Source organism: Pelophylax lessonae (assembly GCF_965119305.1).
Source record: "Pelophylax lessonae genome assembly, chromosome: 4".
NCBI lineage: Eukaryota > Metazoa > Chordata > Amphibia > Anura > Ranidae > Pelophylax > Pelophylax lessonae.
Genome location: NC_138771.1, coordinates 536,716,164 through 536,860,342, shown reverse-complemented (window position 1 = coordinate 536,860,342; position 144,179 = coordinate 536,716,164). Strand labels below are relative to the sequence as shown.

General features: G+C 42.3%; 2 protein-coding genes across 8 annotated transcripts in view; both read right to left on the bottom strand.

The window, feature by feature from the left end:
* Positions 1-37,325: 37,325 nt before the first annotated feature.
* On the bottom strand, positions 37,326-113,211 carry NFU1 (NFU1 iron-sulfur cluster scaffold). Its single transcript, XM_082254894.1, has 8 exons — positions 113,100-113,211; positions 106,893-106,999; positions 100,799-100,934; positions 98,462-98,528; positions 98,259-98,373; positions 90,911-90,974; positions 69,332-69,506; positions 37,326-37,643 (listed from the first exon to the last, which is right to left on the bottom strand). The coding sequence occupies exons 1-8, from the start codon at positions 113,162-113,164 to the stop codon at positions 37,593-37,595; spliced, it is 780 nt and encodes a 259-aa protein (XP_082111020.1). The 5' UTR covers positions 113,165-113,211; the 3' UTR covers positions 37,326-37,592.
* Positions 113,212-140,111: 26,900 nt separating this feature from the next.
* AAK1 (AP2 associated kinase 1) overlaps positions 140,112-144,179 on the bottom strand; it is a 256,640-nt gene continuing 252,572 nt past the window's right edge. For 3 of the 7 annotated variants that reach the window (XM_082254801.1, XM_082254802.1, XM_082254803.1), the window contains one exon: positions 140,114-141,274. In XM_082254801.1, coding sequence (XP_082110927.1) covers positions 140,211-141,274 — 1,064 coding nt within the window. In that variant the 3' untranslated portion in view covers positions 140,114-140,210. Of the gene's footprint in view, positions 141,275-144,179 lie in introns of all 7 variants that reach the window. The other 4 variants (XM_082254799.1, XM_082254800.1, XM_082254804.1 and 1 more) reach the window with 4 other exon arrangements.

Below are 144,179 nucleotides of genomic sequence, written 5' to 3'. Positions count from 1 at the left end.
GGAGTTTCTCAGAGAAAAATTGCAAAGAGTTTGAAGTTATCATCATCTACAGTGCATAATATCATCCAAAGATTCAGAGAATCTGGAACAATCTCTGTGCGTAAGGGTCAAGGCCGGAAAACCATACTGGATGGTGGTGATCTTCCGGCCCTTAGACGGCACTGCATCACATACAGGGATGCTACTGTAATGGAAATCACTACATGGGCTCAGAAATATTTCCAGAAAACATTGCCAGTGAACACAATCCTCCGTGCCATTTGCCGCTGCCGGCTAAAACTCTATAGGCCAAAAAAGAAGCCATAGCTAAACATTATCCAGTAGCGCAGGCGTTTTCTCTGGGCCAAGGCTCATTTAAAATGGACTGTGGCAAAGTGGAAAACTGTTCTGTGGTCAGATGAATCTAAATTTGAAGTTCTTTTTGGAAAACTGGGACGCCATGTCATCCGGACTAAAGAGGACAAGGACAACCCAAGTTGTTATCAGCGCTCAGTTCAGAAGCCTGCATCTCTGATGGTAAGGGGTTGCATGAGTGCGTGTGGCATGGGCAGCTTACACATCTGGAAAGGCACCATCAATGCTGAATGGTATATCCAAGTTCTAGAACAACATATGCTCCCATCCAGATGTCATCTCTTTCAGGGAAGACCTTGCATTTTCCAACATGAAAATGCCAGACCACATACTGCATCAATTACAACATCATGGCTGTGTAGAAGAAGGATTCAGGTACTGAAATGGCCAGTCTGCAGTCCAGATCTTTCACCCATAGAAAACATTTGGCGCATCATAAAGAGGAAGATGCGACAAAGAAGACCTAAGACAGTTGAGCAACTAGAAGCCTGTATTAGACAAGAATGGGACAACATTCCTATTCCTAAACTTGAGCAACTTGTCCCCAGACTGTTAGAAAAAGAAGAGGGGATGCCACACAGTGGTAAACATGGCCTTGTCCCAACTTTTTTGAGATGTGTTGATGCCATGAAATTTAAAATCAACATATTTTTCCCTTAAAATTATACATTTTCTCAGTTTAAACATTTGATATGTCATCTATGTTGTATTCTGAATAAAATATTGAAGTTTGAAACTTCCACATCATTGCATTCTGTTTTTATTCACAATTTGTACAGTGTCACAACTTTTTTGGAATCGGGTTTGTAAAATGAACAGAGAAATTGTCACATTTAAGACCAGAGATAGGTCAAAAAATCCAATATTTCAAAATACCAGTATTGGAAGGAGGAGGGAGGAGGGGAGGGGAAAATGGAAGTGTCGGAGGGAAGAGTGGGAGGAGGGGAGGGCAAGGGAAAAGAGTTTATTTTGCCAGAAATGATGGAATCTCCTTGTACCTAACTTTTTCTATGTCTCTCCAAACTGACCCTCTACTCCCTAAATTTAAGGAGGAACCCAGTGTTTGGGCCCATCAGCAGGTGAGAAGAGATGGTGGGACATGGGGAGAAGATGGTAAGATAGGAGAGAGAAGGTAAATATGACAACATTACATTTTTTAACTTCTAATGTACTGGGATTAAATACCCCAGTAAAGAGACACAAGGTTTTAAAAGAAATCAAACATTACCCTGCAAACATAGTTTTCTTACAAGAGACACATATTTCACATGATTTAAATGTTAGTTTATACTCAAAATATCATCCAATTTGGTACTATGGAGACTCCACAACAAAAAGAGCAAAAGGGGTAGCAAGAGGTTTTGCAGAGGATGTAAAATTCTCTTTGGAAGAAAGGATGGTAGACCCAGAAGAACAATATGTTTCTGAGGGAATGATTGAAAGAGGTGGAATGCACCCTGGCAAATATATATTGTCGGAATAAAAACTCGACAGGGTATCTGAGGGAGGTATTGGGAAAAATAGTGGACTTGAAAAAAGGTAAATTGATTATGGCAGGTGATTTTAATTTCTGTATGGACCCAAGGGCAGGCAGTACGTCACATGCACTGGGAAAGGAAAACCTCCAACTTAGCTTGGTGAAGAATAAATTATATCAATCTCAGATGATAGATGTATAAAGAGAAGAGTACAACATTCAGGGGTAAAAGACTATACATACTATTCCTCAGTGCATGGGACAAACTCTAGATTGGATTATATAATGGTAGACCATAGATGGCTGGACTCAATAGTTAAAACATCTATAGAAATAATATCCTTATCAGATCATGCCCCAGCAATAAAAAAGATGAAAATAGCTGAACACCAGAAGAGGACAGGTACCTGGAGAATAAACGAGGAACTTATACAAGATAAAGAGGTAGAAGGTAAAATAAAAAAGGGTTATAACAATAAGGGAGTTCGGACGCTACCATATGGGAAGCGCATAAAAGCCTATATTCGTGGTATTTTGATCTCTATTGGAGCTAAAAAGAAAAGGGAAAGTATGAAAATATTAATAACAGAAATACATGAGTTAGAACAACTACATAAAAAGACAGCAGACTCAGAAGTAAAACAGTCTAATATTGAAAAGGAAGAACTAAAAGGGTTAATGGAACAAGAAACAAGTAAGGTATTTAATAAAGTGGTCAAAGATAGATACCAATGGGGAAATAACCCCAAAAATATCTAGCAAAAATATAAAAAAATAAAAAATCTTATAGGGTAAATGAAATACAACAAAGGGGAGATGGTACACACAACATCGAAAATAGTAGCAGTATTTCAAAGCTATTAGAGCTCCCTGTATTCGGTAAGACAAGAAGGGTCACAGGAAGCAGAATTTAAAAGAAAGCAAATAATACAAGAATATATTAAAGAAGCAAACCTTCCCAAAGTACCAGCTGAAAAACTACAAACTACAAATATTAGAAATTTTAATAACACAAGAAGAGATTGAAAAATACAACAAGAAAGAGTCCAGGACCTGACAGGTTTACGATCCGATATTAAAAAAAGATTTAGAGAACAACTTGTACCAAAATTATGTACATATATGAATGGATTAGGAGAAGGAATGAAGATGAGGAAGGAATCAGTGGAGGCCCATATTACGGTGATACCTAAAGAAGGAAATTATTTTACTTTATTCTCCAGTTACAGACCAATAGCACTGTTACATGTACATGCAAAGCTATATGCAAAAGTTTGGCTACCAGATTAAAAGAGCCAATGCCTGATTGGATCCATGAAGACCAAACTGGATTTGCCCCTGGGAGAGAAGGCAAGGACAATGGGCTAAAAACCTTGCTTCTAATGCAAAGGATGAGAAGTGGAAAGTCCCCGGCATTACTCCTTTCAAATGATGGAGAAAAAGCATTTAACAGGGTAGACTCGAGATTTATTTAGAGTACAGTAGAGGCAGTGGGAATAGGCCCAAAGATGGTCCAATGGATTAAAACATTATATAATTACCCTACAGCTTCAGTAAGAGTGAATGGGATGCTATCCACATCATTTGAAATGCAAAACGGAAACAAGACAAGGGTGCCTCTCCCCTACTGGTCGTGCTTTCATTGGAGCCTTTATTGGCAACCATATGGAATAGCGTGGATATTGGAGGGGTGAAGTTGGGCGACGAAGAACATAGGGTAGCAGCATATGCTGATGATATTCTGTCTTATATATCTAACCTGAGAATACCATTACCAAATTTAATAAAATAAATTAAAATGTACGGAGAACTCTCAAATTTAAAGATCAATCCTGTAAAATCTGAAATTTTATATATAAATATGAGTAAGAAAGAAGAACTAGCTCTACAAAAAGAATTTCCATTCTCCTGGGGGGAAAAAATATTTAAAATATCTTGGGATTAGTTTAACACAGTTCCCCCAAAGAACCTAAACTATGCAAACTATGTCCCATTACTGAACGAAGTTAAATTGGAAATTAAAAAAAAAACAACAAGACCACTATCCTAGGTAGGACGAATAATTATGGTAAAGATAGTGATAGTGCTTAAAATCCTCTATAAATTTCAGATGTTACCAATATATCTCCCGCAGACTTATTTTAAAGCACTAAATACAATGACAACAAGATTTATATGGCAGAATAGGAAACCAAAAATACAATTCTCAACACTAAGTAAAGGGAAAACACAAGGGGGTTTAGCTGCGCCAGATATATAAAAGGTATTATAATGCTGTAGTGTTGGCATGAATGGCGGAATGGACAAAAATAAAAAGTGAAAAAAAAAGGTCAAAATTGAAAATACATTGAGCAAAACACGGTTAAGTAATAATATTTGGCTAATATAGAATATTAGATGGGGATACGCATGAAAATAATGTGTTTAGGGTGTGGAATTTAATTCACAAACAAATAAAATGGGAGTATAATTCACCTTTAATATAACTTACGGGGACAAATAATTTTTCACCTGGCAATGGGACACAGTTTGGAGAGTGGATAACAGACAAAAACACACAGATTATAGATATAATGAAAAAAGGAAAGATATGCTCATATCAAGAATTGAAACACAAAAAGGAGTTAAAGATGTTGAAAGAATGACGGTTTTCTCAGTTAAATCATTTTGTGACAACATTGCCCCAGCCTATAAGATCAGAGAAAGGTCTTCTTCTACTGGAGCACCTGTATAATTCGCAGACAAGCCCAAAACATTGTATTTCACAGATCTATAAAATACTTATGGATAATGCAGAGCCAAGAATACTGCCATTCATTTATAAATGGGAAAAAAGTTGGGGTCACATTTGGAAGAGCAACAAATAAATAAAGAGTTGAGAGCGGTCCTCTAGTGGGCCCTGTGCTCACTGCCGGGCACCGTGGAGCTCGATTGGCATTTGCCATTGAACACCATAATTAGCAGGTCCGCCACTGGAGCCCTGTGCTTTTCACAGATGAGAGCAGGTTCACCCTGAGCACATGTGACAGGCGTGAAAGGGTCTGGAGAAGCCGTGGAGAACGTTATGCTGTCTGTAACATCATTCAGCATGACCAGTTTGGTGGTGGGTCAGTAATAGTCTGGGGAGGCATATCCATAGAGGGACGCACAGACGAATACAGGCTAGACAATGGCACCCTGACTGCCATTAGGTATCGAGATGAAATCCTTGGACCCATTGTCAGATCCTTTGCTGGTGTAGTAGATCTTGGGTTCCTCTTGGTGCACGACAATGCCTGGCCTCATGTGCCGGGAGTATGCAGCCAGTTCCTGGAGAATGAAGAAATTGATACCATTGAATGATCCCTACGCTCGCCTGACCTAAATCCAATAGAACACCTCTGGGACATTATGCTTCGGTCCATCCGACGCCATCAAGTTGCACCTCAGTCTGCTCAGGAGCTCAGTGATGCCTGGGAGATCTGGGAGAAAATACCCCAGGACACCATCCGTTGTCTCATTAAGAGCATGCCCCGACGTTGTCAGGCATGCATGAAGGGACACATGGGGCCATACAAACTACTAAGTGCCATTTTGAGTTGCTGCAATGAAATTTCAGCAAAATGGACTAGCCTGCTGCATCATTTTTTTGCTTTGATCTTTGGGGTGTCTTTGAATTTAGCCCTCTGTAGGTTGATCATTTTAATTTAAACCAAACGATGTGGCATCCTTTTATTCCTAACACATTAACGAGTCCATATCAGTATAGATATCCAGCATACTATTTTTCCCCATTAGGATCTAATGTGTTTTGAAAGTGTTCCTTAAAAATTTTTTTGAGCAGTGTATAATAATTTTCTAGCAAAAAAAAAATATGATTTTTACATGTAGAATATAAGTGTCAGAATTGGCTTGGGTGGCAAGTGGTTAAAAAATTCAAACAGCAAGGGCTTGTCTGGAGCAGGACCAACCTCCAGTTGGCATTCCAAATACTGGATTCGACAGCACATCAAGGTGGCGAGGCTCCACATATCGGCTATGACCCAGTAAGCACTGTGGAGAAAAAAGACTAGCTGGATGTAAAAAACATATACAATTAATTAACATAATAGCAACATCCAAGACTAGCTACATTATAAATTCAGCCATGGCTTACATACATTATTTTTTTAACAAGATCATTTCCTGGGCCACGTAGTCAGCCTCAAATCCTTAGCCCGAAAATGATTTACATACACATACAAGGTGAGTTCCTTGCCCACACAGATTAGAATATTTTGCTTAATAACTACAAATAAATAAATCTTTTTGTAAAGTTTGCACAACTCCCTCCACACAGGCTCAGGGATACCTATTGACCGGATGGTATGATTAATTAGCTGTATGTTAGAAGGGAGGTGGCCCATCTCCCAGAAAGCTGATGTGTGGCCTTCATCGATTAGGAGTGAGTCATGAAGATGGCAGAGAGGGGAGAGATCACTCATTATAGTGGCATGTTCTTTTTTTCTTTTCATGTCAGAAATGTAGACAAACTTTGAGGGTGGCATATGCAGACACACTCAGCTGTCAGGGAAAACTGTTAAAATTTTACTATAATTGAGTCATCTGTGGCATTTTCCATGAATGTTTAACTTTTGATGAGGTGACATCTGAATATCAACAGGATGAGGCAACAAAAAACTAGACAAGTATGTTTGGGGTGGTGAAATTTGCTAGATAAGATACATGTGGGCATATATATATATATATATATATATTTTTTTTTTATTATTATAAGTTTACTGAATTTATTTGGGGTCATCAGTTTGTGCAGAACTTGCCAAAATGCATACATATACAGTCATTGTCAAAAATATTGGCACCCCTGCGTGTCTGTCAGATAATGCACCACTTCACCCAGAAAATTGCTGCAATTACAAATGTTTAGGCATTCTCCTGTTTATTTCTTTTGTTTGTATTGGTATGACACAAAGAAGTTGAGAAATAAAAAGCCAAATCTGCACCTGCTTATCAGGAACAAATACTCACTACATGTAATACCTTGGCTATGCACATCAATTCACAGACTACAGGCCAAAGATCTAAGTCCGTTAGCATGCACTGAAAGAAGGCATCAGCTATATAAGCATATGTACCTGTGCGGTGTAAAACAGAAAATATCAAATGTCCAAGTCTCTGGCCATGATCAGTACTAACAAACATAAAACTCAATTCAAGTTGTAAGTCGTTGGGCATGTGGAGGGTAAAAATCAGGAAATCTCAAATCTGTGAGGGCTGCTTCACCCAAATTGTTGACAAGCATATTCGTCATCAGCATCCAACATTTAAATGTGGGTGCCAGATCACCCCATACTTCTAAATCCATACCTGACCAAAATTACCTGTTCTAGATTGGGTGGAAACCCACACTCTTTATTTGTAATGTAATCTCTTTTGTTTCCATTATGTGAAACCCTTCAGAAATGTATAAATATGGCAAAAATAAAATATAACAACACAGCAGAGGGAGATCATACAAACTTCAACGCAGGTAGTGCCACGTTTGGGATTTGAACCAATGACCCCAGTGCTGCTAGGCAGAAGTGCTAACCACCATGATCAGTAAAACAAGCAATATATCTCAAATGATAAAAAAATGCACTGTGTTACTGAATCAGATGTGTGTTGGTTATATGTATCCCAATACAAAGGATCATAATAGTATAGACAAAAAATGTGATATGTGTAACAGCAACATTAATCCAAATAAAAACAAAGAATAAAAAGAGAATCCCACCACTATTCCAAAGAACATGTTTTTTTGTGTTCTTATTTGTGTTATGTAGCAAAAAAAAATAAAATAAACCAGTGGTGATTAAATACCACCAAAAGAAATTTCAACAAATTATATAAAATTAATTTGGGTACAGTGTTGCATGACTAAGGCTGCATTCACATGTCAGCTTATAATCGCGGGCAGAACCGCCGCGGTTCCGCCCGCGATTCGGAGATTTATTGCAAATCGCGGGACGCCTAGCGTTGCCCGTTGATTTGCAATAGCCCCCCAAACGCCGAGCGATGTTGCCGCGATTTACGCCGCCGAATCGCGGCAACATCGCGCAAACAAAATCGCGGGACGCAATACGCTCCAAAGAAGCTCTTGTACTTTTTTGGAGCGTATTGCGTCCCGCGATTTTGTTTGCGCGATGTTGCCGCGATTCGGCGGGCGTAAATCGCGGCAACATCGCTCGGCGTTTGGGGGGCTATTGCAAATCAACGGGCAACGCTAGGCATCCAGCGATTTGCAATAAATCTCCGAATCGCGATTATAAGCTGACATGTGAATGCAGCCTTAGTAATTTGATATTCAAAGTATGATAGTGCTGAAATCTGGAAAAATTGCCAAGGCAGGAAGAGGGTGAAACAGTCCGAACTTGAAGTGATTGAATGAGGCACAACCTTAACATACAAAAAAATTCTTCATAAGATAACAATTTATTAATCTATACATAACAATCTCAATACATGCATAGAAGATTGATTAGAAATGAGAAGCTGATTTACTTTATTTCAGCATGTAACTATGTAAGATATAAGTTATTATATTTGTGTATACATCCATCAAATTGTTCTCACGATTGTTTCCAAAAATCAATGTCAAATCAATAACGAGAATGCAGCCAATATCTCAAAGCATTTTGTGAACATAAATTCACTTCCTCAGGAGTGGATCCTACAGACAAGATATAAATTAGCTTGGAAATAAAGTTGCAGAAACTTCAGGAGGAATGACACCAAGGATGTCTACCCATGGATGCAGACCTGGGACCCAAAGAGGTGAAAGGCATCAGGGTGGTGCAGAATTCGAAAATGAATAATTCACCACAGACACATGGCGTGTAAGAGGCCCAGGTGGTATACCACAGGTGTGTTTCAGCTCATACAAGGACCATTGTTTTGCCATAACAACTGCTAATTTCAGTATTGACAGACGCTGAAGAGCTAAAAATACCAGTCTGAAAATAATGATCATTATGGCATAAAAAATTTGCAATACAGCTTAGTGCAGCCATGTCAAACGTTCATCCATGTGCCTTAATCTATGGTCTGCACTACAGTATTTATAACCTGGTCATTATTTTATATTAAAAATATAACATGGTTGGATAAAAAATCTAATGTGGTTAAACTGTGTTTGTTTTTTTAATTTACTACAGCAAATCAGATTCCAATTTTGCCATTTGTGAATTGTGATTAGCAAAATTGTTATCATTTCCTTTCTCTCCTTATCTGAGCTTCTGAATCGTCTGTTGTCAGAGGCTTCTATTTCAATGTATGGTAAAAGGCACCATCATCCTGCCCACCCACCACCTTTAGGAGAGATGCTGTTTAGGTTTAGACACTAAGCTCAGTCTGAGCCTAGGGAGGGTCTACCCTAAAGATGGTGGGCATGCATAGATATATGGTAGCTATGCCTAAAGCCTCATACACACCACTTTTTTTTTTTTTTTTCGTTCAACCAAAATAAAACTGGCAGCTCAGATTGGAGCCGCTCTACTAACTATCCAATGTTAGTACAGCGATCTCCCCTGCTGTGCTATTGTGTTCTGACAGGGGAATGCCCCCCTCCTTGACAGAACACTCCTAACTGGTCTGGAGCCAGTCGGCAGACCTTTTTTGGCCATAAGCCTTCAATAGAAGCCGGCCGAATCATACGCACGGGCCGAATATGAATGTCGGCTGGTTTCTATTGAACCAGCCAGTGCCGGCTGACATTCGGCCCATGTGTACTAGGCTTTATTCTAGAAACCTGGCCCCTGTACCCTCCGGTGTATCTGCCCACAACATGGTATGCAGACAGAAGGCCGGTCAAAGGGAGAATATGACAAATATTTTAGGATTTTGTTAATGCTCTAGGATCTATATTTGGATCAGGTTTTTTGGATCTTGATTTAATAGATCTATAGACCTTAATATATACATATATATTATATATACATTTCTCCCAAATATTGTTCACAAATCTGTCTAAATCTGTGTTAGTGAGCACCGGGCCGAGTTAATCCATCCACCACCTCACAGGTGTGGCATATCAAGATGCTGATTAGACAGCATGATTATTGCACAGGTGTGCCTTAGGCTGGCCACAATAAAAGGCCATTCTAAAATGTGCAGTTTTATCACACAGCACAATGCCACAGATGTCGCAAGTTTTGAGGGAGCGTGTAATTGGCATGATGACTGCAGGAATGTCCACCAGAGCTGTTGCCCGTGAATTGAATGTTCATTTCTCTACCATAAGCCGTCTCCAAAGGCGTTTCAGAGAATTTGGCAGTACATCTAACTGGCCTCACAACCACAGAACATGTGTAACCACACCAGCCCAGGACCTCCACATCGACTGAGCCGGACAGCTGCTGCAACAATCGGTTTGCATAACAAAAGCATTTCTGCACAAACTGTCAGAAACCATCTCAGGAAAGCTCATCTGCATGCTCGTCGCCCTCATCTGGGTCTCGACCTGACTGCAGTTCATTGTCGTAACTGACTTGAGTGGGCAAATGCTCACATTTAATGGCGTCTGGCACTTTGCAGAGGTGTTCTCTTCACGGACGAATCCCAGTTTTCACTGTACAGGGCAGATGGCAGACAGCGTGTATGGTGTCGTGTGGCTGAGCGGTTTGCTGATGTCAACATTGTGGATTGAGTGGCCCATAATGGCGGTGGGGTTATGGTATGGGCAGGCGTATGTTATGGACAACAAACACCGGTGCATTTTATTGATGGTATTTTGAATGCACGATACCGTGACGAGATCCTGAGGCCCATTGTTGTGCCATTCATCCACGACAATCACCTCATGTTGCAGCATGATAATACACTGCCCCATGTTACAAGTTTCTGTACACAATTCCTGTAAGCTGAAAACATCTCAGTTCTTGCATGGCCAGCATACTCACTGGACACTTCACCCATTGAGCATGTTGGGATGCTCTGGATCGGCGTATACGACAGCATGTTTCAGGTCCTGCCAATATTCAGCAACTTCCCACAGCCATTGAAGAGGAGTGGACCAACAATTCCACAGGCCTCAATCAACAACCTGATCAACTCTATGCAAAGGAGATGCGTGAGGCAAATGGTGGTCACACCAGATACTGACTGGTTTTCGGACCCCCCCAAATACAGTAAAACTGCACATTTTTGAGTGTCCTTTTATTGTGGCCAACCTAAGGCACACCTGTGCAATAATCATGCTGTCCAATCAGCATCTTGATATGTCACACCTGTGAGGTGGATGGATTAGCTCAGCAAAGGAGAAGTGCTCACTAACACAGATTTAGACCAGTGTTTCTCAACTCCATTCCTCAGGGCACACTAACAGGCCAGATTTTAAGTATTACCTTGGGGAGATGCAGACTAGAATACTGCAATCACTGAACATCTAATTATATCACCTGTGATGTATTTCTGTTTTCTGAGAGAGAAATAGGCCTTTTTTGTACATAGAAAAAGTCGTAGATCTTTGAGTTCAGCTCATGAAAAATGGGGGCAAAAACAAAAGTGTTGCGTTATAATTTTTGTTCAGTGTCTTTTCTCTTTGCTGACCTTTTTTTGTGACAGTGACTTTAGATAGATTTATTAATTGTTATCAAAGATTTCATTTGTAATATGTATTCTGAGTCACTGTTTTTGTTTATGTTTTGGTTGATTTTTTTTTTTTTTGTCATGATGGTGTGAGGTTTAATTTGTATTTATGTTTAACACCTATGTTTCCTTACCACAATTTAGATTTCAATTTTAATTTCTCTTAGCTGTCTTTGTGTTATGATTAGGCACTGTTATCAGCTTGAAACGCGTTAACATTTTTATCTCCTAGTGCTCGCTGTGATGTATATGCTTTTATTTATTGATCACTACAATAAAGATTTTGGCATCCTTCCCGAGTGTGCAGCCATTCATCAATTTTTTCCCTATTAGGCTTATAAAACTGTCTCCCCCAAAGGTAGTAGGCAGGTGAAATACTCCCATGTGTGATACATTTTTGACATGTCTGGCTTAGTAAATCAAGCATCATGTCTGCTATAGGTCTGCTGATGCAGGTGACATGTACATTTGCTTTTCTGTGTATTGGAGGTGATTTTGCCAATACTTTGTTGGAATTATTTGATGTCATCAAACTGCCTTGACATAAATTGTAGGTAACACACAAAATGGTTGTTAGCTGAGCCATAGAAATAAACGTGCCACGTTTAGAAATCAAGGCACATTTGTTAATGAAAAATGTACTGCTATCTTAGAGGATACACACGACAAATTTCTTTTGACCTTTTGACTATTTTTCCCCTTCACAACAAACCTCACGCTTGCTTCAACTTTGATGGGTGAGGGAGGTTCCTACCTTCTTATGCATCCCCTGTGCTCCAATGAGCAGCCCCTGTGGACTCTCCCTCTTCTCTTCCCTCTCCTTTTCTCCCTCTATCCTTCTACTTAATGAACTGTCCTTCGATTAAAAAAAAATCATTCTGATACTGAACTTTCTACTTAGATCGTCCATCATTTTCTTCCCCTTGTTTTACATATTTTGTACACTGACATAAATAGGCTTCTCAGACAACATCATGCGACAACTCATGTCTTAGGCAGGCCATACATTATGCAAATGTCTTTCCTGCAATCAGCGATTGAAAGAAAGAAGGTTGCTTGATAACCCCATCAACATAGTGTTTATGGGAGAATCGCTCCCATTGCACTATTGTATTCTGCCGGCAGGGAGCATGGGGGGCCTTCGTCCCAGGCAGAATACAATGATCACTATCACAATCAGCTATAGCGATTGGGTGAAAAAAACCTGACAAGCTAGATCAACTTCAGTACAACAAGCCTGCCCAAAGACAAATCCAAATTTGGCTGTTTCCTGCTGAACCAGATGAATTTTGATCCATCTAGCTTCAACTGTATAGTGGCTAAGTAGTTAGCACTTTCGTGTAGCAACACTAGGGATGTCGGTTTAAACCACAACCATGGCACTACCTGCCTGGAGTTTGCATGTCCTCTCTATGCCTGCATGGGTTCCCTCTGGTTTCCTCCCTCACTCCAAAGACATGATATTAGGTTTTGCCTGTGTGGACTTCCTCTGGGTACCCTGGTTTCCTCCCACACTTCAAAGACATGATGGTAGGGTAAATAGAAGGACTATTGTTTTACATAATGTTGGCTTTATCGGTTGACCCCAAGGGAGACAAAGAGAGCATTAGTTGAAACTTTCCAACCTGTCTAATTTCTAGTGATGCTGGTCTCACATTACCCACAAATGTGAATGATCTCTCTCAAACATAAGTGTACTATGTGATCCTGCTGAGACTGCTCATGTCAAAGATTACTCTGTATCCATGAAGAGGGCTTTAGAATCAGAACTGGCCAGCAGTTTTACAAAAAAGCATATAGGTAACAGCATGTAAAGCATTGGCATTCAGTCACTTATTAATCAATAAAAAATTCTGAATAATTGAAAAATCTAGAATTGTAGAAAGTGTCAGCTAAGGCACTGTTACTCCAGTAACTAAACAAGGTCTAGGAACTCACAGCCTGCATACCAGCAGAGTTATCCCCCCCCCCCCAACAGTACATGCATAGTTCCTGTGCCAAGATCATCAAGCAGAGCCAGAGCAAGCATGAGTGGCATAGAAGTGAAGCCTCTTCTCTCTGGTAAGTAATCACCAATGTCAAGAGACATAAGAGGCACTTCACTACCGACAACCAGTGTAAGGGGTTACTTTACCACTGGCTACCATTGTATGGGGGCACCTATCTCGTGACCATCAATGTATGGGGGCTAGAACTTAGTAAAACTATATCTAGACCACTGTTTCTGATCTTTGCTGACAGTATTATGACAGGAAATGTACCAGGTGATTGGAGGAAAGCTAACGTGATGCCAATATTCAAAAAAGGGCAGAGGCATGCCCCCGGGAAATTATAGGCCGGTTAGCCTGACGTCAATAGTATGTAAAACCAATTCTGTTAACATTCTACGAGGAGGTGAGCTGTGAGCTAGATAGGGGGAGACCAGTGGAGGTGGTGTACCTGGATTTTGTCAAGGCGTTTGATACAGTTCTCCACAAGCGCTTAATTTATAAAATAAGGTCTGCAGGCATTGGCCACAAGGTGTGCTCTTGGATACGGAACTGGTTAAAAGGGCGTGTCCAAAGGGTGGTAATAAAACACGCATACTCAAACTGGTCTGGGGGGATAAGTGGGGTTCCACAAGGCTCTGTCCTGGGGCCAACCTTGTTAAATTTATTCATAAATAGCATTGAGGATGGGATCAGTAGCTCAATTTCAGTTTTTGCAGATGACACAAAATTGGGCAGGGCAATAACATCACAACATGAAGCAGATATCTTATAGAATGACCTGAACAAAATAACAGAGTGGGCAACTACATGGCAAATGAGGTTTATTGTGGAGAAGTGTAAGGTTTTGCACTTTGGGACTAAAAACATAAAAGCACAATACACTTTAGGGGGGGGCCTTTGGGGGAATCAAAAATGGAGAAAGATCTGGTAATCTTAGTAGAGGATAGACTTGGCAATAGCATGCAATGTCAAGCTGCAGCTGCCAAGCCCGGCAGGATATTGGCATGCATAAGGAAGGGGATGTATTCCAGAGATAAAACTATAATCCTACCACTTTATAAAACTCTGATCTGACCGCATCTGGAGTATTCTGTCCAGTTCTGGTCGCAAGTCCTCAGAAGGGATGTGTTGGAGCTGGAGAGAGTCCAGAGAAGGGCAACTAAACTAATTAGGGGATTGGAGGACCTTAATTATGAAGAGCGTTTACAATCGCTTTATTTATTCTCCCTGGAGAAGAGACGCCTGAGATGGGACATGATAGCAATTTACAAATACCTCAATGGTGATCTCAACATAGAGAAAAAGCTATTCAGTAACAAGGATTGCATGAGGACACGAGGCCATACAATGCGATTAGAGGAGAAGTGTTTAAACATCAGGCAATGCAGGGGGTTCTTTACTGTTAGGGCTACAAGATTGGGGAATTCTCTACCACAAAAGGTAGTTACTGTGGGAAGTATGGCTACTTTCAAAAGACTCTTGGACGTACATCTCAAGGATCAGAACATTAAGGGGTATGAGAGATGATTACAGCCACACACACACCTACACAGGTTGAACTGGATGGACTATTGTCTTTATTCAACCTCAACTACTATGTAACTATGTAACTATATACTGGCTGCTATTGTAAGTGTAACTGATGACCACCAGTCATGGACCACCAATGTAAGGGGGAATTTATCCACTGACTGCCAATGTAAGGGCACTACACTGATTACCAATGCACTAACATGAAAGGTGATGTTTTTAATGACCACCAATGTAAGGGGGACCACACTGACCACTTTGAACAGTGTATACCCCAGGTATACACTTGACTGCTGCACTCTGTAAGATATGTTGTACATTACATAGTGCTGACTGCTGCACTTCATAAGCTGTGGTATAAATTTCATACTCTTAACCTAAATATTCATTTCTTATTATTTGCTGCTTGCTAAGTACTCTATTACACAGAAGTTGGTGCTAACTTTTCTTGAGGAATAGAAAAGTAACCAAACCGGGTATTTTAAATCTGCCCATAAATGCTGTCTGGTCATTTATAGTCAGATTGGGTAACAAAATATTGTCTGTGGGGCATCCTCACACAGTGATAGATAAGTGTTCCAAAAGAATGAAGAGAGAAAACTGGTGAGGAACCCTTGTCCTGTCTCTATTGCCCCGCATCCCCAACAAAAAATCCAGCGCAGGAAGAGAAGACATTTTCCCCATATTTCCCTTCCATCCCTCTCTCTTTCACCCATTCCTCTTCCTTATCTGTCCCCTGTGCCTCTCTCATTCCTCTCTCTTATCCCTGCCCTATCTCCCCAATTCCTCTCTACTGTGGCTCTCCCATCCCTCTTGTTTCTCACCCCTCTGTCTTCCCTCTCCTGTCCCTGTCTCTTGTGCCTCTCTCATCCTTCTCCCTGTCTCATCCTCCTCTTGCTTTGTCCTCCATCCTTCTATGTCATCTCCCATCCCTCTCTACCACCCTTTCTTCAATCCTTCTATCCACTCCCTCTTTCCTCACTTATCTCCATTCCTCCCTGTTCAATCTCCCATTCCTCTCCTTCATCTGCTATCCCTTTCTTGTATGTCTCTCTTGTCCTTCTTCTCCAACTCTTAATTGTCTGTCAGCCATCACTCGCTGCCATCTCCCATCCCTCTCCCCTGTCACTCTTCCATTCTCCTTCCCCCATCCCTCTCTGTTTTTGCTCTCCTGTTCCTCTCCCCTGTCCCCTTTACATCCCTCTTTTCCTTCCCTCTCCCCAGTCTCTCCCTGCCAAATCCTTCCTTATTACTCTGTGCCCTCTCTCATCCCTTTCTCCCGTCCCTCTCTATTGAATAAAGAAGAATACTTTTATCTGAGTCATTCTGTTTAGGTGCCTATAGACATTATGGGGTTGATTTACTAAAATTGAAGAGTGCAAAATCTGGCGCAGCTCTGCAAAGAACCAATCAGCTTCTAGGTTTCTTGTCAAAGCCTATTTGAACAAGCTGAAGTTAGAAGCTGAAGTCAGAAGGCTACCATGCACCACTATACCAGATTCTGTGTGCTCAAGTTTTAGTAAATCTCCCCCGAGACAGTTGAATCAAGATTGCCTGTCTAACCATCCTCTGATGTCTTTGGCCATTTGGCCACCTGCCCAGTCAAATTTTCTACTCATAACAAGTTTTCAAAAAACATAATTGCCCCATTCAGTGAATATTGCTTGTCATTATTTCATTTCTGTGGGCACATTGACAAGAACAAGTCAATTAAGCTGTAGCGATTTAAAAGTCAGCATTTCATTTTTATGCACCTGCAACATGTGAAAGACACTTACGGTATATCTGATTTGTGGCATTGTTCACTAATAAGATTCACATTACCATAACTATTTAAAGTGTTTGTAGAGATCCCATATCTAGTGTCATAGAGCGTGCATGACTACGCAAACAATCACTCCTTACAAATTCAGATTTCATTACATCACGGATTCTTCTCTTGTAAATGTTACACAATGATAGTAGGGAGGGGAAAGCAAAGAGTTCATTTTAGTGTTGACAGAATGACAAAGATGCATGTAACTGGAAAAAACAGAAGAGACAAGGATTAAAGTATACCCTACCCTAATTTAGAGTACATGGGTAACTAACCACGATTTATAAGCACTCAGTGTACAGGCTGACTCAGGAAAGTCTGACATTTACATCTAGACTATTCACAGTTTCCAACTTTAATATTTTGTGCTTGGAAATACCCCATTCTTGGGTGTAACTACTGGGGTCGCACATAGTTTAACTGTGACAGGTTCCATGATTTCATGGGTCCCACCTTGACTATGATTACTAAGTGTATTTACTAACTATATGCTCACATTACACTCTCTATAGAATATGCATAGTTTCAGCTATTATGGAGGAACAGTCTCTTTTTAGCTGAAATTCTCTTTTAGAACAATTAAATGGACATATCAACCTATAGGAAAAGATTTTTTGAACTCAATGGTCTGGCGACTGGGTCTCTTTAAATCCAGGTATGGTTTTTATTGCATAGTTACATTGACCTGGCTTGGACCATTGTATTTTTGCATCTGCCATACCCGTGCAACTGCTGTGGAAGTAGTGAATCACTGTAGAAGTTGCCACTACTACAGCGATCACTGCTGTCTTATGGTCCAATGCTGAGCTGCTGCAATGCTGTGTAGTAACCACAGGGGTTTGCTTGCTGGGCATCATTCACAGATTCATTTTAATAAATGCAAGACATTTTCTGACTGGATGCAGTGGAGATGAGGGATGGCAATGTCACAATCTCAACACAATCTGTTCTGTGAATAACGCCCGTGCCCTCTGCAGCAGGGCAGCTGCTCACAATGAAACCCATGAGACAGCAGTGATCAGTGTAGAAGTGGAGAGTACTATTGTGGTTCTCCACTTCCACAGTGGTCCCACAGGTGTGACATATGCATATCCACATTGGACCAATGTAACTTTGCAATAAAATCCACATATGTAAATCAATAAATAGGAAGGAGTGTCCAGAGGAATGCGACTTTCTAAAATATGGTTCATTGATCTTTATTAAAAATTAGCAACATGTACATGAAGCCAACACATTTCCAGGGAATAGACACCCCCTTCTTCAGGACTGTTGCTGCGTACTATTTGGTGGGAACGATTCCCATGACTGGTTATGTTGGATCAAGGTTTATGAATGGCAGGATGCTGGCTTTTGTTGTATAGGCAGCAGTCAACAAATATATATACAACAAAAGCTGACATCCTGCCATTCAGAAAGCTTGATTCAGTAAACCTTGATCCACCTGAAGAGGGTGTCTATTACCCCAAAATGAGTTGGCATGATGTACATGTGGCTAGTTTTTAATAAAGATCCATGAACCATATTTCAGAAGTCACATTACTCTGGACACCAGGCACTCCTTCCTTTTCATCTACATGCTAAAACTACCTTAATACTAAAGTAAACTGAAAAATTGTCACTGCCGGCCCCTGTTTTATCTAGCTATAATGCACTGTATAAATGTAAAAACTAAGCCTCTAAATACCCTTTTCAGAGATCTTCAGGCCAATCACATGACTCCTGGCAGCTCTCCTACTTCTATCCATGGGCTACATCAACAGGGGCTGAACGGCCAGCACAGCGGTCACGTGACCACCCTGGTGACATCAGAGGGAGATCTCGGCCCCCTCCCACTGTAGCCCTGGATCAGAGTAAGAGAGCAGCCGGGAATCACATGACCGGTCTGAACCTACATGAAAAAAATTTATTTTGAGGCTTTCGTTTTAAAAAAACTCTTTTACACTGTGTTATTGCTAGATACAGGAAAGGGGCTGGCAGTATGTTTGAGGTTACAAACACTTTAATGTCGCACAGAAAAGGCAGCAGCCCAATCCCCACTATACTATGGGTACTATCAACCGCAAAGCATTCCTTCCTTTTTGCCAACAAGAATATACAGCGCAGTCCCCAACACAAGCTGCATATGGAATTCAGCTTTAGGAATTCTTACTGGCTAGGGTACAAGAAGATGGACAGACTCCTCTCCTGTAACAACATTAAACTAAACAATATAATCACAAAGAACTTTATTTATTTATTTATTATTTATTTGCTTAAAAGGTAATAGCAAGCAATAATCAGACTTGCTGGAAAACATTTTCCAGTTAATTTTGCATTCCCTTCGTTTTGATCACAGGTAGTTTCTGATGTCAGCTCGGTGTGTGGTTTGACTCTCGGATTGGACCCAAAAATCCTGCTATTGAATTGATATGTTAAGCTGTTCATTTGTTATACTTCATTTCATGTACGAAAGGAAGATACTCCTATGTCGGAAACCCTTTCAACCTCCTTCGGTCACTTCCTGGTGGTCGACCGTCAACCAGGTACTACCTTTGTACAAACTTACTTACCTGAACCAAAAGTGCCTGAAGAAGTTTGATAAAGTTTGGTCTACTAGATAGACTCTTGGGGTTCTGGGGAAGTTTGATGATACCAGCTTGTTACTATGGTCTTTGAGCGTTAACTATTCATTAATAGTTGGTATCTTTGCCAGCTGTCTGCCATACTGCTGGTCTGATGTGCCCACTCCCTGCTTCCCTCTGCCCCCCTCCTTTTTCACCCCTCACCCCCCCACTTCCACCTCTTCCTCCTTTTCTCTCTTTCCCATCCCTCCCCCTTCTTCCTGTACCCCTTGCTTCCTCCCTTTGTACTGACTTGGGGAAATACTCCTGCCAGCTTTTTGCCCCATCCCCCCGCCCCTCTAATGAAGTATTTGCATATATCTGTAGGCTAAGTTTGGAATCTTTATTTCCATATTGTTTATGGCTGTGTTCATTATTACTGAGGTATACATTATGCACCAATGCGTTCTTTGTTGTTTGCATTATCATGTATGTGCTCATGTACCTTGTACCTTAATAAAAGATTTTTCTGTTAAAAAAAAAAAAATTGCATTTCCTGAAAAGTAACACTAGCAGAACAATTGCAAAATCAAACATTTATGTTTATGGATCAGCAAAGATAGTGTAGCCAGTTATGGATCATGCACATATGTCTAGAAGTACCTGTAGACATGATGGTGGCTCTACAAAAGTTTTTGAATTTTGATTTTGAATGTTTAGTTGATCTTGTTGTTACAGGCTATAGTTTGCAGAAAAAAATATATTTAGATAATGTTCTGCTGTACAATTGATTTTTTTTAAATATTTTATCTGGAAAAAAAAAATGCACATAATACATATTGGTTTACTCATATTTTTTCCAGGTGCCATCTTCTGTCATTTTCGTACATTCAAAGTTTGTAACGAGTAGTATATGACTGAAGAGCTGACACCAAGTCTGCCAAACATTATTCTGAAGGAGCCATTTCCTCTGCTGGCTCCCACACGGCTCATCTCCACCTCATAAGAACATATCAGCAAAAAAAGAAGAATGCCGCACTCCGGATCTAGAAGCCGCTATCTATATTTAATGTTCTACCTGCCTGTCTCACACCAGGTGTAGCACAAAATATGGATGACAGCTTACAGATACGAAGTACAACTTTCTTCTTTTTTGCTTATCTGTCAACATTACCTTGCATATTCAGGTAACCCTGAACCTGGTTATAGACAAACAGGACAGTGAGATCTGAAAGTCAGATCTGACTGCTTGGAGACATGTCTGTTCTATTTTACATAGAAATGAATGCTCAGGGATAGAATGTGATTAGAGATGTTTCAAAACCCATCCAATTGGTCTTTCCATCATCACTACGATCAGCCTGCAGGTGTTGTTTCGTGTATTGGCCAGATCTACTCTACAAACATAATAGATTGTTGATCTGATTTTTGGAATATCCCCTTTTTGAAGACTATCCATACCAACAACAAGCCTTGCCAATGACAAATTATTTTTTCCTATCTGAAATAGGAAAATATACTCAGGATGCGGCTTTTGCCTTTTTTTTTTATTTTTCACAAAAAGAGTTCCGATTTCTCCAAGTCAAATCTTTAAATGTATAAAATATGGCCATGCATACACAGCATGGGACATCAGACTCATATGATTAGTGTAAAATGATTCATATAGATATATGGGAAAGAACTGAGAAAACCCACCACATCTAAAGTAGTATACAGTACCAATATCTAAATCTCGGGAAACCCGTGATAATCACAAAAGTGGGTAATCTCTCATAAAAAGGTAAAAAAACTTAGAAAATCAATCATTTTTATTCCACAGAAATCTTAAAACATATAGGTGATATATACAGTACCTCCCTCTGTACAAGACATACATTAGAGCATAATTCTATACTGGACATCAACTCCTCAATATATGGTAATGTTTCAATCAACAATGTTAATTTCCAACACTAAAAGTATTTGATGAAGTATTTGTGTCTTCATCGACACTTTATGGACCAAGTTGAGACCACCACAGATTTTGTGCCCTACTTTTAGTGCTGGAAATAAACATTGTTGATTTAAACATTACCATATATTGAGGGGTTGATGTCCTGTATGGAATCATGCTCTAATGTATGTCTTGTGTTTTAGGTACAGGGGGAGGTATATCCCCTATTTGTTTTAAGGTTTCTATTAAATAAAAATTATTGATTTTATAAGTTATTTGTGACCTTTTTCTGAGAGACCACCAACCTTTAAAATCAGTTTTTGTGATTATCACGGGTTTACTGAGATTTAGATATTTATGTAAAATGACCCAATCTTTCCAGTTAATCAAGACTTATATGGGCATCTTAAAGAAAATCTGTACTTCAACCTCTGTTGCTAAAGAAGCCTCCTCTCTTGGATATATGGGTGCCAAAACGTTGAATATACAGTTTGTAGAACAGTAGAGTATAAATTGAATTACCAATAAAATAAACCATAAAGTCTAGGTTATGGGGCAGGTAGGCAGCCCACTGTCCTCTTATATACAGACAGTATGCCAAATCTGTGAAAATACTAGATTTTATATAGGTTGGGATTTGCACAGAACATTCCACAGCATCCAGCAACTCTGTCATATGCATAGTTTTTTATCCACCGGCAATTTTTTGAGTTGGAATAAAGAATTTCATGTCCTCTCACACAAAGAATTAATCAAAGGCTTTGTAATTAGTGGGAGTGAGTGGAACTTGGGATATAGGTTGCAGGGAACTATAGTTATTTAAGGTAGACAGGTGATTCCTGTTTACACAACAGTGAGAGTGAAAATTCTTCATCAGATTCCTTTTTGATGACTCTAGTAGGTGTACTATGAAAATAGCTTTACAAAGATATTTAAATGTGGGTATGATGAATCATTTTTTCAGTTGTAAGTTGGCACATGCATCCATTCTCGGTGTAAGCAGCTTGTTCTTGTGGCAGTTTTTCTATAAATGAAAGAAATTTGCTTCCATATTTGAAAATTTTGTTAACCAAAACAGCACCGCTCTCAGATTCAACCTAAAGCACATACCGTGCTGTGCTATCTTAACAGTCCTGCAGCCTCCTGGGACCTGTGACATGTCCCAAGAGGTTGTTGGTGGGGGTTGAACTTCCACTTCGCTCGCCTTAAGTGATCTGCAATGTTATTGCACAGAACAGCTCTGATCCCCTTCTTCTCAGGTCCCCCACCGGTGCTTCTGGCTCCTCCTCTGCAGCGTCTGCCTCCATAGAAAGCTTTCTATGAGGGCACTCATATGGGATCTCACCTGACCCATTCTTTGCATCTATAGACCCAGACAGGGCATCTTGGCTCCACCCCCACTCTCTTGTCAATCTCTCCAGTGGGAAGGGAGAAAAGGGGTGCTAGGGGAATCTTCTGGCATAGAAGGTTTATTTACCTTAATGCATATAATGCATTAAGGTAAAAACACTTTAGCCGTTACAACCACATTTACTTCATCCCTAGTAGTGCTGAAAGTCAGAAGTCCAACAGAACCGACACCAGTTTTGGGATTTCACTTCATCCTCTCATTCTGCCGGCAGTAGACGAAGGAGGAAATGAGAGAGGAGGCACTGCTCCATAGTAAATAACTTCTTGGGTTTGAGCATGACAGGAGAGTGGGCAGTGAAGGCGGCAGAATAATGGTGAGTGAAGAGCTGCCGCATCCTCGCCGACTGAGTCCAGCTATGCTTCACTGCTGGAGACGAGACGCCTTCTCTCCCTGCACCTGTCTGACCTTGCCCATACTGAAGCTGCTCACAGAAGGGAATCCTATTTTGGGGATAAAAACAGAAAGCTGTTGGCCATTATGGTGGCTGACTAGAGAGCCCTGATCAATATCCCGCTCATTAGGTGCCCAAGGGGAGACATAGTGACTGACCCCTGTGACATACTGGAGGAATTCTGATGCTATTTTGAGTACTTATACAGCACTGTCTCAGGCTCAGACCCCTCAGGAGTTGAGAGGCTCCACCGGGGTATTACTCTTCCAACCCTGACTGAGGAGGACAGAGCCAATCTGGATGCCCTGATCACCCCCTTGGAGGTGGAGAGGGCCATCGTGGCCTTCCCCCTACACAAGGCGGCGGGTCCGGATGGCTTTCCTGCAGACTTCTATAAGCTTTTTTCTGAACAGTTGGCCCCGGGACTTAGTTCTTTATTACAACATTGCCTGGATAGGGAGGAACTCCCCCCCTCTATGATGGATGCCTACATGGTGTTGCTGCTGAAGCCTGGCAAGGACCCCCTGGATTGTTCCTCATACCGCCCCATTTCCCTCCTGAACATGGACCTTAAGATACTGACCAAGGTCCTCGCGACTCAGTTGGCTGGGGTCATACATGATTTGATCGACCCCAATCAGGCTCGTTTCATGCCCGGGAAGTCGGTGGACACTAATATTAGGCAACCGTTCACTCATCTCCAGCTTCCGGGGAAGGGTTCTCAAACAAGGGTCGTGGTTTCCATAGACATTGAAAAGGCCTTCGACTCAGTCGACTGGACCTTCATGTTTACTGTTTTGGAACTAATGGGTTTTGGTCCACATTTTAGAACCTGGACTAAACTCCTGTATACATGTCCCCGGGCTGCCGTCAGGTTAGGTTTGTCAACGTCCCAGTTCTTTGGGGTGGGTGGGGGGACCAGGCAGGGCTGCCCCCTTTCCCCCTTCCTTTTTGCACTCACGATCGAACCCATTGCCATATCGTTGCATAGTTCCCAGGTGGTTGGGGCCATCAGGGTGGGTGCCATCCAAGAATTCCTAGCATTATATGCCGATGATATGCTCTTATTCCTTGATGATCCAGGTCCCTCCCTGCGGGCAGGTCTGCATATCTTAGACGAATTTGGTAGGTACTCGGGTCTCCGGGTTAACTGGGGGAAGTCCTCGATCCTTCCACTGGATGAGGGTGTGAGGTAGGCTGCAGATGCAGACCTCCCCCTCTGTTGGGTTGATGCCTTAACCTACCTGGGTGTCCGCGTTACTAGACAGCCTCAAAACTACTACACTCTCAATCTCCTACCTTTGGTTCCCAGACTTCAGCAGCATGTGCAGGCCTGGAAGAAGCTCCCGCTCTCCCTAATGGGCCATATCAGCCTCCTCAAGATGATATTCCGCGGCGATCGGGGACGAGGCTCGTCCCTCGGGCAGATCCCATCCCCAATCTAGGTAAAGAGCCAATGAAATTGGCTTTTTACCACGTGACCGGCTGTCAATCACAGCCGGTCACAGGATGTCAACAGAGAACACGGTAACTAGCTGTCACCAGCCCATCAGGTACTTTGATGACAGGTACTCGGGTACTCTGATGGGCTGGTGACAGGTATTCGGGTACTCTGATGACAGGTACTTGGGTACTCTGATGACAGGTACTCGGGTACTCTGATCTGATGACAGGTACTCGGGTATTTTGAGTACCTGTCATCAGAGTACCCGAGAAACTGTCACCAGCCCATCAGGTACTCTGATGACAGGTACTCGGGTACTCTGATGGGCTTGTGACAGGTAATCGGGTACTCTGATGGGCTGGTGACAGGTACTCGGGTACTCTGATGGGCTGGTTACAGGTATTCGGGTACTCTAAAGACAGGTACTTGGGTACTCTGATGACAGGTACTCGGGTACTCTGATGACAGGTACTCGGCTACAGTGAGTACCTGTCATCGGAGTACCCGAGTACCTGTCATCGGAGTACCCAAGTACCTGTCACCAGCCCATCAGGTACTCAGATGACAGGTACTCGGGTACTCTGATGGGTTGGTGACAGGTACTCCGGTACTCTGATGGGCTGGTGACAGGTACTCAGGTACTCTGATGACAGGTACTTGGGTACTCTGATGGGCTGGTGACAAGTACTCGGGTACTCTGATGGGCTAGTGACAGGTACTCCGATGACAGATACTCGGTTACTCTGATTACAGGTACTCGGGTACTTTGAGTACCTGTCATCGGAGTACCCGAGTACCTGTCATCGAAGTACGCGAGTACCTGTCATCAGAGTACCCGAGTACCTGTCATCAGAGTACCTGAGTACCTGTCTCCAGCCCAGAGTGCCCGAGAACCTATCTGCACCCCATCAGAATACCCGAGTACCTGTCTCTAGCCCATCAGAATACCCAAGTACCTCTCTGAAGCTCATCAGAGTACCCAAGTACCTTTCTGAAGCTGGTCAGTGTACCTGAGTACCTGTCTGCAGCCCATCAAAGTACCTGAGTACCTATCTGCAGCCCATGCCTCCTAGATTATGTAGGAGTAGTAGATTGTATTTTGGGGTGTCATTTTTTGCTATGTACATGCTATGTGTTAGAAATATCTTATAAATTGACAACTTTGTGTAAAAAAATGCGTTTTCATTTTCTTTCCACATGAAATGTTCGAAAGACTCATTATGCCTCATAGAATATATGTTGGGGTGTTTGCTTTCCAAAATGGGGTCATTTTGTGGGTAATTCCATTATCCTGGTGCTCCAGGGCCTTCAAAAGTGTGATAGGTCGTTAGGAAATTATATGTGTAATTTATGCTCCTAGAACACCTGACGGTGCTCCTTGGATGTTGGGCCTCTGTATGTGACCAGGCTGTGTAAAAGTCTCAGACATGTGGTATTGCCATACTCAAGAGGAGTGGCAGAATGTATTTTGGGGTGTAATTGCAAGTATGCATATACTGTGTGTGAGAAATAACTTGTTATTATGACAATTTTGTGTAAAAAAAAAAATAATTTCTTCATTTTCCCAAGAATTGTGGGAAAAAATTACAACTTCAAAAAACTCACCATGCCTCTTACTAAATGCCCTGGAATGTCTACTTTCCAAAAAGGGGTCATTTGGGGGGTATTCGTACTGTCCTGACATTTCAGGGCCTCAAGAAATGAGATAGGCCGTCGGTACATCAGATGTGATCAATTTTCAATGATTGGCACCATAGCTTGTAAACTCTATAACTTTCACACAGACTAAATAATAACCACTATTTTGGGTTATTTTTACCAGAGATATGTAGAAGTATAAATTTTGGCCCAAATTTATGAAAAAAAATTACTTATTTGCAAAACTTTATAATATAAACTAAAACAATTTTTTTTTTTTTTTTAAATTCTCGCTCTTTTTTAACTTATATCGCAAAAAATAAAAAAGCTCTATTTGTGTGAAAAAAAATCATAAAAAAATTGATTGGGTACAGCGTTTGTATTATCATTCAAAATGTGAGAGCACCGAAAGCTGAAAATTGGTCTATGCAGGAAGGGGGTGCAACTGCTCTGTATGGAAGTGGTTAAAGAACGTGTCTTCCAGTTGATGGAGGGATTGTGGATAGAGAACCAAGGAATGCCCAGCATGATAGGGAACTTGGGCGATGTGGTAAGCTGAAAGCTGATAGTCTTCTGATGGTCAGTCTCAATTAGGAGTTCAAGTGGGACAGTCTCGTGGGTAACAGGTCCTGAAGACAAAGTTGAGCCATCCACAGTTTCCATATCAATTGGGGCAAGTTTATTTCTTCCTTTAATTGTATTATTTTGGGCAAATTCAATGTCTATGAAGTTTCCCCCAGCCCCTGAGTCTAGCATAGCAGAGCAAGGTATTTCCCCACTTTCAACGATGAGCTTTAAAGGGATGACAAAATGAGATGATAAAGAATTTACTTTATTTGCTTCTTGAATCAAAGGAGAGACAGACTGAGAAATTGAGTTTATTGGTTCAGATACTGTAACATCAGTTGCCGCAGCTGTTCTTTTAAATTTATTGGGACAAATAACTGGGTAATGTCCAGATTCTCCACAATAAAGACATAAGTTCTCTGAACATCATCTTTCTTTCTCCGGAGTGGTAATAGATCCTTTAATAGCATCCACCTGTATAGGTTCAGGAGTGTCAAAACCTGGAAGAAGTCTTGGACCCTTTAATTTGTAACTCGGCAAACTTATCCTAGCATCTAGGTAGCACCAAACGCCTGCAACTCAGAAATTTGCACGCTGAAAGGAGTCACAGCAGCTGCTACAACGACCTCCATGTTTTGGGCCACAATATTCTGTCACCGTCTGGAGTCAGGCTCGGAGGCCAGTAGTTATAGTAGTGGAGCAACACCCACTAACAAGAGGGAAAGATATTACCGCAGGTCACCATCGCTGATGACACAGGTTCACGTAGTCTATGTACTAACCGGTATTCACCAGAGCTCCTGAAGGTGGAGATGGGCTTTGCTGCGTGTTAGTACCAGGTCGTGGTCAAGACAAGCTAGATATTGCCTGGAGAAGGCATCATATTCTGGCAAACAGGAAGTGCAGAGACATGGCTTAAATCAGGAAGTTCATGGGAGGAGAAAAGGGTTCAAGGTTCAAGGCAACTAAGATTCAAGGCAGGATCATTCAAGGATTTGTACAGGAAACTGTCCAGGAAACTGTCCAGGAAACTGTCCAGCATTCCAGGTGGCTCAGCAAGCAGAGTCACCACCCAACACAGCAGATGTCCCAGGTTCAAGTCTGGGTTCTGACACTCATAGCGTGTACCAGGCTTAGCTACTGCTAGCTCATTATTTAAAAATGATTTCTAAGGAAGAAGAAAGAGGAAAACTACAAGTACACAGAACACTAATTTAGGGCCATATTTATAAAACAGTAAATGTGAAATATTCAATGGTGGTGAATTAATCACTGTATTTTAAAACACATTCACACAGTTGTATCACCTGCAGTGAATGTTTGTGAATGTCATATTCTTTAGAAGTATTATATAACCTTCACTTTACAAAGCCACAACTCTAAATAAAGAAAAACCAACATAGTTGATCATCTTAGCAGCTCCATAAGTGAAATTTAGAGTTTTCTGATTCACTGACCTAGAACAAGTATGAAAGCATTCTGACTTCAATAGCTGCATGCTTGTGCTTAGACGTTAAAAAAGGTCAGCAACAGCAACGCACTACAAAAAACAAAAAAAGATTGCCAGTTGTATTGTTTGGGGGCTTCTGGACTCTGTCCTAATTCTTTAAGTTGCATCAAACCGGATTTGTACTGTATTCTGCCAGTAATAAGCAGCTATTTTAAAGACGCACATATAGGAATGGCGTAAGACGGGTGGGAGGAAAGGAGATTGGCTGCAGCAATCATACTATGATGGAGCAGAGCCAGACTGCTCAGCATGAATACACAGAGGTGGGAGTTATAGTAGTCTAGACAGGGTATGATAAGAGTACAAAAAAGCATTCTGTCTCATGCTTCAGGATTTGCTAAGTACGAAAGATTCTGGGTTTTCTTTTTAAGAAGAATGTTCTTATTTGTTTTATTTGAAACAATGCTACTTCATTACAAGAGTCCTTTTACATGTCGTAATAAATTACGGATGTATTCTGCTCAAAAAAAATTAAAGGAACACTTTTTAATCAGAGAATAGCATCAAGTAAAAAAAAACTTCTGGGATATTGATCTGGTCAGTTAAGTAGCAGAGGGGGTGTTAATCAATTTCAGCTGCTTTGGTGTTAATGAAATTAACAACAGGTGCACTAGATGGACAACAATGAGACAACCACCAAATCAGGAATGGTTTTACAGGTGGAGGCCACTGACATTTTTTTTCCCCTACTCATCTTTTCTGACTGTTTTTCACTAGTTTTGCATTTGGCTAGGATCAGTGTCACTACTGGTAGCATGAGGCGATACCTGGACCCTATAGAGGTTGCACAGGCAGTCCAGCTCCTACAGGATGACACATCACTATATGCCATTGCCAGAAGGTTTGCAGTGTCTCTCAGCATAGTCTTAAGAGCATGGAGGAGATTCCAGGAGACAGGCAGTTACTCTAGGAGAGCTGGACAGGGCTGTAGAAGGCCCTTAACCCATCAGCAGGACCTGTATCTGCTCCATTGTGCAAGGAGGAACAGGATGAGCACTGGCAGAGCCCTACAAAATTACCTCCAGCAGGCCACTGGTGTAGATGTCTCTGACCAAACAATCAGAAACAGACTTCATGAGGGTGGCCTGAGTGCCAGACGTCCTCTAGTTGGCCCTGTGCTCACTGCCTGGCACAGCGGACCTTGATTGGCATTTGCCATTAAACACCAAAATTGGCAGGTCTGCCACTGGCGCCATGTGCTTTTTACAGATGAGCACATGTGACAGACGTGAAAGGGTCAGGAGAAGCTGTGGAGAACGTTACGCTGTCTGTAACATCGTTCAGCATTACCAGTTTAGTGGTGGGTCAGTGATGGTCTGGGGAGGCACAGACCTCTACAGGCTAGACAATGGCACCCTGACTGCCATTAGGTATTGGAGCAGTGGGTTCCTCTTGGTGCACAACAATGCCCTGCCTCATGTGGCTAGAGTATGCAGCCAGTTTCTAGAGGATGAAGGAGTTGATACCATTAAATGCCCCCAGTTTGCCAGGCCTAAAAATCCAATAGAACACCGCTAGGTTATTATGTTTTGGTCCATTTGACACCGCCAGGTTGCACCTCAGTCTGTTCAGGAGAGGGGGGAGAGATTGGCGCGATCGGACTATACGGGCTACTACAGTAGTCTACATTGTGGGCAAATGAAACAGTCCAGTGGAATTGCTTGAACACTTCGATGGCTGCCGGCTTGTAGAGGGTGAAGCAACCCTGTGTGGATCCAAAAAGAAAGAGAGAAGGCCAAGCGCCGATCTAAGATCTGGGAGGAAATACCCAAGGACACTATTTGTCGTCTCATTAGGAGCATGTCCTGGCATGCATACAAGTACGTGGGGGCCATACACACTACTGAGTACCAGTACCAGTTTGAGTTGCTGCAATGAAATTTCAGCAAAAATGGATGAGCCTGCTGCATCATTTTTTCACTTTGATTTTCAGGGTGTCTTCGAATTCAGCCATCTGTAGGTTAATTATTTTCATTTCCATCAAACGATGTGGCATCCTTTTGTTCCTAACACATTACCCAGTCCATACCAGTATAGATATCCAGCATGATATTTTTTACTATTGAATTCTGATGTGTTTTCAAAGTGTTCCTTTTTTGAGCAGTGTATTTACATAGGATCTGAATGGCAGAGACTGGCAGAAAGATCATACATACAAAAAAAAAAAAAATGTAATCACGATCATAATGCGCTTGCATATACACATGTAACAACATCCATCAAATTCCTCTTTCAATAATTTCTTCAGCCAAGTAATACATTTATGCATGAACACATATATGAATGTACATAGATGTACAGTATCTCACAAAAGCAAGTACACCTCTCGCATTTTTGTAAATATTTTATTTTATCTTTTCATGTAACAACACTGAAGAAATTACACTTTGCTACAATGTAAAGTAGTGAGTGTACAGCTTGTATAACGTTGTAAATTTGCTGTCCCCTCAACACACAGCCATTATTGTCTAAACCGCTTGCAACAAACGTGAGCACATCCCTAAGTGAAAATGTCCAAATTGGGCCCAAAGTGTCAATATTTTGTGTGGCCACCATTATTTTCCAGCACTGCCTTAACCCTCTTGGGCATGGAGCTCACCACCTTTTGTTTGAGGATGTCCCAAAAATACTCAATAGGGTTTAGGTCTGGAGACATGCTTGGCCAGTCCATCACCTTTACCCTCCACTTCTTTAGCAAGGCAGTGGTCATCTTGGAGGTGTGTTTGGGGTCATTATCATGTTAGAATACTGCCCTGTGGCTCAGTCTCCGAAGGAAGGGGATCATGCTCTGCTTCAGTATGTCACAGTGCATGTTGGCATTCATGGTTCCCTCAATGAACTGTATCTCCCCAGTGCCGGCAGCACTCATGCAGCCCCAGATCATGACACTCCTACCACGCTTGGCTGTAGGCAAGACACACTTGTTTTTGTACTCCTCACCTGGTTGCTTCCACACACGCTTGACACCATCTGAACCAAAACTGTTTATCTTGGTCTCATCAGACCACAGGATTGTAATCCATGTTATTAGTCTGCTTGTCTTCAGCAAGCTGTTTGTGGGCTGTCTTGTGCATCGTCTTTAGAAGAGGCTTCCTTCTGGGACGACAGCCATGTAGACCAATTTGATGCAGTGTGCGGAATATGGTCTGAGCACTGACAGGCTGATCCCCTACCCCGTCAACCTCTGCAGCAATGCTGGCAGCACTCATACATCTATTTCCCAAAGAAAACCTCTGGATATGACGCTGAGCACGTGCACTCAACTCCTTTGGTCGACCATCATGAGGCCTGTTCTGAGTGGAACCTGTCTTGTTAAACCGCTGTATGGTATTGGCCACTGTGCTGCAGCTCAGTTTCAGGGTCTTGGCAATCTTCTTATAGCCTAGGCCATCTTTATGTAGAGCAACAATTTTTTTTTTCAAATGCTCAGAGAGTTCTTTGCCATTAGGTGCCATGTTGAACTTCCAGTGACCAGTATGAGAGCAATAACATTAAATTTAACACACCTGCTTCCCATTCACACCTGAGACCTTGTAACACTAATGAGTCACATGACACCTGGGAGAGAAAATAACTAATTGGGCCCAATTTAGACATTTTCACTTAGGGGTGTACTCACTTTGTTGCCAGCGGTTTAGACATTAATAGCTGTGTGTTGAGTTATTTTGAGGGGACAGCAAATTTACACTGTTATACAAGCTGTACACTCACTACTTTACATTGTAGCAAATTGTCATTTCTTCAGTGTTGTCACGTGAAAAGGTAAAATACAATATTTATAAAAATGTGAGGGATGTACTCACTTTTGTGAAATACTGTATATAGATGCATGCATGTGGAAATTACAGACCCCAGATACACATTTTTTCTATTTTTGGTTCACAGATCCGAATGCAGCAAATGTTACCAACTTTTCCGAACTGTGTGTATTTGAAAAAAAAATGCACCTCATTCAGACTCTTATTTCCGTTTCCCTTTTTTAATAAAAAAAATTCTTAATTTTTTTTTTTTCACAGTGTTGTAGGGGAAGCAGATAATAAGAAATATCTACGCTTTTTATCAAGCCTAAACCCTCCTCCTATATTGTGGTAATGCATTGCGGTGCACCGACACATTAGGGTCCCTTTCACACAGCAGGCGTGAATTATGGTGTGGATAATGAGCATGCAATGGTGTGTGCTGTTTTCTTGTGCTGCACTGTATTGTTAAAACACATTGCAGTGCTTGTTTTTTTTCTTTAAACTTTTAATAAAATTACACTTAACTGAATGGTGGACTGCATGTTGCAATGCATTGGCGCACAGTATAACACACTGTTGTGAAAAAGCGTATGCCTGAATCATTTTATCACACAACACACGGCACTACAGAGCGTGTATTACTACAATACATAGTTGTGGAACCAATCTCTAGATGTTTCTTATAAACAGTTTTTTTTTTTTACAGTTCTCTGCTTTCAGAAAATGCATAGTTTAGTAGGGGGTCTTTTAGAAACCTTGGAAAATCTGTAAGGAAAAATTATAACCTCAATATTTTTTTTAGTAAAGTTGCTTCTTTACAGTTTTGTTTACCTTCAATTTTTATGGTTTCACAAAAAGGCACTATTTAAAATTGATAATAAATCAGCACAACTATCACGAGACCTATAAAATCAGTAGCACTCTCTTTTTATTCTGTCAGTCCTGTGCTTTCAGAAAATGTATGTCTGGCCTCAGTCCCAGTGGCTTAAGGAAAAAAGAGTGCCAAATTTTAAAAAGTGGGCAACCAAACTGACCCCATCTGTTCATTTCTTAGGGACCGCGGCGACAGCACAGTAAGTACTAAGTAGGGCAGAGCCTTGACTTACCCCCAAAGTCTGTAGTGTCTTCAAGTCAGCCAAGGAGATTTTGGGGAACCAAACACTGTCCAGTTCTTTTCCCTCCTGGTAGGCAAACCCCCAAGAGATCTTCAGGGACAGGGTACAACCCTGTGACTGACTCATTGTGTTGCACTCGGTGTCCAGGGGAGCTCCATAAGCAGGATCCAGTGCCCTAATCAACATTACAGACTGACCTGGCATCTCCCCAACAGGGTCCAGGTATGGTCCCCAAGGTAGAGCCAAGTCAAATAATTTTTTTTTTTTGCTAGGATAATATCTAGAGGAAAAAAAATGGAAAAAACGAAAACCAAAAGGAAGGAGTTTGCTTCTCTTAGAGGAGAGAGAAAATGTCCATGAACTGGATGGACGGATGTCTTTTTTCAACCTCACTAACTATGTAACTATGGAATGTCCATTCACCTAAAGAAACTGGCATAACAATGTGGAATCTTTGTAACCCAATGGGGTAAGACTTGAATAACCTGTGTCCTGTAGTGTGTAATTGTGAAAGTAACATTTCTTCCTTAGCAACCCATGACATTCCCTTTTCTCCATTGCAGGTTAGAGAAAGAAAGCTAGCTAGATGCCAGCCACCAAGACCTCTTTACCCTATGTCTCAGCGGGGTTGATTTTTTTAAAACTGGAGAGTGCAATATCTTGTGCAAATCTGCATGGCAGTCAATCAGCTTCTAACCAGCTAATTCATATAAGCTTTGAATAAAAACCTAAAACCTGGTTTATTTGCAGAGCTGAACCTGATTTTGCACTCTCCAGTTTTAGTAAATCAACCCGTGTGTGGTCACAAAGAGCATGTATAGGCAATAAACCTAGACCTACACAAGAGATATCATGGCCATGTCTTTAGGCCAAGCTGGAAAGTTGTGTGAATTCTGACACCATGGAAAACAGAAATGTAGGGCTTGTCCAGATGAGCATATTGCCTGTTTTCCACCCAGGAAATAGCAGAGCAGTGAAATAAGATGTTCAGAATTCACTGCAATAAAATGAGATCTGCCTCATTTTCACTCATTCTTCTCTGCTGAAAGAGCCATCTTGTGCTCTACATTAGACTGCTGGGACGTTTGTACATGCATCTCAACATATGCCCATAAGTGTTACGAAAAATAACGTAACCATGTTATCCTTCCATAATATTGTAGATGCAAATGGCTGGTCCATTAACCTCCCTGGCGGTATGATTCTTTTGGATTTTAGGTGCTGAAAGCGGTACCATTATTTTGCATGTAATTCTTGTGAATGAGCAGCCCAAACCAACTGTATACATTTATTATATATATATATATATATATATATATATATATATATATATATATATTGTATACAGTTGGTTTGGGCTGCTCATTCACAAGAATTATGTATATATATATATATATATATATATATATATACACACGTGTGTGTGTGTGTGTATATATATATATATACACACTATATATATATATATATATATATATATATATATTTACATAAAAAGTACAGTAAAACTGCAGGAAAGGGCACTGGGGGGCAATGTAATGTGATTTTTTTTTATTTTGAACGGTATCAGTGTATTTGGTGTGTTTTACATTCGAATTTGCCGCCGGTTCCACCCCCCGGCGGACGTCACGTCGCCGGAGACGGAAGCCGGGGCTCGCAGACGATCGGGAGGAAGCTCCGCCGCCGCACACCACCGGGATACTTTGCTGGATCCCGGAGAAAAGGTAAGTAATACCTCCTCCAGCATCCAGCGATCTTCCTAGCGCTACCCCGAGTGTGACTCGGGGTTACCGCTTTTTGCTCTAAAATCTTACCCCGAGTCACACTCGGGAAGGTTAAGGCAGGTTTAGACAAGGTTGGTGTGGGGAAACCCAAAGACCCTGCATAGAGACCTGATCTCAGTCCTACTGAACACCTATGGGAAACTGGTACGCAGATAGTGAGCAAGGTCTTCTTGTCTAAGGTTAGCACATCACTTCAGAAATTGTCTTTTGGCTGAATGCATAGAAGTTCCCACAGACACACTCCAAAATCTTGGAAAAGAGTGGAGGCTGTGGAGTCGCAAAGTAGGGGTGGGGGGGAGGGGTTTGGGGATCGACTCCATATTAACGATAATGGTTTTGGAATAGGATGTCAAACAAGCTCATATAGTCCAGTGCCCACAACCTTTTGGTCATATAGTGTATGTATGTATGCTTTAAAAAATAGAATGAGATGCAAGTGACGAATTACCACCCCCAATCACCCAGCGCTTGAGCACTCCTAATGTGCAATGTACAAATAAAACAAATAATATGGAAAAAAGCTGCTGCCTAAACATATAACATAAAACCAAAAGTGCATATCACCTCAATAATTATCAAGAATCATATACACAAGCAGCACTAAACACAGGATATAGTTTATTGTGAAATATAGGTCCAATGAATGTTCATAGGTAAGGTAAAAGAGTCTTTATGGAGTCCACAGCAGGATCACGTGGTGAGGTGAAGGGATTAAGGGTTACTTTCTGACTCCAGCACTGGTGACTGATCCTGCTGTGGACTCCATAAAGACTCTTTTACCTTCCCTATGAACATTCATTGGACCTATATTTCACGATAAACTATATCCTGTGTTTAGCGATGCTTGTGTATATGATTCTTGATAATGATTGAGGTGATATGCACTTTTGGTTTTATGTATGTTTTATGTATGTATGCTTGTTGGAGCGGAGAACAGTTACCTCTATGAGCTGCTTACTCTCCTATCTACTGCAGATCCAGCTCATATACAGAAAACCTGATATAGTAACGGGTAAGTGATAAATAATTCCTTAGACCCACCAGTTAGACAAACATTTAACCAGCTAACATCTGTGAAATCTGAACATCAAAGTAGATTCATAGATAGACAACTGAAGTTATCTACATTCTTGTTGTAATATTAGAACTTGGCCTTACCACTTCTTTTGGACAACTAGTCCACCCATCACTCTGGTAACCAATGTGGGAAGGCCAAGTTCCATTTTACAGGAAACACAGAGATTTTCACATAACTTCAGCTGCCTGTATTTTTGGATCTGAGTAATTTGAAGTTTTAACTGAAGGAGCCCTTTGCTTTTAAGTCACTGATTGGTTTTACCTGCAGCTTGGAATTATTGTTAACATTTAAAGGGAATCTGTCAAGACAGAAATAAGGGAACTGCCATAGCTAACTTGTTTTTGAAGGTGAATGCTCTGAGGGTGTCATCTCTGTTCCACTACTTCCTGAGTCACATACTTAGTAAAAGCACATGCATGTCAGATGTTCTGAAACCTGATATTTAAATTCTTATTTTGAATTTTGTGAAGCAAATATCTTTATGACCATTATCAAGCACACAATTTTACAAACAAATCTTCAATGACAGCTCATGTTTCTGTCCTGACAGATTCCTTTTAAAATGTAACCGCACCCAAATCATCATCTATTGTTGGAGGTTGTGATTGGCTAGATACAAATAGGTCAAAAGATTATTTGTAATCATGTATCCAATCTGCATGCATAATCCAACCAGTCTCCTGAATCTGTGTTGCTAATGCTTTTTGTTGTGATTTTCATGGCACTAATATGGAGTAGATTTTAGTTATTTGTGTTTCGTTTGAAAAATAAGGCTCCCCCCTAAAGATTTACTAATGAACCCGTTTGGTTAGTTTGGGAAGCTCCTCATAGGATATGATGTATCAGGAACTGGGGGGAAGGGGAATAGGACTTTGAACAAGCAAGCTGCTCAGACAAAAGGCAGAGTTGTTCTGGAAGAAGAGGCAAGAGTAGTTTTGAGACTTTGTAGGAAACAGATGTTTTTGTGCTGGACTCTGAGCAAGAAGCCATGAGAAGATTCCATTATAAAGAAAGATCCAGGTTAATAATCTGATTAGTATACCTAAGCCTATGCCATACATTGTACATGCTTATTTGTTAGGAACGGTAGATAGTTTGTACATTGTTGCTAAACGTTGCATGCTATAAATTGTGTATCCTGCAGATATATTGTATATATATATATATATATATATATATATATATATATATATATATATAGTGTATGTGCAGTTGTTTTTTTCGGTTTAGTAAAAGCATTAATACACTACAGAGTGTCAATAGCTTGCTTGGCTTATAACGCAGGGTAACTTAAAAAGACACAAGCAAAACCTCATCCTATGGTACTACTGCAGGACTAAGTGGCCTGCAATATAATGCCATTCATTTTACATCAACAATAACTTTACCATGAATTATATACATACAATTACATTTTATTATGCAACTCATTTGATGAATACAGCAACAATCAACAAACAAACACACAGATCACTGCATTTACAAAAAATGAAAATTAAAATATGCATTTATGTGAATGAATGAACCGCAGTCAGCTCTTGTAATTTTCTACTGTTAAATAAAAAAAATCTGGGCAGAAAAGAAAACCATAGCAAAGAAGTCTTACAATAAATACATGGCAGGGACAACCTGCAATGATGTGACAAAGATAGAAGGGACACTTAGGAAGAAGACGGTTCTTTTCCAAGATCATCTTCATCATCATCAGTCACCTGTAAAAAATAAAGTCAAATAATTATTCAATTGTTCTTAGTTTTGGGTTTGTTCTCTATAACTGTGCATTGTACAGACGTTAGCTCCCTATACCATATTGTCAGGGCCAGATTTACCATTACACGCAGAGAGCATGTGCCTATAGTCAGCGGACCCACAATGTGACTTTCCCCTTTAGTTAACATGCTCATATTGGTTCTCCCCCTGATTAAAAGATATGCAGTAATATAAGTTTATTTAGACATTGTCACAATTTTCTAAGCCAGGTTAGGACCAGCAAACCAGGAAAATGTTCCGTATAAAATAGGTGATTCCCAAAGAGGGGTGTTGGAGACATCAGATATAGAATGGAGACCTGAAACCAGGAACAGCAGAATTCTGACATCACACACTTTAAGAGCATAACTATTAAACATAAACAAAGACTTCCACATTTTAAATATCCAATTGATGATGCCTGGCTGTACAGCCACATCCTATCTGTGGGCACTCAACCCTGACAGAATGTAAATATACACCCTAAAGAAAATAAAGGCAACCTAAGCCTCATTAAACCATCTGTCAGTAACTGGTTACTTATCTCTCCAAGGGATTTTTAACAGTCCTAATAGTGAGAGTTCTTGAAACTGTGTGACATTTGCACTATAGCAACAGGAGCCCTGCTACGTTGAAAGAGACACTCGTCTCAATGGTAATTTGGAAGAAGGGCTCAAGAATCACCTATAAAAGCACAAAGAATGCCGACACTCCCCCTTGAAGAAAAGGATCATCTTTATTGCATAATAATCTTTTTATATCAAAGTTTACACTAAATACAAGGCTACAATAAATAATTTACATGTATAAAATTAATCAATGTGATTGTCTGAACAATGAATGCTAATCTAAATGAAAAAAGAAGAGCAATATTTAACATCAATGAAATAGAGCCCCCACATTTAAGAATTCACACAAACTATATCTTACTGGTAATTAAAGTGGTAGAAAACCCAAAACAAAAATCCAATATATCGCAGCTTACCAAGCTATCCTTAGATGCTGTACCCATAGAGGAGCATGGAGGTTCTGAACACGTCAGCCTGAAAAATGGACAGGAGGACCTGATCGGAATGTTCGTGTGTACGGGGCCTTAGGGTGTCTACATTTTGGATAAAGTAGTATAGCATACACCTTTGGAAAGCAGAATTGTCACTTTGGGGAGAGGGTAGTATTAAACTAGCAGATTTAGATTGACTTGGCTAACAAATAAAGCCAAACTCCAGCTAAGACGTTTCAACTAGTTACAGCAATTCGTTTTTTTCATTTTGAGATAAAGGTTTTACATAAATAAAAGCTGACCATTGTAGTATTTATATCGTTTTGTCTCAACCCTTTAACTGCCACTTCTTCTGGACAGTTAGGTCTGTTAACCCAGCCTTTTTCAACCAGGGTGCCCAGGCACCCTAGGGTGCCTTGAGGCTTCTTCAGTGGTGCCTTGGCAAAATGCCTAAAAATTGATCAAAAATGGTCAATAAAACTGGCAGGTGGATGAAGCCTGCTTTTGAGTTACACAAAGCCACAGGTTTTCATTATGCACCATTACGACTTTCTAGACACCGGCATCCTAACAACCAATGATGTCATCAGTTGATAAGGAGGATGTCTGATGCCTCTGTAACATCTTTGTTTGATCCTCCTCTGCCTCCCTCCATCAGCGATGGGGTCACATTAGCTGACTGATGGAGAGAAATTGAGGGAGAAGAGAAACATTGGAATATTAGTCAGCACCAGTGTACAAAAGTGTATTTGCTTTGGAAGAAAACCTGTAACGTTGGGTGTCCTACGTGTGGATGTTGCTGCATTATGTAAAACTATTAGAAAAGTTTTTTTACATTTTAGAATGGGGTGCCTCAAGACTGTCCAAAATTTTAAAGGGTGACTTGAGATTCTCTATAATTTTAAAGGGTGCCTTGACTGAAAAAAGGTTGAGAGAACACTGTGTTAACAACTTTCGGCCCGGAATGTTTTACCCCCTTAATGATCAGGACATTTTTTGCAATACAGCACTGCGTGAGGGTCCTTTCAACTGAATGTGGAGGAGGAGACAGCAGGGGAGAGGGGCAGGTCATGCCATGTACACCCTATTTGATTTGATGAAGTTTCTGGGAATGCCTAAAAGGTCTGCAACTGGCTATGTCAGGTTCCTATAAATAAGGGTTAAGGTAGCCTAAAAAGTGTAACAAGGACACGAGTTGCTGATTTTAACCAATGGCCCTTTTAATCAAGCAGTAGCAATGACATTCTTAGTGCATTTATAAACGACTATGGACTTGCAGTGGTCTAGCAAGATCGCAGCCTACTGTGATCACTGCATCTGCATTTAAGCAATGATCACAGATGTCTAGTTGAGGAGCTGACTTTTGGTGCATTGTGGTCAAGAACCATCACTCTAAACTTTACCATGTTGTCAGATGGTAAGCTCACAGAACCTGCAGAATCTTGGCTCTTTATTAAAAATAAATAAATATGCAAGGAGGTAGAGCTTTTTGGCAGAAGAAACTTTCCATTTCCAAGCAGTTCCATTTTTGGTGCACTGCCTGAAGCATAAATGCAGAGAAGTGTACACTCCTGGAATTGTAAGATGCTGAGAATGGGATCAGGATGATGTAACTTTAGCATACAAGCAGATTTGGACGTAGCAGTCGAGAAGATGGCAGGGGTGGGGAAACATGGCGCCGTCTGCACTGGATAAAGGAGATCCATTGGTAAATCTGCCATACTGTGCAAAACCCACAACCATTGCTTTTATTTTACTTACAATGCAGTGAAGGATACCTTTTTTTTTTATCATTCCAATCCTTATTAGACTGTAAGCTTCAACAAGCACGGCCTTTAAAACTTGTGTTTGTTTTTATGGTTTTTGTTCTATTTATTTAGGTAACCAGTGACAGTGAACCACATCTTGTACAAATATATGCAGGAGTCTGGGCACTCGTGGTTTAATTATATGTTTTGTTGAGTTTTTTGGGTAAACAGAACCTCTGCAGGGAACAAACAAGCATGACATGTTTCTGCACATTGTAATGTAAAAGTAAACAAGTGGCGGGTGCATGCTTCCAGGTAATCAATGTGGTTTGTTTTGTAAGGCTCCATAATTGCACTTGTTAAACCTAAATCAAAAATTAGAGGAAGGTAATTCCACAAATGTCAGACCTTTGTAACCCTTTTAATATGTTGTTCTTACTCCCAACAACCATGAGCTTTTCAAAGACGAGGGAGGATCTGAAAAATAAGGTGGTCGTACACGTTTCGACTTTATTATACGATCAATGTGTGCTTTAACCAAAACAATTGAATCCACACACAAATTGCCATAATTTCTCTTTCAATCAATTTAGACATAAACACAGTATCTCACAAAAGTGAGTACGACCCTCATATTTTTGTAAATATTTTATCTTTTTCATGTGACAACATTGAAGAAATGACACTTTGCTACAATGTAAAGTAGTAAGTGTACAGCTTGTATAACAGTGTAAATGTGCTGTCCCCACAAAAAAAACTCAACACATAGCCATTCATGTCTAAACCGCTGGCAACAAAAGTGAGTACACCCCTAAGTGAAAATGTCCGAATTGGACCCAAAGTGTCAATATTTTGTGCCCTGCCAAAATGTTCTATTTTCTAGCACTGCCTTAACCCTCTTGTGCATGGAGTTTGCAGAGCTTCACAGGTTCCACTGCAGGCCTCTTCCACTCCTCCATGACAACATCATGGAGCTGGTGGATGTTAGAGACCTTGCGCTCCTCCACCTTCCGTTTGAGGATGCCCTACAGATGCTCAATAGGGTTTAGGTCTGGAGACATGCTTGGCCAGTCCATCACCTTTACCCTCAGCTTCTTTAGCAGGGCAGTGATCATCTTGGAAGTGTGTTTTGGGTCATTATGTTGGAATACCCAGTCTCCAAAGGGAGGGTATCATGCTCTGCTCCAGTATGTCACAGTACATGTTGGCATTCATGGTCCCCTCAATGAACTGTAGCTCCCCAGTGCCGGCAGCACTCATGCAGCCCCAGGCAATGACACTCCTACCACCATTCTTGACAGTAGGCAAGACACACTTGTCTTTGTGCTCCTCACCTGGTTCACCCCTTCAACCTCTGCAGCAATGCTGGCAGCACTCATATGTCTTTTTGCCAAACCAACCTCTGGCTATAACGCTGAGCATGTGAACTTCTTTGGTTGACCATGGCGAGGCCTCTTCTGAGTGGAACCTGTCGTGTTAAACCGCTGTATAGTCTTGGCAACCGTGCTGCAGCTCAGTTTCAGGGTCTTGGCAATCTTCTTATAGCCTAGGCCATCTTTATGTAGAGCAACATTTTTTTTTTTAGATCCTCAGAGAGTTCTTTGCCATGAGGTGCAATGGTAAACTTCCAGTGACCAGTAAGAGAGTGAGAGCGATAAAACCAAATTTAACACACCTACTCCCTATTCACACCTGAGACCTTGTAACACTAATGAGTGACATGACACAGGGGAGGGAAAATGGCTAATTGGGCCCAATTTGGACATCTTCACTTAGGGGTGTACTCACTTTTGTTGTCAGTGGTTTAGACATTAATGGCTGTGTGTTGAGTTATTTTGAGGGGACAGCACATTTACACTGTTATATAAGCTGTACACACTACTTTACATTGTAGCAAAGTGTCATTTCTTCAGTGTTGTCACATGAAAAGATACGAGGGATGTACTCACTTTTGCGAGATACTGTGTGTGTGTGTGTTTATATATTATATATACACACATACACACACACACACATTTATACACACACACACACACCCCACACACACACACCCCTGTATGTATTTCTTCAATGTATTAGTTTTGCCTGGAGTTCAGCTTTCAGAATTCCGCTATCCAGTGCCATTAAAGCAGACCTTCACCCTCTATATAGACTTCCTCCCTCTCCATCCATCCTCTTCACGAATTGGGCATTTTCTATTTATCTTTATCCTTTTTGCGAAAAAAAAGGGGCCTCCCTTCTCAATGCAAGTCATTTGCCTAGTCGAATGATGCGCATAGAGCTTGCTAGACCTCCAGACATCTGCACGTCACATATTCCAGGAGGCCTTTAGTCATTTATTCAGAAATAGGAGGGGCACGGGCCTAACGGTACGTTATCGCGAGGCCCCACCAGCTGAACCCGAAAAGTCGGCAGGTTTCTCGATGACGCCAAAAGTAAGATGGTGGTGCGGGACCCAGCAGTGTCTGCTGACAGAAGGATGTCAGCGGGACAACACTGGATCCGGTGGCCAGGTGAGTGTCCACTCTCTACCTAAAACAACAGGAGGTAAGCGGGGGCAGAGGGGGAAAAAAAAAAATGTGTGTGTGGTAGGGTGAGGGGGTGAAAGGACACTGAAGGTCTTCTTTAAGTGGTGAAAGTTAAAAAGTGTCACGAAACCCACATCATAAAAAACTATTAATAAATGGTGTATTACATGCTGTTTTTACACACTCAGGCACTATGAGATTTGTTTTCTGTATTCTGCAAAATACCTGGTTGATCCTGCTGCTCTCTATCTCCATCTTCTGTTCATGTCCCCAGTTCAGCTAGGGATTTTGCAGCAGTGAGTTTCTATGCTGAGCATTTCCTCCCCTATCATATCTGAGCAGCCCATGTGACTATAGAGTCACACATGTGGGCGTATACACAGTGATGAATGGCAGCCCACTCCCTCCCTCCTCCATGCCCACTAACCAACTAAACACAATGGGGGCGCAATACTACATGCAGATTAATGGCAGAATCACCTCTCTCTTATTCTAAGACACAGGGTGGAGGGACGGGACACAGCCTGTGACTGGCAGAAATCCACCCACACCAATGTATTTCCACAAAATAATAAAAATTAGATTTCATTTATATATTTGTATGCCAATCTAAAACAGTTTATTCATATTATTTATTTTTACTCTGTATTCCAAAGGCTGTTTTTTTTTTTTTTTTTTTTTTTTTTTTTTAATGTGACCAGCAGTAGAAGACTACAGTAGAAGCTCCTCCTGCTTATGTTTCCCTGCAGGCGGGCTGGAAAAGATCTGGGTCATGTGACAGCTGTATATCAATTCGGTACTTTTTTTTTTTTTATCTTTATTAAAATAATTACAGTGTCATTATCCAGATACAGAAATAGAAGGGACAATGTAAAGTAAACAGTGTGTGTTTAGTATCACTTTAAAGGTGGCTGTTGAACTAAAGCACTTTGAGTGCCCAGGATTTGTTTTGATCTCCTATAACGTGTCTTATCAAATTAGTGTTGGGGCGGACAGAAGACAAGGCTGTTATCTTGGGCAAGCACAGTAGAATATCATACTAAGGCCAGTTACATAGTTACATAGTTACATAGTAGGTGAGGTTGAATAAAGACAATAGTCCATCCAGTTCAACCTGTGTAGGCATGTGTGTCTGTAATCATCTCCCATACCCCTGAATGTTCTGATCCTTGAGATGTAAGTCTAAGAGTCTTTTGAAAGCCACCATACTACCCGCAGAAACCACCTCTTGTGGTAGAGAATTCCACAATCTTGTTGCCCTAACAGTAAAGAACCCCCCGCGTTGCCTGAGGTTAAAACGCTTCTCCTCTAATCGCATTGTATGCCCTTGAGTCCTCATGCAATCCCTTCGAATGAACAGCTTTTTTTCTAAGCTGGGATCCCCATTAAGATATTTATAAATTGCTATCATGTCCCCCCTCAGACGTCTCTTCTCCAGGGAGAATAAATCGAGCGATTGTAGACGCTCTTCATAGTCAAGGTCCTCCAATCCCCTAATTAGTTTAGTTGCCCTTCTCTGGACTCTCTCCAGCTCCAACACATCCCTCCTGAGGACTGGCGACCAGAACTGGACGGAATACTCCAGATGCGGTCGGACCAGAGTTTTATAAAGTGGAAGGATTATAGTCTTATCTCTGGAATGCATCCCTTTCTTTGTGCATGCTAATATTCTGTTGGCTTTGGAAGCTGCCGCTTGACATTGCATGCTGTTTCCTAATCTATCATCAACCAATACTCCCAGATCCTTCTCCATTTTTGATTCCCCCAAGGGCTCCCCTCCTAACGTGTATTGTGATTTTATGTTTTTAGTCCCCAAGTGCAAAACCTTACACTTCTCCACGTTAAACCTCATTTGCCATGTCGTTGCCCACTCTGTTATTTTGTCCAGGTCATTCTGCAGGATATCTGCTTCATGTTGTGAAGTTATTGCCCTGCCCAATTTTGTGTCATCTGCAAAAACTGATATCGAACTACTGATCCCGACCTCAATGTTGTTTATGAATAAATTGAACAAGGTTGGTCCCAGGACTGAGCCTTGGGGGACCCCGCTTACCACCTCAGACCAGTCTGAGTATGCGCTGTTTATTACTACCCTTTGGACCCGCCTTTTTAGCCAGTTCCGTATCCAAGAGCAAACCCTGCTATCGATACCTGCAGACCTTATTTTATAAATTAAGCGCTTGTGGGGAACTGTATCAAACGCCTTAGCGAAATCTAAGTACACCACATCTACTGGTCTGCCCCTATCTAGCTCACAGCTCACCTCCTCGTAGAATGTAAGGAGATTGGTTTGACAAGAACGCCCATTTGTAAACCCGTGCTGATTACTGCTGATGATGTTGTTGTCCTTAGCAAACTCTACAATATAGTCCCTTATCATCCCCTCCAGAAGTTTACATACTACTGATGTCAAACTGACAGGCCTATAATTTCCCGGGATATGCCTCTGGCCCTTTTTGAATATTGGAATCACGTTAGCTTTCTTCCAATCCCCTGGTACATCTCCTGTCCTAATACTGTCAGCAAAGATCAGGAACAGTGGTCTCGATATAACTTTACTGAGTTCCTTGAGTACTCTCGGATGTATGCCATCCGGTCCTGGTGATTTGTTTGTGTTAAGTTTATCCAGCCTTTCCCTGATTTCCCCCTCTGTTAGCCATGGTGGCAAGTCCTGTTTATTACTACTAACCATACAGTCATGGTCAGTGTACCCCTCCTTTTCCTGTGTAAAGACTGACGAGAAAAAAGCATTTAGCACGGTTGCTTTTTCAGTGTCCTCTGTAACCATCCTCCCATCATTGTTAATTATGTGTGCAATATGCTCTGCCTTAGTTTTTTTGCTGTTGATATATTTAAAGAATTTCTTTGGGTTTTTTTTACTATCCTCCGCTATTTGTCTCTCAAAGTTGATTTTAGCCATCTTGATTTCTTGTTTACTTTTCTTATTTGCCTCCTTGTATTGCTCGAAAGCCGATACTGTGCCCTCTGATTTATACTTCTTGAAGGCCAATTTTTTCCCCCTAATAAGTTTTATGACGCTACAGTTTAGCCAGCCAGGTTTGGCTTTGTCTCTTCTAAATTTATTTCCCATAGGAATGCACTGCAAGATGCCTTTGCCTAATATGTTCCTAAAGCATTCCCATTTTTCCTCTGTGGTCAGGGATCCCAGGGTTTGGTCCCAGTTTACCTTTTCCATCATTGAGTACAATTTTGGAAAGTTTGCCCTTCTGAAGTTTAGGGTTCTTATGTTCCCCACTTGTCTTGTTATGTTGTTATTTACACTAAATGTGATCATCCTGTGATCGCTAGAGCCCAGGTTGTCCTGGACTCCTACCTCCGAGATTATGTCTGGGTCATTAGTGAGCAATAGATCCAGGACTGCGTTTTCTCTGGTGGGGGAATCCACCAACTGTGACATGTAATTATCCAGTAAGGTTTCCGTGAATAGGCGGGCCTTCTGTGAGTGTGCAGTCCCCTCTTCCCAGTCAATGTCGGGGTAATTGAAGTCCCCCAATACGATGACTGATCCCAATTTTGCCACTTTACCCATTAGTGCTAAAAATTCCAGCTCTACCTCCTCCCCTTGGTTAGGTGGCCTATAGCAAACCCCCACAATTACTTTCCCCTTTTCTCCTTCCCTATGGAGTTCAACCCACACAGATTCTAAATCCATGCTCATCCCATCCGTAATGTCACTCCTTTCTGTCACCTTTATATTGTTCTTGACATAGAGACATACCCCTCCCCCTCTTTTTCCTACCCTGTCCTTCCGGTACACCGAATACCCTTGGATATTGGCCAGCCAGTCATGTGAGTGGTCGAACCAAGTCTCTGTTATTCCCACAAGGTCTATGTCCTCCTCATGTACTAACATTTCCAACTCATCCATTTTATTAGCTAGGCTCCTGGCATTAGCATATACACCTCTTAGTTTTACGGAAGTTAAACGTGATTGGCGGTTATGTTTATTCCTGTTTGGTCTGAGGTTCTCCCGCACAGACCTGCCAATTGACCTTGTGGACCTACTGTCGCTGCTGACACTACAGCTGCCTTCAGTCCTCTGCTTCCTCCTGACTGACTCTACTTCTGAGCCCTCCCCCCCGTCTCCTAGTTTAAAAGCCCCTCCAACTTGGTGGCCATCTTTCTCCCCAAAAGAGCTGTACCGTCCCCATTAAGGTGCAGCCCATCCTTACTAAAGAGCCGGTAGCCGACTGAGAAGTCAGCCCAGTTCTCCAGGAACCCAAACCCCTCCTTCCTACACCAATTCCTCAGCCACTTGTTAAGTTCCCTAATCTCCTTCTGCCTCTCCTGTGTGGCTCGAGGTACAGGCAGTATTTCAGAGAAAACCACCTTGGAGGTCCTTTTCCTCAATCTATTACCTAAGTCCCTGAAATCGTTCTTAAGGATCCTCCACCTACCTTTAACTTTGTCATTAGTGCCCACGTGCACCATGACCGCTGGGTCATCCCCAGCCCCGCCCAACAATCTGTCTGCCAGATCTGCGATGTGCCGAACTCGGGCGCCCGGTAAACAGCAAACTGTTCGGTTCACGAGATCTTTTTTACAGATTTCCCTCTCTGTCCTCTTGATAATTGAGTCCCCCACTACCACAACCTTTCTAACCTTTCCTGAGTTACGGCCCCCCTTCTTCCTGGAGCCGTCCCTCCCCTGGCAGCTGGGGGAGGGTGCATGCTCCAGCTCTGCCACCCCTGAGCTGATATCCCCCTCAACCTGCAACTCGACAGATTTGTTAGGGTTCTAAACAGGATTCAAGAATCCTACCCTCATTTCTTTGGAGCGTGGGAGGAAACCGGAGTACCCGGAGAAAACCCACACAAGAACAGGGAGAACATATTTGATTTACTCATGATTCACTTTGAGTTCAGAATATTTTGAGGTTTACACTTTGCACTAATAATAAATTGATTAAATATACGTATTTGATAATCATGCTTATCTATTTACTTTGAAGTATTTTGTTTTTATTTGATCGCACTTGAGTTATATTTGATGCACATTTATTTATAACAACGCGGCACATTATTGTATACAGGAAGATAGCGTCCTGGCCAGAATTCACACTATAGCCCCGTACACACGCGTCGAAAAATGGCAGGGAATTTTCGGCCAACGTCCAATCTGCCGATTTTCGGCTTGTTAGTATGATGCTTCAGATTTTTTTCGGCCGAAAAGTCGGTGTGCAGACTAAAATTTTTGTTGGCCGTCAACACAACGGCCGATTTTCCGTCAGTCAGTACAGATTTCGCCTGACAAAAATCTGATGAGCAAGACTGGGCATGCTCAGAGAAGAAAAAACACAAGGAAAGTAAACCAGCACATGACATCACTTCTGAAGTAGATTTTTGTTGGGCGAGAAAATTAGTGTGCAGTCTAGGCACATTCCAACCAACAAAACACCACTCTGGACAAAAGTCGGACGATCGGTCGACCGATAATCGTTGCGTGTGTACGAGGCATAAGAGTCCCCAATACATCGGCCCAGGATCTCCCACTCCTCCAAACTAACATCCACTAATCAAGGAGATTTTGATATTTTTTGCTATTTATACAACTTCTCTAAAGAGCCAGCCCACTACTTACATCAGGGACTGAGGACTCTTGAGATTAACACTGGTTTAATTTAAAGATGACATTAGCATGTCAAGGATATTGCACAGAGCAGTGGCTTACCTCTTTTTCGGTCCCCCACCAGCGCTCTCTTCACCTTCTTCCTGGAGGTGCCCCCTAAGCCCCCTCATGAGCCAGGCTGTGTGCCCCCCTACTTCCTGCAGGTGCCCCCTAAGCCCCCTTATGAGCCAGGCTGTGTGCCCCCCCACTTCCTGCAGGTTCCCCCTAAGCAACCATGTGCTGAGGGGACAGCCATGCGGGCACGCTCATGAGCTGTGTGCCCCCCCCCCCCCACTTCCTGCTCAGAGGATTTGACTGACAGGAGCAGCAGCCAATGGCTCCCACTGCTTTTAGAGTCATGTGAAACCAGGAAGAGGTAGCAGCGCTGCTGCAGACTGGACAGTGCTGGATCATAAGAGAGAAGTCTTTGGGGAGTGGACGGGCAAAACAGGAGGTGGGACTTTTTTTTTTTTTTTTGTTAACCTCAATGCAGGGAATAGATTAAAGTGGTTGTAAAGCTTAAATATTTTTTACCTTAATGCATTCCCTGCATTAGGGTAAAAAAAATGTTTCAGTGTGCATATCGTCCTCCCCCCCATATTTACATGAGCCCGATATATTTACATGAGCCCGATCTCAATCCAGTGCTATGCCTGTTTGCAGCTGCTTTCTCCTCTTCTCCCACAGGCTTGGCTCCCCAGCTGTCAGACAAATCCTGTGGACAAGGGAGTGGGGGGCGAGCATTGCTATCTGTGTCTATAGACTCGAGATCAAGCCTGCAGGTGTGCCACGAGAGGAAGCGACTTCCTATAGTGACATACTAAGAAGAGAAGTAGCTAGAAGCGCTGGCAGGGGACCCTAGAAGAGGAGGATGGGGGCTTTTTTTCACTAAAATGACAAGTTATACTTACCTGCTCTGTGCAGTGTAAATTGCACAGAGCAGGCAAGTATAACCTGTTATTTTAAAGAAATAAATGACTTTACAAACGCTTAAAGGTAAAAACCATTTCAACTTTAGAATGACTTGAAGGTATTATAAAAAAAATAAAAAAAAAAAAAAAAGATGCTGACACAAGGATGTCACGCAGAAACTTGCAACACACATATTAGACAGACACGATAGGCTGCTGGTTTCTATAGGATCATCTAAAATAAGTCCTTATGAGAAATAACTTTTTTTTAAAGCAGTAAACTCCAGGTATGGAGTTTACTGCAAAATTACAGTATACATATAACGATTGCCGCTATCTTTCAGATCCTCTGTCAAGTGGCTGCCCTTCTGCATTGTAACCACATAAGAGGAACCGTTCAGCATGGGTGCATTTGCACAGAATGACCCAGCGTGTGGATGAAGTCTGCCCTTTTAGGGTACACAAAGTCACAGGTTTGCATCATCAGTTGATAAGGTCGCCTGCATAGCATCCTTGTTTGACCCTCCCCTGCCTCTCTCTATCAGCGTTGGCGTTACATTAGCCAAGTGATGAAGAAAAACTAAGAAAAAACAGAAACATTGGAATCAGCTCTAATGTTGAGTGTCCTACTTGGACTTGTGGATGTTGCTGCATTATGTAAAACTATTAGCAAAGCTTTTACATTTTAGAATGGGGCGCTTATAGACTGTCCAAAGTTTTTAAAGGGTGCCTTGACTGAAAAAAGGTTGAGAAACACTGCTTTAGACTAACAGTAATAAAGGCTTACAAATAGTGAGCACCGCATACAGTATATTTAACAGTGCCTCTCATACATACTTAAGTAACACTATGCAGTAAAATAAGGTTAAAAAAAAAAATAAATAAATAAATAAAACTGCCTTGATATGATCATTTTATTTCAGTTAGGCTGACCACATTCATATATTGTTGTAGTGTGTTTGTAAAAAGCTATTTATTCCTTTTACAATTGTCCAACTGACCCAAATACATAAACTGGTAGCAGCTACAAAGACAGGCTCATCGTCCTTCCAGTAAAAAAAAAAAAGTACGTGGAGGTGGCTTGGGCTCATACCTTTCAAGCATTTATTTTAAGCAAGGGTGCAGGAGGGTGTAACCAGATGAACTCGCTCGATTGGGGATGAGTAAGGCAGCTGGACAGCTTGACGTATGTTGCAATAAATGGAGCTAACAATCCCTCCTTAGCCACAGATGGAAGCATTTTAAAGAAATTTCTCAACATTCTGACACATTTTGCAGTAGGTACATATTGAAAGCTGTTCACACCCTGTCTGTACAAATGATACACGTTATTACTGTTGGCGCACATACACACTAGGCCACTACTGATCAAATCCCAGGAGTTGGGTAGCCAATGTGTATTAGTAATGTGAGCTGGCACCATACATTTCTAAACCTTTACTATGGTCATCAGTGGAGAAATATGGTCTCCGATTCAAACTGGCCTTACACCAGCAGAATTTAGTTTGAATTGTTTGGAATAGGTGTTTAATTTTCCAATGGTTAGTATGGTCACGTTGACAACCGTAGTGATAAGAAAATTTGAGCTGGATGGAATTTTTTTCTCAAATGAATGAAAATCTAATTGTAGGGCCTTGTTCACACACCCGCTAGTCCTAATGGGACTGTCACATTAGAATGCATGCGTGTCCATGCATGAGGCACTTGCTGGCTAGGGATGCAGAGAAAAAAAAAAAAAAAAGACCTTTCACAATGTACATGCCTCAATGCCAGTAATTGAGGCCTAAACAGGGTTTTATGTTCGGGAAAATTTGTACATTGTATAACGCATACTTTCTAGGCACAAAAGAAACCGCTTTAAAAGGTCTGAGATTCCATTCAGGTGGCAGGTCTGGATAAAATTGTAAGGGCTTTCAAACACAATTAGTTGACTTATTGATGGCAAAATCAAATACTCTGACAAATGATTTTTCATAATCGCTGTATGAACATTCAAATGAATGTCTGCTGGCATATGACCAGCTTTAATGTGGTCTTGTTGGCTACTAAATGCAACATTAACACAAGACAAGATAAAACATTTTAATCCTTAACTACTTCCCACACAAAGACGTACCCGTACGTCCTTAGGTTTCAGTGGTTATACTAGCCGGCGATCCCCTTTCAGGCAGAAGTGATCTGAGTGGCTAATTATCCACTCGATCACTTCTGCGGGTGGCGGAAGGGGGTTCTAGCCCCCGTCGCCTCTCCAGTCCCATCTGAGAGGTGGGAGCGATGCGGCTGGTGGAGATGGCTGTCTGGGCCAGAGAGAGGAACTGACGTCATTCCCCTTTCTCTGTAACCCTGGAAACTGGGAGGGACAAGTATTATCTGGCCACCAGCAGCCAGAGAAGCAGCAGATCGGACCGATCTGGGTCCGATCGGCTGCATGGGGGGCCAGAGGAGAGATCTGGGGTCTAATAGACCCCAAATCTCTGCATAAAGAGGACCTGTCATGGTCCATGATTTTACAAGGGATGTTGTTCACCCCTTGTGATAGCAAAGTTTGTACAAAAAAAATAAATGTAAAAAAATTTGTATAAAATAAATTAATTAAAGCGCCACCATGCTTACGGGCAAATGCATACGTTACTCCCACACACAAAATGTAAACGGTGATCGCACCACACATGTGAGGTATTGTCGCAAACAGAGCGAGAGCAATAATTCTAGCACCAGACCTCCTCTGTGCCACTCTAAACTGGTAACCTGTAAAGGCTTTTAAAGCGTCGCCTATGGAGAATTTTAAGCACAAAAGTTTGCCGCAATTCCATGGGCAGACGCAATTTAAAAGTGTGACATGTTCGGTATCTATTTACGCGACATATACAAAAAGATTGGGCTAACTTTACTGTTTTTTTTTTTTAATTTTTATTCATGAATGTTTTTTTCCCAAAAACATTGCGTCTGAAAAAAAAAAAAATGCTGCGCAAATATTGTGTGACATAAAAAAATTGCAACACACACCATTCTATTATATAGGGTCTCCGCAATAAAAAAAAAAAAATGTTTTTATAATATACACACACACACACACACACACACACACACATATATATATATATATATATATATATATATATATATGTGTGTATGTGTGTGTGTGTTTGGGGGTTCCAAGTATTTTTATAGCAAACAAAAGTAGATTTTTACATGTAGGAGCGAAGTGTCAGAATAGGCTTGGGAAGGAGGTGGTTAAAGAAGAATTTCAGGTATGGCTATATTATACATACAGTAGTTATATTGGCCCAACTTCCAATGTAACTATGTACAGTATATACTATATCTGGCTTATGCCTCTGGGAGCAGGAAATCACTGAAGCAGACACTCCATTGATCTCCACTTGCAAGTGCATGTAATTATTCTTTAAAGAGAACCAGTCAGCTTTCCACTAACCAGTAGTGTACACGGGGTCTACTACATGCAAATAGTTCTCATGCTGGATCCTGAAGTTGGCTTGATCTGCATAAATGTAGCCAGGAGTGTACAAGTCCTTCTGGGAGGAAAGGGGAATGGAGATGGACTGGGCTTTACCATAGATCACAGAACAACAGGTTTCATCAGGGACCTAAACATACTCATCGAGCCCCAAGGAACAGACTGCCTAGTCATATTCTCTCCTGGTGTGACACTGAATTCAGAAGGGATCAGATTTGAGCACACCCGATTCATTTTCATGTCCATCAATGTCCCCACTAAGAGCAGAAAAACTGGAAATAGGAACAGGTGTGAAGACGCCAGCAGGCAGGCATGGGCCTGGATGCAGTTATAACAGATCTAAACTTAGGAACAAAAATTGACTATATTGCAGATTACTTGTCCTTTGACGTGGTGGCTGCATTCATTTTATTTTTATTTTTTTCAGGCATTTTCCCTTATTTACACCTGGTGATCCTGCCATTAACAGAAGTCCTCTGTACTAGGGTTACAAAACTCAATTATTGTGCAGTATCTATGGATAAGCAGCAGTGCCCATCAATGCAGCCTTTCAGTTCCCAACAGTGCAGTCTCAACAGTGCCCCTAGGCTGTTCTTCTGATTTTTGACTACAGACACCTTATCCACTACATTGCACAAAGGAGGTTTTTTTTTTGTAGTTCCAACATATAAAGAAGACAGGCAACATTGTTTCAGTTTCAGTATTTGGTACAATTTGAAATATGTCTATTATGAAGTGTGGAATGTGAAATCCTGCTTTAAGGAACCTGCAGTACCAGTATATGACTGCTTCTATTTCGGTCAGATGTATTTATAGGATTACAGAACATCTCTGTAAAAGTAAACTTGCCTTTAAAAACAGATGAACATTTACTTTATGTGACAGCTTTCATTTAATAGATACCTTTGGAACTGCCTCCCTGCAAACCAAGAGCTTCACTTATATGTCCTTTGTAAAAATCTCTATCTTCCCTTTTCCCTTAAACTCACTATTAAAGCAATCCAAAAAGTCCCACGTGGAAGGAGAGTGGCCTAATTTGACAATGTAATGAGCCTCCCAGCAAGGACAATGTAATGAGCCTCCCAGCAAGGACAATGTAATGAGCCTCCCAGCAAGGACAATGTAATGAGCCTCCCAGCAAGGACAATGTAATGAGCCTCCCAGCAAGGATATGTCTTCTACTGTACTTCAATCACTAAGCCGAGCACAGAAGCCACCCTTAGGGTGCCCACACACAGCCTGATTAAACCCCAATCAGACAGCTCAATGCAAAGCCCGGGAGAGCATCAGACTACGTATGGCTTCTCTGAAAAAAAACAAGCACTTATAAACACCATCCAAATGGCTAGAAAATGTCTGTGGAATGGGAGCCTACTGGGAAGGAAGTGGAAGCCAAACAAGTGTCACTGCACTATACTGAGCTGCAATTTACCATTGTGTACATTCCAGGATTAGCAGATGTCTCACTGCCACTAGTCATTTATTAAAGTGTGCATGGCCACCCTTCCAAAATAAAGTGCAATATGTGTTTACCCTAACATAAATCTAGTATTTACTATAACATACAAAAAGTTTGACTATTTAATCAAAGGAACAATGATAAATGCCACAATAAGTCTTATTGACACCAAATACCGCAAGTGTTGAAATTAAAAATGACTAAAGATGAAGCTGTAATTACAAGTTAACAAGGCTGATTAAGATATGACTAAAATTAAACTACAACCATGTAATGTTAAGAAATGACTACTTATTTGCTTTTACCACTTTTGATTAGAAACAAAAATCCAGAAAATCCAGCCCTAAAATCTACATGCTGTAGCAGCATTTTCCTCTAGTGACATTAATGGAAGAATGACACCTAGAGGCTACAGTGTAAATTGCAGCAGAAATGCACAACCAAAGTTTAGTCACTTAGAATTGATTTACTAAAACTGGGGAGTGCAAAATCTGGTGAAGCTATACATTGGAGCCAATCCGCTTCCATTTTTTTTTTTTGTCAAAAGGTTATTAAACAAGCTGAAGTTAGAAGCTGATTGGCTACCATGTACAGCTGCACCAGACTTTGCACTTTCCAGTTTTAGTAAATCTAGACTTTCAATCAGGTCTGCTTCTCAGTTATTCAGGTGGACTGGATAGGAAGCTCTAAGAAGGCAGATGTAAATGGACACAAGTCCTCTACATTCGAGTTCATCTAGGTCAGGGTTCCTCAAACTACGGTCCTTCAGCTGTTGCGGAACTTCACATCCCATGAGGCATTGTAAAACTCTGGCATTCACAGACATGACTAGGCGTGATGGGAATTGTAGTTCCTGCCCAACTGGATGACCATAGTTTGAAAATCCCTGATCTAGCTCATGAAGGAAAAAACAAAATAAAACACGGAAATAGACTTTCATACTTTTCTTTTTGTCCAGATACAAAACATGGCAAATTGGAGGTAGCTTAATATAAACAGGACTGTTTGTATCTTGCTACCCACAGAGGCTACATCCATGTCTGGTAAAAAGAGAAATAGGATGCAAGTCTATTTACGTTTTTTCTTTTTTTTTCCTGACCTAGATGGACTCAAAAGTAGAGGACTTTTTTCCATTTACATCCACCTGCCCATAAACCTTCATGCAGCTTCCTATCAAGTCCACCTAAATAACTGAGAAGCAGACATGATAGGATCGAAAAGTCCATGTGAAAGGGGCTTAATACACCAAGTGACTAAACTTTGGTTGAAGCAAGCTGTCAGCTGGCTTTGACAAGGTTAAAGTAGTGCTGAAGTCTGCTAGTAGTTGGTTTAGATATACTTTGAAAGTCTAGATACTATGAACGCTCATCAACGCGCCTATCGCATTAGGATGTTATTGGCATGTTTTGGCTGTGTTTGCATCACCAAAATGCTTGCCCTATTGTATGGATTCATAGACTACCATCTTGGCTAGTAGCACTTTCTAAAACACATCTCAAATGTGCTGTAAGCACCATAGGTGCATTTGTGAGGCGTTGACATGAATGAAAGTGTTTGGGGAGTGGTAAAGCTAGCTGATTGCTACATGCTAGAAAAGGTTTGGTGCAATGCAATGCAAACACGACAAATTGAACTACACTGTCAGCTGCAACAGACATAATTATTACAGAGTGCATCATAGCATGTGCACAGCCCTTCTGACTGTATGCTATGTTTTAGGCAGATGGTTGGGGGCAGTAAAACTGCAGCTCAAAGTTTAAAATATTCCACCCAATGGAGTCTGAATAAGTTCCAGACTTTTGTAGACATACAGACAATGGTTAGAAATAAACTTACCATTAACCACTTAAGGATCGGAAGGTTCTACCCCCTTAAAGCGGAGTTCCGGGCACAAAATTCAATTTCTAATAATTACTGCATTGTATTCCTTACCCTCCGCTGAGTCAGAATTGGATATTCCCATAGTTTTTTTTTTTTCACTTACCTGTTTACAGAGGTTTGTATACTCACCTTTCAAAGGACTTCCTCCCTCCTGCGCCTCGGCTCTCCTCGTCACTTCCGTGCCGCAATGCGTCCTGGGAGCTCTTCCTCGGCGCTCCCATGATGCACTTTGCAGTCACATGGGCGGCCGACCACTGTTCTCATTTCTTGACTCACAGGCCTACGCCCACTGGAATCAGGAAGAAGGGAAGACATTTCCCCACAACGGACTCGGCAATCCACAACAAAGATGGCACCGCACATCAGAAATTATATAAAGTAAGATTTTATTCTTGCAAACTCATTATTTCACCATTCTAACCAGGATTAGCGGATGTATCGATGTGTAAGGGTGATTGTTAGGGGGGGATTGAAAAAAAAAAAAAAAAAAACGATTCTGTGCCCGGAACTCCGCTTTAATGACCAGGCCATTTTTTGTGATACGGCACTTCGTTATTTTAACTGACAATTGCGCGCTTGTGCGACGATGTACCCAAATAAAACCGATGTTCTTTTTTCCCCACAAATAGAGCTTTCTTTTGGTGGTATTTGACCACCTCTGCAATTTTTTTTTTATTTTGCGCTATAAACAAATAGAAACAATTCTGAAAAAAAAAAAAAAAAAACAATATTTTTTACTTTCTGCTAAAAAAACATTCCCAATTAAAAAAAAAAATCAATTTTTTTCATCATTTTAGGCCAATCTGTATTCTGCCTACATATTTTTGGTGAATGAAATCTCCCATAAGTGTATATTGATTGGTTTGCGCAAAATTTATTGTGTCTAGAAACTAGGGGAAAGATTTAGGTCATTTTTATTTATTTTTATTTTTTTACTAGTAATGGCGGCAATCAGAGATTTTTAGCGGGGCTTTGACAATGCGGCGGACAAATCGGACACCTGACACTTTTAGGGGGACCGGTGACATTACAGTATACAGTGCTAAAAATATGCACTGTTACTGTACTAATGACACTGGCAGGGAATGGGGTTAACACCAGGGGCAATCAAACGGTTAAATGTGTGCCTAGGGGATGCTTTCTAACTGTATGGGGGTTGTATACACTAGATGAACACAGAGACCTGTATCCCTAAATAGGAGGAATCGCACTAAAACACGCACAGGACCCTTTTTTTGGTCCGCAGCAGAATCGGATCGCATGGTGGTTCACACTAGTGCGATCCGATTCTGTGCAAACTTTCAGATCGCACAGCGATATGCGATCTCAACTGGGAGTGTCGTTAACTTTTAATTGACACCCCCAGCGTATCACATATAGCAGTGTGAACTGCCAGGGGTGCGGATGCGATGCGGGAACACTCTGTATATTCGCAGCGTTCCCGCATCGCAGAAATGTGAACCGGCACTTAATCAACCATGTGAGTTGCTATATGTTGAACCTTCATTAAATGTACCGTATTTTCCGGCGTATAAGATGACCCCCCCCTAATTTTCAAGTTAAAACATAGGTTTTGGGCTATACTCCCCATACAAGACTACCCCCCTTCCGAAGCAAGGCAACACCATTAAAAAACATCAGATTTCTCATAGATCTTCAAGGTACCCCAAGTACTGTAATACATGTAATCTCTCATAATATCTCCAAGGTACCTTAAGTATAAGTATTACCAGTAGATGTAATCTCTCAAGACGCTGTGTGGGAATCCTGTACCGTTATACCGTATGTACCGTAGCTTCAGCTACATACAGTATATCACGCTGACCCAATCATGGAGAGCAATGTATTCTAATATAGAATGCAAAGCCTGCTCGGATTGGCAGAGTCAGAGAGGCGGGCTGATGTTACTCTGCCAATCCGAGCAGGCTTTGCATTCTATATTAGAATACATTGCTCTCCGTGATTGGGTCAGCGGGATATACTGTATGTAGCTGAAGCTACGGTACATACGGTATAACGGTACAGGGTTCCCACACAGCCAGCGTCTTGAGAGATTACATCTACCGGTAATACTTATACTTAGGGTACCTTGGAGATATTATACTCGGAGTATAAGACGACCCCCCATTTTTGGAGGATTTTTTTGAGGTTCAAAAGTAGTCTTAAATGCATAAAAAACAGTGAACATACATTATATCCGTGCTGTGCGTGGCGTTTTTATTGCCACTTATGTGAAAAGTAACAAGTTGTATGAAAGAAAGAAATAAATGAAAATAAAGATAAAGAATGGGGTTGCAATTCTTTAGTACATCCACTAGATGTCGCCCCTAAGTATACGACCTGTACTTGAGGAAGAATGGTCGATTGCTTCCGGGGTCCTCCAGTGAGGCGAACTTGGCTTTTAGTACCTCAAATTAGAAGAGAAAGGCCCCATGATGCAATGTATATTTGTTGCGTGGAAAAGAGAGCAGAAAACTCACGTTTGAGGCTGCCTAGGATCAGCGGTGACGGCCGGGAAGCTTCTGCGTTCCACGGCCCAGGCTCCAAAACCGGAAGTGACGCGTTTCGTCAGAGGACGTCTGCTGGAGCGGCCGCTCCAGCAGACGTCCTCTGACGAAACGCGTAGGGCGGAGTCGTAACGTCATTACGTCACTTCCGGTTTTGGAGCCTGGGCCGTGGAAGCTTCCCGGCCGTCACCGCTGATCCTAGGCAGCCTCAAACGTGAGTTTTCTGCTCTCTTTTCCACGCTACAAATATACATTGCATCATGGGGCCTTTCTCTTCTAATTTGAGGTACTAAAAGCCAAGTTTGGCTCACTGGAGGACCCCGGAAGCAATCGACCATTCTTCCTCAAGTACAGGTCGTATACTTAGGGGCGACATCTAGTGGATGTACTAAAGAATTGCAACCTCATTATTTATTTTCATTTATTTCTTTCTTTCATACAACTTGTTACTTTTCACATAAGTGGCAATAAAAACGCCACGCACAGCACGGATATAATTTATGTTCACTGTTTTTTATGCATTTAAGACATAATCACTGGTTTATGTATTTTAATATGATTTGCTGAAGCTATTAACGGCTATCACGAAATAAACGCACCTTGGGAACTCACTGTTTCATACTCATTGAGTATTTGCAGCACAGCACTTGCACTTTATAAAGTCGCACCTTATGGGCCCAGGTTAATAATCAGCGAACTCTGTCACACTACAAGCCACTAGTGCACTTTATTTCAAACCAACGATTTTTATGACACAATTTTACTATATTGGCACTTTATTTTAAGTTGGCACTTATAAAGCACTTACTCACTTTAAGGTAGCGCCGTTACAACCTCCATTTATTTCACACTTTAACCCCTTGTGGGTTCGGTTTTTGGCAGCTTACACCTTTACTATTGTCTAAAGGTCTTTACTCCATAGCGCTGGTCACCCCTACCTTTCAAAAATCGTCTTATACGCCAGAAAATACAGTAACCATATTGCCACACTTAGAGGCGCCCCTCTTCTTTTATACTCTGTAGCTCCTGCTGGAATTTGTTTCTAATCCCCTTGTGGAGGTGTCATTTATGGATGGACATTTTATGGTTACACAACCTATTACATTACTAGAATCTTTTTATATGGACTATAAACTGAAGGATTTATGAATAATTGGTTGTGGAACGAATCATCTGAGTTTCCATTATTTTTTATGGGGAAATTTGCTTTGATATACAAGTGCTTTGGATTACAAGCATGTTTCCGAAACAAAACAATCCAAGGTTTTACTGTATTGGGAAGGCTGGCAAAAAGTCCATACATGGATAAGGTTCATATAAATCTTTATAAATCCACGCTTGTGGACATATAGGGATTGATTTACTATAACTGGAAAGTGTAAAATCTGGTGAAGCGCTGCATAGAAACCAATCAGCTTCCATGTTTTTTTTTTGTCAAAGCTTAACTGAAATAGCTGAAGTTAGAAGCTGTTTGGGCACCATGCACAGCTGCACCAGATTTTGCACTCTCCAGTTTTCGTAAATCAACCCCATAGAGTCAGCCCTCTGCAGTTAATATCTGCCACATCATATCTGTGAAAAAAAAAAAAATGGGAGGTTGCCAGGCTCCAAAGTAAATATCAAAAGTCACATATGGGGGTACATATATATTATATTACCAAAAGTATTGGGATGTCTGTCTTTACACGCACATGAACTTTAATGACATCCCAGTCTTAGTCTGTAAGGTTCAATATTGAGTTGGCCCACCCTTTGCAGCTATAACAGATTCAACACTTCTGGGAAGGCGGTCCACAACGTTTAGGAGTGTGTCTATGGGAATGTTTGACTATTCTTCCAGAAGTGCATTTGTGAGGTCAGGCACTGATGTTGGACAAGAAGGCTTGACTTGCAGTCTCTGTTCTAATTCATCCCAAAGGTGTTCTATAGGGTTGAGGTCAGGATTCTGTGCAGGCCATTCAAGTTTCTCCACCCCAAACTCGCTCATCCATGTCTTTATGGCTCTTGCTTTGTGCACTGGTCCAAATCATTTGGTGGAGTGGGAATTATGGTGTGGGGTTGTTTTTCAGGGGTTGGGCTTGGCCCCTTAGTTCCAGTGAAGGGAACTCTTACGGCGTCAGCATAACAAGACATTTTGGATAATTTCATGCTCCCAACTTTGTGGGAACAGTTTGGGGATGACCCCTTCCTGTTCCAACATGACTGCGCAGCCCCATAAAACACCTCTGGAATGAATTGGAACGGAGACTGCGAGCAAGGCCTTTTTGTCCAACATCAGTGCCTGACCTCATGAATGCGCTTCTGGAAGAACAGTTGAACATTCTCAAAGACACACTCCTAAACCTTGTGGACAGCCTTCCCAGAAGGGTTGAAGCTGTTATAGCTGCAAAGGGTGGGCCAACTCAATATTGAACCCTACAGTGTAAGACTGGGATGCCATTAAAGTTCATGGGTGTAAAGGCAGGCGTCCCAATACTTTTGGTAAAATAGTGTAGCTTGGTCTGTGGAGTGGACACTAAGCCTTCAGGCCACTGTCCATATACACACAGACACAGCATAGATGTGGAAAAAATGGATTTTTGTAAGAACTTACCGTAAAATCCTTTTCTCTTAAGCTCATTGACAGACGTAGTCTTCTTGATTCTCAAGAGCTGGGTTATGTTGTCTCCGCAGGAGTAGGACTAGGCAGAATGACAAAACGTTCTGGCTCCACCCTAGGGGGCAGTCCCTGAGGGTATATCCTCCCTCTCTCTGCTACAGGGAATCAGTTCTGTTTAAAGCAGTACAGAGAAATTAACCCAACCCAACTCAATGATAGAGGGGCGGGTACTACGTCTGTCAATGAGCTTAAGAGAAAAGGATTTTACGGTAAGTTCTTACAAAAATCCATTTTTCTCTATCGCTCATTGACAGACGTAGTCTTCTTGATTCTCAAGAGCTGGGACATCCAGAAGCAGTGCCACAAATGAGGGGTGGGATTGACAAAATCAAATCCAATCTAGTAGGCCCAACCGGTGCCAAACTAGAAGTTTTAAAGGCTCATTATAAACAAAGAATGAGACTAAAGAAAAATTTTCCAACGGAAAAAACCCTCGAGGTAGACCACTGGTCTCCTCAAATTGCGGCCTGCAAAACCTTGCGGCCAAATGAGGCATCAGACGATGCCATTACATCAACATTATAATGTTTAGAGAAGGTATGCACCGACGACCAGGTAGCCGCCTTGCACACCTGGACCACTGACGCCTGATGGCGAAAGGCCCATGACGCACTAAGTGCCCGAGTGGAGTGCGCCTTAACAGGGAACGGGGGCTCCCGACCCTTAATAGAATAAGCCTGCACTACCGTCTGTCTGATCCATCTGGAAATGGTCGCGGCAGATGCAGGCAACCCCTTTTTGGGTCCATCTGGGATCACAAAAAGTGAATCCGTCTTGCGAAACGAGTCTGTCGTTTTCAAGTATACCCTGATCGCCCGGACCACATCCAAGGAGTGCAAAGCAAATTCCCGAGGATGACTGGGCTTAGGACACAGGGAAGGTAATACAATTTCTTCATTCAGATGAAATTCTGAAACCACTTTTGGTAGGAAGGATGGATTCGGACGAAGAACCACCTTATCTCTATGAACCACCAGATATGGTGAACGACAAGATAATGCGGCCAGTTCTGACACCCTGCGTGCAGAAGTAATAGCCACCAAGAAGGCCACCTTCTGGGACAACGTGGGTAGAGGAATCTCCCTAATATCTTCAAAGGGAGGTTTCTGAAGAACCGACAACACTAAATTAAGATCCCAGGGGGGTAACGGCGCGTGCACTGGCGGAGCCAGATGTCGCACCCCCTGGATGAAATTCCGCACCAAGGAATGAGTAGCCAAAGGCTTCTGAAAGAAGATGGCTAATGCTGAGACCTGACCCTTGATAGTACTCAAGGCCAGTTTCTGCTCAACCCCTTGTTGCAGAAAAGCCAATATTCGACTAATCGAATAAGACCGAGGACGGAACCCCAAAAGGTTCACACCATGCAATGTAGGACTTCCATGTGCGATGATAAATCTTTCTGGAAGTCGCTTTCCTTGCTTCAACTAGAGTAGGAATAACTGAAGCTGACAAACCTTTGTCCTTCAGCACCTGGGTCTCAATAGCCAGGCCGTTAAAGCCAGCGATCGTAAAGCAGGATGGAAGATCGGTCCCTGAGACAGTAGATCCTCTCTGAGAGGAAGTCTCCACGGGACGTCCGCCACCAGTCTGACCATGTCGGCGTACCAAGCTCGACGAGGCCAGTCCGGAGCTACCAGGATTACTGGGATTCCTTCCTCCTCTACCCTGCGAAGAAGTCTTGGCAGTAACGCGAGAGGAGGGAAGGCATATATTAGCTGGTATTGCCCCCACGGGGCGATCAGTGCGTCTGCGGTTTCTGCTAGAGGATCGCGGGAGCGAGCCACGAATCTCTGAACTTTCCTGTTGAATCGTGATGCCAACAGATCCACATCCGGGGTGCCCCACCGTAGGCACAACTGGTGGAAAACGTCTGGATGGAGGGACCATTCCCCCTGATCCAGGGTCTGACGGCTGGGATAATCTGCCTGCCAATTCTCCACCCCCGGAATGAACACCGCAGAGATTGCTGGAACAAATCGTTCCGCCCAGCAAAGAATGCAAGCCACTTCTTTGGCCGCTCGGACACTCTTGGTGCCCCCCTGATGATTGACATAAGCCACGGCCGTGGCATTGTCCGACTGGATCCGAACCGGGCTGCCCTGGAGCTGCTCGGTCCAGTGAATCAGACAAAGTCTGATCGCTCTCAGTTCCAATACATTTATCGGTAATCTGGATTCTTCCGGGGACCAAAGTCCCTGGGCAGATAATTGACCGAGAATTCCTCCCCATCCGGATAGACTGGCATCCGTGGTCACTATCGTCCAATATATTGGCAGAAATGACTTTCCCTGGCTGAGCATTGGAGACCGAAGCCACCAAACCAGAGACTCTCTGGTCTGTTTGCTCAATCGTATCTGATTGTCCAGGGATTCCGGATTCCGATTCCATCTGAGAAGAATCTCTTGCTGAAGAATTCGGGTATGGGACTGGGCAAATGGGACTGCTTCGAATGAAGCCACCATCAACCCCAGAACCCTCATGCACGTCCGAAGGGAAGACCAGCTGTTGGACAGTAACAACTGGACTGCTGATTGAATCTTTCGAAGTTTCCCTACCGGAAGGAAAACTCTCGTCCTGACTGTGTCTAGAATTAGACCCAGATATTCGAGCCTCTGGGTGGGAACCAGAAATGACTTTTGCTGGTTCACCAGCCACCCGAATTCCTGTAAAGAAATCATAGTAATCTCTATGTTTTGTAGCAAGGTCTGAGGAGATTCTGCATGAAGCAGAAGATTGTCTAGGTAACCTAGAATCGATATACCTCTTTGGCGCAGAAGTGCCAACATAGGGGCCAACACCTTTGTGAAGACCCGCGGAGCCGTGGCGAGACCGAAAGGTAACGCCACAAACTGATAGTGGTTCTCCTCTACGGAAAAGCGTAGAAAACGCTGATGTCCTGCGAAAATGGGAATGTGAAGATAGGCGTCCTTGATGTCTATGGACGCTAGGACATCCCCTGGATGCAGGAAGGCTGCTACCGTGCGAATGGACTCCATTCTGAATCTCCTTATGTTGACGAAAGAATTGAGCGCTCTTAAGTCCAGAATTGGACGCACTTTGCCCTCTTTCCTGGGTATTGTAAACAGGTTTGAATAAAACCCTTGAAACCGTTCTGTCCAAGGAACGTGGACTACCACTCCTTGTTGTAGTAGATCTGTGACTGCTCTCCGCAGATCTTCTAGACGATCCGGAGATAGTCGGATATTGGAAGGGAAGAATCGCGCCGGTGGGAGAGATCGAAACTCGATCTTGTACCCTGACTTTATGACTTCGCAAACCCATTTGTCCGGGATTCTGGAAAGTCATGGATCCGGGAACCGGCGAAGACGTCCCCCCACCCCAGTTATGGGTGGGGGCGCACCTTCAGGCTTTGGATGGTTTATCTTCAGGTCTGGAGGGGGCGGGCTTTTGCTTGCCCGACCAACGACCCCTGATGCCTCCTGTAGGAACCTTGGAGGACTTAGTTTTTTCACCCGCTGGACGAAAAAACCTCTTGTGAGCAGAAAAAGAAGGCCCTCGTCTTTGACGAGTTCCTCTACCTTTAAAATTTTGCGGTAAAAAGGTGCTTTTTCCACCGGTGAGATCCTTAATGATCTCATCTAAGTTGGCTCCAAATAGACGTTCTCCTGAAAAGGGGATATTAGCCAATGCTTTTTTGGAACCTTGGTCGGCTATCCAACCTTTTAGCCACAGTGTACGCCTGAGAACCACTGCTGAGACTGATGCTCGCGCCATTAATGGAGTGGCGTCTAACGCCGCATAACATACAAACTGTAACCCCTGTATCATTAGTTCCAACAAATCTGATACCGCCTGAGGGACTTCTTCTAAGTCCCGGCGTAACCACTTGGTCCATACAGTTACAGCCTGCGAAACCAGACCAATAGCAATTATTGGCCTGAAAGCTGATCCAATCAAGGAAAACATGGTGCGAGACATAGCTTCTATCTTGCGATCCACTGGATCTTTAAAAGACGGAGCGTCTTCTAAAGGAATAACCGTGGCTTTATTCAATCTAGCAATTGGTGAATCCACCACAGGTGGTTCTGTCCATTTCTTAATAAGGGTTTCCTCAAACGGATAACGCCTGTCAATGCGTTTGGAAATATTAAAAAGTGCGTTTTGGCAGACGCCATTCTACATCGATTGGATTGCCAAAACATTTGGGCAATGGAAAAACCTTTGCCACTTTGATGCGCTTTTTAGTCCCAAAAGGGATCTCAGTTTCAGCTATTTCTGATGGAATACCCTGTAACCTTAAAGTCTCTTGAACAGATACAATGAGTGCGTTTACCAACGCTTCCTCTCGGGCTATGGCAGATGCCGAAACATCCTCCTCACTGTCTGAAGAGACAGGACCCGAGACACCAATACCAGATGAAGTACCTGCAACTGCAGAAATAGGCTCAGAGTCTGAATCCGAGGTTTCAGATAATAAGGGGTTAGGCGGGGGTCGCTTTCTTGCGCCCTGTCCCTGACAAGCCACTTCCACCCGGGACACAAAAGTTTCCATAATGGCTGACAAAGATTCAATTGTCATTGGGGTGCTGGAGGATCCCGCAGACCCCTCGAGGGGATCCGGAGGAGATACATGAGTGGCAGGGTCCATGTTAATACAGGACACTTTGCCAGCAATAAACAAAAAAACTTTTTCTTTTTTTTTTTTTTTTTTTTAAATTTTTTTTTTTTTTTTATGTGTCTCCCCCTAGCGCAATAGCGCCCCTCAGAGTACCTGCTTCTCGATCCCACAGAGAGAGAGAGGGACCCCCAAGGCTCACCAACCGATGCAGTGCAGTTTCCAACAAACTGCAGCCAGCGTCTGTCTTTACAGACTGGAAGGAGCTGTTTGCTTTTTTCCCGGGCAGAAGGCGTGGCTCCGCCCCCTGTGTACGCCTTCCGACGTTCCCAGCCCTCCACGAGGAAGCTGGGCTCACAAAACATGGCCGCCCCCATAGAAGAGACATAAGACTCCAAAAACATGGCGGCCGACGTGACCTGAGGACATACATGCATTCGGTCTACGGCAAAATGGCGGCGGACCGCCGATATCGTCTTCCCAGCACATCCACCTGCACTCTGCTGAGAGGTGACATATGGATCTACAGAGATACACTGCACATAAGGTAGGATTATACCTCCTATGTTTGCTGTAATGTTACAGTCTGCTGGGTAGAGTGTTAGCTCTTGAACCAAGTCCACTTCCCACAAACACATGCTGTATTACCAGGGGGACTTGTAAGTGTCAGATATATACTGACCATATATGGAGGGGCCCATAATATATACTGCCTCATAAATGAGGAAAAAAGGGAACGTTTTACTCACCATACCGAACCGACAGGCACCCTCTCTTCATAATACCCTCTCCACCGAGGTGGGGGTTTGTGGACGCCTCGACTCTCTGGTCCTGGCGTCCAAGCGAGCTTTTAACTCGCAAAGTCAGTCCCTTTACTGGGACTCCGTCGCGGCCGACTCAGCGCACTGGTCTGCACGCGCTTTTAGGCAGAAACCGGGGTGACCACTGGATCTCACATCCAGCCCGTCGCCCGGCCCCGCATACTTACTTGAATATGTCGCGGCCGACCAAGCGCAATGCCTGGTCTGCACGCGCTCGTAGGCCGGCTGGGGTGACCACAAGTGTCGCCCAGTCCGGCATTTTTGCTTGAAGATCTCACAGGAAAAAAACACTGGAGAAAACTACCTAAAAAATGTCTTTCTTAAAGAAAAAAAGTCTTGCCAGGACCAAAAGATCCCAGCAAGGAACTTAGGTCCTTACTCCTGACTAGACAGAAAAAAACTGATTCCCTGTAGCAGAGAGAGGGAGGATATACCCTCAGGGACTGCCCCCTAGGGTGGAGCCAGAACGTTTTGTCATTCTGCCTAGTCCTACTCCTGCGGAGACAACATAACCCAGCTCTTGAGAATCAAGAAGACTACGTCTGTCAATGAGCGATAGAGAAAGTGACACATATCAAGTTGGATAATGCAGAGGCTCCATGCACTTAGCTGGTATATATGCAGACCACAGATGGAAATACTGTTCAAGGTGGATCAAGAGCCAGATGTCAAGCACACAATCACAACACAGGATGTGATAATGCCACTCAGACCACATAGGAACTGTAACCCCCAGATCCCAGTATAGGGAAAGCATACGGGTAATGGAAGCCTGATAATCCAAAGTTGTGAAGTAAGAATAAGGAGCAGCATTCCAGAGTTTGCAGTTTTAAAACTCTGCAATGGCAGCTTCCACATTTCTATCCAACAAGTTCCCTATAAAATGCATGCACACAGATGCCCCTGTCATTACTCAGCACTGAGCAAACATTATGTTGAGAAAGTCTTCAGCTGTTTATTTGTCTTGGCTATGATAATAAAGAGTAAACTTTGTTTAAATAGCTATAAAAAGATAGCATGGATGGATGATAATTGTAAAGCTGTTCGCACCAGCAGACTATTGACTAACAAGTTTCTGGATTTTTTGTATGTGAAGGCATCATCACAAAGGTAGAAAGAAACAGGAAAAAAAAATGCTCAGCAGAAAATGCATACTTTTGAATTTCCAGCATGCAGTCTGCCTGCTCAGTAATACAGATGACCTATGATAGATGCAAATGCATAACTGAAGAAAAAGTACAAACAATATTCGAGCACTTCGATATCTTTATCTGAGAGATGTTGGTGCAGTGATCTTGAAGTGGAGGCTACATTAAGTCACCTTAAAGGATTATCCAAACCCAAGAACAAAAATTTGCAGCTTACCAGTCCTAAAATGCACAAGCTGCATTAGCTTTCAGCAGAACCTAAATAGAGCAAGGATGGCACAGTCCTCACTGATGGGAGGGTTTAGTCATGCTTTCAAGTATGTTAACCTTTGTAAAAAAAAAAAAAAAATAAAAATTAAAATAAATGCACATCTTTTTGTAGGATAAAAAAAAAAATGTGCATTTATTTATTATTTTTTTTTTTTTTTACTAGGAGCCTATAAAGCATTGCAACGTGATCATTCTCAGAACCCTGTGAATGAATAATGTGGCTGTGTGGGTGGATTTCTTTTAAATCGGGACAGCGAGTTCAGGGAGAAGATCCCTGGCTTGCTGTCACTAGAGGCGGCAGGTTGGAGAAGGGCTGCAGAAAAAAGAACATGCTACATGTTCTACCCTAAAAACGTATGGAACGGGTAACATATTCCCAAAGGTGAACTTATGCTTTAAATATACAGTATACACTGACTTTGGATTCTTTTTGTATACCTCTGGTTTCAAAAGCTTCATAAGATGCTTATTACTGTTGGTTTATCTGGGATTCTCAAATGTAAATCTGTGAAACAGTTTAAAATCTGGTCCACAAAAATCCAACAATCTGCAGCTAATCAGCATGAAAGAATGGGCCAAATTATTGCTTCATATACCTAAAGTTAAACTGTCCTGAGATATATACAGTATGTTGGCTATTACTGCTGACCAGCCTGTAATAAAGCAAGTTCACTGGTTGTCTTTGACTTTATTGGTTTGTGTCACTGAACAAGCATACAGATTAGACAGTCAGAGTGAAATCAGAGTACCCGATCTGCATACTCCTTTCTAGGTCAGTGCCTAGAATATTAGAATATTAAATCCATTGGATTAGCATGATGGAAAGCAGCTACCATATTAAGGAAGACAGGTCAGGAATTGTCTTCTCCCATGTTCTATCAGTACAGGTTTTGCTATAGTGCAAAATGAGTAAGAAAGAAAGAGCGAGAGATATTGAATCAATGGGACATACGCTGTCATGATTCCTAAAATCACCTGATTACCAGCAGATCATATTTGCTAATAAATTTAGAATATTAAAACATCAGACTTACCTGCTCTACACCCTCTACCTCCGGGATGTAGAACTGCAGCATATTTTGAATGCCACTTCTAAGTGTTATTATTGAACTTGGGCAACTTGTGCAGGAGCCTTGTAGCTTCAGTTGTACAATGCCATCCTGGAACCCTCGGTACAGGACATCACCACCATCTTCTTGGACTGTAGGCCTGGTAAGGGAGAAAAAGAAGTTGGTACAAGAGAAGTTCATACAGAAACTCAAAATGGTTCACAGATGTTGATCAAAATGAATGTCTGTCAACATCAGTACTGTCTTTAGAGGATTCATTAATCGTGACTGCAGGAGGACATATATAAATCAGAGCTCACAAGGGATAATGACTGATGCCAGGTAGGGTGAAAAGAGGAAGTTTTAAGGGAAAAATGCAAAATAAGAATGCAACTAATCTGTCTTTAAAGCCGGACAACTGTGACCTGATTCAGAGTATTTATTTTTTTCAGGGATGTTTTAAAGAGCTTAAATCTTTAACATTTATTATATAGTGGGACAGAACAGTCCGGATGAAGAGAGGAAATTCCTTCTGCAAAAGACTGATAATTGGAGGACGGGGAAGCAGTATAGAAGAAACCTAGTCAGGAGATCCTAAAAGTGTTGCAAATGATATATGAATGCTTGCTCTACATACTGCTCTTATACAAACTGATCCCCATGAGTACAAGATTTTATAACCGCTTGACATAAGGGTACACCACAGGTAAATGATACTTGACTCGGTTACTATGATGTGCCATTGAAAGAGAAGTATTGTTTTAGGTAAAAAAAAAAATTATACTGACATATTCAGCATTGGTCTGATGCTGCATCGGTCCACCGTCAGCTCTAAGGCTGAAAACAGTGATCAAACACTGCTGACCTCGCAGCTCTCAGTCTGCACAAAGCTATTGATTGTCAGTCACCAGCTCTCTGCTCTGCCACTTCAGCATTCACTAGAGGGCTGGGCTGTGGAGAAGGTGGGAGCGGCTGACTCAGGCCCTCAGTGGCCCGCTGAGAGGCTGAGCCAGCTGACAGTCCAGGTAGCATCTGAGTTTTAGAGCCTGGACCGACTCTGTGATATCAGCTGACAACAGGCTTTAGCCCACTGTCGGATGAAAACGGGTCACAGGAGTGGAGAATGAACTGAACTCCTGTGATCCATAGAAAAAAAAGCTCTGGCTATACTTCAAGCTCAGTTCCAGCATGCGCTTGCAGGATTACTGAATCTGCTTTCTCAGAGTACTCTTACACCTGCAGTATACAGTGAGCTGTATGTATTCTGGACATGTTGAGATATATGGAGCTTCATGATGGTAGGTTTTCTTAAAAATTACCTGGACAACGGTCTATGCACAACATGAATCTGTGTTTCCTTCGCACACTAATTACTAGTTAAAAGAAAAAAAAAAAAAAAAAAAAGGTCGAACCCTTAACAGCTTCTATGAATAACATATGTCCTTTTCTTCAGTTTCGCAATTCTTAATCCTTTTGTAGACAGGGTTTAAATCAGTGCAGGGGTACATGCGGATACCCACAGTAATAACTTGGTGTTTTTTTCCAAACTAAACTGTACTGGTACAATGATTTGTGTTTCAGCTGCTTGCTTTACAGGAATCCATGGACACTAGGGAAAGGCCTGATATGCATTATTTTGTCCAATCACTTTACAATATATTCTCCGTTATCAAATTTTACACTGCTCAGACACAACAATATGACCACCCACCTAATATTGAGTAAGTCCCCCTTTTGCCACAAAAACAGCCCTGACCTGTTGAGGCATGGGTTCCACTAGTCATCTGAAGGTATGCTGTTGTATCTGGCACCAAGCCGTGAGCAGCAGATCCTTTAGGTCTTGTAAGTTATGAGGTGGGGCCTCCATGGATCAGACTTGCTTTTCCAGCACATCCCACAGATGCTTAATTGGTCTGAGATCTGGAGGCCAAGTCAACACCTCAAATTCATTGTTGTGTTCCTCAGACCATTCTTGAACCATTTTTACAGTTTGGCAGGGCATATTATCTTGCCACTGCCATTAAGGAATAAAGTTTTAATGGATGGGGTGCAACTGGTCAGCAGCAACTTTTATGTAGGTGGTACACGTCAAGTAACATCCACTTGATTGGCAGGACACAAGGTTTCCCAGCGAAATATTGCTCAAAGCATCACACTAACTCTTCCGGCTTGCCTTCTTTCCATACTGCATCCTGCTGCCATCTCTTCCCCAAGTAAGTGACACACACGCACCCGGCCATCCACATGATGTAAAAGAAAATGCTATTCTCAGACTAAGCCACCTTTTTTCATTACTCCATGATCCAGTTCTGATGCTCACATGTCCATTGTAGGTGCTTTTGGTTGTGGACATGGGTCAGCATGGGCACTCCGACGGCTCTATGCAGCCCCATAAACAAACTTTGATGCCCATTTTTTTAAGCTTTCAAAAAATCAACTTCAGGGACAACATGTTTACTTACTGCCTAATATTTTACAGATTATTAGATGCCATTGTAACAAGATAATCAGTTATTCACTTCAAGGATAATTTTACGTTTCTGGAAAAAAAAAAAAGCATATTTTTTTAGAAAAAAAAAAGTTTATTTATTATAATTTTTTTCCTGCAGGAGCCTGGAAAGCACTGCAACGATCATCAGTGGATCAGGGGTGCAATGGCAGGTTTCTGCAGACAAGTCCGGCAGCTTTCATTCTGTACCTTCACATGAGTTGTCAGTTTGAAAGCTGCAGGACTTGTGATGGAACTACGAGGGTGCTTATCAGCGCCCTTGCAGTTCATTCAGAGCAGTCTGATGCGGTGACAGAGTTTATTCACTTACAGGAAAGTGTGAATTAATGACATGGCCGTGTGGGTGGAGCCCCTGCATGGCTGCACAGTTTTTGAATTGTGACAGTGGGTGAGAGGAGAAGATCCCTGCCTACTGTCACACTGAGGGAGGATCAGGACAGGGTGGCAGAAGGAGCTGGAACACGTTACATGCTCCACCGTAAATACAGGTGGAAGATGTAACATATTCCCAAAGGTGAACTTATACTGTAACCTGTCAGTGGGCATAATGTTATGGCAAATTAGTGTAAGTACATAGTTCAATTGTTACGTGAGATCTCTTCCTCCACACCCATAACCAGACCACTGATAACATTTTATTTGTGGTTACAGTGTCATGAACCTAAATCAATGACAAAATAGTGTAAATTACTCCCTTGTGAAATCTGCAGACAATGTTTCATTAATCATCACTTCCACCTAGTATAAACTAACTGTATAACTAAACACAACACAGAACTGCCTGCCAACGGGAAAGAAGAATCTGGAATAATGGTGTGTGGTAAGAGGCAAGATGAGTAATAAAGAGAAAAACCGGTCTCATCACACTGGCCTAAATATTATACACACACTGCTTAGTGATTACTGGGTCATGCATTAGGTTTCAATCACATTAGGTTAAATAATTGACTAGAATAAAATAGCTATATGAAAAAAAAAAAAAAGTTACACTAACTATATGCAGAGTATCAGATATACAGCAAAATCTGACCAGCCCCATACACACTAGTAGTTTTGTGCTGGTTTAAATGAAAAAAAACCTGACAGCTCAGGAGGAGCCGCTGTACTAACTGACATTAGTACAGTGATCTCCCCCACTGTTCTCTTGTGTTCTGACACCCTGGGTCAGCCCTCTCAGCCATTGGCTGAGAGCGCAGATAGGGAGCAGGTCGGCAGACCTTTTTTGATCATGCCCCTTTGTCAGAAGCGACCGGACGGCTGCAGTACACATGGGCCAAATGTTTGGCCAGTTTCTTTTGAACTGCCAGATGCCACTCGGCTCCTGTGTACTAGGCTTTATTGCCTGGTATGTAATTGGTGGTTAGTAATTGTGAAGTCTCAGGGTTTTTTTTTCTTTCTCAAATAAACATGTTATACTTACCTGCTCTGTGCAGTTAGTTTTGCACAGAGTAGCCTGTATCCTTCTCTTCTCAGGTCCCTCCCCCCTGTCAAGCGCTATCACAGCAAGCAGCTTGCTATGGGGGCACCTTAACTGAACTGCAGCTCCCTGTGTCCATTCAGACACAAAGTTGCTGTTCAGCCCTGCCCCCCTCTCCTGACTTTGATTGACAGCATCAGGAGCAATCGGGCCACTGCTGTGTCTAAGCTAATCAAGAAACCGGACAGCCGAGGGACTTGTGGACAATTCTGGATAGAGATGGGCTCGGGTAAGTATTGGGGGGGGGGGGCTGCAGCACACTGAAGGCTTTTTATCAATAGAATGCATTAAGATAAACCATCTGCCTTTACAACTTGTTTAAAAGGTAGCCCATTGTAAAATACAAACTTACTAGACATGTATTAGGATTTATAGCAGTGTGCAAAGGGTTCATTTGGTTATAGGAAACAGTAATATGAGAAATATGGAAACCATAATTGCTGACCTCTTTTCTGAAAATGCCAATTTCCTGTTCATACTCTGAGTCACTGACCACAGACAAGCATGGAGCAAGCAAAGTCTGAATTCCTGATGTACAACATTGTTCTGATTCAGCGAATCAACACATTGAACACAATGGATTAGCATAACCAGGGAGCTTAGCAATGGCAATCCAACAATTTCTCTCCACAGACTTAATTTAACTAGTGCAAAAAACACACAGCACCTTGTGCATTACCATTAAAAAATGTTCTTGAATCTACATAAGCAAATGGATACTCCCATACGAACAAAAAGTAGTAAACCAAATAGATCTGCTCCAGCCGGACCGCAGTGGCGGTAAGCGCTGGAGACAAATAGTTGGACTGCTGACGCATTTCAGATCTCTGAGGAAAGGGGCATGACCCCCCAAAACACATCCCGCTGGAGCAGATCTGTTTGGCTTACTAACTTTTGTTTGTATGTGACTATCCATTTGCTTATGTGGATTCAATAAAATTTATTAATAGTAACACATAAGGCGGTCGCGCCCTCCTGTGTGTTTTTGCAGTGTGTTCAGAGGACTTCCCGATGAGAGGAGGGCTCCACCCTTAATGTGAGTTTTAGAAAGAAGCTGGATGGAAGATTTCCCTTTGGTCTAGTGCTAAGACTGTGTTTTTTTTGGACTTAATTTAACCAGTCAAGGCCTTAGGGCCCTGGTGCCCAACTTGTTGCTCTTTGACACTCATTTTGAAACCATTGGACCCAAGCAATCTGCATTGAGCATTAATTTGTAAAGGGTAATAGCAGTCATCGCAACTAGCCTCATGCAACATGTCCTCAGTTTCTCACTGCCTTCTGCAGCATTTCTCCAACCAAACTTGAAGCAAACCCACAGTCTCTGACAAGAATTTCCTCTAATATGCCTGCAGTCACTGGCTGTCCTTTCTTGCATATATAAATATAAAATAAAATATACTGGGCATTATGTGCAGTCCTTCGAGGTCCCCTATACCTCTGAAGTTGACAGCTACTCCCTTACGTATGCCATACATTATAAAATTGTCTTTCCTTCAACCATGGGCTGAAGGAAAGAAAACTGCACAATTCTCCCATCAACACAAGCAGTGTTGACGAAGGAATCCCTCCTTTTGTACTCTGACAGCAGGAGGTGTCCCAACTGTCAGAATACAATAAATAATGCTGGCAGCTATGGCCGCCAGCAGTGATCGTACAGAAAAAAAAAAAAAAAAAAAAACACAACAACACGTACAGGCTGGTTGTACTGAAGTCATTAATGGATCGACTTCAGAACAACAGCTATAGCTGCCAGCAGTGGTGATTGTATTCTGACAGCTGGGAAACCTTTCGAGACTGTAGGACATATTTAGTTATAAAGAGAAAATATTGGTAAAATATGGAAAAAAAATAGCTATAATAATTGATTCCTTTATAAACAAAAATAAAAAAACACTTCCCCCCCCCCCCCCCCTTCTCGAACAAGGAGAGTGAGGCTACAGATTTTTGTTCAGTTTTTGTATTTTTTTTTTCAAAATACAGAAAAACAGATTTAGTCTGTTTTTCCTCCAGTCTAGTTAAAGCTGCAGCTGTATGATAAAAAAAAAAAAAAAGAAGAAGAAGGAGGTCAGGAGCTCTTGCTCCACCTTTAAATTTAAGGAGAGACAGGACAATCCTCTGTAGGAGAGGCTGGCTATACCCCTAAATGAAGGAAATTAGGGTAGTTTGAAGAGTATAAAAAAACTTGCGAGGAGCTTCTACAAGGAGTGTCTGAAACAATCTAGGAATATTATCCATTTTTAATTAAATGCTTTTGGTTATATGACTTTAAATCCGACATGGTCCGCTGCATAAGTGGTGCATAATTTGCAGCATAGAGTTGGCCAGAGTCAGATGGGATAATAACGACCAGGTATTTGACCGGCGAAGTGCAAATTTTAAAGGAGAAATTCATTTGGAGGGCCGATACTTGTCAGGGAGATAAGGTGGCAATAAAAATTTCTAATTTCGACCCGCAGTTTTTTGTAACCCTAGAGTGTTTCTCTCCTAGCAAACACAGTGACGCATATGTGCTGGGACTTGTAGTTCTCCATATCCATATTTCACTTATTTTGGATTGGCATGATTATTTGGACTTTTTATTAATTTATCAAGGACTCACAATTTATAACAACTGTTTATTTATACATTATGCTTCATATAATTTCTTTGAGCATCTCTTGCTGACATTATTTCCCCATTTTTTATTGGGTTAAGCGAAACACATATTTCCATACAAAATTCTTTGAATTTTCTATAGGTCGATGTGTGCAGCTTCCCCCTTCTCAAACTAGACACAATTGAATCACATTTCTTAATACTTTTAGAGCAGAAATCCATCCATTTATTTGAATTAGAATGTCTGTATTGACTGACTGTAATACCACTTGCAAAAAGGCCTATAAAATCTTGAATCAGTATATTAAGGCATTTCCCATGGTGTCACTGGAAATAGGAATTATTTTTACATTCACATAGTCCAACACCACAAAGAACCTGTCCTTATCCAAACCCATAACCCTGTTCTTATCCAAACTCATAACCCTTTCCAGCTTGCCTTTTGTCCAGTCATTAGATCACATCAGCACCCCACAGTACAGGTAAAGGTACAGTAAGGGCGGGGTAGTAGGTTGAGTTGCCCCCTACTGTACAGTCAAAAATCCCATTTTCTCTTTGTTCATTGACAGACACAGGTCCTGTCATTCTTGACCACTGGGACATCCCAAAGCAGTGTGAAACAGAAGGTGTGGGAAAAAGCAAAGGCTAAACAGCCAACCAGGCAACAAGGGCTCAACCAAAAACAACTGGAGCCCACATGAAAAAAAGCAATACGCCCTCAAAGAGGATCAGGTCCTCTTAAACAGAAGCCTGCAAAACCTTGAAGCCAAAAGAAGGAGCCGCCTTGCAAACCTGCGCTTGATGGAGGAAGGCCCAGGAGACATTAAGCGCCCTAGTAGAGTGTGCCTTAACAGGGAAAGGAGGAACCTGACCCCCTGATGGAATAGGCCTGAACCATTGTCTGTCTGATCCTTCTGGAAATGGTCGTAGAGGAAGAGGACAACCCTTTGTGAAGTCCATCCGTGAGCACAAATAGAGAGTCTGACTTCCTGAAAGACTCCGTAGCTGCCAGGTACACCCTAATTGGCTGGACCACATCCAAGGCAATTTCCTTCAGATGTTTAGGCCTGAGACACAGGGAAGGCAACACAATGTATTCATTCAAATGAAAATCAGTGACCAACTTAAGAAGGAATGACGGACAAGGGCGAAGTACCACCTTATAATTGTGATTGACCAGATAAGGTAAACGACAGGATAACGCTGCCAGATCCGACTCCCTGCACAACACCCTGCAACAAAAAGGCCACCTTCTGGGACAGCGTAAGCAGGGGAATCTCTTGAATATTTTCAAAGCGAGGCTTCTGTAAAGCTGAAAGCACCAAATTAAGAGCCCAAGGCGGTAATGAAGCACGCACTGGAGGAACCAAATAAAGAAATGTAAACACCAGGGAGTGTGTGGCGAAAAGTTAATTGGAAAAAGACAGCCAAGGCCGATACCTAGCTTTTGATGGTACTCAAGGCCAATTTCTGTTCAACCCCCTGTTGAAGGAATGTTTAGATCCGAGCCACCAAGAAGGAGCGAGGATGAACTCCAAAGGACTCACACCATGAAATATAAGTTTTCCACATATGATGTTAGATCTTCTCGAAGTAGATTTCCTAGCTTTTAACAACGTAGGAATCACTGACTTAGACAAACCTCTATACTTTAGCACCTGGCGCGCAACTGCCAAGCTGTCAAAGACAGCGACTTTAAAGCAGGATGAAAGATCAGTCCATGGGACAGCGGATCCACCAGCGCATTTTCACGTACGGTCGCAGACCTGGAGGAATCATTCTTACTATTAGAGGATTCCAGGTGTGTGGTCGCAGACCCAGAAGGGTGACCCACGTTGACAGTGGCCGAATCAGATTCAGGATCAGATGAGACAGATGAGGCAGGGGGGGCGCTTTTTGCTAGCCCTTCGCCTGCAAACCGCCTTGACCAAGAACACAAGGCACTCCAGGACTGCCATCAGCGCATGGATTGTTGGTTAGGACCCGGAGGTCCCCGCAGCCTCAGAGAGAGGATCAGGTGGGAAAGTGCTCCAAGGACTCCACAAGTCACTAGGGGGTCCCCACAAAAATGTGTAATACTGCTAAGGGACAACCCCCACCGTGCTGGCAGCACCACCCGGTCACCAAAGCACAAGGCACATAGCGATCCTTAGCAGAGAGGGAGAGGATCCCACCAGACTCACCGGCACAGGCACCTGCAACCACCAGGAGAATCTGCACTACACGTGCGGCGATCAGGAAGCTAAATGATCTAGGAGTCAACACCAGGGGAAAAGGAGGGGCTTTCGCCACTGAAATCGCCGCCCACAGGGCTCCACTGTCATGGCCGCCACTATTTGCAATGGCAAACTACAAGAAAATGGCCGCCAGACTACACAAACATGACCGCCGAGAATAGGAATACACAGGCTACAACAAAATGGCAGCACCACAAGGTACACAGGGAAATTGGGAGACTAGGCCTCAAGGGCAGATCCAGGCAGGACGGGAGCCCTGGCAGGAATCCCCACCAAGTACAAACCCCCCCCCCGCACAGTCGATCGTCTGGTCGCCTGCAGCACACCCTCCTGGCCCCATCGCCAGTTAGCACCCTTCCCCTATCCCAGGCCAGTGACCAGACCACCCAAACAGCCCCAGTGTATGTGGAGGGGGGCAGGCTGAGGGCTCGGAGGAAGAAAGGGAACCCAGGGATCCGACCATCCCAAGGAGGGGCCCACGTCCACCCCAAAACCCTCCAGGGGCCGAGGGGGGGGGGGGGGGGACAGCTATTCACCATACCAGGAGGGCACCGCTCCAGACAGATCCTCCTCTCCATCTAAATGGGGGGCTGTCGGCTAGGAGGAACGCTGCTACTCAGACTGAGGTCAGGTCGTATGCGACTTCGCGAGACGTTCAACTTGCAGGGCCAGCCCCCGTCCAGTGGGGCTATGTCGCGGCCGACAAAGCGCGGAGCTGAGGCCTGCGCGCTCGCTGTCCAGACTGGGGTGACCACTGGACTAGCTTATCCAGCCCATCACCCAGTCTGGCAGTTGATAGAATTTTTTTTCCTCCTCCTGGATATTTCCTGTGAGATATACTATCTAAAAAATCTTAAGAAGAAATGGTTCCCCTGAGTGGGACTTTAAAGGCACATAGATATTAGAAAATATATAATGGTATGAAAGATTAAATTTTATTAAATATACAGTACAATAGGGGAGATAAAATAACATGTGCAGACAATAAGCAGCAAGACAAAAAAACTCATAAACGCTAAGATGGATACCCAACATGTTTCGAAGCCATAAACATTATTTGCTCCTTCTTCAGGGGTTGTTTCTCAAAGCGGTACTCTAATAATATAAAAATAGAGGTATGAGACCCATATTTTGTAGAAGATTAAATATTGTACAATATTCTTGCATTTCGCAAAACATAATAAGTAGATTGTGAGTACTTACAGAGTTTTGAATCAGGGTTGAGCTTACATGGTATGCACAATGATTAAAAACAACTGAAGGTATAGATCCGTCCGGCAATATATGTGGCAGAGTGAATTGCACTTATCAATCCATAAGCATCTTAATTGGTGGAATTGAGAGGGTGCCCTAATATTAGCTGAACATCTGAAGTCCTAAAGGAGGAGGAGCCAGGAGCAATCCCAGATGGTATAAAGTATCCCCAGGGAAGCAGGATATAGCCGATCTAAAAAAGGCAAATAGTTGCTGGTAAATGGGATGGATATTACTTGAATGGGATGTTTTTTTAAAATATGCAAAAATAATTACAGAAAGGTCCAAAAGGAAATCCAAGATTGGGGTAAAAATATATAAAGAACCATAGAATAAGAAAAGATATAAACCAGTAACAGTACCTTAAAATGGGATAAACTTAGATGAGCGTCCTCTCCACACAGCAGCCAGCAGACGAATGCGCTGGCTGACCGTGAGGAGAGGCAACCATTTGAATGCTCAATGATTACAGCTGAGAGGTGTCAGCTGGCATCCAAGTAGGACTTCCTGGAGCGCCGGTGCCGAGACCGCCCCCAACCCACGTGATACGCTGACAGCGTGACGTGGTGTGGACGGGACCGGCATCTGCGCTCCACCGACACGGGGGACGAAACCGGAAGTGTAGGAGTACACTCCGGCTTCCTGTTTAGTCTGAGCCGGACCGGAAGGTGCAGCAAAGATGGATGAAGACCAGACTAACACATCGTGAGAAGCGATGTGTGTCTCACCCGTGCCGGGATGGACAGCTAGAAAGGACAAAATTTAATGGTGGAGGATAATAAAACACAAAAGTCATAAATATAATGGTTGTGTTATTATGTACATAATGTACTCCTGGCTGATGAAAAGAATTACTTGAAATGAAGATCCACAATATGCCGGAAGGTTAACCATTCAGGTGCTTTGTCATTACAAACACAGATTCCACAATGAACGGAGGAAACAATGGGGGAATGCAAAACATATAGAGTGGAATGCAATAAGATTATTTTTGCAAAGAACAGGCACCAAACAGGCAGAAAGAAATGTCATGATACAACAATAGTACATTAATACATTATACAATAATGATATGAGGTACTCAATATAAAAATAAGAAATTAGATATCAACCCATAGGAAAGTCACAGTGCATGTATATGCCAAATATAATTAAAAGATAGCCCAGGTGGAAAAGACATACAGAGAGAAAGTAGACTTGCCAATAGTTATGGAGATATGACATGAAAAGCTGTTGATAGGTAACTGGAACATGAAATCTAAATTTCCATGCCCCCAGAATTGAAGCCCTCAAGGAATGGTTTATAAGAGATAGTGCCATTTAACCCTGGAGGTTCTGTTGCCTTAAGATGGTAGATCCATTTTTGCTCAAGTTGGAGGAGGACTTTGTTCCAGTCCCCTCCCCTTGGGCCAGGATGAATACGGTCCAGGATCAAGAATTTGATCTTGGGCATTTTGCCAAGATGGACCGCAGCTACGTGTCTACCAAGAGGGAGGTCCGGATCGACCTTCCTCATGCTAAGGATATGGCGATAGGCTCTACGCCAAAATTCCTGTTTGGTTTTACCAATGTAGAAGCATTTGCAACTACAAAGTAGGAGGTAGACTACGCAGATGGTGCGGCAGTTGGCAAAATGTTTGGCCTTCAGGATGGTTCCATTGGGCAGCAAGGGACCCCTCTGTGTGAACATGTAGCCACAATAATTGCAGCTGCCACACATAAAAGTCCCTTTGTATTTGCAGCAGGTGGTGGATGAACTGTCAGCAAATTCGCTGTGGACTATCTTATCCCTAATTGCGGGGGCACATTTGAAAGTAAAGTTGGGTGATTCTGACACATATTGGCCAAGCACAGGGTCTGACAATAGAAGATGCCAGTGCTTGGATACTATTCGTCTAACTTGGTGATGTTGTTGCATGAACGGAGTAATAATCCTAAGTGTCTCTTTAATATCTGAAGTTTTGGTAGTGGACGGTGCAAGAAGTTGTTTCCTATCACTAGATGCCGCCCTTTGACAGGCATATTTGAGTGATTTTTTGGAATAGCCTGGACGTAAAAGTCGCATCTGGAGCTCGTCGGCAGTCGCTCGGAATGACTGAAAATCCGAGCAGTTGCGTCGGAGCCTCAGATACTGACTCACTGGGATAGACCGGAGAAGAGATGTAGGATAGAAACTTGATCCATGCAAAATCGTGTTCCCTGCAGTAGGTTTACGATATAAGTTGCTGTGTAGAACCCCATTTTCACTTTTAATGATTTCAACATCTAAAAATGTAATACGATGTGTATCGGTATTCATAGTGAATGAGGGATTGAACTCATTCTTGTTCATGCGATCCAAACATGCATTAAGTGTCTCCAATGGGCCATCCCAAATTAGAAAAACGTCATCGATGTATCTGCCCCAGAAGTTGATATGGTCAGTATACATCGATAATGTGTCATCGTCCAAAAACGATTGCTCCCACTCCCCCAGGTACAGGTTGGCGTAGGATGGGGCACAACATGTACCCATCGCTACTCCCTGCACCTGGAGGTAGTGGGAGCCGTTGAACGTGAACACATTATGTGTAAGGATATGTTGTAAAAGGTCTATGATGAATTCCCCATATGCGTCCAGTTGACCTAGACCAGATATGGAATGTTTTATGGCCGCAATGCCTCTGGAGGAGTGGGGGATAGAACTGTAGAGGGCCTCTACATCAATGGTCACTAAGGAGGCAGTAGGGGGAATCCACATATCCTCAATTTTGTTCAAAAATTGAATTGTATCTTTGATAAATGAAGGCAACCTGTGGACCAAGGGTTGAAGATAGGCATCCACAAGTTTACTTGCGTTATCGGTTATGGACCCTCGGCCTGAAATGATGGGTCTAGCAGGTGGATCAATAGTGCTTTTGTGCACTTTGGGCAACCCATAGAATGTCGGGGTGATGGGAAACTGGGTACGTATAAACTCCCAGGTATGTTTTGGAAAGACGTTATTTAAATAAGCAGTGTCTACCAAATGGTAGAACTCCAGATTGTATTTTAAAACTATGTCTGATGTTATACGTCTATACCAATTGGAGTTTTTAAGAATGTTGTTACACATTCGTATGTACTGGGTATTGTCCATTATTACAGAGTTGCCACCCTTATCTGCCTGTTTAATGGTGATCTGTTTGTTTGTGGCTAATTTGTTAATTGCCTCTCTCTGTGTTTGGGAAATGTTTGGTTGAGAAGTAGGGCGCGTGTTTAATTTTTCAATGTCGTTGGACACGACCTTCAAAAACGCATTAATATTTGCATTTTGGATTTGCGGGTAGGCATCCGATTTCTTACGGAGATCAGTGCCTACAGTTGGTTGCTCTACAGGTTCGGAAGGGATACCAGCCAGGAGAGAGGTAAGGTCCACTCGATCTATAAGATCTTCATTCTCCTCAAGGAGAGAGATTAAGGTGTCTAAGATTGGGTCGCGTTTGTCTGTTGTTTTTTTATTATCTTTATGGTATATGCGTTTAAAATTGAGTTTGCGCGCGAACAGATGGATATCTTTATTGATTTCAAACTTGTTGATATTGGATGTAGGACAGAAATTGAGACCTTTTTGCAATACGGACAATTCCGCTTGTGACAACTCATATTTAGATAGATTAATGATAGAAAAATCGAATGAGTCTTGTGTGGTGGAGTGAAGAGGAGGATTTATGTGGGAGGGGGAGGGTGGGGTAGTGGCGTGGGTGTGAGTTGGAGGGCACGTAGGTGAACAAGATCTAAAAAAGATTGGTCTTGAAGGTTAGTGATGGAAGAATGGTGTGTAGGCAGTGTAGTGGAGTTGGGTTGTGTAGGGGGTAGTGAGGAATGGGGTGTGAGTGTATCAGGCGGTGGAAGTTCAGTGGATGGTGGAAAGAGGGATAGGCCTTCTTGTTGTTGGGGTTTAGCATTACATTTTTTGGATTTATGATCCAGACCGGAGTCATTATGGTAAGGGCGTTTAGTACGCTCTACTAGTGTTTTGTGAGGTTTGGGAAATGGTGGTTGTTTTGAAATGTTTTGATTGAGTTGTGTATTGGTATCTTTGGGGGGAGAGTCTAGCATTGGTCCTACTGGTTATCCAATGATAGGCCTTTCCCTGTTGAAAAACATTTCTGTCTTTGTTTAAGATTTTCTGTTTCTTTGTTAGAGTATTCTTATTAAAGATATCCAGTTGCTCCTTAAGTTTAGACTCCCTATGAGGGAAGGTGGTATGGGTTTTAAGTTTTTTTAGCCTCTCACATGTAGAAGCTATGAAGGTATCCAATTTTGTTGCTCGTAGAGTATACTCCTCAATGAGGAGGTTCATGAGAGCCGCCGAACAGTGTTCCAGGGCTTGTTCCCACTTAAGTTTAAACGAGGGGGTGAGATCTTCAAGTATAGGAAACACTTGGGGCCTCAAACCAAATGGGCTAATGTTTTCCCTAATATGTTCCTGGAAAGATCTAATATTCCAGAAAAGTGTCGATTTCCTCTCCAAAAGCTTGGAGAGTTGGAAAAAGAGGGAGGTAAGTTCCGTCTCTACAAATTCCTTGTGTTCAAATTCATGTTCATATTGTTGCATTAAGCTATTCCACTCATCCCCAATGAAACCTGATAGCGTGGTATCATGTGTCATTGTGGAAATCGGTGATTGGTCAAAAAATTGATAAATAGATTGTCTATAGGTTTGTAAAAAAATGTTACAAACCTATAGACAATCTATCTATTTATCAATTTTTTGACCAATCACCGATTTCCACAATGACACATGATACCACGCTATCAGGTTTCATTGGGGATGAGTGGAATAGCTTAATGCAACAATATGAACATGAATTTGAACACAAGGAATTTGTAGAGACGGAACTTACCTCCCTCTTTTTCCAACTCTCTAAGCTTTTGGAGAGGAAATCAACACTTTTCTGGAATATTAGATCTTTCCAGGAACATATTAGGGAAAACATTAGCCCATTTGGTTTGAGGCACCAAGTGTTTCCTATACTTGAAGATCTCATCCCCTCGTTTAAACTTAAGTGGGAACAAGCCCTGCAACACTGTTCGGCGGCTCTCATGAACCTCCTCATTGAGGAGTATACTCTGCGAGCAACAAAATTGGATACCTTCATAGCTTCTACATGTGAGAGGCTAAAAAAACTTAAAACCCATACCACCTTCCCTCATCGGGAGTCTAAACTTAAGGAGCAACTGGATATCTTTAATAAGAATACTCTAACAAAGAAACAGAAAATCTTAAACAAAGACAGAAATGTTTTTCAACAGGGAAAGGCCTATCATTGGATAACCAGTAGGACCAATGCTAGACTCTCCCCCAAAGATACCAATACACAACTCAATCAAAACATTTCAAAACAACCACCATTTCCCAAACCTCACAAAACACTAGTAGAGCGTACTAAACGCCCTTACCATAATGACTCCGGTCTGGATCATAAATCCAAAAAATCTAATGCTAAACCCCAACAACAAGAAGGCCTATCCCTCTTTCCACCATCCACTGAACTTCCACCGCCTGATACACTCACACCCCATTCCTCACTAGCCCCTACACAACCCAACTCCACTACACTGCCTACACACCATTCTTCCATCACTAACCTTCAAGACCAATCTTTTTTAGATCTTGTTCACCTATGTGCCCTCCAACTCACACCCACGCCACTACCCCACCCTCCCCCTCCCACATAAATCCTCCTCTTCACTCCACCACACAAGACTCATTAGATTTTTCTATCATTAATCTATCTAAATATGAGTTGTCACAAGCGGAATTGTCCGTATTGCAAAAAGGTCTCAATTTCTGTCCTACATCCAATATCAACAAGTTTGAAATCATTAAAGATATCCATCTGTTCGCGCGCAAACTCAAATTTTAAACACATATACCATAAAGATAATAAAAAAACAACAGACAAACACGACCCAATCTTAGACACCTTAATCTCTCTCCTTGAGGAGAATGAAGATCTTATAGATCGAGTGGACCTTACCTCTCTCCTGGCTGGTATCCCTTCCGAACCTGTAGAGCAACCAACTGTAGGCACTGATCTCCGTAAGAAATCGGATGCCTACCTGCAAATCCAAAATGCAAATATTAATGCGTTTTTGAAGGTCGTGTCCAACGACATTGAAAAATTAAACACGCGCCCTACTTCTCAACCAAACATTTCCCAAACACAGAGAGAGGCAATTAACAAATTAGCCACAAACAAACAGATCACCATTAAACAGGCAGATAAGGGTGGCAACATCGTAATAATGGACAATACCCAGTACATACGAATGTGTAACAACATTCTTAAAAACTCCAATTGGTATAGACGTATAACATCAGACATAGTTTTAAAATACAATCTGGAGTTCTACCATTTGGTAGACACTGCTTATTTAAATAACGTCTTTCCAAAACATACCTGGGAGTTTATACGTACCCAGTTTCCCATCACCCCGACATTCTATGGGTTGCCCAAAGTGCACAAAAGCACTATTGATCCACCTGCTAGACCCATCATTTCGGGCCGAGGGTCCATAACCGATAACGCAAGTAAACTTGTGGATGCCTATCTTCAACCCTTGGTCCACAGGTTGCCTTCATTTATCAAAGATACAATTCAATTTTTGAACAAAATTGAGGATATGTGGATTCCCCCTACTGCCTCCTTAGTGACCATTGATGTAGAGGCCCTCTACAGTTCTATCCCCCACTCCAGAGGCATTGCGGCCATAAAACATTCCATATCTGGTCTAGGTCAACTGGACGCATATGGGGAATTCATCATAGACCCTTTACAACATATCCTTACACATAATGTGTTCACGTTCAACGGCTCCCACTACCTCCAGGTGCAGGGAGTAGCGATGGGTACATGTTGTGCCCCATCCTACGCCAACCTGTACCTGGGGGAGTGGGAGCAATCGTTTTTGGACGATGACACATTATCGATGTATACTGACCATATCAACTTCTGGGGCAGATACATCGATGACGTTTTTCTAATTTGGGATGGCCCATTGGAGACACTTAATGCATGTTTGGATCGCATGAACAAGAATGAGTTCAATCTCTCATTCACTATGAATACCGATACACATCGTATTACATTTTTAGATGTTGAAATCATTAAAAGTGAAAATGGGGTTCTACACAGCAACTTATATCGTAAACCTACTGCAGGGAACACGATTTTGCATGGATCAAGTTTCCATCCTACAGCTCTTCTCCGGTCTATCCCAGTGAGTCAGTATCTGAGGCTCCGACGCAACTGCTCGGATTTTCAGTCATTCCGAGCGGCTGCCGACGAGCTCCAGATGCGACTTTTACGTCGAGGCTATTCCAAAAAATCACTCAAATATGCCTGTCAAAGGGCGGCATCTAGTGATAGGAAACAACTTCTTGCACCGTCCACTACCAAAACTTCAGATATTAAAGAGACACTTAGGATTATTACTCCGTTCATGCAACAACATCACCAAGTTAGACGAATAGTATCCAAGCACTGGCATCTTCTATTGTCAGACCCTGTGCTTGGCCAATATGTGTCAGAATCACCCAACTTTACTTTCAAACGTGCCCCCGCAATTAGGGATAAGATAGTCCACAGCGAATTTGCTGACAGTTCCTCCACCACCTGCTGCAAATACAAAGGGACTTTTATGTGTAGCAGCTGCAATTATTGTGGCTACATGTTCACACAGAGAGGTCCCTTGCTGCCCAATGGAACCATCCTGAAGGCCAAACATTTTGCCAACTGCCGCACCATCGGCGTAGTCTACCTCCTACTTTGTAGTTGCAAATGCTTCTACATTGGTAAAACTAGGGATGCACCGAAATGAAAATTCTGGGCCGAAACCGAAACCGAAAATGCAGGATGCCCTTGGCCGAAAACCGAAACCGAAACCGAAAATGACTTTTTCCCCCAAATAATTTTAAATTAGATAGAACAGGGGCATACACCAAAAACAGGCAGCGACGTACACCTGTCGCTGCCACCCTGTCACAGTATATGTACTGTGATGGGTTGGCAAGAGGTTAATTTAATTACCAATGGTATTTGTATTATGCAGCATGAGGGGGTTAATGTATTGCCACTTATGGTCACTGATGCATTAGTGACCGACCAGTGGCAGTTAATTAACCCCTTTGTGCTGCATTAGTGCAACCAGTATCAGTGTTAATTAACACTGGCTGCACTGATACTGGTTGCACTAATGCAGTACAAAAGGGGTTAATTTTTTTTTTTTTATGCAAGATTTATTTTTATGTTCCTATAGAACACAGAATTGCATAAACTTAAATGAAACATTATGTATACATACAAAGTAAAAAAGTAAATTTGCTGCTTCAGGGTAATTAACCTTCAAATAAAGTACATGTCTTAAAAACTGACATTATTTCAAACATTAGAATAAACTTAATTACAAACAGCAAAGTAATTGAACTGTGTTTGGAATAATTTGGTGTTTGTTAATGCCATTTCTGCACTGCTTCTTTTCAGTTCAAAGACAGGGAGCTTTTGGCAGATACTGGTCAAGATAGCCCAAGAGTTTTAACAACTTAGTTTCACTGGTTGTCATGTGGACGCTTTGCTAGAGAAAAAAAAAAAAAGGATGGCTCAGATTTCATTCATGAGGCTTGGATCGTGTACGTAGCTGCTTGCTGTTCTGCATATTTCCCGCCCACATCTCCCTCTCTGTCCTGCACATACGCCGAGATAGGAGAGTGGGCGGCCCCGGGCAGACAGAAAAACTGGGGTGGGAGGGGGAGGAGGACGAGCTGTGTGTGTGCCTATCTCCTCTCCTGTCCGTGTCTGGGAGGGGGGGAGTACTGCTCGCTGCTGGGCTGTGTGAGAGACGAGGTGTCACAGACGCTGCGCTCTGCTGCAGCCACAGCTTCTAATTGAACAGACTGATTCTCCTATCCTACGGACGGGAGAATCAGGGACTTTTCAAACCTGCGCTGCGGCCATTAATTTCGGCATTTTAACCCATTTTCGGCCGAAATGAGATAGGCCCATTTTCGGCCGAAAATTTCGGTGGCCGAAATTTCGGTGCATCCCTAGGTAAAACCAAACAGGAATTTTGGCGTAGAGCCTATCACCATATCCTTAGCATGAGGAAGGTCGATCCGGACCTCCCTCTTGGTAGACACGTAGCTGCGGTCCATCTTGGCAAAATGCCCAAGATCAAATTCTTGATCCTGGACCGTATTCATCCTGGCCCAAGGGGAGGGGACTGGAACAAAGTCCTCCTCCAACTTGAGCAAAAATGGATCTACCATCTTAAGGCCACAGAACCTCCAGGGTTAAATGGCACTATCTCTTATAAACCATTCCTTGAGGGCTTCAATTCTGGGGGCATGGAAATTTAGATTTCATGTTCCAGTTACCTATCAACAGCTTTTCATGTCATATCTCCATAACTATTGGCAAGTCTACTTTCTCTCTGTATGTCTTTTCCACCTGGGCTATCTTTTAATTATATTTGGCATATACATGCACTGTGACTTTCCTATGGGTTGATATCTAATTTCTTATTTTTTATATTGAGTACCTCATATCATTATTGTATAATGTATTAATGTACTATTGTTGTATCATGACATTTCTTTCTGCCTGTTTGGTGCCTGTTCTTTGCAAAAATAATCTTATTGCATTCCACTCTATATGTTTTGCATTCCCCCATTGTTTCCTCCGTTCATTGTGGAATCTGTGTTTGTAATGACAAAGCACCTGAATGGTTAACCTTCCGGCATATTGTGGATCTTCATTTCAAGTAATTCTTTTCATCAGCCAGGAGTACATTATGTACATAATAACACAACCATTATATTTATGACTTTTGTGTTTTATTATCCTCCACCATTAAATTTTGTCCTTTCTAGCTGTCCATCCCGGCATGGGTGAGACACACATCGCTTCTCACGATGTGTTAGTCTGGTCTTCATCCATCTTTGCTGCACCTTCCGGTCCGGCTCAGACTAAACAGGAAGCCGGAGTGTACTCCTACACTTCCGGTTTTGTCCCCCGTGTCGGTGGAGCGCAGATGCCGGTCCCGCCCACACCACGTCACGCTGTCAGCGTATCACGTGGGTTGGGGGCGGTCTCGGCACCGGCGCTCCAGGAAGTCCTACTTGGATGCCAGCTGACACCTCTCAGCTGTAATCATTGAGCATTCAAATGGTTGCCTCTCCTCACGGTCAGCCAGCGCATTTGTCTGCTGGCTGCTGTGTGGAGAGGACGCTCATCTAAGTTTATCCCATTTTAAAGGTACTGTTACTGGTTTATATCTTTTCTTATTCTATGGTCCTTTATATATTTTTACCCCAATCTTGGATTTCCTTATGGACCTTTCTGCAATTATTTTTGCATATTTTAAAAAAACATCCCATTCAAGTAATATCCATCCCATTTACCAGCAACTATTTGCCTTTTTTAGATCGGCTATATCCTGCTTCCCTGGGGATACTTTATACCATCTGGGATTGCTCCTGGCTCCTCCTCCTTTAGGACTTCAGATGTTCAGCTAATATTAGGGCACCCTCTCAATTCCACCAATTAAGATGCTTATGGATTGATGATAAGTGCAATTCACTCTGCCACATATATTGCCGGACGGATCTATACCTTCAGTTGTTTTTAATCATTGTGCATACCATGTAAGCTCAACACTGACTCAAAACTCTGTAAGTACTCACAATCTACTTATTATGTTTTGCGAAATGCAAGAATATTGTACAATATTTAATCTTCTACAAAATATGGGTCTCATACCTCTATTTTTATATTATTAGAGTACCGCTTTGAGAAACAACCCCTGAAGAAGGAGCAAATAATGTTTATGGCTTCGAAACATGTTGGGTATCCATCTTAGCGTTATGAGTTTTTTTGTCTTGCTGCTTATTGTCTGCACATGTTATTTTATCTCCCCTATTGTACTGTATATTTAATAACATTTAATCTTTCATACCATTATATATTTTCTAATATCTATGTGCCTTTAAAGTCCCACTCAGGGGAACCATTTCTTCTTGTACTTAACTAGGGATGTGGCACCTCCTATTAACCTAGGTCCTCAGCACCCCTTGCGCATCTAAAAAATCTTTGCCAGAACCAAAGATCCCACCAAGGAACTAGGTCCTTACTCCTGACTAGGCAAAAAAAAAAAGAAAAAAAAGGAGTGACTATAACAGAGAGGACTGCACATGGGTGTAGCCAAAAGCTTTTTCTGCCTAGTGTCCTACTCCTGTAGGGGGCAGTATAACCCAATGGTCAAGAATGACAGGAGCTGTGTCCATCAATGAACGAAAGAGAAATGCATATTTAAATCACGTGTGACTGCAACACAATAGTGTACTTACAGATACATTAACCGACTAATCATGCCTAGGACAGATTTATGCGATTATATTAAGACCACATCTGTTTTAGATGTTATAATATGAACAATACTCTATATTACTCTAGTGGGGTGCAGGTTACCTGATCCTCGTATCTAGAAGCTCTTTGATCATTGCCACCACTTCATCATCCTCTTCTGTTGCAGCTTTAGGAAGAAACATACACAAGGGTTGTAACGTTTGAGAGTAGACATGTATAATTCCAATCAATACAGTTGCTACCAGCTAAAAACCCATAATGGTTTTCGAAGGCACATGTAGGAATCCTGAATTATTTATATTTGTTAACTGGGAAAAGGTTGCCACCATCCCGTCAAATTATATATAATATATATATATTACAGTGCCTTGCGAAAGTATTCGGCCCCCTTGAACTTTGCGACCTTTTGCCACATTTCAGGCTTCAAACATAAAAGATATAAAACTGTAATTTTTTGTGAAGAATCAACAAGTGGGACACAATCATGAAGTGGAACTAAATTTATTGGATATTTATTGGATATTTTAAACTTTGTTAACAAATAAAAAACTGAAAAATTGGGCGTGCAAAATTATTCAGCCCCTTTACTTTCAGTGCAGCAAACTCTCTCCAGAAGTTCAGTGAGGATCTCTGAATGATCCAATGTTGACCTAAATGACTAATGATGATAAATAGAATCCACCTGTGTGTAATCAAGTCTCCGTATAAATGCACCTGCACTGTGATAGTCTCAGAGGTCCGTTTAAAGCGCAGAGAGCATCATGAAGAACAAGGAACACACCAGGCAGGTCCGAGATACTGTTGTGGAGAAGTTTAAAGCCGGATTTGGATACAAAAAGATTTCCCAAGCTTTAAACATCCCAAGGAGCACTGTGCAAGCGATAATATTAAAATGGAAGGAGTATTAGACCACTGCAAATCTATGAAGACCTGGCCGTCCCTCTAAACTTTCAGCTCATACAAGAAGAAGACTGATCAGAGATGCAGCCAAGAGGCCCATTATCACTCTGGATGAACTGCAGAGATCTACAGCTAAGGTGGGAGACTCTGTCCATAGGACAACAATCAGTCGTATACTGCACAAATCTGGCCTTTATGGAAGAGTGGCAAGAAGAAAGCCATTTCTTAAAGATATCCATAAAAAGTGTTGTTTAAAGTTTGCCACAAGCCACCTGGGAGACACACCAAACATGTGGAAGGTGCTCTGGTCAGATGAAACCAAAATCGAACTTTTTGGCAACAATGCAAAACGTTATGTTTGGCGTAAAAGCAACACAGCTCATCACCCTGAACACACCATCCCCACTGTCAAACATGGTGGTGGCAGCATCATGGTTTGGGCCTGCTTTTCTTCAGCAGGGACAGGGAAGATGGTTAAAATTGATGGGAAGATGGATGGAGCCAAATACAGGACCATTCTGGAAGAAAACCTGATGGAGTCTGCTGGAGTCTGCAAAAGACCTGAGACTGGGACGGAGATTTGTCTTCCAACAAGACAATGATCCAAAACAAAGCAAAATCTACAATGGAATGGTTCACAAATAAACATATCCAGGTGTTAGAATGGCCAAGTCAAAGTCCAGACCTGAATCCAATCGAGAATCTGTGGAAAGAACTGAAAACTGCTGTTCACAAACGCTCTCCATCCAACCTCACTGAGCTCGAGCTGTTTTGCAAGGAGATGTATATTAAAAAAGAATAGCGCGCAAATGCAAAAGAAATAACTACCAAATCTGAAGACAATCCATAAATAAAAATGGGGGTTTGGTCCCACCATATGGCCATGTCTTCAGATTTGGTAGTTATTTCTTTTGCATTTGCGCGCTATTCTTTTTTAATATACATGTCTTTTGGTTCATAGCTGCAGCAGCTTTAGAAATACATGGGCATGCCTTCCCAAATTTTTTGCCTGTTTATTATGTATTCGGTCTGACCAGACTATCGAGGTTGAGCAACCCTCCCCACCCCCCCACACACACCTGTACTCAATCAGTGTCCACCATCAAGTGGATATAGGAGGAGTCCCCTGTAGTGCATTTGCACATCCTTCCCAGCAAGGAGTATTATCTCCAAGGGTTAGAAAGGCTGGATTCATCTCTTTTTCATGGATAGTGTAGGACCCACTGATAATGGGGTACTTTGACGCAGTAGTGGGCTTGAGCACGATATGGCCATATGGTGGGACCAAACCCCCATTTTTATTTATGGATTGTCTTCAGATTTGGTAGTTATTTCTTTTGCATTTGCGCGCTATTCTTTTTTAATATACATGTCTTTTGGTTCATAGCTGCAGCAGCTTTAGAAATACATGGGCATGCTCCCCCAAATTTTTTGCCTGTTTTGCAAGGAGGAATGGGCAAAAATTTCAGTCTCTCGATGTGCAATACTGATAGAAACATACCCCAAGCGACTTACAGCTGTAATCACAGCAAAAGGTGGCGCTACAAAGTATTAACTTAAGGGGGCTGAATAATTTTGCACGCCCAATTTTTCAGTTTTTTATTTGTTAAAAAAGTTTGAAATATCCAATAAATTCCGTTTTACTTCATGATTGTGTCCCACTTGTTGTTGATTCTTCACAAAAAATTACAGTTTTATATCTTTATGTTTGAAGCCTGAAATGTGGCAAAAGGTCGAAATGTTCAAGGGGGCCGACTACTTTCGCAAGGCACTGCATATTATAAATATATACATATTCATACACACACACACACTTAGTATCTCACAAAAGTGAGTACACCCCTCACATTTTTGTAAGTATTTTAATATATCTTTTCATGTGACAACACTGAAGAAATGACACTTTGCTACAATGTAAAGTAGTGAGTGTACAGCTTGTATAACATTGTGAATTTGCTGTACCCTCAAAATAACTCAACACACAGCCATTAATATCTAAACCGCTGGCAACAAAAGTGAGTACACCCCTAAGTGGAAATATCCTAATTAGGCCCAATTAGCCCTTTTCCCTTCCCGACGTCATGTGATTCCTTAGTGTTACAAGGTCTCAGTTGTGAATGGGGAGCAGGTGTGTTAAATTTGGTGTTATCACTCCTCATTCTCTCATGTTGGTCACTGGAAGTTCAACATGGCACCTCATGGCAAAGAACTCTCTAAGGATCTGGGAAAAAAAAAAAATGTTGCTCTTTATAAAGATGGCCTAGGCTATAAGAAGATTGCCAAGACCATGAAACTGAGCTGCAGCATGGTGGCCAAGACCATACAGCAGTTTTAACAGGACAGGTTCCACTCAGAACTGGCCTCGCCCTGGTCGACCAAAGAAGTTGAGTGCACGTGCTCAGCGTCATATCCAGAGTTTGTCTTTGGAAAATAGGACGTACGAGTGCTGCAATCATTGCCGCAGAGGGTCAAGGGGTGGGGGGGGTCAGCCTGTCAGTGCTTAGACAATACGCTGCACACTGCATCAAATTGGTCTGCATGGCTGTTGTCCGAGAAGGAAGACTCTTCTAAAGATGATGAACAAGAAAACCTGCAAACAGTTTGCTGTAGACAAGCAGACTAAGGACATGGATTACTGGAACCATGTCCTGTGGTCTGCTGAGACCAAGATAAACTTATTTGGTTCAGATGGTGTCAAGTGTGTGTGGCAGCAACCGGGTGAGGAGTACAAAGACAAGTGTGTCTTGCCTACAGTCAAGCATGGTGGTGGGAGTGTCATTTTCTGGGGCTGCATTAGTGCTGCCGCCACTGGGCAGCTACAGTTCATTGAGGGAAACATGAATGCCAACATGTACTGTGACATACTGAAGCAGAGCATGATCCCCTCCCTTTGGAAACTGGGCCGCAGGATAGTATTCCAAAATGAGAATGACCCCAAACACACCTTCAAGATGACCACTGCCTTGCTAAAGAAGCTGAGGGTAAAGGTGATGTACTGGCCAAGCATGTCTCCAGACCTAAACCCTATTGAGCCTCTGTGGGGCATCCTCAAATGGAAAGTGGAGGAGCGCAAGGTATCGAACATCCACCAGCCTTGTGATGTCATCATGGAGGAGTGGAAGAGGACTCCAGTGGCAACCGGTGAAACTCTGGTGAACTCCATGCCCAGGAGGGTTTAGGCAGTGCTGGAAAATAATGGTGGCCACACAAATTATTAACACTTTGGGCCCAATTTGGACATTTCAACTCAGGGATGTACTCACTTTTATTGCCAGCGGTTTAGACATTAATGGCTGTGTGTCGAGTTATTTTGAGGGGACAGCAAATTTACACGGTTATACAAGCTGTACACATTACTTTACATTTTAGCAAAGTGTCATTTCTTCAATGTTGTCACATAAAAAGATATAATATAATATTTACAAAAATGTGAGGGGTGCACTCACTTTTGTGAGATACTGTATATATACACACATACAGTGGGGTGAACAAGTATTTGATACACTGTCGATTTTGCAGGTTTTCCTACTTACAAAGCATGTAGAGGTCTGTAATTTTTATCATAGGTACTCTTCAACTGTGAGAGACGGAATCTAAAACAAAATTCCAGAAATTCACACATTGTATGATTTTTAAGTAATTCATTTTCATTTTATTGCATGACATAAGTATTTGATACATCAGGAAAGCAGAACTTAATATTTGGTACAGAAAACTTTGTTTGCAATTACAGAGATCATACGTTTCCTGTAGTTCTTGACCAGGTTTGCACACACTGCAGCAGGGATTTTGGCCCACTCCTCTGTACAGAGCTTCTCCAGATCCTTCAGGTTTTGGGGCTGTCGCTGGGCAATACGAGCTTTCAGCTCCCTCCAAAGATTTTCTATTGGGTTCAGGTCTGGAGACTGGCTAGGCCACTGCAGGACCTTGAGATGCTTCTTACGGAGCCACTCCTTAGTTGCCCTGGCTGTGTGTTTCAGGTCGTCGTCATGCTGGAAGACCAAGCCATGACCCATCTTCAATGCGCTTACTGAGGGAAGGAGGTTGCGTGCCATGATCTCGCAATACATGGCCCCCATCCATCCTCCCCTCAATACGGTGCAGTCGTCCTGTCCACTTTGCATAAAAGCATCCCCAAAATATGAGGTTTCCACCTCCATACTTCACGGTTGGGATGGTGTTCTTGGGGGTTGTATTCATCCTCCTCCTTCCTCCAAACACGATGAGTGGAGTTAAACCAAAAAGCTCTATTTTTGTCCCATTAGACAACATGACCTTCTCCCATTCCTCCTCTGGTTAATCCAGATGGTCATTGGCAAACTTCAGACGGGCCTGGACATGCGCTGGCTTGAGCAGGGGAACCTTGCGTGGGCTGCAGGAATTTAATCCATGACGGCGTAGTGTGTTAATGGTTTTCTTTGAGACTGTGGTCCCAGCTCTCTTCAGGTCATTGACCAGGTCCTGACATGTAGTTCTGGGCCGATCCCTCACCTTCCTCATGATCATTGATGTCCCATGAGGTGAGATCTTGCATGGAGCCCCAGACCGAGGGAGATTGACCGTCACCTTGAACTTCTTCCACTTTCTAATAATTGCGCCAACAGTTGTTGCCTTCTCACCAAGCTGCTTGTCTATTGTCCTGTAGCCCATCCCAGCCTTGTGCAGGTCTACAATTTTATACCGGATGTCCTTACAAAGCTCACTGGTCTTGGCCAATGTGGAGCGGTTGGAGTCTGTTTGATTGAGTGTGTGGACAGGTGTCTTTTATAAAGGCAACAAGTTCAAACAGGTGCAGTTAATACAGGTAATGAGTGGAGAACAGGAGGGCTTCTTAAAGAAAAAAAGAACAGGACTGTGAGAGCCAGAATTCTTACTAGTTGGTAGGTGATTAAAATACTTATGTCATGCAATAAAATGCAAATTCATTATTTTTTAAAAAATCATACAAATGTGATTTTCTGTATTTGTGTTTTAGATTGAGGTTCCCACAGCTGAAGAGTACCTATAATAAAAATTACAGACCTCTACATACTTTGTAAATAGGAAAACCTTATGTGTGTGCCTCCTACTGTACTTGTGCTTTGGGGTGCTATTCTAAATTCATGGTGAAACAGTGTAAGGCACAACAAAAAAAATAATCTGACCATGTGTTACCACAATGCAATATAGTGTTAAGTAAGTTCACCTTTGCAAAAAATAAATAATAAATACAAAATAAAAAAATACTAGGAGCCCCACACGGCCAGGTTTGTTTTAAAAACTCTGACAGTGAGTTTGAGAAGATCCCTGGTTCGCTGTCACTAGAGGCGGCGGGTCGGGGAATACCTGCAGCATTGGAAACATGTTACATGTTCCACCCTTAAAAGTGAGTGGAACATGTAACATGTTCCCAAAGGTGAACTCAAGTCTTTAAGCGAGCCCAATCTTTTTTTGGGGCCACATGAGGACCCTTTTTCCTTTTGTGTACTCGTCAGCCAGTTCACAAATTTATCTCGAAATTGGCCCTGGAGGATTTTATAGGCCATTAAAACCTAAACTTCATAACATAACCTGAAGTTAAGATTCGATTAATTAAAAAAAATAAAAAAAATAAATAAATAAATTAAAATGTTTTTTTTTTTTTTTTTCCCCAAAAAACTTCATAACGCCTTGTTGAACTCCAAATTACTTATTTTGCAGTCAGCTGAATAAAAGGTTACATAATGGCTGGTAGCTCACCATTTTTTAAAATTATAATATGATATATTATATATAGATAAATAAACATGATCCGGCATCCCCAGAGTAACCAGTCTTGCATATCATTATTTAGTAAAGTAAACATAAAACCTATTTGAATGGCGTTTACTATAGTTTGATAAAGTACTGTGTATCATGAACTGCTGCCTTTTTAAAAATAAAATTCAGGTTTTCTTTACAGCCACTTTCTACCTACATATAAACACTCTGATGGTTGCACGCCGTTTTTCAGGGTGGGTGTCCTGATGGTGACAATAGTGAACCATGACTATATATGCCTGTTAAATGGCTACATGTAGTCTTTACCAGCAGCTCATATGACAGGGTGACAATGTAGGAGTAAAACTGGGAGACAAGGTCTGTGGGTTGCCATCCTTTTACTTAAACTAAGACCTTCATGGCAGGATTTTGAGATATTTTTAAAACTAAAGTTAGAATTCAGCTTTAAGAAGTAATAGAGATGCCTTTAAAATATTTTTGTTCAATATGGTTGGTGGATCCAAACCTGGTAAAAACAACTACAGGAGCAGACAGAAAAAGAGGATGACCCCCCCCCCCAGTGGGACTTTAAAGGTCTTCCAAGGGTAATACACTGCTATTAAGCAATGAAAAAAGGAGCACACAGAGAACCACAAGCAACAAAAATTTAAGGAAGGCTGCACATCTCCTGCTGGGATTAGTCAATAAAATAACCTATTTTTCCTTTTCCAGAGAACACTTTAGGGTCTCTTGCAGCTGCTACAAAACATACAATACTACAGCAATGTCAAGTACTGAATAAAAAGTCAAGCAGTCAGTTAAGTAAGCATACCTGTCTCACTGCGAGGAGCATCCTCTGTCACTATAGGTAAGCCAGAAGAGAAGAAGTCCATTATGGTTGCATATATGTCAGGCTTTATAATGTTCCAGTCTATCTCTTCACTTTCCTGTTATTAGAGATTCAAGAATTATTTAATAAGAGTAAAATCATTAATAAAATGAATAATCCAACCCCCCCAACATCACTGTCCTTACCTTTGTGATCGTAATGAAATCTGGCCCAAGGAAGACGCTTTTCACACCTTCGACTCTAAAAAGATGTCTGCATACAAAAGGATCAGTGTATGAAATACTTCTCTTCTATGACTTAGGTTACAAGCAACATGCCTGGAATCCAAGCAATCAAGCATTTGTAATATTCAAAAGGTGAACTCCAGGATAAACAAATATTTTCTTTTATACAAAGAACCATGTACGGTACACATTCTTACTTAAATCTTGGTGTCCTTCGTGTATTTCCTCCAGGTCTATGCAGTAATCCTGCATTAAACAACTCCTGCACTTTGCCTCTGTGCAGAATCTTCCTGTCATAAAGACCAGTCACTGCTGCTTTTACTCCTTGTGCAGAGTGACTGGTCTTGTGTCCACCCCCTTCTGTAGTTTTTTGCAGGCAGCCTATATTGGATGGAACTGCTGTGTCCCTCCCACAGCTCTGCTCTTTGCACAGGCTATGTACAGCAACGTGCTGATATCACCGCTACTCCCATGAGATAATATCTGACTTTACAAAGGCATATGGTGCACACAAAGTGGATTTATAATCTCTGAACCTATAGGGAAATGTGTAAATTAAATTATTTGCCATCCAAGTTAGGCTTTAGGCATGGTTTGTATACAGCCTGGCCACCTAATATAACCAATTTGCAAGATTAGCAAAACTTCAACCCTTTCAGTGAAAGAAACATAAGCCATCTACAGACATCCACGGTCATAATGCAAAAATATAGAGCATGATGTCATTTCCGCCTGTCATTTCTGGTGCGTGGATCCCTGCCGGATGGCAAAAGAAGGCAAGTGAGAGCCATCTTACATGTCATTTGGTATGAGATTCATATTTAATGCTGGCACCAATGCATTTTTAATGTAAGTGTGCATTTTAGAGTGGGTTTTTAAATTGTTAGAAAAGAGGGCCTTGATAGTAAATACTATGTCACCATACATTGGTTTATTTTGTGTGTTATACAGTTGTTGTAGGACAAGAATGAATATTGTTATTAATTTTTGGTGGTTATATCCAATCCTTATAAATATTAGTAAGTGTCACTATTACTATCACAGCGCCACATCTTTCAATCTTTCAATAAAATTTTATTAAGCAGAGGGGTTTTGTAGGGATTTCCTATCACTTCCTGTTTTGGCTATGGGTCAGGAAGTGAAGGGAAATCTCTGCAGTGGATAACCTGATGGGGGTTATAACTCACTCTTACTCGATAAAAAATTTAAAACAATGTTTTGCCGTTAGTGACATTTTAAGAACAAACACACACACACACACACACACATTATATATATATATATATATATATTTTATATTTCTAGTGATCATGGCACAATATTCAAGCAACAGGGCATGTGCATAGGAAGAGGAAAGAAAAGGATTCCTTTGGGAGGAAAACAGTGATTGGCCAATGAAAAATCCACCCGGGGCAAGCAATTCCCCTCCCAAGAAGGCTCCAGCATGGGATGTCTAATGTGATATGTAGTGCCTGCGGACATTTGCATTATGTAGGCACCTCTACTTTTTTATGGTCCCTCTAGTTTCTATGGTGTTCAATAGGTTTGAACTAGAGAAAGAATGCAGTTAGCATTATCCAATGGAAGCTTTTGAAGAAAAGCGTATCTTCACCAAATATTTTGGTTTACTAATAAATGTAAGCTCCATGCCGCCTTCTAGTTCTTCTGCATTGTAATGTGTTGTAATATGCTACACAAACAGTTGGTGCTTTATAAAACCTGTATAATAATATTAATAATAATAATAGAAGACGTTTTATGGGTTAGCTTGGGGATATGGTCATATGCAAAGAACAAAGATCACAATTTTATTCTGTGAAATTGCTTTACTTTTGCTAGGAATCACAACACAGGGTACAAAGCAATCAAGACCATAAGAAAGAAATCTACCTAATAAGTTAGAGTGTAGACACAGAGAAGCTGACAGGTACATCAGCATTAACAGAGTAAAGGAGAAAATCAGAGACCTTTGACTCCAGAGATCAATAACGCAAAGTTAATAATTTTTGTCTCAGATTTCCACCCGTCTCCCAAACAAAAAAATTATTATTGACCTAATTTAGCTGTAACTAGCAATGTCTGTGTATACTGCTTGGAATATTCCCCTATGGATCAGAGCAGTGCCAAGCTGGCTCATATTTTGATGAAGCGGTTAGTCTTTTCTCTTGCAATCAATATAACAGCCCATTGCCTGGTCCCTGAACAGCACTCCTCATACACTTGACAGACCAGCACCTCAATTCTATATCAATAAGTCCACTGCTGTCTTAGCATATTACTACATATATTAGTACTAACCTAGCAAGAGGGGAGCAGTAAGCAGTGGCTGGGGTTGGGAAATCCATAGTTCTTGCGTCTAGAACTGCTCTTCCAGGGATGAACTTCACACTGTTGGGGTTTGGGGTATCCTGTGTCTGGATAAACATACATCGTGCTGGAGAGAGATTGAATACAGATTAAAAAACATAACTTCTACTATAAATGCGCATGCAGCATTTGGTAACATCACACAATAATCAATGCTACTACAGAAAAATCATTTAATGCCTTCAAGGAAACAGTGCAATAATTGTGAAGTCAGAAAGGCTCTCAATTTAAAGTGATTGTAAAGGTTTTTAAAAATAAATAAATAAACATATTATACCTGCCTGCTCTGTGCAAAAGAATTGCACAGAGTGGCCCCGAACCTCCTCTAACGGGATCCCCCGCTGGTGCTCCTGGCTCCTCCTCTTTTTGGTGTGCCACCACATGAAGCTGCTTCCTACTGTGGCACACCTGCGGGCTCAATCCTGAGCTCTGCTGCTTGCATCAATAGACACAGACAGCACCGACTGGCCCTGCCCCCTGCTCCTTCGTCACAGGATTTGACTGACAGCAGCAGGAGCCAAAGGCTCCCGCTGCCTCAGCAAAGCCTGTGATAGCTGCTACATATAGGCACAACAATGGATCGAGTGAGGGCTCAAGTAAATATAAGGAGGGGTGAGGGGGTAATATTATTACCTTAACATTTTTTACCTTAGTGCAGGCCACTTCTCACTACATTGAGCAAGCTTTTCAGAGTGCCTCGGAGTTAAATGGCAGTTTTGGTCAGTCATTCTGCATTACCTATTTGAAGTCTGCAGTAGAGCTAAATTGGAGGTATAATTAGATGCTCTCAGGTTGTACATAATTAAAGTGACAATAGACTCCAGTTAAAAAAAAAAAAAAATCCTATCCAACTTTTCAAGTATGTATTCCGAATTCAAAAAAGTACCTTCTTTGGCTCTCAACTACCTTTTATTCCAGTTTGTTCTTCGTGGTCCCACTGTATGTAGGAACATAGCCATGTTCTCTTGATTGCTCCCTAAATAGACTAGAGACTATGAACTGTGGGATTTGCGCTGTGCATAGAGCAGTGCACATAACCACGACTCTGCTTGTTCCAAACAAAGTGGGGGGGGGGGGGGGGGATCATGAAAGTAAGAAGAGAGAAATGAAAAAGAGGGAGGGAAGAGGGTTATCATCATACGCCTGACCTGAAGCTACTCTCTATACCAGGGTTCTTCAAACTATGGCCCTCCAGTTGTTCAGGAACTACAATTCCCATCATGTCTGGGCATGTCAGAGTTTTACAATGCCTCATGGGATGTGTAGTTCCACAACAGCTGGAAGGCCGCAGTTTGAGGATCCCTGCTCTATACTGACGATTCAACTTGTGTTATTGCAAATGTTCTAATCTAGTAGGATGGACACTGTATCATTGCAGGTGTTTAGAAAATGGGTGCACATATCACATGAAGGATAGGGGAAATGGCTAGTGCTGTGCTGTAACTCCCCCACATAGGAACACCCATAAATTGGGCTTTAGCCTGGGGTGGAGCACAAGCCAGCATAAACAAGAAAAAAAAAAAAAAAAAAAAAAAGTTATTTTATTGCACAATCACAGCATGGAACAGAAGAGGATCAAGTCGTGCCTCGTGAACTTGGTTCCCTGGGGACTCAACAATTTCAACGCTAATTCTTCTGTAAGCAGGGGTGTGGAGTCCACTGACCTAATCTTCAGTGCAAAAGGATAAGGTCATCTGTAACATGTTACACCCATATTCAGGGAGCCTCCCACCCACCCCCCAATCCTCCACTGTGACAGGGGGTGAGGGATCCTCTCCCCACACCCACTGTCACAGCTGTCCAGTGCTCTGCCCACACAGCCACATCATTCATTTACAGCAATCTGTGAATGCAGATGGCTTGTAGTTCTTATCAGCGTCTAGCTAGATAATTGACATTTCCTGCAGTTGAGTAACTGTCTGCCCGTATGGAGGTATGGGGCAGACAGCTGTAAGGAGTGTCTGCAGGAGCCTGACATTGCACCCGCGATCTGCTGATCACGGGGCAATGCTTTTCAGGCTCCATTGTAAAAAAAAAAAAAAAAAAAAAAAAAGCACATTTTTATATGCAAAATCATGTGCATTTATTATTTTTTTTTTTTTTTTTTTACAAAAGTCAAACTTCGCTTTTAACTACTGCAGAGTACGCAGATGCCAGTGTAGCAGAGTGTGGGAGCATGCCCACAGTAGCCAGCTGTAACTGCTATTTCTATTCCACAATGCCAGCCTTTTTCCTGGTGCTGTGTAGCCAGGTAAATAGTGATTTATCACATAAGGCAGCCAGCAAGAGCCACTGCTATTTCTGCACTGCAACTGACATTGCTTACATTACAAATAAGGCAGTAATGTGTTGTATTGTGTTAGCCATAGATGTGAGTAAGAAACCATGCCTGAAGAAAGAAAACCAATGGTTTCTGAAAGCTTGCACCTCAAAGAATATTCAGGTAGTCACATGAAAAGGTATCACTTATATTTCTACTTTTTAATGACAAATAAGAGGAGAACAGACTTTGTTTACATTTACTTAAAGTGTCACTAAAGCCACATCATAAAAACTATCAATAAATATTGTATTACATGCTGTTCATACTCTCTCAGACACTATGGGATTCATTTTCTGTATTCTGCAAAAAACCTGGTTGATCCTATTGCTCTCTATCTCCACCTTCTGTCCATGTCCCAAATTCAGCTAGAGACTTTGCAGCTGTGGTGGCAACTCTGCACGTGCTCAGTTTTCAGTGAGTTTCTATGCTGAGCATTTCCTCCCTGTCACATCTGAGCAGCCCATGTGACTATAGAGTCACACATGTGGGCGTATACACAGTGATAATTGACAGTCCACTCCCTGCCTTCTCCTCCATGCCCACTAACCAGCTAAACACAATAGGGATGAGATATTACACATAGATTTATGGAGGCCTCACCTTCCTCTGCTGGAGGGGCGTGACACAGCCTGTAACTGGCAGAAATCCACCCACACCATGTTGTTATTTCCACAAAATAAAGATTTGATTTCAAATATATATTATGCATGCCAATTTAAAACAGAAGGATCTCTGCAAGAATGCAGTATCACTAGAGAAAGTGGAAGCAGGGTACTGTGTATAAATGTCATCCAATAGTAGAAGCATCGCTGGTTTGGGAACAGCCAGATAGATTTGGGCCATAAAAATATACTTTCAAATCCACAGACAGGAGCAAAGTGTGTGGATGCAGCTGGGCTGCCAGAGAGACACTCAAAAAAATATTTGATTTCAAAATATATACCGTATTTTCCGGCGTATAAGACGACCCCCCAACTTTTCCAGTTAAAATATAGAATATGCATAAAACAGTGTAAGTGGATTAAACTTTTCCAAATTCACTCTAAAGCTGAAAGGAAGTATAAAACAATAAATCCATGGGAGCTGCCATGCTCCACAACCCCCCTCCTTGTATCCCAGTCCCCTCCACAGTCACCCTCCTTGTATTCCAGTCTCTTCTACAGTTTTCCCCCTTACTTGCACAATACTCACATTCCCCTTTACAGCCCCCCCCCCCTTACCTTACACAGCAGATAGAGGATGCAGCATGTCCGAGCATAAGGCAGGAAGTGTCCATCTTTCCATTTAACAGGCAAATTGGTTGCTAGGACCGCCCCTAGCAACAACAAATCACAGGCTTTTTAACTTGGACAGCGGTGGAGGTAGGAGCGGGGGAGCCTGGATGGCAGTTCTGTCAGCTTAGGCAGTCCGTGTGGCATAGCTGAAGTGCTCTCACTCCCCCACCGCATATTCTCCAGTTCGGCTCCCCGGCGTATAAGACGACCCCCGACTTTTGAGAAGATTTTCCTGGGTTAAAAAGTCGTCTTATACGCCGGAAAATACGGTATATAAAAATTGTATGGCAATTTTAAAGCAGTTTATTGATATTATTTATTTTTACTTTATATTCCAAAGGCTGTTTTTCTTATTTTGAACATGTAACCAGCAGCAGAGGAATAGAAGCTCCTCCTGCTTAGGTTTCCATGCAGACAGGCTGTGAAAGATCTGGGTCATGTGACAGCTGTATATAGATTAGGAAAAAGGTTCTTAGATGTTTGTTTGTTTTTTAAATAATTACAGTGCCATCATCCACATACAGAAATAGAAGGGACAATGTAAGTTAAACAGTGTGTGTTTAGTATCACTTTAATAGCCAACTCCAGAAAGGCTAAGGCCTCATGCACACAGGGCGTTTTTACAGCTGCTGTAAGTAGCGTCAGGCGTTTTTTTTTTTGCAGCTTAAAAACGCCCCTCCATGTTATTCTATGGCCTCATGCACACACAGACGTTTTTGAGCTGTAAGTGGCATAGGCGTTTTTAAGCTGCAAGAACCCACGACCTGCGCGTTCTGAGGACCAGCGTTACAGCTGTAAAAACGTCTGATGCTGCTAAAGGCTGAATAACGTTGCTATAACGTTGCTTAACGTGCGTTTTTTTTCTTCCATTCAAAATCAGGGGTTCCCTATGGGAGCCTATTGATTTGAATGGAAGGCGCACCGCAAGTCAGATCAGGATGATCCGACTTGCGGCGCGACTTGTGCTGTGAGAATCTTGAGGGGGAACTCCACGCCAAAATGGGAAAAAACGGCGTGGGGGTCCCCCCCAGGTTCCAAACCAGGCCCTTCGGTGGTTGTGGGGGTCTGCGGGCAGAGGGCTCATCGAAATCTGGAACCCATTTTTAACAAGGGGGCCCCCCAGATCCCGGACCCCCTCCCTATGTGAATGGGCATGTCTGCGCTATGGGGAGTGGCAAGACGGAAGCCTTTTCTTACGAAGGAAAAAAAAAAAAAAACAAGCCGGGCAAAATTTTGCAAAAAACACATTTGAAGTCTCGTAAAAGCATGTGGGAAAATGTGTTATGATCTGATGAAACCAAGGTTGAACTTTTGGCCATGATTCCAAAAGATATGTTTCGTGCAAAAACAACACTGCACATCACCAAAAGAACACCATACCCACAGTGAAGCATGGTGGTGGCAGCATTATGCTTTGGGGCTGTTTTTCTTCAGCTGGAACAGGGGCTTAGTCAAGGTAGAGAGAATTATGAACAGCTCCAAATATCAGTCAGTCAATGTTGGCACAAAACCTTCAGGCTTCTGCCAGAAAGCTGAACATGAAGAGGAACTTCATCTTTCAGCATGAAAACGACTCAAAGCACTACATCCAAATCAACAAAGGAATGGTTTCACCAGAAGAATATTAACATTTTGGAATGGCCCAGACCTGAATCTGATTGAAAATCTGTGGGGTGATCTGAAGAGGGCTGTGCACAGGAGATACCCTCGCAATCTGACAGATTTGGAGTGTTTTTACAAAGAAAAGTGGGCAAATATTGCCAAGGCAAGATGTGCCACGCTGATAGACTCCTACCCAAAAACACTGAGTGCTGTAATAAAATCAAAATAGTTTAAGGGTATGCACACTTATGCAACCAAATTATTTTAGTTTTTTATTTTTACTTCCCTCCACCTAAAAGACTGCAGTTTGTTGTTCAACTGAGTTGTACAGTTTATAAGTCACATTAAAAAGTGGAAAAAGTTCTGAAATTATTTATCTTTGTCTCAATTTTTTACATCACAGAAACCTGACATTTTAACAGGGGTGTGTAGAATTTTTATATCCACTGTACATAGTTAGTCCATTTGAAAAAAAAAAAAAAACACAAGACTATCCAGTTCAACCAATAGCGAGAGAAAAAAAAAAAAAAACAGACACAAAATAAAAACCTCTATATACACTATCCTATACCCACAGTTGATCCAGGGGAAGGCAAAAAAAAAATCCTCTACGCTGCTATACTGGTCCCCGCAGTGTCCTCTCCCCCATGCTGCAGCGGTCTAAGGTCCTAACATTATCAAGACCAATGCAGAGTCTATAGCCTTACACTGGATCTAATGATGCTGAGGACAGTCTACCTCTAGACCATGGAGAGCACCATCATTCTCTACGGCTACTACTCTGTTTAAAAAGAAAAATTGACCAGAACCAAACAGTTAGGCTTACCTTGGTTAAGGAATACTTTGAATGGCAAATTATGTTTCCGCGGTGAAAATGGATAAACTGTATGTGTTCCAGTGGAGGAAAGTGCACTTCTTGCAGGGCGATAAAACCTAATAGGAAAAAAAGGTTATGGTGAATGAATGCAAAACAACCCAGATTTTTCATTAAAGGATCCCAAGAAATTGTGGGTGCTGCCGGACAATTCAATGTAAAATACTAAAAGCTTTACCCAATAATTCTGCATAGAACTGGCAAGGGTCTGATAGAGAACAGTCTCTGGTATATAGTATATACTGTATATTTATTTTTTGATGTACACATGTAATAGGTCCACGTGCAGCACAAGATACCGTGGTCACCAGGTTTATTGCAGTGTTGCCTAGCTGGCTGCATGTATGGAAGTATGGTAAAGCTGAACACCAAACCGTTCAAGTGGAACTAAACCCTTCCATCCAAGGAAGCTGCCATCTTAGCCTCTGTTAACTACTCTATTTTGTTTTGGGAAATAGTTTAATTGGTGGTATATATAGGCCATTTCCTCTGTCAAATGATTGATCTTTCTTGAGGCCTTTGGCTCTCCTAATGTGAGGACAGAAGACCACCTGACTGTTCCTCAGTAGCATGCAAGGTGAATGAACGAAGACACAGACTAGGTATGTTCATGTTCTGTGCAGAATAGTACACACTAAATGGAACCCAGCGGTTGTAGTCAAACCTGTGGAGAACTCTCTCCATACATAACTGTTTCTGGCTCTTTTGTCCAGTCATGTGACAATCAGCATATTATCTGTCCTCGAGTTGTCCTTATTGTCATACAGAATGGTAATCACATAGTGACATGTGACCACTGTTCTGTTCAGCAGGAATGAGATCCCAGGCTGGCGTGACCATGCATCCCCAGTGGTTGTGCCCATGATGCCCTGGGCCTACAGAAAATGGAGTGAAGTATGCTGGGCTTCCCTGCAGTGGTACTCTATTCCTTGTACTCCTACCCTGGGACATTGCTGGGAATATAAAGAACAGGGGAAGACAAAGCAGCCTCCATGATTTCACAATCATCTCCAGTGACTGACCGAACTGAGAATTTCATTGTAGATAACCATGCCACTTGTTTCCAAATGGCCTCCAAGTCTCCTCCAAATCCGTTCTTGGATGTTTTACTAGTCCAAATAACCTGACCGGGGAACATTAGGTAAAAGCAAGCATAGTACTCATGTTTGTGACAAGAGCTTATGGGACTTTAAGTTATAGAACTTATCAAAAGTATGCAGCCTTGTATGGGGCAAAAAAAAAGTGAGAATAATTGCACTAGACAGAGGTAGTACATCAGAAGGTTGAAAAAAAAAATGGGAACATAATAATATATATATATATATATATATATATATATATATATATATATATATATATAATATATACCGTATATATATAATAATAGCCCATTGTATAAAGATTACACATCTGAGTGATTGACACCACTTTTTTAATAAATGTATAGGACTATAAAAGGAATACAGAGGTGACCGTTCTCCAATCCCAGCCTGTTCCTTGGACAGTGAAGGAGAAGCAGCAGCCTACTTAGGTCATCAATTTACTCACTCTGCTCTCTACTCCTGTCAGTATGTTCCTTTTCAGCACATTTACTAGCAGCTAGATTAGCTCCTAGTGCTGCCCCGCCAGCTCCTAGTCTAAGCACTGTTGCATAGGGAACTGAGGAGGCTAATATGAAGTAAATTTCACGTACCTAAACTATCTGCAATACAAAAATAAATAAAATGTTTTACTAAATAATACAGAGCTGCAATAATTTGAGCATTTCAGAGTTACCTTGAGTTCAGTTTAAATAAACACTGAACACTGAAAAATGACTGCAGATAGAAATGAAAACCAATAGACGAATGTATCTGCTGTATGTGATCCTAGAAAATAAATGGGGAAATGTTCCTTTTCTTCCGATCCTACAGACCAATCAGGAAGTGAGAGGAAAAGGTTTCCAATTTGAAGGAACCTCCTTTTGTTTTGGACAGGGAGGTCTGGAGCTCTGTCAGGTTTTTATTGCTGTCTGTATTTCACCTTTCTTCCTGTTCTGACACATATCACACATCAGTGTCAGCTTCCCTCCGCTTCTTCTTTTTTTTTTTTTTTTTATACTCCCGCCTGCATTCAGTAGGTGCGCAAAAATCTCCCACAATGTTTCCCAGGATGCCCAATATTGCCTGGCAAATCACCTAGAGTTCTGTTCCCCCAAGTGCCAGCCTCAGCCTCACAGTTTTATTTCTCACAGTTTATACAATGGTAAGATGCAGTACAGGTAAATACAAAACTGTACTCCTGTCACATACACTATTTGCCATCATCACTTCAGCTTCTATACAGCTTTCTTAATGTGTATGCATTCAAAATCTATTTTCTGTTCTTTTTTTGTTATGTCTCATTGTGTACAATTGTCTTAGGAAATAATACTCTGTAAATCTGATTCAGTTTGCTACCTGGAGATCCTGCCAGCAACATCACTTCCTAGTCCAGCTGCCAACGCAATGATTTTAAACAATACAGGCACTTATTTTTAATCCAAAAGGGGCCAGCCTAAAGTGATCTAGCAGGACATCATTTTCTGACTAAAGTCCCATTTTAAGCCGGCCATAGATGGATCTAATCTCCGCATTGGTTTAGCAGGGAGTGGCCAAGATTCAATCTATGAACCAGCCTGTTGGGATATTTTTTTACATGCGATTACTGCTGGTGGCTATAGCCACTAGCTGTAATCATTGTGTTCTTCTAGCCAGGAAGGCTCCCCGTTGGCAGAACACAATAGCGATGTGGTGGAAGGAAATCGCATAATCTATGGACTACTTTAGAGTGGTCAGCATTAAAACAGGAAGTGTGGTAACTGGCAGGATCTCCAGGTAAGAAACGACATCAGGGTCGCAAAAAATGATTTACGTAAAGTGGACCTTCACTTCTGGGAACTACTTCTGGGCATTTCTCCCCCCTCTGCAAGGTATTTATTTATTTATTTTTGCTCTGACCCCATTACCCGCTGCCTAAGTGAGAATGGACTTGTTGCTGCTCCTGCAGCCTCCTGGGGTAACTCCCTGCCTCTAAGGACTCACAGTAACTGGTGGACAGGCCTGGCACATGTCATTAGAGCCTGGCTGCAACAACAAGGAAGAGGCCTCTTAATGACCTCAGAAGAGGGGAAGATGGTGGTGCGGCACCAAAGAAGTGGACGGTTTCCGGGCAATGCTGGGGCAGGTGAGTATGTGAATTGAGGAGAACCGATCACAACAGGTAAGAGGGTAGTGAAGTTCCTCCTTAACCACATCCCGCCCAGCCTATATCAGAATGACATCCGGGTGGTGGTTTCATTATCCTGACCTGTCGTCATCCAGCAGAACAAGCAGCTCGCGCGCAGCGTGGCGATTAGTAGTGTGGTGTGTCGTTCTGACACACCGCATCTCTGAACCCAGTAAATAGCCTATAACGTAGGCTCTTTACCATTTGATCAGCTGTGTCCAATCACAGCTGATCAGATCGGGACAAGGAAGTTCCGGTTATCAGCTTTTCTCTATTCGTGCTGACAGGGCGTGAGTAGAGGAGAGCCGATAAACGACTTCAGCGCAGACCCATCAGCGGTTCCCACAAGGATGCCCACCTAGAGTGCCAATCAGTGCCACCACATCAGTGTCCGTCAGTAAAGGAGAAAACTTACTTATTTACAACATTTTATAACAGAATCAAAGCAAAACTTTTTTTTTTTTTTTTTTTAATTTTCAGTCTTTTTCTTATTATTGGTTTAGCAAAAAATACAAAACCCAGTGGTCATCAAATACCACCAAGAAAGCTCTATTTGAGGGAAAAAAAGGATAAAATGTCATATGGGTACAGTGTTGCATGACCGTGCAGTTCTCAAAGTGTGACAGCCCCAAAAGTTGAAAATTGGCCTGGGGGTAAAAGTGCCCAGTATTGAAGTGGTTAAAGAGAAACGTCAGTTATTTATAAAACAATTAAACGTTGGCTGCCACAAATACTATAGCTGCTGACCTTTAAAAAAAAAAAAAACAATTAATCACCAGGCCAGAAGTCCAGCTCTGTCCTCACCCAGGCTGGTTCAGGTCCCTAGTGCCAACATCTTGCTTGTGGTAAGCCAGCTGTGACTTTCTGCTGTTTCAAAGCTAGCTCCCCACTGTGCATGTGCTGTGCTTTTGGACTGGTCCCGCAGTCTCCTGGGATAGGTGATGTGTTATAGGAGGTTGCAGGCAGACTTATGCCCTTCTCGCCTTGTTTATTGTTTTATTTATTACAGATGCTTATATAAACGCTATCAATTTACACAACACCTTACATCTATTGTACACTGACATCAGTTGCTCAATGAGCTTACAATGTAAGCCCCCTAACTCACACAGGAGTCAATTAAAGCGGTTGTAAACCCTAGAAGAAAAAAAAAAAAACCTGCAAGACAAAGGCATAATGGGCTAGTATGCATAGCATACTAGCCCATTATGTGTAACTTACCTTAGAACGAAGCCCCGACACGGACCCCCGGACATCGCTGCGGGCGCTGCCATGATCCCTCGCCATCTCTTCCGGGTTCGGCGGCTCCGACGCGGTGATTGGACGGAAGAGACGGCTCCGGCGCGATGATTGGCCGGAGCCGCGATGACGTCACTCCCGCGCATGCGCGCGGGAGTGATTTTCCGGCAAGCTCCCGGCAAATTAATTGAAGGTCCCCCCGGACCTTCAGAGCGCATGCGCCGCTCGCGAGAGCGGCTGCATGCACTGTAAATATCTCCTAAACCATGCCGGTTTAGGGGATATTATTTGTACCTACACAGGTAAGCCTTATTATAGGCTTACCTGTAGGTAAAGGTGTCAAAAAGCAGGATACTACCGCTTTAACCTACCAGCATGTCTTTGGAGTGTGGGAGGAAACTGGAGTACCCTAGAGCAGTGGTCCTCAACTCCGGTCCTCAGGGCCCACTAACAGGCCAGATTTTAAGTATTGACTTGGGGAGATGCAGACTAGAGTACTGCAATCACTGAGCAGCAAATTATATCACCTGGGATGTATTTCAGTTATCTTGCAAACCTGGCCTGTTAGTGGGCACTGAGGACCGGAGTTGAGGACCACTGCCCTAGAGGAAACCCACAAAGGCACAGGGAGAACATGCTTTGGTGAAAAGAGCAGAAATAGGAGCGGGTAGCTGTCAGAAAAAGGTATCAGCTTCCAGAACAAAAAAAAATGCAATTATTGGAAAGGGGGTGAAGGAAGGAGGATGAGCAGAACTTTAGGTGACACTGTACACAGTGCTGCAAGATACCACAGACAACACAGATTCTGGATGTACATACACTTTATATTTGATGAGGCATGCAGTGGGGTTGATTTACTAAAACCGGAGAGTGTAAAGTCTGGTGCAGCTCTGAATAGTAGCCAATCAGCTTCTAACTTCAGATTACTTCTGGCAAAAAAATCCTGGAAGCTGATGGGCTACTATGCACAGCTGCACCAGATTTAGCACTCTCCAGTTTTAGTAAATCAACCCCACTGCATGCCTTATCAAATATAAAGTGTATGTAGATCCAGAATCTGTGTTGTCTGTAGTATCTACATACACTTTATATTTGATGAGGCATGCAGTGGGGTTGATTTACTAAAACCGGAGAGTGTAAAGTCTGGTGCAGCTGTGCATAGTAGCCAATCAGCTTCTAACTTCGGATTACTTTTGACAAAAAATCCTGGAAGCTGATTGGTGTCTATGCAGAGCTGCATCAGATTTTACACTCTCCAGTTTTAGTAAATAAGTGTATTGTGCTGGCTCTCTGCCCATCCCCCATGTTGCAGTGTGTGAGGACTGGATGGACACAAATAGCAATACTTTGTCAGGTAATCCCCCTCCCCCTTCTATGTGTGTATTCCATCCCTGGATTCACGATTCTGCTTCATTTCCACAGCTCTCTTTCCTAGTCAGCTTATATAAATTATATAACCCCCCCCCCATTATACATGCACCGTTCAGTCCTCCAGCTACTACTGTGCTGCTACAAATCCCCCCCCCCCCCCCTACTATGTAAGGGGGGACTCGTACTGTTATCAGCCCAGAGAGTCGCAGCTTTCCTCTCTTTCTGCGTCTGAGCTCAGTGAGAGTGTCTGCACTGTGTGTGTGTCTCATGTCTCTGTCACCCATGTAATTATCAGTCACTCACCTTACACCCAACTTTACTGCGTTATACGTCAACCTTCCTATGGGAGCCGCCATCTTTGTTGTCATTACGCTCAGGACCCCGGCACGTGATATGTAGGGGCTGCCCTGCGGGATGCCTGTCTGCAGGGAGGGTGTAGTATGACAGACGGTGCAGTGATGTTACCCAGTCCAGCTGACACATAGATCATCACTGTGCGGTGCTGATAACTAATCATTGACCTCTGTCCCATAAAGGGAATCGTATTAGCAGCTGCTGGAATGAGATTGCAGATCTTAGTGAAAGTTTGTAATAGTTCAGTATGTGATAGGATTGCATGGACATGGAAAAAGAGCAATCCAGAAGGATGATCTTCATTAATCAGACCCATATTGGGGTGGAAACGTGTGGAGAATCCAACATTCAACCCTTGATAAATAATACCCCATCTTATCCACTTGCCTTCTGGGCACTTTTACCCCCTTCCTGCCCAGGCTAATTTTTGAATGACAGTTGCACAGTCATGCAACACTGTACACATAAGAAATGTTTATTAATTTCTTACATACATAGGGCTTTCTTTTGGTGATATTTAATCACCACTGTTTTTTTTTTGTTTGTTTGTTTGTTTGTTTGTTTGTTTGTTTTTCTAAACAAACAAAACAAGACCAAAAATTAAAAAAAAAAAAAAGTTTTCATAGTTTGCTATAAAATTTAACAGGTAATTTTACTCCTTCACTGATGTGCACTGATGAGTACTAATTGGTGGCACTGATGGGCACTATAAGGTGGCACTGATGGGCACTAATAGGTGGCACTGATAAATCAGTACTAATGGGCACTAATAGGTGGCACTGATGGGCACCAATAGGTAGCACTAATGAGGCGGCACTGATGAAACAGCACTGATAGGTGGCACTGGTAGACAGCACTGATATGTGACACTGATGAGGTGGCACCGATGGGCAATGTTGAGACTACACTGATAATCAATACCGATCCTTTATCATATGCCGGTTATGGGCTTTCTTCTCATCTCCTTGCACTGTCAGCGTGGGAAAAGAAAAGCCGATAACCATCTTGTGTTTACATCCGTAATCAGCTGTCCTTGGACACAGCTGATCACGTGGTAAAGGGTCACTGTGATTGGTCCTTTATCCTTATCTGTGATCAGCTGCCCCCTGCAGTGCGCCGCCCACGTGCTGCAGTGGGCGCATTGGCAAGCCGATCACGGGAGGAGGTCCATGTACGCCCTCCCAGCAAAATAAGCCCATTGTAGCCATCTATCGGCTTTAGTAAGGGTGGAAAGTGGTTAAAGTGGGACTTAACATAAAAAAAATGGGAACAGGCAAGTTTTTTAATGCAGAAGAGACGCTATGCCTCCTCCACATTAAAGCAATTTACATGCCTATCCACCCCAGTACACTGAGCTGAGTGACGTTATCTAGGCCCGGGAAATGAAAAAGGGCAGGGATTTTTTTTTTCTTTAATCCGCTGTGGTGATAAAAAGAAAAACATAAAAACCATTAAGTGAATAAAAAACATTTATGTGAACACACACTAAAAAGTGCATTTAAGGGTGTGCTTTGTCCACCCCCAAAGTGGTAGGAATTCTCCCTCATCCCCAGGTGTGTAAGGCTTCTGACAGGGACACAGGGTAGGACATGTTCCACCCTGCTAGAAGGCCTGGTGGACCTCTCTTCTTGTGGCCAGCCGAAGCTAACCACCAAGTACTAGCTTGAGAGGCTCCATCAAAGAAAGACCTCCAACAGGTTCTGGGAAGGAAGGAAGGAACCCAAGAGCCACACATCCTCCCTCTAGAGGTCAGGGCAAGCTCAAGGACTCACATCCTCCATCCTATTGATAAAAAAAAACACACACACAAAAATAAAAGTGACAAAATGTGGAGAAAAATAAATAAGTGGCTGTGCAATGTGCACTGGCTATGCCCTGAGGCCTGGTAAAAAAAATTGCCCTGGACATAGCCAAAAGGCGCAGTGCAGAAAAAAAAAAGTTTTTGGTGCTGTGACCTTGTGCCTTTTCAAGCTGTGAGGTCCCACACCCAAGTGTTACTAAGAGCACCCCTAGGATGACCACCCCCAGGGGGCACAAACGCTGTGGATTCCCTTCCTTCCCAGCCCATGGTGAGACAAGGCAGATATATTCAAATCAGGATTAACGGGGCCCATCCAGTTTTCCCAGGGGAATTACTCCTGTGCTCCAACTGCTTTTGGGCACCCTGGTTTCTTTTCCAGCCGGTACTAGCAGGCATACTATATAGCCAGCCTTCCTGGCCCCCCAATTAGGCCAGGATGATGGCTTAGTACCCCTACTGGACACTGATAAGAACAGATACTACAGTTGGTCTTAGCCAAAAGGCAGAGAATTGATGTTCGTTGGGATCCACCCAGATGCCTGACCGCAAGTTGACTTAGCCTCTCAGCACGCAGCTGAAAGCCTGAGCCAGCAGTTCCCGCCCCCTCCACAGCCTGGCGCTCCAGTGACCACTGAAGGAGCAGAAACGACAGCCGCTGACTGCTCTTCACTTACTGAAGACTAAGAACTGAGTGGTCAGCAGTCATGCGATCAGACTGATGCTGCAGCTATATAGGTAAGTATAAATGTTTATGTTTTTTATATCCCAAGCGTCTCCTTTAAAGGGGAAATTATACTCACCTTAAGTGCAGCACTGCGGTGACCCAAAGCTCCCTCAAGCCGCTGACATCTTCCTATACTGAAATTTTATTGAATGTGTTCAATATAACAAGAGAGATAAAAGTGATACAAAAGTAATGTGTAAACAAACTATCAATGAAAAATGTTAATATAATGTGTATATATATCAAATTGACCGCGCTCATAGACAACCAATGATAACGAAAAATTCAATATGTGAAAAAACAGTGCTGATAAAGTCCCACTAAATATCTCCTTATTCCTAGACAGTGAGATGATAGACAATCTTCTCCAAGACACTTCACTCCAAAGATTACCCATGAGAGTAAAATTTCCTTCCCCGATAATCACATGCACAAACCACTCACCAGATGTATTTCACTCCCACTACAGGCAGTCAAAAACAGCATAAAGATAAATCCATGGAGGTCTTGGGTTCATCAGATGAGGTATTTATTGGGGGTATATGAAAATCATTTGACTCCAACAATGTGGGGATAGTGTGGTCCCCCTCCATTTTCTTTATCTTTTGACACTTTTACTTTGGTGCATTTATTTTTCACTCTTGACGAAGCTTATTTACTAAGCAAAACATGTAGAGTTTTAATTTTTTGGGAGCACCAATATGATTTGGGGTACAGTATGGTTTGTAGGGAGGGTGTTTCTATAGGGTTGGCAGGCTTTACCAGTGCTAATGGCATTCAGTTTTTTGATGAGGTAGGCTTGACCAGCTTTTCTGGCCTTCAGAAATAGACTAGGCAGGACAACATTTGTCAGTCTATTTGTTAGCCAGCCATCCTACTTTGAGAGCAGTAGATATTAGGAAGGCTTGATGAGCAAGAGTAGCCAGCCAATTTAATAGTGTGTAGCTATCCAGATTCTGACAGGTCATATCCTCTGAGACAGACTTGACAAGAGAGCTTATGAGAGAGAGATTTGCTATGAGGTTTGAACAGCTTTTTTAGCCTTCAGATTCAGACCAGGCAGGCAATATTTGCTGCTTCAAATGTCCGACAGCCACTAAGCTTTGTGAGCAGTGAATATACAGATACTAGCTCCAGTGGATAGCTTTACTACAAGAGAATATATTTAGGATCAATATGAACCAGAGAGATAGATCCTTACAGCTTTCAGTGTCATTTATTAGGTAGACTTGATGAGTAAGAGTAGCCAGCATAACCAGTGGTGTGCAGCTACCTAGTTTTTTATAGACCATCTTGTCTAGACAAGCACAATTTGAGACTCCATACAAAAGAGTAATTGTCTTTTATTTTTTCATTGTCTATCCTCTCTTTTGCTTTGATTATTTATTATTGTGTGCACTCAATCATCAGTATACTATTGGCCAACCAATAAACCCACCCTCCCTTTTTGTACACGCATACAGTCCAATGTTTTATAGGTATGAATAAAAGTTATATTTTAAATACCTATGGTATATGGTGCGTAAGGGAATGCACCCTTCATTCAGTGTAGTTTCAATACCTGCCATTGCCAGAGGGTTTGCAGTGTCTCCCAGCACAGTCTCAAGAGCATGGAGGAGATTCCAGGAGACAGGCAGTTACTCTAGAAGAGCTGGACAGGGCCGTAAAAGGTCCTTAACCCATCAGCAGGACCAGTTTCTGCTTCTTTCTGCAAGGAGGAACAGGATAAGCACTGCCAGAGCCCTACAAAATGACCTTCATGAGGGTGGCCTGAGGGCATCTACTGGGCCCTGTGCTCACTGTCTGGCATCGTGGAGCTCAATTAGCATTTGCCATTGAACACCAGAATTGGCAGATCCGCCACTGGCGCCCTGTGCTTTTCACAGATGAGAGCAGGTTCACCCTGAGCACATGTGACAGATGTGAAAGAGTCTGGGGAAGCCGTGGAAAATGTTATGCTGCCTGTAAGATCCTTCAGCATGACCAGTTTGGTGGTGGGACAGTGATGGTCTGAGAGGCATATCCATGGAGGGACGCAAAGACCTCTACAGGCTAGACAAAGGGCACCCTGACTGCCATTAGGTATTGGGATGAATTCCTTGGACCCATTATCAGACCCTACGCTGGTGCAGTGGGTCCTGGGTTCCTCCTGGTGCATGACCATGCCCGGCCTCATTTGGCGAGTGTATGCAGCCAGGTCCTGGAGGGTGAAGGAATTGATGCCACTGAATGGCCCCCACGCTTGCCTGACCTAAATCCAATAGAACACTTCTGGGACATTATGTTTAGGTCCATCTGACGCCACCAGGTTGCACCTCAGACTGTTCAGGAGCTCAGTGATGCCCTGGTCCAGATCTGGGAGGAAATACCCCAGGACACCATTTGTCGTCTTCTTAGGAGCATGCCCTGATGTTGTCAGGCATGCATACAGACATGTGGGGGCCAAACAAACTGTGTTACTGCGATTAAATTTTAGCAAAATGGACTAGCCTGCTGCATAATTTTTTCACTTTGATTTTCAGGGTGTCTTTGAATTCAGCATTCTGTAGCTTGATAACTAATTTCCATCAAACATTGTGGCATCCTTTCGTTCCTAACACATTGCCCAGTCCATATCAGTATAGATATCCGGCATGATATTTTCCCCCATTGAGATCAGATGTGTTTTCAAAGTGTTCCTTTAATTCTTTTTGAGCAGTAAGCTTGCTTAAGTTTTAGGCCTGTGTGGGCCTTAGGGCCCTTTCACACTATAGAACCTAACAGCACTATATGTGGCTTATAAAAATGCATAGAGCATTTTTATTGTGTCAAGCTATATTTTTTACCACAGTACAATGCTTTTTTAATGCGTCTCCATTGATTTCTACAGAAGGTGCAATTTGTGCACACACAGTACACACAGTACACAAACGATGTTGCATGCAGGACATGCAAAAGGCTGCACACAGATGTGATAGGTACATAGGATTTCCAGGGAATTACTTAAATGCACTTTTGTCAGTCTGGAAAGGCACCTTCTAGTGCTGCAAAAACGCATACGTGTGAAAGGGCCCTAAATCTTGAGCGAGAAAAAATTTGCAGACACTAAACTTGTTCTCGCTCGAGAAGAGACGCTTGAGAGGGGACATGATAACCATTTACAAATACCTCAATGATGATTCCAAGGTAGGGAAAAAAAATGATTCAGTCTCAGGGAGTGTAAGAGGACACGTGGCCACACAATGAGATTGGAGGAGAAACCGTTTAACCTTAAGCTGCGCAGGGGATTTTCCACTGTCAGGGCAGTAAGAATGGGGAACTCCCTTCCACAATCGGTGGTGTCAGTGGGGACTATTGATATTTTTAAAAGATTATTGGATGTGCATCTTAATAAACACAATATACAGGGATATGGGAAATATTTACTGACACACACACACCCAGTTTGAACTGGATTGACTGTTGTCTTTATTCAACCTTACCTACTATGTAACTATGTACAGTGCCTTGTGAAAGTATTCGGCCCCCTTGAACTTTGCGACCTTTTGCCACATTTCAGGCTTCAAACATAAAGATATAAAACTGTAATTTTTTGTGAAGAATCAACAACAAGTGGGACACAATCATGAAGTGGAACAAAATTTATTGGATATTTCAAACTTTGTTAACAAATAAAAAACTGAAAAATTGGGCGTGCAAAATTATTCAGCCCCTTTACTTTCAGTGCAGCAAACTCTCTCCAGAAGTTCAGTGAGGATCTCTGAATGATCCAATGTTGACCTAAATGACTAATGATGATAAATAGAATCCACCTGTGTGTAATCAAGTCTCCGTATAAATGCGATATTCTCAGAGGTCCGTTTAAAGCGCAGAGAGCATCATGAAGAACAAGGAACACACCAGGCAGGTCCGAGATACTGTTGTGGAGAAGTTTAAAGCCGGATTTGGATACAAAAAGATTTCCCAAGCTTTAAACATCCCAAGGAGCACTGTGCAAGATATAATATTGAAATGGAAGGAGTATCAGACCACTGCAAATCTACGAAGCCGTCCCTCTAAACTTTCAGCTCATACAAGGAGAAGACTGATCAGAGATGCAGCCAAGAGGCCCATGATCACTCTGGATGAACTGCAGAGATCTACAGCTGAGGTGGGAGACTCTGTCCATAGGACAACAATCAGTCGTATACTGCACAAATCTGGCCTTTATGGAAGAGTGGCAAGAAGAAAGCCATTTCTTAAAGATATCCATAAAAAGTGTTGTTTAAAGTTTGCCACAAGCCACCTGGGAGACACACCAAACATGTGGAAGAAGGTGCTCTGGTCAGATGAGACCAAAATCTAACTTTTTGGCAACAATGCAAAACGTTATGTATGGCGTAAAAGCAACACAGCTCATCACCCTGAACACACCATCCCCACTGTCAAACATGGTGGTGGCAGCATCATGGTTTGGGTCTGCTTTTCTTCAGCAGGGACAGGGAAGATGGTTAAAATTGATGGGAAGATGGATGGAGCCAAATACAGGACCATTCTGGAAGAAAACCTGATGGAGTCTGCAAAACACCTGGGACGGAGATTTGTCTTCCAACAAGACAATGATCTAAAACATAAAGCAAAATCTACAATGGAATGGTTCACAAATAAACATATCCAGGTGTTAGAATGGCCAAGTCAAAGTCCAGACCTGAATCCAAATCAGAATCTGTGGAAAGAACTGAAAACTGCTGTTCACAAACGCTCTCCATCCAACCTCACTGAGCTCGAGCTGTTTTGCAAGGAGGAATGGGCAAAAATTTCAGTCTCTCGATGTGCAAAACATACCCCAAGCGACTTACAGCTGTAATCGCAGCAAAACGTGGCGCTACAAAGTACAGTATTAACTTAAGGGGGCTGAATAATTTTGCACGCCCAATTTTTCAGTTTTTTATTTGTTAACAAAGTTTGAAATATCCAATACATTTTGTTCCACTTCATGATTGTGTCCCACTTGTTGATTCTTCACAAAAAATTACAGTTTTATATCTTTATGTTTGAAGCCTGAAATGTGGCAAAAGGTCCCAAAGTTCAAGGGGCCGAATACTTTCGCAAGGCACTGTAAATCATAGCTATTATTAACCACTTCAGTACTGGGCACTTTCACCCCCTTCCTGCCCAGGCCAATTTTCAGCTTTCAGCGCTGTCACACTTTAAATGGCAATTACACGGTCATGCAACATGGTACCCATCTGACATTTTTAAAATAATCTGACATTGGTCGTATTCAATCACCACTGTGTTTTATTTTTTTGCTAAAAAAAATGAAATAAGACTTGATATTAAAAAAAAAAAGTTTTTCTTAGTTTTTAAAGAAAAATATCTAAATATGTAATTTTTTTGCTTCACTGATAAACAGTGCCCTGAGTATCAGTGTAAACAGTGTGCTACAGCCTTGCCGGTTATCGGCACTCCTTTCCTTTCCTCACACAGACACAGCGCACGAGGACAGGAATGCCTATTGGACACAGCTGATCACATGGTAAAGGGCCATGTGATCAGCTGTGACCGAATGACACAGCAGTCACTAATAGGATATTGATCTCTCTTGTATATTGAGTTCCTGCAGAAGTTAATAATTTACATGTATTTGCAATGCTTTATGGAACTAAGGCTTGAGAACTACTTTCAAGCTTATATTTTAGTAACAGTATGTATTCAGAAAATGGCTTCTTGCATAGAAAAAAGGGAAGTGTCGCTGGCTTGGCTTAGCCACAAATTCGTTGAAATGTCATTAGAAGTAAGAATAATACAGAAACAATATCCTATTAAGAACATTTATAGGAAGTGCTCAGATACATAGTCATAAAGTGAGAGTACACTGCTTTGTACTATTATTGAAATCTAAGGTTGGAATACTCCTTAAAAAATATTATTGCTTGTAGAGTCAGAAATTTAGAAAAAAAATTAAAACATTTTTCTAAAAAGAGAAAGTCTTGTAGTTTTGTGCAAACCACAAAGGCTAGAGTCTGCAATGGAGTAATGGTTTAGCTAGCAGAGTTACTGATTTTAAAACAGGTTTGTATAATAATGTTATATATACTGTATAAGGCTCCTTTCACACGGCCGCTCCGTGTGAAAGGTCCGCTGCGGGACTTTTTTTTTTTTTTCCACGGAGCGGATGACATTTCTGTCATCCGCTCCGTGTGCCCGCATATCATCCTATCCGTTTGCGGATGATATACGGACATAATGTAAGTATATGGCACTGCGGATGTCAGCGGATGACACCGCTGACATCCGATTTTCCTTCCTTTCCGTTTTTTACACGGAAGGAAAAATGGGGTTCTGTTCCGTTCGTAAAAACGGAACAGAACTGACAGGAGGAAAATCGGGTGTCAGCGGATGGTATTCCGCTGACATCCGCAGTGCCATTCACTTACATTATGTCCGCAAACGGATTGGATGATTTGCGGACACACGGAGCGGCCGTGTGAAAGGACCCTATGTGTTTATAGATTTACAGTATGTTTTTTTTACATGATTGAATTTGTCTGGTTTTTGATTTTGTCTGATTGTTGAGAGATCCCCAACAACTGTTGGTAAGTTTATGGAATGTGTTGGGCACATATTATTAACCCCATGTCAAAGGCACAGTTTAATTGGAATTCTATATGGAAAGTGTGACGTCAATACTAAATTACATATATTTAATGGTACCAAAATTCCTCTTCTGAGGAACCTGATCAGATAAATTTAAATCTTAGGAAAAATGAAATTGCAATTTAAAGGAGAAGTATAAAAAATATTTTAACTTCCTCCCATCCGCGCTATAGCCGAAGTACGGCTACAGCGCGGACTCACATTTTCGGGAGGCCGTCTTTAAACGGCCTCCCAGACAGAGCCTCCCCGCACGCTCCCGCGAGCGCGCATCTGGGAAAATCTGTGTTGGCCGTGTCGGACCGTCCAATGAGAGATGATCTCATATGTAAACATATGAGATCATCTCTCATCGTCAGCGCTCCTTCCTCACACAGAGACTGCGTGTGAGGAAGGAGGAGAGCCGATCAGCCGTCGGGGACACAGAAGAATGTAATCAGGGCACTGATCACCAGTGCCCTGATTACACAAGGTACATTAAACACACTAACTGCCCACCATCAGTGCCCACAGTGCCCGCCATCGGTGCCCCCCATCAGTGCCCATAGTGCTGCCAGTCAGTGCCCATCAGTGCCTGCTCATCTAGGCACTGATGAGCACTGACTGGCAGCACTATGGGCACTGATGGTGCTGCCCATCAGTGCTCATCAGTGCCGCCCATCAGTGCTCATCAGTGCCACCCGTCAGTGTCAATCAGTGCCACCCATCAGTGCCGCCTATCAGTGCTCATCAGTGCCGCCTATCAGTGCGGCATATTAGTACCTCCTCTTCAATGCCCATAAGTGCCACCTCATCAGTACCCATCAGTGCCGCCTATCAGTGCTCATCAGTGCGGCATATTAGTACCTCCTCATCAATGCCCATAAGTGCCACCTCATCAGTGCCCATCAGTGCAGCCTATCAGTGCCCATCAGTGCCGCCTCATCAGCACACATCAGCGAAGGAGAAAAATGTATTTATTTTCAAAATTTACTCGCAGAAAATAAGAAAAACCCAGAGATGAGTAAAAACCACCAAAAGAAAGCTCTATTTGTGTGAAAAAAATGATAAAAATTTCATATGGGTACAGTGTAGCATGACCGCGCAATTGTCATTCAAAGTGTGAGAGCACTGAAAGCTAAAAATTGGTCTGGATGGGAAGGGGGTTTAAGTGCACAGAAGGCAAGTGGTTAATGAAGGTGTAGAGTTCAGCCTTAAAACAATATTGTCTTTCTTTGTTTAAAATGTTTTGTGATAAAGAAGTGTGGGTGTTAGTACACCAACTATATACATATGACAACATGTTTGCACTGGCATTAGGCTCCGGAGATAGGGTATCCGAAAGTTGGAGAATGTGGGTTTCATGGTATGAGGCGCAAAAAGATACACTTTAGTGACACTACTTAGCATGAGAACTATGTCTAAACTGATATTAAGACTAAACTTTTCCTTTCTTTTTTGTTGACTCCATTTGTTCGTTGTTCCTTAAGCTAGCCGGAGCTTGACTTCCTATCTAGTTTACGTACTATGTCTACCATTCTTCCAAATGCGGGCTAAGGCCCCCTGGTGTGGTCGTTTGGAATTAATAAAGTTAGAGTTAGAGGTCATGGACTTGGCACCTTATGGTGTGGAGTTGTTTTTCAGGGGATGGATTTGGCGCCTTAGTTCCAGTGAAGGTAGCTCTTCAGTTAATATAGTTCGCTCACCCCCCCCCCCCTCTTTTCTGACCTGCCAGGCTGCATGCCCGGATAAGGGTCTGGTATGGATTTTGGTCCAGTGATTTGTGCACAGGTCCAAATCATTTGGTGAAAGGAGGATTATGGTGTGGGGTTGTTTTTCAGGGGATGGACTTGGCACCTTAGTTCCAGTGAAGGTAGCTCTTAAGTTAATATAGTTAGAGGTCATGCTCTGGTCTTGTTGTGTCTTGTAATTTGTATTCTTGTAATACTACATTGCAGAGTTTGTTTATATGTTCTTTGTTATATACCCAATAAAAATGTATTGAACTTAAAATGTTTTGTGAAATTAGTTTACTTCAGTTGTTCTGAAACCACGGGAAGTGGGAAGGTTCTGAGTTAAGGTGTCAAGAGCTCAGAATACATATATATATATATTTTTGCAAAATATTTGCTAGGCTAGAGGAAACAAAAGGGATTTTAAATATAATGTAGTGAATTAGCTGTGAATTTACAGTCATACTTCAATCGTCTGAGTCTGATCTACATTTAAGCCAACAATAAATAACTTCTTGTTGGAAGTGCCTGTGGTCACATGGTTGCAGGTTTGGAGGGGATTTTGTGCATCAGATTGATATAATTGCCCTGGACTGACTCCAATGTGTACACTAAATGGCATATAGGTAAGGGCGGGGCCACCTGGCAGCCCACCCCCCTTGTAACGTCACAGACCAGTGCATGCTGGGCTGGTGATGATGTCACAAGGGGGCTGGGCACCCAGGTGACGTTGCTAGGTGGCCCACCCTTATCTGTATAAAAACTGTCAAAGTGCAGAGGAGGCATTCGTCCGGCAGTTGTCCCAGAAGGCAGAGTGTTTTATTTATTTTTTTCTCCAGGTCCATTGGGCGGCATGATTGATGATGGAGTTACATCAGGGGACACTTTTTTTTTAATTAAAGGATTTTTCAAAAACCTGTCCCATTTTTATTTTTTTTTGTACTCTCTTTTAGTGAATGGGTAGGGGTACTATGTACCCGATAGCCATTCACATGAGGGGGGGGCGGGGTTTGGGGGCCCCTTTGTTAAAGGAGGCTTCCAGATTACGATAAGCCCCCAACCCGCAGACCCCCAACAACCACAGTTGTGGGGATGAGGCAGTTGTGGGGATGACCCCCCCCCCTGCTCCAAAACACCCACCCCATCCATGTTGAAGGCAGGTGGCCTGGTATGGTTCAGGAGGGGGGCACTCGCTCATCCCCCCCCTTTTCTGACCTGCTAGGCTGCATGTCCTGATAAGGGTCTGGTATGGATTTTGGACCAGTGCTTTTTGACTGGTCCAAAATATTTGGTGGAAGAAAGATTATGGTGTGAGGTTGTTTTTCAGGGGATGGACTTAGCGCCTTAGTTCCAGTGAAGGTAGCTCTTAAGGTGTCAGCATACCAAGACATTTTGGACAATTTCATGCACCTAACTTTGTGGAAACAGTTTGGGGATGGCCCCCTATCTGTTCCAACATGATTGTGCACCAGTGCACATCGCAAGGTCCATAAAGACATGGATGAGCGAGTTTGGGATGGGGGAACTTGACCGGCCTGCAAAGAGTCCTGACCTAAACCTGATAAAACACCTTTGGGACGAATTAGAGCAGAGATTGTGAGCCAGGCCTTCTCGTGCACATCAGTGCCTAACCTCACAAATGCGCTTCTGGAAGAACGGTCAAACATTCCCATAGAAACACTCTTGTATCTTGCGGACCCTGGACCCTTCCCAGAAGAGTTGAAGCTGTTGTAGCTGCAAAGGGTGAGCCAACTCAATATTGAACCCTACAGACTAAGACTGGGATGCCATTAAAGCTCATGTGTGTGTAAAGGCAGGTGTCACAATACTTTTGGTAATATAGTGTATCTCCATAATTTTTAGATTTTGGGATTTGTGGAATCCCCCAGGGGACCAAATGCATGGGGCACTTGCTCCCATCTGATCTGAAGCCACGCTGTACTCTGCTCAAAAAAAAAATAAAGGAACAGTTTGAAAACACGTCAGATCTCAATGGGGAAAAATATCATGCTGAATATCTATACTGATATGTACTGGGTAATGTGTTAGGAACGAAAGGATGCCACATCCCTTGATGGAAATAATAATTATCAACCTACAGAGGGCTGAATATAAAGGCACCTCAAAAATCAAATTAAAAAATGATGCAGCAGGCTAGTCCATTTTGCTGAAATCTCATTGCAGCAACTCAAAATGGTACTCTGTAGTTTGTATGGCCCCCATGTGCTTGTATGCATGCCTGACAACATCGGGGCATGCTCCTAATGAGATGACAGGTGATGTCCTGGGGTATTTCCTCCCAGATCTGGACCAAGGCATCACTGAACTCCTGAACAGACTGAGGTGCAACCTGGTGGCGTCGGATGGAGACTGAAACATAATGTCCCAGAGGGGTTCTATTGGATTTAGGTCAGGCGAGCGTGGGGGCCATTTAATGGTATCAATTCCTTCATCCTCCAGGAAATGGCTGCATACGTTCGCCATACGAGGCCGGGCATTGCCGTGCACCAGGAGGAACCCAGGACCTACTGCACAAGCGTAGGGTCTGACAATGGGTCCAAGGATTTCATCCCGATACCTAATTGCAGTCAGCGTGCCATTGTCTTGCCTGTAAAGGTCTGTGCTTCCCACCATGGATATGCCTCCCCAAACCATCACTGACCCACCACCAAACTGGTCATGCTGAATAATGTTACAGGCAGCATATCTGATTCGCCTGACCATTTCACATCTGTCACATGTGCTCAGGGTGAACCTGCTCTCATCCGTCAAAAGCACAGGGTGCCAGTGGCAGACCTGCTAATTCTGGTGTTCAATGGCAAATGCCAATTGAGATCCACAGTGCCGGACAGTGAGCACAGGGCCCACTAGAGGATGTTGGGTTCTCAGGCCACCTTAATGAAGTCTGTTTCTGATTGTTTGGTCAGAGACATTCACACCAGTGGCCTGCTGGAGGTCATTTCGTAGGGCTCTGGCGGTGCTTATCTTGTTCCTTCTTGCACAAGGGAGCAGATATCAGTTCTGCTGATGGGTTAAGGACCTTCTACGGCCCTGTCCAGCTCTCTTAGAGTAACAGCAAACTTTCTGGCAATGACACGTATTGATGTGGCATCCTGGAGGAGTTTAACTGCCTGTGCAACCTCTATAGGGTCCAGGTATCATCTCATGCTACCAGTAGTGACACTGACCCCAGTCAGAAAAGATGAGTGGGGAAAAATATGTCAGCAGCCTCCACCTGTAAAGCCATTCCTGTTTTGGAGGTTGTCTCATTGTTGCCCATCTAGTGCACCTGTTGTTAATTTCATTAACACCAAAGCAGCTGAAACTGATTAACAACCCCCTCTGCTACTTAACTGACCAGATCAATATCCCAGGAGTTTAATTGACTTGCTGCTACTCTCTATTTTAAAAGTGTCCCTTTAATTTTTTTTGAGCAGTGTGCAATAAAAGCACATCTTTTTTTTTTCTTTTTTTGCTGGCTGTCCAGTCCACCCTAGACTGAAGCCCAATTTATGAGCATTTTTATGTGGCATCAACGGCACAGCACAGTAGACACTACCCTCTCTGCTCAGTGTGCAGAATTCATGTTCTGTGTGTCCATCATGATGCTAACCAAATGGGGCAGTCACGTTCAGCCAGGATCAGTTAAGACAAAGCAGTACAGCACTCTGTAGAGCTGGGTTTTGAAAACATTTTTCTGTCACGACACTCTTTACAAGTATACAAAATTTCAAGGTATCCCAGTCTAAAGTGTAAAAATACCTAAATCTGGGACAATGCACACAACGGATTTGATGAAAGCAAAGTCAGAGTCTCCCTTATACATCAGAGCCCTTGCTTACTCCAGCAGCATGGAAGAAGACAGGAACTAAAGCAAGTGTGGACTGAGGTGCATTTCTGCCCTCTGCTGGGAACAGCCCTACATGTCCTCTGCCCTAGATCATCATTATACATTGGGATGATGGGGGCAGGATGCGGTTTTCTGGCCCCAGAGCCTTTATTGGTTGTTATGGAGCTCACAGGCCAGACTGCACCATGACTATGCATGATGCTGATCCAGGGCAAATGTTCCCTTATTTACAGCACCCCAGGGCAGAAACGGTGCTGTAGAGTGTTCATTTTTAAAACTCCTAACTGATATCAACAATCCTGTGCACCTTTTCCTTATGAACACTTACAAAGGAATGTTGCACTATAACAGACCCCTCTCCCAGTGTTGCGGTGACTGACAGCACTAATCTCCAGTATGTATCCACAATGTGGTCCAATGGTGGTGGAGGAAGGGGCTGTTCACTGTTGACTACACTAACTGAAACAACAGCACAGATAAGAATAGAGAATGGGACCGACTTGGTTCCCTTGGGGCATTCCACAACAATTTGGGAATTATGGTTATACTTCTAAAAAAAACCTGAATATAAAGAGGTATAGTCAAAGCTCGTTTGGCTGTACTTCTCCTATGGATCACAGGAGTGCAGTTCGTTTTTCACTCCTGTGAGCCACTGAGAGCCTGAGCCGGCTGCTCCCTCCCCCTTCACAGCCCTGCGCTCCAGCGAGCACAGAGGGGCAGAGCAGAGAGCTGGAGACTGACAGTTACCAGCTCTCTGCCCAAGAAGCTGTGAGAACCGAGCGATCAGCGGTGTTTGATCACTTGGTTCTCAGTGATAGAGCGATGCTGTATCCACCTAGGTAACTAGGATTAAAAAAATAAATAAATAAAAATGGTTCCCATATTTCTTTGGGGATTTCCTCTAACTTCCTGTTGCATCTTTTGGCAGGAAGTGATGCAATATTTCTCCAGTGGTACACTAATAGAAAAAAAAGTGGTTTAATCCTTTATTACAGTATCCAAAACAAAAAAGTTTTACCAAGCAGTGTAAGTGCCTGAATGTGAGCTGGTGGCAGTCTCTGTACAGCAGAGCTGGAATGTGTGATGAAGAAGCAGTACAGGCAGCCAATGCTGACAATAAAAGAAAGGTTACAGAGAGATGGCTTTACCACTGTGCTGCTTCTCTTTTCACTGTCCAGTAACAGGCTGTAGATGGTCCACAATAACCTGGGCTCAGACAAAAGTGTGTTGAATAAGGCTGGCTGAGATCTTCTAGTGGCAGAAATAAAGTATTGCATGGGAAAATCTCTGAATATTGCTTTTATTTGTAAGAGTCCTTTAACTGGCTTTTTATTTGTATCTTGCTTCTTTTGGCTGGAGTTCTGCTTTCACATCCAAAACGTAAGCCTTCTATCACCAGGTTTTACTGCAGTCCATGACTATGTTTCAGAGGTGATCTTCTGACTGCAGAACAAGAAATGAGAATAAGAGTAGAGAACTTCCTTTGAGTTGATGATAACCTGTATATTTCTTTCTGAGCTCACCCCCTCTACTACATTGTGCAGACTGGCAACACAATTTCCATATAATGAGGTACTTGCATTGCATTACAGAAGATTTGCTTTTTTTTTCCAGATTCAGGTATAGTCAGACATGACATCAGGGCCGCTGATAGGGCAGTACAACCAGCCCTGCTGTACCGGGCCCGGGCTCCATGAGCTCCACTAGGGGCCCGGGCAGCTTTAAAGTTAACTTCTGCCTAAATAAATAGAAAGCCTTTTAATCCCATCCCCCACTTCAATTTGCTTACAGAGTGTATAAATATATTTTCCTGGGCCCCATGAGGTCAACAGAGGGGCCCAGGAGGTGATAGCAGAGGAGGGACTTTATTTCCATTTTCGGGGCGTAGGCACACTAACCTTGTGCACTGTCTATGCTGCACTGAATGAATATGTAGTTCCGGCCGCCCTGGCGGAGTGATTCGTTTGTGCATGCTGTGGAATGAGGAAGTGACTGATGAGAGATGGATGAGAGGTCTCAGCAGTGCACAGACCAGCAGCACACAGTGACACTGACAGACTTCTATGGAAGGAAGGTACAGCTCCCAGACTCCCTGACTGTGTGCTTATAATCATATTCATTATGATGATCACAGCACAGCATGTACTTTATGGCTCTGGCTCTGTGTTATATGGCTTTTGGGTGCTGACTTTGCTAACTTATGGCCATACTGATTGTAACACAGTATAGCCTTATCAAAGTCAGCACCCAGCAGCCATGTGACACAGAGCCATAAAGTACATGCTGTGCTGTGATCATCATAATGAATATGATTATAAGCATGAGTTGCTAGTTCACACTTGTGTTTGGAAGGGGAAAGGGGGGAGAACGTGCAGCTGAGCCATGTTTTTACCTCCCACTACCACCGCTCCCCTTAAATAGCCTTTCAACCAAGCTTTTCAATTAGGTCCGCCTGTCAGCTTTACATGCGGATCTGACTGAATGTTCCATGTAGGTCTATGGGGGTTTGGATGTAAATGGACTTGTGTCCATACACCCTCCTTCCTCCGGGTCTGCGGAGATCTAGAAAAAAAAGATTGAATATCTTTCCAGACCTAAATGTTATAGATCAAAGCTAGCATGATGTAAAATGGATATGAGTGCATTTACATCTGGCCACCCATAGAGACATTACAAGTCATTCATAGACAGGGCTATTGATTGGCATGATTTTGGGGCCCGACCCCATTGTGGATCAGTTCGGGGCTAGGCACTTCAAGGTCCTATGGGTGGGTTCTGATTTGCAAGAGGTTCAGGACTTCCTGATGCTATGGTCCTCAACAGACATTACCCCATTAGAAAAACACTTGAGGGTTCTCGGTGCAGGACCACTGATAAGCCAGTACATGAGCTTAGCAGGGAGGGCCCGGGCAGCCTCACAGACAAAATGCACCCCCGCTCATTCCACTCCTACTAGCTTAAAGGGTGTTATATGCTACATGCAATTCCAGTTCCCCTTTCTGATTATGGGATGGTGGAGGCGGAGCAGTTGAGGGACTTTTTTTTTTCAATTTTGGGCGCATGCGCATTCCCGCACCTGCTCCGCACGTTGCTGGCTGCTGTGCTAAAGTCCTGGATGCCTGCCACTGTGGCTGCCCATTGCCTACCCTGGCGGAGTGATCTTCCTCCGCTCAGCTCCCCACTCAGCAGCCGAGATCAAGAGGCTTATGTGAGGCGGGTGGCAGCAGCAGTGGCAAGGAGAGACAGCTTACAGTGAGCAGAGGGAGCCACACTATATTGTGGATGGAGCACATGTAAGCTGCAGGTTTAGTACGTTTCCTAAGTAAATTATTAACTTTTTTTCCTCCACAGGTTTTTTATTTTTAATTGTACTGCGGCATGCAGAATGGGCCCTAAGTAAATAAGTATACTTTGCTTTGTAATATAAGACCCACCTAAATTAGTTTTGCTAATTTTAGCTAAAATTGCAGAATGTATTGAAGCCACTGCATCATGTGCCAGTAAAGCAGCTAGCATTTTCAAAAGCAATGGTCAGCAATGGCTGATTACAAATTTTTATAATCACTGTATTTCTTTAAGAGACCCTGTCATGTAACAAAATACCCATGTGATAAGGTTCTGATGGCAGTAACATTTTTTCAAACGTAAAAGAGCAATGGATGTTGTGAGCCTATAGATCCTCCATCTTCTGCTAGTTATACTGACTTTGCTGTATGCTTTGTACACAGATCAGCGATCCGGCTATTTCGTCTCACTGCAAAGCAAGGAGAAAAAACAGACTGTTCTGTTAGTAAAAGCAGCACATATTACATATAAGGCAGGGTCTGGGGCGGGACCCGTGGCGGAGTTGAGGGTGGGGCTAAAGGGGGCCCCGTCAGGTAGGCTGTACGGGGCCCCATGATTTCTATCAGCGGCCCTGCATGACATGCTGAGAAAAAGAGTGACCACACACAGGAGCAAAAATTCAAACCTCTCCCCTTGTCCAAGGCATGGTAACACCATTTACTGTATGTTGTTTTCAAAGAAAGAGCTGCAGTTAGTACTCCCTTTATGTACAGTGTTGTTTCTATTTAAAGATATACAGTGTATTCTTTACCACTGGCATAATAATGTTAATAAAATAATCACTTTGGAACACGTGTTATACTTTAACTGTAAAAATATTCATATCAAGTCAGAAAGGCACACAGTGTTTATTATTGAAGACCAAATAAGCAAAGAGAGCCTCTAGCCATGTGCATGACAATTTATTTTTTACCACAAAGTCATTGTGCCCCTTATGTAATGCAGGGGAGCAGCACTTTAATCCAGTACATCAAGACAGATGAAGGTCCTGGCTGGAGGGTATCTCTGTGATCACATACTAGAAGCTGAAACAGATTTAGCTCTTAATTGTAAAGGGAACCAGTACTGAGAAATAGAGGAGCTGCCATTATGGACCTCCTTTTTAATATACTAGTTGCCTGGCTATCTCTGCTCTCAGTACTCAAGGACTTAAAAAAGAAATCTTTCATAAATTCAGGACTCCCAACATGTATATCCACTCTAGGTCATTGAGTCAAAGTACTAAAGTCATTGGATCCAAAGGACAGCCAGGGAACTAGTATCTTCAGAGAAAGGGTTAGCAATGGCTTACATATTTCTGACCTTTCCTCTGACATTGTTTCTATTAAAGAATGCATTCGTTTCAGGGAGGGAGATTAGCAGGGAGCTTGTATATTCAGACTACAGCCCTGCATGTTCCCCTGCCTATGGGGGTGGTGTCCCTTTCCTCCAATTAGCTCTCACGCAGTGTAAGCTCAGACTCCCCACCCACCTCTATGTATTGCTGAAAGATGAATAAAGATTTTTAACGTGCACTTTTCAAAGAACGTAGAGAGGGGAAGACAGCAGATATACAAGTAAAACTTATGTAGGAGGATTTGTTAAATCTCTGTGTATCATCTGAACTTCTCTGAAGTTATTTACTTCACTGGGTATATGTGAGGGTTTCCCACCACTAAGTATAAAAGTAAAAAACATTCACAAATTCAAAAAGAACAGGCATATTGAATCAAAACTCCAGCCGTGAGGCGATGCTATCTAACCATGAATGCCAAAGTTGGTAGGCTGACATGTTTCGAGGGACATGTCCCCTGCTTCGGAGCTCTGAACTCTTGGCTGGATTGGGATATCATATGCCTGTTCCTACAGGTATTTATGTTTGTATGATTTTGACCTTCATATTTAATATAAAGTGGCGGTGGTAATGCAGTAGGCGTTTGCACCCTCCTGATTGTCTGTATTTTCTGGATCAACATGCAAATCATTTTTGACATTACTGCCTGCATGAAAGTCCTGGTGCCAGGTCTAATATTAAAGTTAGGGAGAGCAAAGCAACTAGCATTTTTAAAATAGGTCCGCAATGATAGCCAGGCCAGAATATTTCACTTGCCACAAGTTTCCTTTAATGTAAGTATGCTGATCTTTCTAGTTACATAACAGCTACAGATACACAGCTCATTTTTCCAAATACAAATGCCAGGGAACAGAACATTAATTACACTAACTGCAACCGCTTGACTTAAAGTGACTAAAACACCCACACAGTGTTGCCCCACAAATTCAACAGAATCCCTTGTTTGAAATACGTAAAAACAAGGGAGATGCAGGACAGCAAAAGAGATGGTTTTTTGGGCACTTTTAGTTAAGACTCCCTGAATTTACAGTACAAGCTAATCAAAGTACATGTAATACTTTATTATATTGGTTTACATAACAGTCCAGGATTTGAACACTGATTTTCCACTGTGATATCATTGCAAGTAAGCTGGGTTTCAATTGAAAGCAATTTTTTTTAGGTTGATTTACCTTGTTTACATGGGCTAATCGTTTTTCTTCCTCTTTAACCCGCTGCGGCAAGGTAAAGGCTTCACTGCCAGTTTCCCTTAGTTGCAATGAGGGCACCTGCACCCGAGCTGATGGGCAAATCAGCTTCGGGGGTCGACGTCACGGGATCCCTGGAGACGTAAATGTCCTATTAAAAGTCAGCAGTTACATTATTTGTAGCTGCTGACTTTTAAATTGTTTCTTTAGAGGCTGGAACTCTGCTTTAACTGCACAAAAATAAGTGTGCATGTAAAGTGTCATGGCACACACAGCGTAGCCAGCCTTTTTAGGAGCTTCTCCAAAAATGGTAAGAAATCAGCCAGATAATGTATAAAATAAACAGTGATTTCACTGATCCAACAAATGCAATTCATTTAGATCATTCTATGTTCTCAGTTACATCTTGCAGTATGATTGTGCAGAACTCCTTATTGTCAATTCTTACATTCTTAAGAATCATCAATAGAGAAACAGCTCTGCAAAGCAGAGAAAAATACTTCTGAAAAACAAGATTTAGCTTTATTTAGAGTGAGTGATGAGAAGTGCTGGATGAGGACACAGAAAATAAATGACAATTGTATTTCAGGGCTGATTGTCTGAATAATTGTAAGGATTCTCAAATAGCTATAAGTTATAGTTTGATATTAAAAAATATCCATGGAAGAAAGTCTGTCAATGGATGAAATTCCCGTTTTAAGAGACCTTTTAGCTGCAAACATCATATATTGATGGGAGGGGCCATTTTACAATTGATATCTAGGCTGGTATCACTGCTTAGCCCTTTTAGAGATATTTGGCAGACCAACGCTAATGTGGTAATATGATTTCACTCAATGTTGTTGAAGAAAACCGCCTGAGCTATCCTGCCAGGAAGCCGTCAAAGCCGATAACCAATCATAGGCAGCAGAAGCATTCCCCGCCCCGCAGTTGCAGGTATGCAAGGGGCTTGTATATATATGACTGCAGTGCGGGGAATGCTGCATCAGTCTCCTATGATTGGTGGTCAGCTTTGATAGCTTCCCAGTGAGATGTCTCTGGCAGATTTTGACTCATGTCCAAACACACCTGAGCTCATCACTGGTTAAGTGAAAATGGAAGCTGCCATTACTCTTCTGAAAATAGTAGTTGCCTGACTGCCATGCTGATTTAACACTTTAAAGCTGAATTTCAAATATGGCAATTCTTACATAGTTACATTGTTCTAGCTTTTACTAATGTAAGTATGTATGAGCCATATCAGTAGGGTCCCGGTGTAGTAGACACTTCTACTAAAGCGATCTCCACTAGCTTACAGGTTCTGTGTCTGGAGAGGTGGGGCGGTGACGTCAATTTCCAACTTGTCTAAACAGAGAATACGTTCCATTCATTCAGAAAATGTAAATGTTCCCTGAATGGCACCAGTATCAAGCGAGCAACCTTCTGTGTTCAAAATACAGCTGGACAGCCACTCGACAAGGGACCTGGAAGCTAGTGGAGATCACTGAAGAAGAGGTGCCTATTACAGTGATTGCCAGATTCCATAGGGATCCCACAATTATCTTACATACATAAGTCCAAGGCAATAGTCAAGAACAGTCATTCTCAACCAGGGTTCCTTGTGCTGTGGCTAATTAACCCCCAATTTGATGGTGCCTGAATAGTTCCAGGTCTACCGCCACTTGGCAGAGCCAGCTGAAAAATACAGTTAGGGCTCTTTCACACGGTCCGCCTCCGTGCTGCTCATCGGGGGATTGATCCGCCGATCCCCACTGAGCAGGCAGGTGACAGCTCCCTCTCCGCTCTTTGTGCGGCGAGGGAGGTGTCAGAGCCCCGCTGCTCTCTATGGGGGAATCGGATGAGAGAGGATCGCCCGTCTGCTCTCGATCCCATCCGATCCCCTGGACAGATGGAAAATAGGGTTTCCATCCGTCCGGATTTCACGGACAGGATCGGATGCGGATGGCAGCGGGTGTCAGTGGACATGTCTACGCTGACATCCGCTGCCCCATAGGAATGCATGGAGGATCCGATCAGGTCTGCCTAAAAAACTGACAGGCGGATCTGATCGGATCGTTCGTGTGAAAGGGGCCTTAATCTTTTCAGCATTGTGCACCTCACTGCAGGTTTCCATTAAAGGGTAAGTTCACATTTAAAAAAAAACTACCTATGCAGAAGACATGCTCTCTCTCTACCCAGATGTAGTAGCTCCAAGTTTGATTGTTCACTGTGATGGTGGAGGTGAGCGGTAATGACTAGACCTCACTTAGCAATATCTTGGGAGTAATCAAGTCAGGCTTCAGGAGGTACATAAATCACCTACACCTATAGCAAGGGTATTATTTAACTTTAGTCAGAGCTGCACAGTTTGTTTTTATCTGCATAGGCAGTTTTTTTTGGTAAAGGTAAAATACAGCAGCAGAGGAGCCCTGACTAATTGCTGCATTTTAAAAATCTTTTCATAAGCACTGTGACTGGTATGCCATTGGATTCTCTATCATGCTTTGTGGGTAACAGTGACAAGCAGGCTAATGTGCGTGTTATAATCTGGATAAACTGCTGCCTATTAAAAGCTTTATAGAACAGCCAGTTTCATGACAAGTGCCTTTTCAAATCTGTATACATTAAAGATAAGAGATGGAACGGGCACAGAAGGAAACCACAGGAAAGTGCTGTTCTCTACAAAACAAAAAAACATATCTTCTCTCTACACCGAGCCTGCAGTAAACTCCATAAAATGTGGGAGAAAAGCATGGCCTAATGCTTTATAGTCTCATTTCTTTTAGGTTCATTTATGGCAGGTTTAGTGAGGACAAAAATGTGCTTTCACATATACATCAGTTTTTTTTATGCTGCCCTGGTGTGCATTTTCCTCAATTCTCACCTCCCATTGGGCTCATTCAGAGGTTTGACCAGGGTGTGGTAAAAGGGTTTTTCGAATCGACTGTCAATCTGAACAAGGAGATGAAACCACTCAAGGCATGATACATGCAAAAATTAAATGCTAGGTCATGTTCATTGGACAGTATCACCAGCAAACATGACCAAGTGATTGAGGCTGTGCTGTAACCATGTACAATGCATGTGGTTGCAGCATTGTTGGTTGGCCTTTAGAGAACTAAAACATGATCCACCGCTTTTCAGAGAAGCGTCAAGGGCCCTATGATTAAGCTCTGGGGCGGAGTAAAATGCGTTGGGGGGGGGGGGGCATGAACTGGTTGGAGCCTGGACTGAGGTGTTCATGCACTTCCGTACAGGGTTTTGCTGTTATTTTAGGACTTTCTTTCCCTACTAGAAGTTTTTAGCTAGGGCGAGTTCTGTCCTTGTTAGCACTCCTAGCAGTTTGTCATGCAAGAGGACCTGGTGGAGCTTTGAGCAGCACCTGTATTTTTGTTGTGGGTGAAAGTGGCAAGGGCTGCCACACATCAGAACAAGCTCTTTACTTAGTGGTGACTGCATGAACAAGACCTCAAAGTCACAAGTTGACACAAGAATAACAATGAATGAGGCTTGTCTCCTTTAGCCACATTAGTCAAATACGCTAGCCTCAAAGTGACTTTTCTAAGAAAAGTATGGGAGTTGCCATTTCCAGGCCTCTTTTAAAGATGTTAGTTGCCTAGCTGTCCCTGGCTTCAATCATTTTAACTCATGGACATGCTGTAAATGAGCCTCAGAATTTCTCTTACTTTGTACATGTTCCGGGTCAGAGATGCAAAACGTACTGAAGCTAAAAGGAACCAGCAATTATAAAAGTGAGGTCAGCAATGGCAGCCTCCATACTTTTCTAATAATAGAGTGACTTGGGTTATATGGCAGTGCACAGACAACTAAATGTCCTACACTGACTGTCAGGCCAATACAGCACTGCAAAAGCGCTGATAATATGCCAAACGATGAACCCATAAAAGCTAAATCAGATTTCACCTTTCATCCATTTACAGTAGGCTTAAAACAATGAATAATCCAATGGGATGTTATAATTTACTGCAAGTCACCTTTTTTTTTTTGATAAAGGCAAATTAAACTCTTCAAGGACAACTATGTAATTCGGGTGTTCACAAAGATGTGCCGTGGTCTGTCATGATGGCTCAAGAACAAGGACTTTTACATCTAAAAAGCAAAAGAAAGTTTGTGCATTTTCCCCGTAGCAATCAAGCTGTCAGCATGATTTTCTAATTTACTAGTAAAAGAAATGCCTGAGAGGGGCCTTTGCATGTAGCAACTATATCCCAGCTGTCACATTTCTTTAATGAAAGCATCTGATTGGCTGGTTGGGTAATGGAGTCAATTCTTAAAAAATAATATATTGAATACACATAGGCCCCATGTTTCTACACCTTATCTGGGCAACTTTCTTTTTCCTGGTAGAGTAGGCCTGGGTTTGGTCCATAATACCATATGCAAACCTTTAAGAAATGCATGTGGCAGCAGGATGTTGCTCTATAACTCTTATTTTCCTGAAGAAAGAAGCTCTAATGAAGACATCAGATTCTTCTGCCTTGATCTTCATAGACATGAAAATCTCATCCCACCACCTGCATGGATAGACCATATAAGCTTAGGCTATCACTGTTCTGTATATTCCTATGAGGAATCCACTAGTGGGCACACAAAAGCAGTTATGTGCCCTCTAATGGAATATCCTTAGAAATATATGAACATTTTGCTTTAGCAGATTCCAGAAGAAACACTAAAAAGCCAGGTTCAGCCTGTCATAGGCATGTCAAGGGCGCGGGTAAACTTGCTATAGAGCTGTAAGGAACCACGGGGGATGAAAACTCGCTCCAACCTTTAAAAAAACAGATTTAAGCAGAGTTCTATATTTCATTTTCACAAGATCAGTAGCTTATATAAATGAATGCAATGGTGTTCTCGAGTCTACAGAGAGATAAGTAAACAACATTTAGAAGGTACCGGAGGCCTTTTTTCAAGTGCTTAGAATGTATTAGGGAGAAACTGGCAGGGAAAATAAAGAAGTAAAAACAAAATATATAATAAAGATAAAAAAAAAAAAAAAAAGCTAAGGCTGAGATAAAAGATCAGTTCCCTCACATTTGCTGAAGCTGGTAAACCGGATCTATTATAACCTACAACTCTTATTATTAAAGACTTTTTAGAGATTTGTATAGGAACTTAAGAGTTTAATACCAGGCAATGCACGGCAGGACAAGCTTGTTCATCTCTATAAATAAGGCACCTCAATTTCTAAGGTTTCAAAAGAAACTGAACTAAAAACACAAATTTTAATAAAGGAGAAAAAAAAACTCAAAAGGTCATTAATGCATTAACCCATTACAACCAATGATGGAATAAAGGGAACCTGTCTGAAATCTGTCACAGTCAAGGCTCCCATCTAGCAACTCAAGGATACCATTGTCTAACTCTCATAATCTGTAATAATTTGGGGCAAAGCTCACCTCTGTACCATCAGACACAGTGGCATGCCTGTCCCAGACCTTACAATGCTGTTAATGGTAGCCTCAGCTGTGCCAGGTAATAGCGAAAGTGGGAAGACTAGATGTAGAAGCCTAGTTGTATAAAGCTTATGTGGTCACCAAGCAGTATGTTGATCCCACGATAAAGTGCAGCTACTTTTCTATACAACACTGAAATAATTTGAATGACAGTAGAACAAACTGTGCTTAGTCATAAAATCAGGCAGCTAAATGCACCAAAAGTAGGTGAGGACTTAAAGGTGATGCAGTTGGTGTTATAATGTGCTTGAATATTTTCCAAGTACATATTGACCTCATTCAAATAAACTTTAACTTTAGGAAATATTTAATTTCAGCTGCAATCTAATGGGTTTCTTTTTGCTACCAAAAATGTGTAAATACACCCAGGTCAAAGCAGTTTACACAAGTAGGCGTGCAGCCAAAAAAAGGCTACTTGTTTAGAAGGAAACCACTGATAGTGTACGATAAAGGGCTTTGGCTACATTCCTGTTGTCAACCTCAGTCGCCCACACACACCAGTAGAATTTTGTTTTAACGTTTATAGGGAAAATCAGAAAAACGGTTTGTCAGAGCATTTGATCTTGCCACTGCTGAGTCAATTAATTTCCTTAGAAAACCCTTAACATTTCAACCTGCTACTTCAATGGATTTTCAGATGTATTAAACATGTTTCTTTTGTACCTAGAACATGTGCATTATACTTTATGCATTTTTTTTACCCCTGAACAAAAACCATATTAACAGTTAGGATTTCCTTTGAGAAAAATTTCCCATTCTGCTCCTTTGAATTTTCTTATTACTATGGTAGAACTGTCGATTTGACCATGTTAACTGTTAGAAGATGTTTGTTTCTGGAACATTTGTTCAATTTTCTAACAAAATTCTACTGGTTTATAGAAAGCTGTAGGAGGTAACCGATGCACTACAGTAATGTTCCTTCTTTGAAAAGAGAAATAAGAATGTGATGTAACAAAAAAAGGATTAATGCATTGCAATACCAGGTATAAATGTTTGGGGAATTCTAAGATACGAAGCATAAACTAAATAAATCATATATTCTATGGATTTTGTCTTCCAGCTTTGGCAGGAAAGGGAGCTGAGCCAAATGGATCTGCACTTGAGATGTCTGAAGTTCTGTAAGTCACTGGGTTGATGGGAACTGATCCAGCCACAGAAGCTTTTGCAACATGAGACACAACTTTATAAGCAGCAATGGGTTGTGCTTCAACAGGCTGCAATTCTTGAGGGTTGTAGTGACGGGAATATTTGGACAAAGACTGAGGGCGGAATGGCTTTGTAACCACGGTCCCAAACACTATCTCCTGGGCTGCCTCTGCGTTGGGGATTCTGTGATTCTCTGCACTGTGTGGGTCCTTGGAAGCGTTCAGGTAAAGAGGGGCCTCAGATGACTCAATACTTCCGCTGGAATGTGCATACAGGTTTCCAGTAGTGTATGAAGTCTTCATGGTAGTGCCCCCCAACATCAAGTCTGTGTTTCGGAATGTGGAATTACCAACTGATGCCATATCAAGCCCTTTGAGAGATGCATGAGCTTGAGATATGGCAGCGGGATCTGTCTCTTCAACACTTATTTTTCTTGTAAAAGGAGCTCTGAGGAAAACATCAGGTTCCTCTGCCTGTCTCAAAACAGAATTGGGCTTGGCCACAAATGGAGCATTAGTAAATATATCAGAATCATCCTGTGACACCCTGGAACTCCTGAATGGAGCTGTGGCAAATACATCTTCTTCATTAAAGCCTGCTGCAGAGACTTGGTTCATTCTGTCTGAAAGTTTAAAAACGTGGGGCGTCTGGTTAGAAATAAGCTCTTCTGGGGGTTTTACATATTCGGTTTCCTTGGTCTTTTTAGAACCTTCTTCTTCATCTGATTCCATTAGAAGTGGTCTTGATCCGCTGCAATCCAAAAGGTCAGTCTCCTGGTCTGTACCTTCTCCTTCACTGCTATGAAATGAACTGCAACTGGATGGACCTTTTGATGGACACTCGGCCTTCAACTCTAAAATACCAGAGTTATCAGTAGATAGAGGGGCAGCTCCAGCACCAGGCCCTTTAGGAGCTTCATCATTCCCCAGTGGGAAAGCTTGTGGACCTTGAAGCAAACCTAGAGCAAACAGAAAAGAATTTAATTCTTTATAATTTAAGATGTAGAAAGCCAGAAACACATAGGAGCTAGGTTAACATATCAGAAACAGTGCAGATGATGTGCAAAGTGCACTACCAGCAAAAAAAGACCTTTTCTTTGTTGTTCTTATTACCAACGGAAAACTGAAATTGCCTCCATGACGTAATTTTACTTTCCACATTTCTCTTTCCACTGCTTTACCAATAGTTTTTTTGGCAGTTTAAATATTGTGGCATAAGTATAATACTAGCATAGTTTTCAAAACTAGCCACAATAAGGCAGGATTACCAGAGGTTTGACGTCAGTGATTTTTGTAAACCAAAAATCACAGAATACAAAATTCCTCACCGACTCCTCCTTCAGCTACCATAACAAAAACATGTTTTAACTCTAGGCTGACATTACATACATATTAATGTAATATTGAAATAAAAACAACAAGGTCTGTATTAGAGGACACCATGACCTGGATGCTTTCACCTCGTCACTTTCCTCTACCTGGGGGGGAAATCACTCGATTAAGAAGTGGGTTGAAGGACACTGCACATCAGTGAACATGAAATGGCCAGAGCATGACAGAGTGCAGAACTGAAGTGTGTAGAGGGTTACTACTTCTTTGAGACTTAAAAAAAAAAAGAAAAAAAGAAAAACCTAATAAAATAAATAAAACTCCTTGGAATTCCACTGGAGGATCTGGCTTTTTTCTTTTAGGAAGTGCTATGGCTATGGCAACCTACATATTTTCTAATAACTCTAAGCTGCTGTCCACCCATCTTCCGTAAAATACAAACTGCAGCTAAAACCTCTGAACAACCTTAGCACGTTTGTCCAGAGCAACCGATTGCCTAGCTCTTTCTGCATGTCAGCCTTTAACATGAACCCTAATATTGATGTCCTGCAATCAGCATTTGTAGTAGGTGTGAAGCTACACAAAACAAAAAAGGTTGTGACTAGACAATAGAGCTGCACGACTAATCGTTAAAAAAAAAAAAAAAAAAATTGCAATCTTGATTCACCCCATCCTCTTGATCTTAAAACTGCATGTCCTCGATTCTTACAGAGCTGTTCTCTGCTCACTCACAGCTGTCAAAAAAAAAGTGCCCCAGTAAATGTTTATCAACATTGTTAAGGCTGCTAGATAACTATAAACACAATGCTTTAGACCCCATTCAGACTGGGGCGACACGACTTGCTGGGGCGACCTGTGAAGTCGCGGTGCACAGCTTGCACCGCGACCTCGGCGCGACTTGCACGGACTTCATATAATTGAAGTCAATGCAAGTCGCCCCAAAGTAGTACAGGACCCTTTTTCTAAGTCGGAGCGACTTGTGTCGCTCCTATTAGAACGGGTCCTGTACTATTCAATGGCGAGTGACCCACCGCTACTTGTCAGGCGACCAAGTCGCCTGACAAGTCGTGCTAGTGTGAATGGACCCTTACAATCTATCTTTTCGTTCTTTTAGATCAAAGGAATGAACTTCCGTCTGTAAGGCCCTGTTCACACCTGAGCGTATTTCAGCTCGTAAAACACTTATCTCTGAAGTATCAAAACGCCCAACAAGCAAAATCCCATTCATTTCAATGGTCCTTGTTCACATCTGAGCGTTTTGTCGCCTGAAGCTCAAAAAAAGAACACAAGCTTCTTTTTTTGGTAGATTACAAGCATTTTTGTTAGATGTCAATGCCTGCCTCCAAACACCCGCAAAAAATGCAAAAATCCCCAAAACTCCTGGAAAAAAAGCCCAAAAAGCACCTGAAAATGATACACCCATGTGTGAATGGAGCCTTAGTGAGGGCGTTTTCACCTCTTAAAGACTAAGACTTTTTCTGACACTTGTTTACTTGTTGCTTTCAAGTTAAAATCAGTATTTTTTGCTAGAAAATTATATATATATATATATATATATATATATATATATATATATATATATATATATATATATATATATATATATATATATATATATTTTTTTTTTTTTTTTTCCTAGCCAAGACGCTAGGACGCTAGAGAATAAAATGGTGATCGTTGCAATCTTTTATGTCACACTGTATTTGTGCAGAAGTCTTTCAAACGCAGTTTTTTTGGGAAAAAAATACACTTTAATGCATTTAAAAAACTAGACAGTAAAGTTAGCCCAATTTTTTTGTATAATGTAAAAGATCATGTTACTCTGAGAATCGTGAGAGAATTGTGATCTTTAATCCAAGCAAAAAAATTGTGATTATCATTTTTATGTAGAATCGTGAAGCTCTACTAGAAAACTATAAAAGTCTGTTCTAGACCTTCGAGTAAAGTACAGCTTTGCCTTATGCAGATCAGGATCCCTACATTGAATTTCTTACCCTTCCACACCTTTAGAGTGAAATATATTTTAAAACTGAACTCCAGGCACAATCTTTTTTTATTTAGCCCCATTAGATATAAAATTCACGTTATGTGCACCAAATGCCTCTATGCAAACCAAATTACCATAATCACTGTGCTGCACATGGCCTGAGCAGTGGGAGGGACTCAGCAGGCTCCACCCACTACAGGCAGCCTGCAGAAAACTACAGGAGGGGGCAGATACAAGACCACTCACTGACAGAGAGCATCAGTAACTGGTCTTAATACAGGAAGCGCCTGTGTAGAGGCAAAGTTTTACTACAAAGATCTGGAATAGATACACAAAGCACACTAAGATTCAAGAATTCACATCTCTTGTATTTAGACAATATTTGCTTATCCCGGAGAGTTTAGCTTTAAATAATAAATACACAATTTAAAAAACAGCTTTTCCTTCATATTATTTGGCCTGGTAGTAATAATAATAAGACTGTGATTAGTTGCTAGCCCTTGCTAACACAAGCGTCATTCCAGGTGTTTTCAGTTTTACGACCCCGC

Bases quoted from the DNA above. Each gene is read 5' to 3' on its own strand.
- NFU1 (XM_082254894.1), bottom strand. From the start codon at position 113,164: ATGACAACAAAGATGGCGGCTCCCATAGGAAGGTTGACGTATAACGCA. The intron at 98,529-100,798 runs GTTAGTACTAAT...TTTTGTATGCAG, and splicing joins TACTGCTCCCCTCTTGCTAG to ACATCTTTTTAGAGTCGAAG. The intron at 37,644-69,331 runs GTAAGTCTGATG...TATTTTTTACAG, and splicing joins AGGTAGAGGGTGTAGAGCAG to GTGACTGATGATGATGAAGA.